This window comes from Staurois parvus, unplaced genomic scaffold (genome assembly GCF_062004578.1).
Source record: "Staurois parvus isolate SC_StPar_1 unplaced genomic scaffold, SC_StPar_1.0 ptg000538l, whole genome shotgun sequence".
NCBI lineage: Eukaryota > Metazoa > Chordata > Amphibia > Anura > Ranidae > Staurois > Staurois parvus.
The window spans coordinates 3,405,768-3,549,946 of record NW_028318334.1 but is presented as its reverse complement, the minus strand read 5'-3'; the positions used below and the strand labels follow the sequence as shown (position 1 = coordinate 3,549,946).

The 144,179-nt window shown below is 42.8% G+C and overlaps 1 protein-coding gene and 2 pseudogenes across 2 annotated transcripts; all 3 read right to left on the bottom strand.

Annotated features, from left to right (window-relative positions):
- Positions 1-23,176: 23,176 nt before the first annotated feature.
- LOC149451458 (5.8S ribosomal RNA) lies at positions 23,177-23,330 on the bottom strand (annotated as a pseudogene).
- A 487-nt stretch (positions 23,331-23,817) lies between these two features.
- On the bottom strand, positions 23,818-24,502 carry LOC149451457 (18S ribosomal RNA; annotated as a pseudogene; the record flags this gene model as incomplete).
- Positions 24,503-32,092: 7,590 nt separating this feature from the next.
- Positions 32,093-142,064, bottom strand: ACLY (ATP citrate lyase). Of its 2 annotated transcripts, XM_089690637.1 has the most exons (29): positions 141,914-142,064; positions 117,104-117,290; positions 107,941-108,063; positions 100,744-100,806; positions 95,662-95,852; positions 90,146-90,225; positions 86,760-86,890; positions 79,644-79,762; positions 77,237-77,373; positions 75,967-76,028; positions 75,763-75,880; positions 73,626-73,780; positions 71,022-71,112; positions 67,348-67,377; positions 62,409-62,550; positions 58,410-58,578; positions 58,091-58,195; positions 56,024-56,220; positions 54,868-54,949; positions 53,714-53,824; positions 51,301-51,428; positions 51,057-51,150; positions 49,808-49,962; positions 49,581-49,731; positions 48,974-49,117; positions 43,145-43,258; positions 41,110-41,192; positions 34,531-34,607; positions 32,093-32,486 (listed from the first exon to the last, which is right to left on the bottom strand). In XM_089690637.1, exons 2-29 carry the CDS (start codon positions 117,260-117,262, stop codon positions 32,392-32,394), a joined length of 3,306 nt encoding a protein of 1,101 aa, XP_089546763.1. In that variant the 5' UTR covers positions 117,263-117,290; positions 141,914-142,064; the 3' UTR covers positions 32,093-32,391. The 2 variants fall into 2 exon arrangements, with proteins under 2 accessions (XP_089546763.1, XP_089546764.1); XM_089690638.1 differs by lacking the exon at positions 67,348-67,377.
- Between the last annotated feature and the right edge of the window lie 2,115 nt (positions 142,065-144,179).

The following is a 144,179-nucleotide window of genomic DNA, read 5'->3' as shown; positions in this document are numbered from 1 at the left end:
TATCAAAAAATCTTCTTTGGAGGAACAATTCCTTCTTAGGCTGATAAATTGCCCTTTCGGAATATTATATAGCCATGGTGGATAGTGACAGCTATCGACCGGGATATATCCATTTCTGTCTCCTCTTTAAAGAATGTCTTCGTATTTATATTCCTTCCTTTATATGAAATCTCTAGATCTAAAAAATGGATTTGTTTTGTACTATATTCCCATGAAAGCTTGATGTTTTTGTTGTTATTCAATTTATTAAAGTCCCGCAGCTTGGCTTCTTCTCCCTTCCACAGTATAAAAACATTGTCTATATATCTTTTATACATAATTAGCTCTTCTGGCAGGTCCTGGTATATTACCTCTTTTTCCCAATAGGCCATAAAGAGGTTGGCAACGCTTGGAGCAAATCTGGCTCCCATAGCCACTCCTTTTATCTGCCTAAAAAAAGTGTTATTGTGCCAAAAATAATTGTGGGTTAGACAAAAGTCCAAACACTCTATAATAAATTTTCTTTGAGTCCATATAAGGCTACTCAACTCTCTAAGTCCCCAACTGGTCGATTTGATAGCATCCTCATGCTTAAAAACAGTATATAGTGCTGACACGTCTGCACTTGCTGGGATCATATTCTGACAGTTCTCCGTCTCCTCTAGCAATTGGATCAAATGCTTAGTATCTCTTAGATATGATTTTGTGGTCTTCACTAGAGGTTGTAAATACAAATCTATGTATTGTCCTAAACGAGCCAGTACCGACTGTAAACAATTAACAATTGGTCTGCCCGGTGGATTTATAGGATCTTTGAGTATCTTAGGGACCGTATAAATCACTGGTATTCTGCACATCTCTGGTACCAGATACTTAGATTCCTTCTTATTCAGCATTTTATTTTCCCCTCCCTTTTTAACTAGTTGTTCCAATTCCTTTTTATAAATTCTTGTAGGGTCTATTCTAAGTTTCTGATATGTTTCAGCATCTTCAAGTTGTGTTTGCAATTCATTGAGGTAATACTCCTTAGATAACACAACTATGCCACCACCTTTCTCTGCAGGCCTAATGACAATATCTTTCTTTTTTGATAATCTTTTAATTCCTGTATGTAATCCAATATTAAGCATCTTTTTGGGGATATTCAATTTCTCCAGGTCAAGATTCACCATTTTTTTAAAAAACTTCCACCTGATTATTCACATTAATATGAGGGTTAAAAAGTGATCTATTCTTAAGTGTGGTATGGGTAAACACATTACTAGGAGCACTGGAAACACATTTTTTTGCCCCTGGTAATCCCATAAAATGTTTTTTCATATTGAGCTTCCTAATATATTTTTGTATATCCACATAAATATTAAATTTATCCGCAGATTTGGGGGGAGCATATTTTAATCCTTTATCCAGAACTAAGAGTTATTCTTTTGTAAGGGTTGTACCACTTAAATTGAATACTCCCTCCCCTACTGGTCTCTTTTTTTCTTTTGCTTCTTGTAGCCTGCTCGGCATCCCCTCCTCTTATGACTTCTCCATCTTTTTATCTCCGGGCTCCTTTCCACTCGGTCCCTCTCTAAAAAAAATCCCTATTCTGGTATTCATAATTAAGTGGTTCATACCTGTTATAAAGAGGAAGGGGACTCCTTCCTTCATATCTGGGTTGATAACATTCATTAGTATTAGGACTCCTGTCATAGTGTGGTTTGTTAATTGGTTTTGAGTAGGTGGTAATATCTCTAGGATAATAATACTCTGGTCTGGGGTTTTGGTTTGGCCTGTAAGGTTGGTAATATGGTCTCCCATGTCCCCCTCTCCCAGAATATCCATTATGAAATGAGCCCCTCTTTCTGGGTCTCCACCTATTTCTGGGGGTTTGATACATGGGAACATTATTATGTGGATGATATTCCTTTTGAGGATCCCTCACAGGTTCTTTATAGGAGATGTAAGGAGCTCTAGTTTTCTCCGGTTCAGCTTCTTTCACCGGAATGGTGTTAGCAGATCCTATATCTGCATATTTTATTGAGGACTGCCATTTAAAAACCTGATCTTTTTTAAAATCATTAAAATCTCTGATATTTTTAAGTTTTCCTATATTTCACTTCTTGATCAACCTTCTCCAAATCTTTATTAAGCCGTTTGGTGAGGTTAATCAGCTCTAGAGTTTCTTTAAATGGTTCAATTTTTTCTTTTATTTCTCCTATCTGCGCTTCTAGATTTTTCCTTTTTTTTTCTGTTTCCTTTTGAGCAAAAACTTAACCAGTTCCAATCCTTTTTCTTGGAAAAAATTGAACCATTCTTCCATGGATTCAGGGTCTAGCAAGCCATCACTAATAGGTATATCCCATCTGAGTCTCCTCGGGACTAATCTGTCTTTTAAATATCTCTCATGTGTGGCCATATCCCACCATGTAGTGATTTTTTTTCTCCATTAGGTGTTCTAATTTTCTTTATTGGGTTTCTAAGTCACCATTGTGTCCACTTTCAATTTTATTGAACACATCTTCTGGATTAATGGATCTATTTTCTAGAAAATCGAATACTTCCATGCTAGCGGCGGGAGGTAACAAGGTATAAAGTGCAATTAGAATCGGAAAGAATCCTCCTGCGTTAAACAGATATAATAATATATATACACAAGCAGCTACCACCTTTACCAGAGGTGTAAAATAACTAATATTGGTGTAGATCTATATATAAAATGTCAATAAAATTAAATATATATTAAACCATAAATTAAATGTGAATAAGTGATAAATCCATCAAGGATCTATATACGTGATTCATCAAGTGCAAAATATACCTGGTCCCAATTATGGACCTATAATACAGTGCAAAAAAACACACGCAATCCCAGATAGGGATAAATAAAGTGATACCGTGAGTACCAAACAATGAAATCACTGAAAGTGACTGGTGCTGAAACTCCCAATAAATATATCAAAAAACTAATAAATACATAATGAATATGAATAAATACTAACAATAAATTGATAAAGTCCAAAAAATGTGCAAAAAATCAATGCAACAATGCAGATAATTGTTCTTCCTCCCATAGGAATGCACTGAAAACCAATTAATCCGTTCCGAAGGTCAGAAAATTTTTTAAAAAGTCTTTTATCTGTTCAAAACTCTTTATAAAGTGCACTTTAAAGGCATAAATACTGTACAGGGACATGATTAAAAATTTCCAGAATGGCTCCAAAACTTGGTGCAAAAACTGCTGCAACACCTCCACACTCGACGCCACGTGCTACCCACAGACTTCAGCTTGCACAGGGCGGTGCTATAAACCTCCCAGGTGCAGTGCATCCTGGGGAAACTTGCTTCGTATTGCAAAAAAAATGTGTAAACCGAGGCATTTTCAATGGATTGTCATTCGTAAACCAAAAATTACGTTAACCAAGGCGCTCGTAAACCGAGGTACCACTGTACATTCATTTTATAGTGATATATTATACACACAACCATGCCATGAGGTACATACATACAATATGTGCCACACTCTGTGTAATATACCACCTAGTTAAACATTTATAGTTCATTTCCACCACCTTCATGTCTATAGCCCCATGTGTTAATCTATATATTTTCTTTTTTTTTTTGTTGCTCATTAAATGATATTCCGAGTTCCCTCTCCCACTTCTCCTTGTACGGTGGAGAAGTAGATCCTGCTATTGCAGTAAGGACTTTATAAATACGGGAAGTAACCGTATCCGTGTTTCCGTATCTTACTTGCACTAAACAGTTGTTCAAATTGGTTCAAATCCTCCATTGTTCTTAGCGGCTTTGGGAGCATTGCAACAAAGTGTCTTAATTGAAAATATCGCTACTCATCTAACATAAAAAACATCTTGTTTTTTAACCCCTGAAAGGAGCATATTTCTCCTTTGTTCATTATATCTTTTAACTGTGTATTCCTTTTCCTTACCCATTTACCAGAAATGTTCTTTCCCTGGCAGGAAGAAATCTGTTCCCAACATCGGTATTAACATTGAATTATACTCCCATCCCATTTGTTTGTGAATTCCCTCCCAAACCCTAATTACATTTCATGTATAAGTGCTTGTGCTTTCAGCCAACTTACGATACTGATGTGGCAACCAAACAATCCTGTCAAGTTGTGTCCCACTTAATGTGTTTTCTATATTGACACATTTCCCTATTGTATTATATGTCCAATCAAAAATATGTGACATTAATACAGAGTAATAATAGCTCTTAAAGTCCGGTACATTTAAACCCCCATTTTCTTTATCTCTACAAAGCACTTCATAACTTATTTTTGTTTGTTTTTTTTATTTCCTCAAATATACCTCAATCTAATTTTTTTTAATTACAGTATTTAAAAATAGGTTCCCGGAAGATGTATGGGTAGCATATGAAATTTATATGGTATTTTCGGGACTATTATCATCTTTACCAGATTTATTCATCCTATCCAGGAGAGTGGTCCTACTGAGATTCTCCTCAATTCATCCTTTATCTCATTTATTAATGGGATGTAGTACATTTTATATAGGTTCTTGGAGGACGAGGTTAATTTTTATTCCCAGGTATTTTAGCTCTTTTTTCCCTCCATGTAAAACCTTTTTTTCTATTATTGGGACATTAACATTTAAAATCTCTAATTTTGACAGATTGATTTTTAAATTTTATAAATCTCCATAATATTTCATTATTCTCATTGGATTAGGTAGTGGCAGGCTAGGGATTACCACATATAATAGCATATCATCGGCCCATGCTGCAACTTTATGTTCTTTCTCTCCTATCTGTATCCCTTTTGCATCCAGACTGTTTCATACTGTTAATACGTGTGTGTAACTTGCAAGCCACTAAAATATTCCTCTGGATCTCTAACATTTATCACATACTCAAACTGTGTAAAAAAGACCATATAACTAAAAAATGTTGCGCTCCCAATCTCTAACAAATTTATAAATTAGTGACTTCAAATTGTATATCCATGAAAAACAAATAATATACCATACATAAATAAATGAATAAATAAAGTTAAATGTGATGTGAATCAAATAAAATAAAAAAAACAGTCCCATTACTCAAATAATAGTCCAAAAAAGGGATTTGTGATGACGTGATCCAAACACACCAATTGTGACTTTTCGTGAATCCTTAAATCATTAAAGATGTGCGCTCACCTCCTTACAAGCCTAACAGATAGGCTTAATACACTTTTTGTTCACATACATGGAACCTGCTAGAATTTGCTGCAGCATGGAATGGATGTACTCCACAATGCTTCTCTCCTTATACACTCGTTATCCCTGCAGGGATCTCTCCCTCCTTCAGCTGCTCAGGATCCCCTGCTCACTCCTTTTAGATGTTCCTCAGTGTCATGAAGCAAAAAAGAAATCAGCTGCTCAGGATCCCCTGCTCACTCCTCTTAGATGTTCCTTAGTGTCATGAAGCAAAAAAGAAATGTGGACATAGTACTTTATCCTTATAAGACTTGCCTTTATTTAAATGCTCAATAGATGCACTCACATTGAATAAAATTAAAAAGCACTTTGGTATTAAAAAATCCATTGCCTGTGTGTGCCCCGCACAGCCTGTATGCTCTCTGGTGCCGAGTGATGTCGTAGCCCCACCCCTACGTGTTACGCCATAGGTCACGTGGCTTCATCAGGGGGTTGTAATTGTACAGTCACTGCACTCAAACAGCTTTATATTTCCCATCACCGCCATTTTCCCGGAGACAATATGGGAGCAGCCATCTTTTTGGGGCTAAACAACATTGCTAACAGCACAGGAAATTCATTGTTTGACACATTTGTTTCAATGATACAGATAACTACGTATCGCTCAGCCAGATAGATACAACAGCGATGTCTTACGGCTCACACAGGCTGAATATCTCTATACACAACAAATAATCATATATAATTAAAAAACAATAATAAAATTATAAAAATATAAAATTATAAAAAAAATAAATAACATATAGCATTATTTCTAATGGAATAAATTTTAAAGCTACTGAAGTTGATTTTAAAATATTTGTTCTTTAATTAAATCCCATTATTCATATTAGACCTAGGGATAATCCCTCACGGTCTCATGATTATTATTATTATTATTATACAGTATTTATAAAGCGCCAATAGTTCACTCAGCGCTGTACATTACAAAGGGGGATAGAACATGTGACAGAACAATACCAATACAATGCAAAACATGAGGGGATCGAGGGCCCTGCTCTTTCGAGCTTACAATCTAGAAGGGGTGGGATAGTGGTACAGGAGGAGATAGCTGTGGGGGATGGAGTGGTAGGAAGAGTGGAGGAGGTCAGCAAGTTAGCAAGGGGTGAGGTAGGCTTCCCTGAAGAGATGGGTTTTCAGGGTGCGCCTAAAGGAGAGGAGAGTAGGTGATAATCTGATGGGTTGGGGCAGGGAGTTCCAGAGGATGGGTGACACCCTGGAGAAGTCCTGGAGGCGGGCATGGGAGGAGGAGACCAGGGAACTAGAGAGAAGGAGGTCTTGTGAGGAGCGGAGAGTGCGTGCTGGGCGGTACTTGGATATTAGGTCAGTGATGTAGTTCGGGGCAGTATGGTGGACAGCTTTGTACGTCAGTGTTAGGATTTTAAATTTGATCCGTTGCGCAATCGGAAGCCAGTGGAGGGATTGGCAGAGGGGGGTGGCGGAAATGGAGCGGTTGGAAAGGTGAATGAGTCTGGCAGCCGTATTCAGGATCAACTGAAGCGGGGATAGCCAGCGGCGAGGCAGGCCAGTGAGGAGGGAGTTGCAGTAGTCGAGTCGTGATATGATGAGGGAGTGGATGAGCTGTTTAGTGGTTTCTGGGGTTAGGAACGTGCGGATTTTGGCGATGTTGCGGAGGTGGAGTCTGCACGAGTTTGTTAAAGATTGGACTTGGGGCTGGAAGGATAGGTTGGAGTCCAGAATGACACCAAGTACTCTGGCCTGGCTCTTTACTTATAACCTTTACTTATAACCAAATAATGAAACCTGCTCATACATGAGCAGGGGATCCTGAGCAGCTGAAGGAGGGAGAGATCCCTGCAGGGATAACGAGTGTATAAGGAGAGAAGCATTGTGGAGTACATAGGAGGTATCCAACATCCATTCCATGCTGCAGCAAATTCTAGCAGGATCCATGTATGTGAACAAAAAGTGTATTAAGCCTATCTGTTAGGCTTGTAAGGAGGTGAGCGCACATCTTTAATGATTTAAGAATTCACGAAAAGTCACAATTGGTGTGTTTAGATCACGTCATCACAACCCCCTTTTTTGGACTATTATTTGAGTAATGGGACTGTTTTTTTTATTTTGTGATTCACATCACATTTAACTTGATATTCATTTATTTATGTATGGGATATTGTTTGTTTTTCATGGATATACAATTTGAAGTCACTAATTTATAAGTTTGTTAGAGATTGGGAGCGCAACATTTTTTAGTTATATGGTCTTTTTTACACAGTTTGAGTATGTGGTAAATGTTAGCGATCCAGAGGAATAATTTTAGTGGCTCGCAAGTTACACACACGTATTTTTTTGTTTTATTTGACTCACTAACTTGCTGGTAGACATTATGGAGGTTTTCACTTATTTAGAGAATATAAATTTGGATATAGAGAATATTTTTAAAGTAGATGATAAGGCTGATATCACTATCAACAATCTATTTAGACGAGTAGGACACATCATGGACAAAAAAAATAAATACATGGTGGGATATTATAACCATGGAGAAATACATAAAAGAAAAAATAATACCAAGAAAATTAAGATCGGATTTACCCATTGCAGATGGATTATTGGAGGAGGAAGATAAAATTGAATGGTATAATTTTTTCAGTGAAAAAAGCCTAGAATTATTAGTGTTTCTTAATAAAAGGAAACAAAGATTCAGAGAATAAAAACAAAAAGAAGAAGAAATATCAAAGAGTAATTCAGGATTACAGTAAAAAACAAATGTTTAAGTTGCAAAATAAGGATCTTAATAAAGTGACAACACCCACAGAAAATACACCAAACAGATGGAAAATAATGGCTCTCCAGTAAAGAGATCTATAGGATTCATGACACCAAAAAATTATTATACTCCAAATAGACCTAATAATAATAAAAAAACACCTGTCTATAAAAAGGATTTTATACCACCTCAATATGGATATAATCCGAGTAATTTGAAGCACCCGTTCATTCCCAGACTCAGAATAGAGAGCCACCTAGGTTCCCACATCCAGGATTTAAACCATATTATAATCATGGTTATAGAGGCACTCAATATAGGAGACCACAGGGATATCCACCTAGGAATCCACAAGGCTATAAGCCTAATTATTACAAATCCCCTGGTCATAGACCACAACCATATAGAAATTTTGAAAACCAACATTATAATGTACTCACACACAATAGGTATTCACCATTGGAACAACATTGCCAAAAATCTCCATTACCCTACCCTTTTTTAGGGTGGGATTACAATCCCACACACAATGTAGAAAGATCAGGAAAAGGGGAAAAAGAGGAGGAAGAAGAAGTAAACAAGAAAAGGAGAAGAGACCATTAGGTGAAGGTATTTTTAATTTGAGTGGCATCCCTTTAAAGGATGAGGAAATGAAAGTGTTAGATAAGGGCCTAAAATTTGCGCCTACGAAAGGACTTAATAAATTTGAAACGTATGTTAGCCTGCAAAAATTTATAAGAAGTTTGAATTTAAAGAAATATTTTATACAGAATCCCATTAAAGAAAGAAGTCAAGAAATTATTATTATTATTATTATTCAATCCTAAGAATGACAGTGTGTATATAAATACTTTCAAAAAATTAGTGACAGAAGATTTAAAAGCTCTGAAAATAATACCTTTTTTAAAAATATATTCTTCCTTATAATTTTTGAAGAGTTTAAATAATAGAAACAACATAGTAATAAGACCATGGTATAGTAGTAAGCATGATATAGTAATAAGACCAGCTGATAAGGGGGGGGGAATTGTAGTTTTGTCAAAAGATTTTTATGAGACATCAATGAACAAAACGTTAGAAGATAGTGATACTTATTGTAAACTTATTAATAATCCCACAAGATCATATAAGAAAGAGCTAATGAAATTGATTGAATATGGCAATAGAAAAGGTATCCTTGATGAAAAAGAAGCTAAATACAGTCAGGTTCATAAATATTGGGACATCAACACAATTCTAACATTTTTGGCTCTATACACAACCACAATGGATTTGAAGTGAAACGAACAAGATGTGCTTTAATTGCAGACTGTCAGCTTTAATTTGAGGGTATTTACATCCAAATCAGGTGAACAGTGTAGGAATTACAACAGTTTGCATATGTGCCTCCCACTTGTTAAGGGACCAAAAGTAATGGGACAGAATAATAAATCAAACTTTCACTTTTTAATACTTGGTTGCAAATCCTTTGCAGTCAATTACAGCCTGAAGTCTGGAACGCATAGACATCACCAGATGCTGGGTTTCATCCCTGGTGATGCTCTGCCAGGCCTCTACTGCAACTGTCTTCAGTTCCTGCTTGTTCTTGGGGCATTTTCTCTTCAGTTTTGTCTTCAGCAAGTGAAATGCATGCTCAATCGGATTCAGGTCAGGTGATTGACTTGGCCATTGCGTAACATTCCACTTCTTTCCCCTAAAAAACTCTTTGGTTGCTTTTGCAGTATGCTTTGGGTCATTGTCCATCTGCACTGTGAAGCGGCATTCAATGAGTTCTGAAGCATTTGGCTGAATATGAGCCTGAAACATTTCAGAATTCATCCTGCTGCTTTTGTCAGCAGTCACATCAATAAATACAAGAGAACCAGTTCCATTGGCAGCCATACATGCCCACACCATGACACTACCACCACCATGCTTCACTGGTGAGGTGGTATGCTTAGGATCATGAGCAGTTCCTTTCCTTCTCCATACTCTTCTCTTCCCATCACTCTGGTACAAGTTGATCTTGGTCTCATCTGTCCATAGGATGTTGTTCCAGAACTGTGAAGGCTTTTTTAGATGTCGTTTGGCAAACTCTAATCTGGCCTTCCTGTTTTTGAGGCTCACCAATGGTTTACATCTTGTGTTGAACCTTCTGTATTCACTCTGGTGAAATCTTCTCTTGATTGTTGACTTTGACACACATACACCTACCTCCTGGAGAGTGTTCTTGATCTGGCTAACTGTTGTGAAGGGTGTTTTCTTCACCAGGGAAAGAATTCTTCGGTCATCCACCACAGTTGTTTTCCGTGGTCTTCTGGGTCTTTTGGTGTTGCTGAGCTCACCGGTGCGTTCCTTCTTTTTAAGAATGTTCCAAACAGTTGTTTTGGCCATGCCTAATGTTTTTGCTATCTCTCTGACGGGTTTGTTTTGTTTTTTCAGCCTAATGGTGGCTTGCTTCACTGATAGTGACAGCTCTTTAGATCTCATCTTGAGAGTTGACAGCAACAGATTCCAAATGCAAATAGCACACTTGAAATGAACTCTGGACCTTTTATCTGCTCATTGTAATTGGGATAATGAGGGAATTATTATTATTATTATTATTATACAGTATTTATAAAGTGCCAACAGTTTGCTCAGCGCTGTACATTACAAAGGGGAACAGAACATGTGACAGAACAATAACAATACAATGCAAAACATGAGGGGTTCGAGGGCCCTGCTCTTTCGAGCTTACAATCTAGGAGGGAGGGGATAGTGGTACAAGAGGAGAGAGCTGTGGGGGATGAAGTGGTAGGAAGAGTGGAGGAGATCTGCGAGTTAGCAGGGGGTGGGGTAGGCTTCCCTGAAGAGGTGGGTTTTCAGGGTGCGCCTAAAGGAGAGGAGAGTAGGTGATAGTCTGATGGGTTGGGGCAGGGAGTTCCAGAGGATAGGTGACACCCTGGAGAAGTCCTGGAGGCGGGCATGGGGGGAGGAGACCAGGGAACTAGAGAGAAGGAGGTCTTGTGAGGAGCGGAGTGTGCGTGTTGGGTGATACTTGGATATTAGGTCGATGATGTAGTTTGGGGCAGTATGGTGGACAGCTTTGTACGTCAGTGTTAGGATTTTGAATTTGATCGTTGTACAATTGGAAGCCAGTGGAGGGAGTGGCAGAGGGGGGTGGCGGAAACGGAGCGGTTGGTAAGGTGAATGAGTCTGGCAGCCGTATTGAGGATCGACTGAAGCAGGGATAGCCTGCGGCGAGGCAGGTCAGGGAGTTGCAGTAATCGAGTTGTGATATGATGAGGGAGTGGATGAGCTGTTTAGTGATTTCTGGGGTTAGGAACGTGCGTATTTTGGCGATGTTGCGGAGGTGGAGTCTGCATGAGTTAGTTAATGATTGCACTTGGGGCTGGAAGGATAGGTTGGAGTCCAGAATGACACCAAGTACTCTGGCCTGCGGGGCGGGTTTGATGGTGGCGTTGTTGGACATGATGGAGAAGTCAATGGGGTGTGGGGTCCGGGCTGGGGGGAAGACAAGAAACTGTTTTGGAGAGGTTCAGTTTAAGGAAGTGGAGCGACATCTAGTCTATGTCGCTCAGTAGGTTTGTGATTCGGGCGGAGACTGAGGGGGTGAGGTGGGGGGTTGAGAGATAGATTTGTGTGTCGTCGGCATAGAGGTGGTAGTTGAAGCCGTGAGAGTGTATAAGTTGGCCAAGGGAGGAGGTGTAGATGGAGAAGAGAAGGGGCCCGAGGATGGAGCCTTGAGGGACCCCAACAGAGAGGGGGAGTGAGGGGGAGGTGGTAGCGTTATAGGTAACGCTGAAAGAGCGTTGTGACAGGTAGGATGAGAGCAAGGAGAGAGCGGAATCTCTGAGGCTGAGGGAGTGTAGTTATTGAGGAGGAGGGAGTGGTCGACGGTGTCGAAGGCCGCGGAGAAGTCAAGGAGTAGGAGCACTGAGTAGTGGCCATTAGCTTTGGCGGTTAGTAGGTCGTTGGAGAGTTTGCGTAAGGCAGTTTCGGTGGAATGTAGGGGACGGAAGCCGGACTGTAGGGGATCGAGGAGGTTGTTGTCGTTGAGATGAGAGCTTAGGCGGGTGTAGACTAAGCGCTCGAGGAGTTTGGATGTGAATGGGAGCAGGGAGATGGGTCTTGTTTGGGTCATTGGGTTCCAGGGAGGGCTTTTAAAGTATGGGGGTGATGTGTGCATGCTTCAGAGGGGAGGGGAATGTGCCGGAGGTGAGGGAGAGATTAAAGATGTGGATGAGGGAGCGTAGGATGGAGGGGGAGGGAGGTCGTAGGAGTTGTGAGGGGATATAGTCGAGGGGGCAGGTGGTGAGGCGGGCATCAGAGAGGACCTTAAAGACTTCCTCGATGGTAGTAAGGTCGAAGGTGTGGAGTGTTGAGGATGCTTCAGTATGAGGAATGTTGGGTGGGGTGGAAGTGAAGGTCAGAGCAGTGGTGGGGCTGTGGGCAAGGGGTGATGAGGAGGTAGCTGTGTGAGAGGGGACGGGGTTGGAGGGAGTTTGAGCAGTGATGAGGTCCCTGTGGGTTGTAACGAGGGAGAGGGGTGATGAGGGGGTAGCTGTGTGAGAGGGGACGGGTTGTGAGGGAGTGTGAGTTGTGGCGATGTCCTTGCGAATTGTGTCAATCTTGTTTTTGAAGTGATTGGCAATCTCAAGGGTGGTGAGTGAGGTGCTGGGTGGAGGTGGGGGTGGAGAGAGTAGGGAGTTAAAGGTGGAGAAGAGTCAGCGAGGATCGGAGGAGAGGGCCTTGAAGAGGGTCAGGAAGTAGGCTTGTTTGGTGGCGTGGAGGGAGGAGGTGTAGGTGTGTAAAGCAGATTTGTAGCAGGTGAAGGCTTGTTGGGATTTGGTTTTGCGCCATAGTCGCTCCAGGGCACGGCTGTGTCGTTTGAGGGTTTTGGTGTGATCAGTCTGCCAGGGCTGGAGAGGTCGGGGTCTGATATTTTGTGAGGTTAAAGGCGCTAGTGAGTCAAGGGCTGTTGACAGCGTGTTGTTATAGGCAGTCATAGCCAGATCGGGGCAGGACAGGGGGAGGATGCTGTCGTGGAGTTGATCAGCTGCAGAGTGGAGGGGGGCAGGGTTAAGGTTGCGGAGGTTACGGCAGGTAGTAGTATGACATTTGGAGGGGTAGGCCTTGGAGGTCGAGGAGATAGAGAAGGTAATCAGGTTGTGGTCAGAGAGAGGGAAGGGGGTGTTAGTGAGGTTGTGTGGAGTGCAACGGTTGGAGAAGACGAGGTCTAGGATATTTCCGTCAGAGTGGGTGGTGGATTGTATGCACTGTGCAAGTGCAAAGGAGGAGGTTAAGTGGAGGAGTTGGGATGTGGCCGGATTTTCAATGTTGACAGGGATGTTGAAATCCCCAAGGATGAGGGTGGGTAGCTCGGAGGAGAGGAAGAAGGGTAGCCAGGAGGAAAAGTCATCCAGGAAGCAGGATACGGATCCAGGAGGCCGGTAGATCATGGTGATCTTCAGGGGGGTTGGGGAGAATAGTCAGACGCAATGGGCCTCGAAGGAGGAGAAGGATAGAGAGAGGGGGTTTGGGAGGACTCGGAAGGTGCTCTGTGGTGACAGGAGCAGACCAACCCCACCACCTTTACGACCATTGGGTCTGGGTGAGTGGGTCCAGGTGAGACCTCCGTAGGAGAGAGCAGCAGGGGAGTAGAATCAGTAGCCTGGATCCAGGTTTCCGTGATCGCTAGGAGGTTGAGGGAGCGGGAAACAAAGAGGTCGTGGATGGTGGTAAGCTTGTTGCACACCAATCAGGCGTTCAGGAGTGCACACAAAAAGGGGGGTGGTTTTAAGGAGCAGGGGGACGGATACTAAGTTGCAGGGGTTGCAGCAGGATGTGGAAGTGGGAGGGTGCTGTGTGGGTGAGGGAGATGGTGGAGGGCCAGGATTTGGGGAGATGTCCCCCACGGTTTGCAGGAGGAGAAGGGTGAGAAAGGTGGCATGGGAGCGGGATGTGCAGGAGCGTGTGAAACTACTAGTGGAGGTGTTCTGGTCAGTGGGAGAGTGGAGTATTAGGAGGAGGTGGTGGGTGCCATAGAGGGGCAAAGGAAGCAGTGAGGGCACAATATACAATTGTTTGGGAGGAGCAGAGGGATATAGAGAATAGATTTTGGGAACGGAGGAGAGGAGAATGAGAGGGAGGAGTGGAAGTGGCATGTTAGAGAGGTGCCCGGGGTGGCGGATAGGAGTGGTGGGAGGCTTGGTTGTCGATAGTCCAGCGGGCAGTGGTGTATCTCGTTGCTGTGTCTTCTGGTAGCTGGAGTTTGGGGGAGAAGGGAGAGGGGATCAGGTGTGGATGGACGGTTTCCAGGGGTGCTTGAGTGAAGACAGTCTGCCGTGCAGTGGGGTCTCTCGTTGTGGTGTCTTTCAACAAGGGTTCAAGTCTTTAGGTCAAGTTGAGCCGGGGGTTGGTATGAGTGGTCTCTGGGTGGGTGGATCTGGAGAGTTGTGCAGCTGTTACTTGTCCTGTGGGTAGTGCTGCTTTGGGGTCAGCGTGGGAGGTGTCTGGGTGAACGGATCAGGAGCATTGTGTGGCTGTAACTTTCGCATGCTCTTGCGGAGATTGGCTTGGCAGTGTTCAGGGTCCAGGTGGAGGTCCCTGGGGTGGTGGTGCTGGCGTACGGGTTGCCTGTGGTGGTTCTTGGAGCCTTGTGCGCTGCAGTGGACCCCTCTAGGTGCTGGTGGCATGCTGTAGTGGTGCAGGCAGGGCAGGAGCGGTGACTTTCCCTGGAGTGTGGGTAGGGTGGATGGGAGTAAGAGGGGCCTCCCACCAATCCTATCCGCCACCCCTGGCACCTCCCTAAAATGCCTCTTCCACTCCTCCCTTCTAATTCTCCTCTCCTACGTGGAATAACACACACCTGGCCATGGAACAGCTGAGAAGCCAATTGTCCCATTACTTTTGGTCCCTTAACAAGTGGGAGGCACATATACAAACTGTTGTAATTCCTACACCGTTCACCTGATTTGGATGCAAATACCCTCAAGTTAAAGCTGACAGTCTGCAGTTAAAGCACATCTTGTTCGTTTCATTTCAAATCCATTGTGGTGGTGTATAGAGCCATAAATGTTAGAATTGTGTCAATGTCCCAATATTTATGGACCTGACTGTATCTAGTTCCCTCAGTTAGTAGAATAACGATTATATATTCTATACCGAAGATACATAAAGATATTCAGAATCCACCTATTAAACCCATTATCAATGGTATAGATTCACTCACGTCCAGAGTGGGCCAATACATAGATCAATTCTTACAACCCTTGGTAGAAAAAAATAGAGCATATATTAAAGATACTAGACATGTGATTAAAATCACACAAACTCTTAAGGTGAATAGTAGTATAGTAATGAGCACTGCAGATGTGTCTTCATTGTATACTATCATAGACCATCAAGGTGCAATAGAAGCAGCTACTTGGGCTTTACAAAAATATTCTTCTCTTCGCAGTAGACAGCAAAAATATCTAATAAAATGTATCGAATTTTGCCTTAATCACAATTATTTTTGGTATCGAAATACTTACTATTTGCAAATAAGGGGCGTGGCCATGAGTGCTCATTGCGCCCCCAGTATTGCAAATTTGTACGTGGCAAATTGGGAGGAAGAAGTAATATTCAATGATATCCGTAAAGAAGTAGTTATGTATAGTAGATTTATTGATGATGTTATACTGTTCTGGAATGCAGATGAAATCTCATTAATTATCAGAATTTGAATATAAATAAGAATATTACATTGAGTTGGAATATCAACAGTTATGAGATCAATTTTTTCGATATATGGTTAATTAATACAGGTACGCATATTACTAAAAACCATTTTAATACAGGTACGCATATTACTAAAAAACATTTTAAGAAAACAGATAGGAATTCATAGATCCCGGTTAATAGTTGCCATCACAAACCGTGGATTAAAAATATACCTAGGGGTCAGTTTTTGCATTTAAGAAGAAACTGTACGAACATTGAGGACTATAGGGAACAAAGTAATTTACTTATTCAGAGATTTACAGATAAAGGATATAAAAAAGAATAGAAAAAGAAAGTAGAGAAATAGAATTGGTGGATAGAAACAACTTATTCGAAAGTAAGAATCAGATAAACGTAGAAAATAATGATATATCTATAGTGTTACCATAAAATAAACAATATAAAGATGTCCAAAAATTCATAACCAAACATTGGGGTATACTTAAATTGGACAAAGATTTAAAAACTATTGTCAAGGAGAAACCCAGATTTATATATAAAAAAAGCACCAAATATTAGAGATCATGTGGTAAAAAAATGTATTAGAACCCCTGAAAAAATATAATAAGTAATACATTTAGTTTCTTCCAAGGTACTGGATTTTATAAATGTGGTGAGTGTTACAGCTGTAAAAGAACGTTTGGTAATCCAAAATGTAGGCAATTACAATATTGACCAATTTATATCCTGTGATACCAAAGGTGTGGTGTATGCTCTGAAATGTCCGTGCAACCTGTATTATATAGGTCGCACGAAAAGAAGTTTAAAAGAACGCATTAACCTCCCTAGCGGTCTGATTATTTCAGATTTTTGGTGCTGAAAGCCGTACCATTATTTTTCATGGAAATATGTAGTTTTTTTTATTGTAGGCTGTAATTTTTAGGAATAACTCACTGAAATCTGTCTGAACAAGAGTCTAGTAAACATTCCGGGTATGATAAAATTTGAAACACAAAATCATAAATTATAATTTAATAAATAATCATAAAAAATAACAATATAATAATAATACATTTATTCAATAATATAATCAAACCAAAAACACTGAAATTTGAAATAGAGCGCCAAGTTCGCACATTGCTGAGCAAAGTCGCAAAATCGTTTTCAGTATCTGATGACGAATTTCCCCACGAATCATTATCACTCAATTCTGCAAGTAGTTCTAATTTACTATCGCTGTTCTCTAGCTGGTCTAAACCCGATTTTGACCTAAAGGGACACTTTTTGGACGCCATAGACTTTTCTCAGTTTCCAGGCAGAAAGAACAGACAAAATGCAGGCAGGGCACAGGACAAAGCACTAGGGACAAAATGTATGTGAAATGGGTTGAAACAGCAATGTTTTGCTATGTAAAATTTGTTGGGACGTACAGGCACCGCCGTTTTTTTCCAAACGTCACAGGGACTGGAACACAGAAGCCAGATGCCGGCATCGGCCGGAGGAGATGGCCGGGGACGCTGCAGGGGACACATCGCGGGAGCGAAGGACAAGGTAAGCTCTGCAGGGACTCCCTATGCAGCGCCGCATGGTAAGCCCGAGTGTAGCTCGGGGTTACCGCTTTTGGTACAGACATTTTACCCCGAGCTACACTCGGGAATACCGCTAGGGAGGTTAAAGAGCATATACATAACGTCAGTATTGGTTTCAAGTATCATCATTTATCTCTACATTTTCGGAAATACCATAATTGAGAAGTAGATAAAATTGAATTTTGGGGTATAGTTAAACATACCCCACATTGGAGAGGTGACAATTTAGGGAAATTAGTAAAAAAGAATCATTATGGATATATGAATTAGGGCGTTTAGCACCAGGAGGATTGAATAAGGATTTTGATCTCTCGTGCTTTATACGTGATATATAAATAAGATCATAACTATTTGTATGAGCAGGTTTAATTATTTGGTTATATGTAAAGAGCCATTAGTTAACTAAATAATATCGTTCATCATGAGACCGTGAGGGATTATCCCTAGGTCTAATATGAATAATGGGATTTAATTAAAGAAAAAATATTTTAAAATCAACTTCAGTAGTTTTAAAATTTATTGCATTAGAAATAATGCTATATGTTATTTATTGTTTTTTTTATAATTTTATATTTTTATACTTTTATTATTGTTTTTTAGTTATATATGATTATTTGATGATATTCAGCCTGTGTGAGCCGTAAGACATCGCTGTTGTATCTATCTGGCCGAGCAATACGTAGTTATCTGTATCATTGAAACAAATGTGTCAAACAATGATTTTCCTGTGCTGTTAGCAATGTTGTTTGGCCTCAAAAAGATGGCCGCTCCCATATTGTCTCCGGGAAAATGGCGGTGATGGGATATGTAAAGCTGTTTGAGTGCAGTGACTGTACAATTACAACCCCCTGATGAAACCACATGACCTATGGCGTAACGCATAGGGGTGGGGCTACGACATCACTCGGCACCAGAGAGCATACGGCGAGTATACACGCTGTGCGGGGCACACACAGGCAATGGATTTTTTAATACCAAAGCGCTTTTTAATTATATTCAATGTGAGTGCATATATTGAGCATTTAAATAAAGGCAAGTCTTATAAGGATAAAGCACTATGTCCACATTTCTTTTTTGCTTCATGACACTGAGGAACATCTAAAGAGGAGTGAGCAGGGGATCCTGAGCAGCTGAAGGAGGGAGAGATCCCTGCAGGGATAACGAGTGTATAAGGAGAGAAGCATTGTGGAGTACATCCATTCCATGCTGCAGCAAATTCTAGCAGGTTCCATGTATGTGAACAAAAAGTGTATTAAACCTATCTGTTAGACTTGTAAGGAGGTGAGCGCACATCTTTAATGATTAAAGGATTCACGAAAAGTCACAATTGGTGTGTTTGGATCACGTCATCACAAACCCTTTTTTTGACTATTATTTGAGTAATGTGACTGGTTTTTTATTTGATTCACATCACATTTAACTTGATATTTATTTATGTATGGTATATTGTTTGTTTTTCATGGATATACAATTTGAAGTCACTCATTTATAAGTTTGTTAGAGATTGGGAGCGCAACATTTTTTAGTTATATGGTATTAATTGTCGCAAATCGACATGGAGCGGGTACAGCCATTCTTAGTGATTAAGTTGGTCATGCTCTACCTTGACAACAAAAATTTTAATCATCAACTGCGTCCATTTCATGGACAGGAAAGTTTTCTGCCTGGGGAGAGAGAGGAGGTGGGACCGCACTTCGAGCGGCCTGACACCCAACCCCAGAGTTACCCTGGGCCAAGGCACCAGCACGCCCGGCATGCTCAGTGTCCTGCCTCCTCCTCTCAGATCTCCTTAACTGGGCAGGGGTCTTCTTCCTAACTGCTGGGGCACTTGTGACAGTATTTGGGGGAGGCGATGTAGCAGCAGGGGCCCCCGGAGACTCCTCTGGAGCCCAAGGTTCCTCCTGACCAGATGTATGGCCTCTAAAGGCCTTGGGTCAGCGGCTAAAAGGGTGGCCTATCACCCCACACAAATTGCAGACTATTATGTGACAGGTGTCTGCAGCCACCTGACCCACTCCGTTACATCTAATGCAACGCTGCTCCGTGCAGTCTGCGCTAAAATGGGTTGGGCTTCCACACTTAAAACATAATTTCGGCTGCCCAGGGTAGAAAGCCAGGATGCGATCCCTGCCAATGAATCCACTGGCAGGAATGTGGGAAACTGACAGGCCCCTCCTACCGAGCTTCACTTGGGCAATCCACGTTCCTGTCCATATTCCCTTTTCATCCAGTCTCTTTCGCAGCGGACCCTGGAGCTGGCCTTATCTGCTTAACCAGGTGACAATGTACTCCTGAGGAGGAGACTCATTTCTTACCAGGATGGTGACTTGTTTGACTTCTTCTTGCCTGGATATCGCCACCAGTCTGAAACCCTTCCATGCCGTCTGCGATTTAACCAGTTCGTACTTCAGGAAAAAAAGCTCCATTAATACCGGGGTTAAGAAACTGATGTCAAATTCAGACGTACCATGGGGATGTATGACTGCAAATAAATCTGCTACTTTAAAGCCCAGGTTGAGGACTCTGTCCACCACCTCCCCTCTACTTGGGCATGGATCCTCCCCCTGCCAACTCAGCTGGACCACATTCCTGCGTCTCCTTTCAGGCCCACCAGTACCTCTAGACCATGCCCCAGCTCCCCTGGACACTCGGGGGCACTCCAAAAGTCTAGGCGCCAAACTGGCCATAGAAGGGCTCCAGCCTCACTCTTGCCCCTGCGACGTCCGCAAAGGATCTACCGTCCTGCAGGGGCGCCACCAAGTTGGAAATACCCAGGGGGAGGGTTTGCACCCCACCAACGGTACCCTGGGGTTCCCTCTGGGCATTTTCAGCAACACCCGCAGGGACAGGAGCAGACGCGGACACTGTAGCCTTCTTAGTTGACTTTACACCTTTACCAGGGCCTGTGTGGGAAGCAGCAGGACCAATGGCAGCGATGCATGCCCTAGAACACGCTTGCCTTTGTACACCCCCAGCGCTACCACTGGGGAACCCTACCACGGAAGTCCCGGGGACCTGCGGGGGGTATAGGGGAGAGAGAGTCCACATTCTCCACTAGCGCACCCCGCCGGCCACCCTGAGTTCAAGACCCCAGCACTGGCATCATTAGGGACCACTTCCATACATACTTCCTGGTGGGACCCCTCCTGCTCCCTGATGTAGTCCATAGCAGGGAAAGGTGACTCTATGATCCCCAGCTCACAGTCCCCCCAGTCTGGACCTTTTTGACCTGCCTGCAGAGTCTCACCAAACCATGACACCTTAGATTCAGGCCCGTTCTGTGTGTCTTCTGGTGTCACGGCGCCGGCTCCTCCCACTTCCGGTTTTACTCTTGGCTCCGCCTCCCGCTGACTAGCCTGGGAATGATCCTGGGCGGGACCGAGTGTGCACGCAGCCGCGGGTGCCATTTTGGAAGCTGGCACACTCCATGCAGGGGACACCTGGGATTCAGGTAAGTTCTTCAAAGGTTCCTGTGTCATGGTTCCGGCTCCTTCCGCTGAGTAGGGGAATGACCCTGGGTGGGTCCAAGTACACAGTCAGCTGTGGGTGCCATTTTGGAAACCGGTGCCCGAAAATGTGCCATTTTGGAAGCTGGCACACTTGCCTGGAAATGACCCTGGGCGTGTCCGAGTACACACGTAGCTATGGGCGCATTTTTGGAAGCTGGTACACTAGCCTGGGAATGACCGGGATGGGTCCGAGTACACACGCAGCTGTGGGCGCCATTTTGGAAGCTGGCACACTTGCCTGAGAATGACCCTGGGGGGGTCCGAGTACACACGCAGCTGCAGGCACCATTTTGGAAGTTGGCACACTCCGCCTACGTGCAGGGGATGCTGTGTGAGAGACAGGCACCATTTGGGAAGCCGGCTCGCTTCGGCCCTGTGCAGGAGACGCTGTCTGTGAGACGGGCGCCTTCTTCCTCCGTCCACTCGATGACATTACTGTTTGTAAATGTTGAAACTTTACCTTCGGCTGCGTTTTCTTTACAGTTTTCATAATATTTGCTGTTCCACACTCTGTCAATTTCTGGACCAGAACCACAGGTTTTCTGACAGAAAAGTCTACTGTGGCGGCCACCTCCTCCTGTACTCCAGTCATGGGATCTATTACCTCTTCAGTTAAACTTGTCTCCATATCAGTATCACTCTCCCCCACCATGGGTGCCGCTGCTTGTGAAGGGGGGTCCACCTCATCGGCCAGTTCACCTGAAACTTCCGCCTCTGGGGTCTCCACGACCCCTACCATGAGAGGTGGAAGTCCATCTCCGGCCCTGCGAGAGGCCTGGCTGCCTAGGTCGCTGGCCGCTTTCACCCTGTATGATATGGCTATCAAAAAGTGGCTTTGGCGAGCATGACTTTTTGGTGAATTGCTCAGGAGGTCCAAGCTCTCACCGCAAAGTCCCTTGAGTTTATCGATATCAGCTTTGCAGCTGGTCCTTCTGTTACTGCTTATGTTGTCTCTGGAGTTCCTCAGCTTGGCCAAGCGTGCCATCCCCACTTCAAAATCATGGCATAGCTTCTCCATAAGCACTTTAACTTTCTCCTGTCTTGCTGCTGCCTTGGCTTGGTTTTCACCTGGCTGCGGCTTGTCCCAACTGACCACGGCTTGCGTTCCTAGGAAGAGCTTTTCATCCATAGTGAGGACAGGGGCCTCTTCCTTTCCTTCTACCCAGCCAGCCTCACACATTCCTGGGCTGCAGGATTCCATAATCAGCCTAATTAGCAGCTGGTGCAGGAGCTCTCCCAGACACAACCTTCACCTACGACTGCTGGCGCCAGCCTGACCCTCTAATAGGTCCTCATTAAAGGATTTAAACACCTGCCTACAGGGCACTTATACCCCCTTCCTTACCTGGCCAATTATCAGTTTTCAGCACTGTCGCACTTTGAATGACAATTGCGCAGTCATGCAACATTGTACTTTTATATGAAATTTTTATAATTTTTTTCTCACAAATAGAGCTTTCTTTTGGTGGTATTTACTCGCAAATACTGGTGGTATTTTTTCACATTTTTTGCTCTTTTTCTGTTTATAGCGGGGCCGGCTCCCAAGTCTCCCTGGCAGGTTCACTGCGCCAGCCAGGGGTAGCTTTGCTCATGGCCGGCTCCCAAGTCTCCCCAGCCGGCCCCCCGCGCCAGCCAGGGGTAGCTTTGCTCGCGGCCGGCTCCCAAGTCTCCCCAGCCAGCTTCCCGCGCCTGGCAGGGGTAGCTTTGCTCACAGCCGGCTCCCCTCGCCCATCCCTCAGCTTCCTAACGCCTGCCCCAGGTAGCTTTGCCTGCAGACGTCTCCCAAGTCTTCCCGGCCGGCTCCCATGTCTTCACGGTCAGTGCTCCCCCCCCCGTGTCGAGGACGCTGTCCAGATGGTTGTCGTTGCTGCCGTGCCTCCAGACCTGGCCCGCTCCCGCCGGTTGCCTTCTTAAACCTTCTGATCTCCACCCCTTTGCCAGCGACCCTTGGGCAGGTACCTCTCCTCTCCCAGGACGATCTCCCTGGGCGCAACTGCTTTGCCACACTTGGTGGGGATGCCTCCTCCACCTCCACCTCCCCAGGCCATGCAGACTAGCGACCCTTTAAGCAGGCACCTCTCCTCTCCCAGGACAATCTCCCTGGGCGCAGCTGCTTAGCCACACTTGGAAGGGATGCCTCCAGCGCCACCGCTGCCTACCTCCTCCCCAGGCCGAGCGGCACAGCCACCCTTTCAGCAGGCACCTCTCCTCTCCCAGGACAATCTCCCTGGAGCCGCAACTGCTTAGCCACACTTGGAAGGGATGCTTCCACTGCTGACGCTGCCCTCCTCCTCCGGCCAGCGACCCCTAACGCTTTGGAGGGGATGCCTCTCCTGCTCAGGCCAAGCTGGCCAGCGACCCCTAACGCTTTGGAGGAGATGCCTCTGCTCCTCAGGCCAAGCTGGCCAGCGACCCCTAACGCTTTGGAGGGGATGCCTCTCCTCCTCTGAGGAGCGACCCTCAGGCAGGCGCGGCCCCGGGAGGAACACTGAACGCACCTTGCGGCCCTAAGTGTCGATGAATTATGTGTCCTGCAATTCAAACTAATTCTCGCAGCAAGCTGCGTTCTTCATCGACGAGCGAGCCGAGTGATCCACTGCTAAGAGTCTTGCTCTGGTATTTCAACGCAGTTCCCGGCTTCAGGAAAACTCGGTTCTCGCCCCTCTGCGTGGAGGGGGGGAATCAGCCGCCCAGATGCCCGGGCGGCCCAAACAGCCGGGCGCTCGGCCTGGGACCACCCCACCCCTTTCCCACGGGCTTGGGGTGCCCCGGTCTCGAGGCTTCCAAACCTTCCAGGTCTTGGACGCTCCCCCGGGTTGGGGAGGCGGGACCCGTGCGGTACCCGGCTCGGCCTGCGGGGGGTGGGCAGGAGGATAGACCCCAAGGCCCATCCTCGCCGGCCGGCATCCCCCCAATGCGCCGATGCGTTCCTCTGCCCTTGGGCGGGGAGGGGCCAGGGGAGAGTGGGCCATGCGTGCCAGGACCTCTCCCCATCCCCTGTGGCTTCGTTTCCGTGTTCTAAGGGGGGGAGTCGGCGCTCCCCTCTCTCCCCCCCTTTCCCTGTGCCTCGTCTTTGCCTTCTTCCGGTAATGATCCTTTCACAGGTTCACCTACGGAAACCTTGTTAAGACTTTTACTTCCTCTAGATAGTCAAGTTTGATCGTCTTCTCGGCACTCCGTCAGGGCCGTTGCAGACCCCGGTGGGGCCGATCCGAGAACCTCACTAAACCATCCAATCGGTAGTAGCAACGGGCGGTGTATACAAAGGGCAGCGACTTAATCAACGTGAGCTTATAACCCGCACTTACTGAGAATTCCCCGTTCATGTGAAATCATTGCAATCCCCGTTCCCCATCACGAACGGGGTTCAGCGGGTTACCCGCACCTGTCGGCGAAGGGTAGACACGCTGGTCCATTCAGTGTAGTGTGCGTGCAGCCCCGGACATCTAAGGACATCACAGACCTGTTATTGCTTGATTTCGTGTGGCTGAACGCCACTTGTCCCTCAAAGAAGTTGGACGTGGACCGCCGGGGGTCACGTAACTAGTTAGCATGGAGGAATCTCGTTCGTTATCGGAATTAACCAGACAAATCGCTCCACCAACTAAGAACGGCCATGCACCACCACCCACAGAATCGAAAAAGAGCTATCAATCTGTCAATCCTTTCCGTGTCCGGGCGAGGTTTCCCGCGTTGAGTCAAATTAAGCCACAGGCTCCACTCCTGGTGGTGTCTTACCATCAATTCCTTTAAGTTTCAGCTTTGCAACCATACTCCCCCTGGAACCCAAAGACTTTGGTTTCTCGGAAGCTGCTCAGCGGGTCATTGGAATAACGTCGCCGGATCGCTAGTCAGCATCGTTTATGGTTGGAACTACGACGGTATCTGATCGTCTTCGACCCTCCGACTTTCATTCTTGAAAAATGAAAACATTCTTGGCAAATGCTTTTGCTTTGGTCCGTCTTGCGCCGGTCCAAGAATTTCACCTCTATCGGCACAATACGAATGCCCCTGGCCCGTACCTGTACGCCGCTGGACGTTCGGTGATTATATTGGAGTGATGCCTGCACCTGCAGGTATCACCCCGGTAATGCTTTTTTAGAGCCGCAGTTGACTCTCTTGTACAAGCAATTGGAGCAGCCAACTAGCTGCTTGATTGCTTGTAAAAGCTGCAGGAGGGGATATCCCCCCTCCCACCACCTTCCACATATCTCTCGGGATCTCCTGTTCCACTGGGAGTTCTGTGCAACCAACCATCACGTTCATTGGCTGGCTGGTCCGGAGTCGACTTTGTTCGGGCCTCCTTTTATAGTAAACCTAAAGCGATAACCTGACATCACTTCCAGTTTACTTGCAAACTACCTGCACCATTTTTTAAAAATCCGAAAGCATTCAAAACTCCAAAATCTGTATTTTGAATGCTTTCAAGTGCAGGGGAGGGATTTAGGATCTTATAGACCCCAGATATCTCCATAAAGAGTACCTGTCACTTGTGTATTGCTGTCATAATGGATGTTTACATTTTCTGTGATGGCAATAAAAGTGGTAAAAAATTACCGCGACAGTGTAAAAAAAAAAAAAAGGAAACCCCCCCCCCCCCCATGTTCGCACACAAAGGTGAACGCTCGCGTCAGCACGCACACAGCAATCGTCCCACACATGTGAGGTATTACAGCAAACGTCAGATCATGGGCAGTATTTCTAGCACTAGACCTTATCTATAAAAATAAAAGTGGTAATCTGTAAGGCTTTTAAAATGTCGCCTATAAATAGTAAAATTTACACTGTTTGCCGCCATTGTGTGGGTGTGCACAATGTTAAAGAGTGACATGTTTGTTATCTATTTACTCAGACAAACATAATCTTTTACAAAAATGGGTTATGTATTGTGTTTTTTGCACTAGAATTCAATAAGTGTATCTTTGCCCAATAAAGCAGGTTTAAAAAACTGCTGCTCGAATACCGTGGGATATTAAAAAAATGCAAACACCACTAATTTATACTTTAGAACCTCTGCTTTAAAAAATATATATAATTTTTGGGGATTCTATGACATGGCCTGGAGTTGAAGTGGATATACACTCACTGGCCACTTTATTATGTCCACCTGTTCAATTGCTGGGTAACACAAATTGTTAATCAGCCAATCACATGGCAACAACTCAATGCATTTTGGCATGTAGACGTGGTGAAGATGATATGCTGAAGTTCAAACCGAGCATCAGAATGGGGAAGAAAGGGGATTTAAGTGACTTTGAAGGTGATATGGTTGTTGTTGCCAGACAGGCTGATCTGAGGATTTCAAAACCCGCTGATCTACTGGGATTTTCACACATAACCATCTCTAGGGTTTACAGAGAATGGTCTGAAAATATCCAGTGAGTGGCAGTTGTGTGGACTAAAATGCCTTGTAGAAGTCAGAAGTTAGAGGAGAATGGGCAGACTGGTTGCTGCGATATTCAGATAGTGTGACAGACCAACTGTCATTGCGATTGTGTGATTCCACCAGAGAACTGCTTCTTCACCACTGGAACACAGGACCAAGGTATTATAACTGGACATTGCACCCAAGGAATAGACAACACTAGCTTAGGTGCAACTGGAACTACTTTACTGAAAAGAAAACGTAAAATTGAATACAAAAACTTACCGTAATTTTCCTTTCCTGACAGGCTCCATGGCAGCACAGCTCAGTGAGGCCCCGCCCACTCCCTACGCGATCAGCACATATTTATAAATTTTCATCTCACCTCAGCCTCGGCATTCCATAACTCACCCTATCAAACTGGGTGGGATTTGTGCTGTCATGGAGCCCGTCAAGAAAGGCAAATTACAGTAAGTATTTGTATTCAATTTTCCCAGCACAGCTGGGAATTAACTGGCCACACATGGGAGGGTAATGCTTGACCAAATTTAATTTTTACTGGAAACAGAAGCCAAAACACTCCTGCCAAAATCAACAGTAGTCAAAGCCACTGGCTCTAGGCATCATGAAGGAATGCATAGAAGTCCATGTATCTGCCTAGCAGATAGTTTACAGAGAAATGTCTCCTGCCACAGCCCAGCAGGTTGAGACCCCTCTAGTGGAATGTGCTGTGATCCCCTCAGGCACAGACAAACCTCACTCTCTGTGCCCTAAAGAGATCATCTTCACCAGCCACAAGGTAGATCACTCTACTAGAAGCCCTCAAGCCCTTCCAAGCACTAGGGATGATGAAGAGATGGTCTGATTTCCTGAGATTGGCCGTAGTGTCCACATAGGCCTTCAATGAATGCCCAACATCAAGTGGATTTGGATTCTGGGAATTCCCCAAGAAGAACATCAGAATACTAATTTCCTGTGTCATGTGAAACCTGGAGGCTACCTTAGGTACAAATCCCAGCATTGGCCTCAGCACCACTCTATCTGGATAGAAAGCAGCCTTAGGGTTTAAAGAACCCTTCCTTTCTATCTCTGATACCCTTCTGGCTGATGTTATTGCCACGAGAAAAGTTTCCTTTAAAGAGAGATGCCATAGTGAGACAGGATGACTGAAGGTATCTGACGAAAGCAAGTTCAAAACTAGAGGCAAGTACCACTTTGGAAATATCAGAGACCTGGGTGGTCTTAGGCAGATAGCTGCTTTGAAGAAATGAACCACTAAATTATTTGAAGCCCATTGGATAATAGTAAAAGCAGAGATGGCAGACACGTGGCCTTTCAATGTACTCATGAAAAGGCCCAACTCCAATCCTGCCTGGAGCAATTCCAGTATGTGGCAGACTCTTGGAGAGTCTAGAGAAAAGTCACGCCTGCTTGTAAACTGTACATATCCTGCTATAGGCACTGTTGGTGCTGTCTTTTCTGGCTTTCATCAGGGTATCCGTGACCCTGGCATCCTAGATTGATTAGGCTTCGCCTTTCAAGACCCAGGCTGTCAGTTTGAATCTCTCCGGAGCCAGGTGACAAATTGGCCCCTTCATCAGAAGAACCGGGGTCCCTGGCAGAGGATGTGGTTCTCTGGTACTCAATGAGAGGAGCAGCGGATACTAGGGTCTCATGGGCCAATCCGACACTACCGCCAGAATGGACGCACTCTGCATAGAAAGTTGAGGATCACCAGAATCGGAGGGATGGCGTATGCTGTCCTGAAGTTCCTGAAGTCAATGCATCCACCCCCATAGCTGGTGGGTGACTGGACGTAACAAAAATTGTGATAGCTTGATATTTTCTTGAGAGGCAAACAGCTCCACCTCTGGGAGAAAAGACCATGCAACTAAGCTCCAAAAGACTTGCGGCAACAGAGCCCACTCGACCGGGCACACAGACTGCTGTTAGCAGCTGTAAGTTGGATTGAGTACATTCCATAATTGGAGTGACCTCCCTCAGGAGAGGAACACTGCAGGTGCCTCCCTGCCTGTGAATGTAGGCCACTGCTGTTGTATTGTCCAGTTTCATCAGAACAGGTGCACCTTGAATCAGACTTCTGAAAGCTAGGAGACCCTGGAAGACTGCTCTCAATTCCAGAATGTTGGAAACTAGATTGACAGCATGGAATGTCCATTGGCCTTGAGCCCAGTGGTTCTCACATAGGGCTCCCCAGCCTATCTCACTGGCATCCTATTGGATTGTTCGTCACTGCATCATGAGCAAGAATTAGCGCACAAGAAGATTATGCTCTAACGACCACGAGTCCAAACTCGACTTCATCTGGGGTGTGATCCGAATTTTCTGTTCAAAAATCATCCAACCTCCATTGCTCCAGGAGACCAATTTGAAAGGGCCTGAGTTCCATTACATCCTTTTGACCATTGGGATAATCAAAGCATACCGAGAAGTCGCATGCACTCTGTCTGGCAGGTACAATTTCTTTTGAGCTGCCAACATTGTATTCAGGACATCTTGTCTTCCGGTAATGTCACTGACACCACTCAAGTATCTAGTTTTGCATCTAGGTACAGCAGAGACAGAGTCTGCACAAGGTGACTTTTCTCCCGATTGATCAGCCATCCAAAGTTCTCCAGTGTCTGCATGGTTATCTTCCGGTGTTCCAGGAGCATGTTCTTGTCTTGATTTAGGAGCAGAATGTTGTCTAAATAATGATAAATTCGGATGTCCTGCAACCTCAGGTATGCCACCAGAATCTTCATGAACACTCTGGAAGATGTGGTCAGCCCAAAGGGACATACAAACTGGTAGTGGAGCTGTCCCACTGAACCACAGAACCCTCAGACAGACCGGGGCTACCGACACGTGGAAATACGCATCCTTAAGATCCACTTACAGAAGCCGATCTCCCAGCTGTATGATCTTCAGGATTGTTTGCAGTGATTCCCTCTTGAATTGATCCTTCCTGATGAACCTTTTGAGGTCCCTGAGGTCTATCACCAGCCCCCAAGCTCCTGACTTTTTCTGTACCAAAAACAGAGATGAGTAGATTCCACAAAAACATTCTTGTTTGGGAACAGTGACTACCACCCCGATTCAGGAGAGTTTCTATGTACGCCCACAGGACACCTTGTTTTTCCTTCGACTTCTTCGTTGGGACAAAAATTCTGTGGGGATGATTGAGGAACTTCCAGCTGTGACCTGATGGTATATATCACTCAAAGTTCCTTTGTACTTTGTGCTCACACTTGATGGAACTTGAATAACTTGGCCCCTACACGACAAGTGTGAGCTGGTGGATAGTCAAGAGGATTTCTGGGACTCCTGTCCCAGGGAAGAAGCTGGTCTCTTCAATTTGCGGTTTGCAGTGGAGTTTGGCCATTGCTGATAAAATTCCCTTCCTGGCCTGTAAGACTTAGCTTCTCTGCCTCTGGTCCTTGGTGAATGTCTGTAAGCTGCACCTCTCCTGCGAAGCAACCTTTGATCTTGGGGGATTAACCACTAGCCTACAGGGCACTTATACCCCCTTCCTGCCCAGGCCAATTTCCAGCTTTCAGCGCTGTCACACTTTGAATGACAATTGCGCGGTCATGAAACACTGTACCCATATGAAATTTTTATCTCTGATGGGCATTGACAGGCATCACTGATGGGCACTGATAGGCAGCACTCATATATGGCACCGATAGGCAGCACTGATGCGCTCTGATGGGCACTGATATGTGGCATTGATGTGCACTGGCAGGTGGCATGGATGGGCTCTGGCAGGTGGCACTGCTGGGGCTACACAGATCATCAGGGCACACTGATCATCAGTGCCAGTGACTAATACAACGATCAGTACTACAAATATATACTTTCATGGTTTTAAAAGACACTGGCTGGGAAGGGGTTAACACCTAGGGAGATCAATGGGTTACCTGTTTGCCTACCAAGTGTTAATGTGTTTACTGTGTGCTGTTGTTTTTTTTTTTTTTTTAATTACCATAAATCGATTTATTTCATTTTCCTGTTTAGCAGGGAAAAGAAATACAGTGATCTGTTTCTCTGCATAGAGCCCTGTATTGTTTACCAACACAGAGCTCTAAGCTGTGATTTGATACAGCCGATCAGCAAGTCCCACCCATTGGCCCAGGATGTGCTGACAGACTCCTGCAGTGTCAAATCACAGTGGGAGTAGGCAGGTGGGCCTCAACCTGAAAACAGGCAGTGACATACCAGTACGTCTCTGTGCTTGTTGCTGTCACAGTAAATGTAAGTGGTCAAATCCAGCAATGCTGTTTCACCCTGTTCTGCACATGCTCAGTTGCACTCAATTCTCAGCACTGTTTCTAAAATCAGAGCCACTAGAGGCCAATCTGCTGACAGCTTTAAGATTTTCTGTTGAAGGGGGAAAAAGCAACAGGAATGACAGACTGTGCTGATGAAACACGGAATATTATGGGAGAAGAGTAAAGCAGGAGAGGTGGCAAACTGTTTTCATCCTCTTGGCACTGTCCGCCTCCCAGCCCTTCAAGGGTTCTAAAAGCCAGGAGGCTGAGGCTAGCCTTTGGGTCATGTGACTGCTGTGATCAGCTGTCACAGAAAGCTTTTAAAGTTCAAAAGATCACAAGTATACATCTGGAGCTTACTAATCCCCCCCAGGTTGCGCTCCCAGCACAGTGTTGTAATAGAGCCACATATATGCAGCCACTCGGCGTTAAACCCCATTCGCCGAGCAGCCACACATATGCGTATGGCCAGCGCCAAGAAGTTAAGGAAACAAAGAGTTAAGAGGATAGCATCTTAACTTATCTCCACGATTCTCCCTCCTTTATAGGCAGCCTGTGAACTTCAGCATTGTAAAGCTTCTGTCAGCCTTCCTCTCTAGCCAAGCCAGGACATACAGTCAAGGCTGGAAATGTACAAATTTTAATTACAGTAGGTGTAATTATTGAGACTGAGGCAGGCCATACATAATTCAGTTTCTTTCATTCAACCAGCAAGTGAAACACATTTAAGGTGGATAGGGGCATCCCTCACGCAGAGTCCTGCTGAACTGGCTGAATTTCAGTCCATCTATGGTTGGCTTAAGGAGAGGGGGAGAGCATTTAATAAGGAAGTGACTGCTCTGGACTCCAACAAAATGGTGGCCTCCAGCAAGAAGAAGCAAGGGCAATGCTGGAGGCAATTTACAGCACACACTAATTTTGATAGCATAATTATAAATGTAGAATGTATATTTTTTTGTTTTAATGAAATGAATTATCGTACTAAAGTTCCATTATTATAACAATAATAAACATAATTAATTTACTGTCTGTGTGTTGCCAACCATTGTTTGTGTTTATTAACCACTTCCCGACCGGCCGCTGTATATAAACGGCCGGAGTGTGGCACTGCAGGGTCGGGTGGACGTTTATAGATGGCCTCCCCGCACCCTGCTTGTGCGCGCTCCCCGGGAGCGCGCAGCACCGCGATCCGGTGCCTGTTGTGTCCTCCAGACACAGTGAAACAACAATCGTCGGACAGACCTCTGTACGAGGTCCCGATCATGTGATCACGGATTGGCCAATCCGTGATCACATGCAAAGTAGTAAGCAAGATGTCTCTAATTTTTGGTTATAAACTAATTTGGCTTATTTTTTTTTTTTACTAAAAAGATAACGGAATAAATTTTGTCCAAGATTTATGATGAAATAGTATTTATTTGCAAAATTTTATAAGAAAAGCACTTTTTTTTTAATTTTTGGACATTTTCATTTACATAGCAAAAAAAAAAAAATCACAGCGGTTAATAAATACCACCAAAATAAAAGTTTTATCTGTCACAAAAAAATGGTAAAAAATTCATATGGGTACAGTGTTGCATGACCGCACAATTGTCATTCAAAGTGTGATAGCGCTGAAAGCTGAAAATTACCCTGGTCAGGAAGGGAGTAAAAGTGTCCTGACTGGAAGTGGTTAACTAGAAAGAATCCAGACTAAAAAGAATGAATGAAATAAATGACGATAACACTGAGTAATGCCGTTTCTGTTTAATAAATACAGCGGTCAATACAATTTACTTTGATGTAAATATCTATACATATTAAAAAAAAGATGCATCACATTAACCAGGAATCTTGGGTAATGAAAGATAAAAAAATAAACATGAAGAGAAATAAAAAGAACAAAAAACCTACTAGCCATGACCTTAAGACATTAAAGAGTAATGTATAATATAGTCTGGAGTTGCATTGCGTTGAACGCCTGCACACCAGAAAGTGTCTGTATAGTGCGCAACCACTTATTAAGTATTCTAGGCGGAGTGTTCAAGTTTTTACATAGTCATGTGCTCAGGCAGCACATAGGAGATATCATCCCAAGGATGTCGGTACAATCCTTGCTTCAGCCTCTTTTGGTCCAAATAATGTCCTGTAAATGAAAATCCATTATTATAGAATTCACAAAGCCATGAAAAGTCATAGATTTTAAATATACAACAGAACTGGATTTAAAGGCCATGCCCTTTGGTGTCTGCTCCTTTTACACTCACCGGCTACTTTATTAGGTACACCTGTTCAATTGCTTGGTAACACAAATTGCTAATCAGCCAATCACATGGCAGCAACTCAATGTATTTAGGCATCTAGATGTGGTGAAGACGACTTGCTAAATTTCAAACTGAGCATCAGAATGGATAAGAAAGGGGATTTAAGTGACTTTGAACGGGACATGGTTGTTGGTGCAAGACGGCTGGTCTCAGTATTCCAAAAACTGCTGATCTATTGGGATTTGCACGCACAACCATCTGTAGAATGGTCTGAAAAAGATTTCCAGTGAGCAGCAGTTGTGTGGAAGAAAATGCCTTGTTGATGTCAGAGATCAGAGGAGAATGGGCAGACTGGTCCGAGATAATAGAAAGGCGACAGTAGCTCATGTCAATATAAACCAAAAGGGAGGAATGTTTCCAACACCTTTTATACCAGTAAGAAATATGGCAGTTCTGTAGTTAAAAGGGGGTCCAACCCGGTACTAGCAAGGTGGACCTAATAAAGTGACCGGTGAGTGTATAATGTGCTTAGTAATTTTGTATACATTTTCTTTTTTTATAGTAAGGACTAAAAACATGAAGTACATGGTTTAAATGTTTTATATTTATGGGAATCAAAATATATTTTGTTAGGTAAAAATGACATTTTGCATATGAATATTTTGTATTTTCTAGAGGGTGATATAGACTTCTTGAGAGCAAGAGAGAGGGAAAGAAAGGGGGTGGGGGGAGAGAAAGAGAGGGAGGGGGAGAGAGGGAGGGGGGATAGAGGGAGGGGAGGGGGGAGAGAGGGAGAGAGGGAGGGGGGATAGAGGGAGGGGAGGGGGGAGAGAGGGAGAGAGGGAGGGGGGATAGAGGGAGGGGAGGGGGGAGAGAGGGAGGGGAGGGGGAGAGAGGGAGGGGGGGAGAGGGAGGGGGGAGAGAGGGAGGGGGGGAGAGAGGGAGGGGAGGGGGAGAGAGGGAGGAGAGGGAGGGGAGGGGGGGAGAGGGAGGGGGGAGGGGGGGAGAGAGGGGAGGGGGGGAGAGAGGGGAGGGGGGAGAGGGGGAGAGAGGAAGGGGGGAGAGAGGAAGGGGGGGGAGAGGAAGGAGGGGGGGAGGAAGGGGAGGGGGGGAGGGAAGGGGAGGGGGGGAGGGAGGAAGGGAAGGGGAGAGGGGGAGAGAGGAAGGGAAGGGGAGGGGGGGAGAGAGGAAGGGAAGGGGAGGGGGGGAGAGAGGAAGGGAAGGGGAGGGGGGGAGAGGGAAGCAGAGAGGAAAGGGGGGGGAGAGAGGGAAGGAGAGAGAGGGAAGGAGAGAGAGGGAAGGAGAGAGAGGGAAGGAGAGAGAGGGAAGGAGAGAGAGGGAAGGAGGGAGAGGGAAGGAGGGAGAAGGAAGGAGGGAGAGGGAAGGAGGGAGAAGGAAGGAGAGAGAGGGAAGGAGGGAGAAGGAAGGAGAGAGAGGGAAGGAGGGAGAAGGAAGGAGAGAGAGGGAAGGAGGGAGAAGGAAGGAGGGAGAAGGAAGGAGGGAGAAGGAAGGAGGGGGGAGGGAGAGGGGAGGAGGGGGGGAGGGAGAAGGAAGGAGGGGGGGAGGGAGAAGGAAGGAGGGGGGGAGGGAGAAGGAAGGAGGGGGGAGGGAGAGGGAAGGAGGGGGAGGGAGAGGGAAGGAGGGGGGGAGGGAGAGGGGAGGAGGGGGGGAGGGAGAGGGGAGGAGGGGGGGAGGGAGAGGGGAGGAGGGGGGGAGGGAGAGGGGAGGGGGGGGAGAGGGGAGGGGGGGAGAGGGGAGGAGGGGGGAGAGGGGAGGAGGGGGGGAGGGAGAGCAGACAAAGGGGCAAAGAGAAAAGAGATGGAAAAGGGGTGTGAGAGAGAAAGAGAGAGACTGTCTAGCTGGTAGGTTACCTATATTCTATATGCTGACATGCGTGAAGATGAGGATGGATAGCCTCTCACTTACCAATAAATCCCATGCTCCTGCCAAGTACGAATATCCCATTCAGTGCTCCAATTTCTATGTATTCATCAGCTTCCTCTCTGATTATACAAAAAAATCAGTCTGTAATCATTAGCACTGATATATTGAGCACACACTGGATGACTCAAGTATCTATTTGCATTCAATCAGTCTATGACAACTTTCAGAAAACAATGCAGCTAGGTAACAGATATCCTGGCAGCCTGTGTGGTCACTGTGACTCTAGTACCTGGGTCCCGCTTTCAATTCTCATTACAGACCCTGTCTTACATTTGTATATTTCTGTTTAAAAATAATGACTGAATGTGCTTGGGTTTGATTTGCAGGCTGACTGGCGAATGCATTTTTAAAATCTGCAAATTACAAACTTTAATGAAGTTAATGTGAGGTGAATCTTGACAATCAATTCTGCCCATGTTTGAAGCAAACAGGCAAGGGGTCATCAAGCAAAGGGCATAGGGGACATGTACCAATGGAATACATAGGAAGGAGGAAGGAGGGCTGTGTTCCTTGTAGAGGAGTGGTGTGATGTAACACCTGGTCATCCACCTGAGACTAAGTTCTGAGTGGTTGGATTTCAGCTCTACGTTTGGTTGAAATGTACTCACTTTTACAATAAAAACTTTTCACAGTCCAGGAATCCTGATAGATATAATGTATGATTGCATACTACTCAGGATTGCGGGGCTTCAGGAACTGTGTAATAAACAGGGTGACCCCGTCATCCACAGTGGACATACCTAGGAAGGGTATTAATGTAAAATTCTCTGCTACCCCAAATAATCCAAATATTGAATAACCTTACTGTGTTTTAATGTTGCTGCAATGCACTGAATGTGACCCCACAAAACAAACCTGCAAACTAAAACCAAAGTGCTGCACTATATTAATATTACGTGACAGCTGAAATCATAACTTCTTAATAACAATGGTTTGATGAAAAGGAAGGGGTCTTCAGGGTCTGGATACCATAGGGATGGACCACTGCCCTGGAACTTGTATAACACCCAGCAGCTGACTACACACATTTATCATGGTCCAATGCAAGAGCCAACATAGGCCCCAGTGCTCAAAGCAACATTACAGGCTGGCCCCATGTCATGGGTCCCAAAAGTTTTATCAAGGCTGCACTGCTTCTATCATTGTATTACAAGACCATGAAGAGTTCATTGAAGAATCCAAAGAAAAATAATGAATTAGTTAAGCTAAGCGTGATTTCTATGTGAGGAAGAAGAGATCCATCACCTTAGGCAAAACAAATAAAGATCCACAGAGTGGGACAGGAGGATACTCAGGGGGCATGTCCCCAAAAGTTTGACAGTGTCCAGTCACCTGAAGGTACCAGCCTATAATTCAGGGCCTATGAATATTCAGCCTGTGTCTGGAATGTACAATTAGGTTATTTATAAAAATAAAATACCATTCAGCAGGGGAAAGGATTTTAACAGCTTAAGGACCGGCCTATAGCAGAAATACTGCTACAGGGCAGCACCTGTGCGCAAAATTACGTATATATACATTATTTTGCATTTCCAGGTAGGGGGCACGTGCGCACACCCTACCTGCACCGCCATTCGCAGCTGTGGATGTCAATCACTGGGTCCCGGCCGGTAATTACCGACAATCACCGACAAGGTGTCCTGTCAGCTCAGGCACACTGCTCGGATTGGCTATGCACAGCACGGCCATCCCGAGCAGTGTGCTTACAGTAAAGCACTCATCCCCGCCCCCTAGTAAAACACTCCCTACATATAGGTAACCCTTTGATCGCCCCTCACATTAACCCCTTCCTGCCCAGTGCCATTCGTACAGTGTAAGGGCTTTTTTTTTTTTTTTTTTTTAGCACTGATCACTGTATTGGCGTCACTGGAGTGTCAGTGATACCAGGTTAGTTCCCCCCAGTGTCAGAATGTCCACCGCAGTCCTGCTAAAAGTCACTGATTACCGCCATTACTAGTAGAAAAAAAAAATCCTAGTATCTATACCGTCATTTGTAAACGCTATAACTTTCACGTAAACCAATTAATTTACATGTATTGGGATTTTTTTAAGCAAAGACATGTCGCAGAATACATTTTGGCCTAAATTTATGATGAAATTTGATTTTTAAAATTTTTTTACTGGACATGTTTAATAGCAAAATGGCAAAAATATTTTTCTCAAAATTGGTTATAACCCGTCTGTCTTTTTTTAAATTCTTTTTGCATGCTGTGTCCCATTGGTGAGATATCCCCTCAATTTCTGTCCCATAGCTAAAACAGGAAATTAGGAGGAAATCCCTCTACAGTGAAGGAATTCCTGGTTGTCATCAGAGCTAGTGTCCCCATTTTAACATTTCCCCTTTATTCCTGTTTTGGGGACAACCCAAAGTTTGATATTTTCTTTTTCTTTCAGTAATAACAGTAAACAGGACAAATAGGGTGAATCTCCCTAACACTGGCACAGACAGCAATAAAACAGGTGTTCTAATCTCTAGTTATACTTTAACCACTTGCCTACTGGGCACTTATACCCCCTTCCTGTCCAGGCCAATTTTCAGCTTTCAGCGCTGTCGCACTTTGAATGACAATTGTGTGGTCATGCAACACTGTACCCATATAAAATTTGTAGAATTTTTTTTTCACACAAATAGAGTTTTTCTTTGGTGGTATTTAATTGCCGCTGGGTGTTTTTGAGCAAACAAATTTGAAAGAAAAAAGTTTTTCTTTGCTTCTATTAAAAAAAACTTCGCAAACAGGTAATTTTGCTCCTTCACTGATGTGCGTTGATGAGGCAGCACTGATGGGCACTGATAGGCATTGATGAGGTGCACAGATAGGAGTCATGATGAACTAGCACTGATGGGCGGCACTGCTAAGCACAGGTGGGTGGCACTGATGGGTACAGGTGGGCAGCACTGATGGGCACTTATCAGGGCACTGATCAGTTCTGAATACTTCTCTGACAATTTCCGGTTATAGGCAGTACTTCCCACAAGCTGTGACAACGTAAGGAAAGTGCAGCCGATAACCGGCAACTCTATTTACCCAGTGATCTGCTGTGTCATTGAACACATATACCTTTAGTGATCTGCTGTGTCATTGAACACATATACCTTTAGTGATCTGCTGTGTCATTGAACACAGCTGATCACGTGGTAAAAGCCCGCCGTGATTGGCCGTTCACCGTATTATGTGATCAGCTGTGTCCATCCCAGAAACACACAACAGCACTGTAGTTGTCCTTCGGCTTTAGCGCAGTAGGGAATACAATAAAAAAAAAAATATTGTTTTTTTTCTCAAAATTGTCATTCTTGCTTATATTGCAAAAAATAAAAAAAACGCACAGGAGATCAAATACCACCGAAAGAAAGCTCAATTCATGGGAAAAAAAGGACATAAATTTCATTTGGGTGCAGCATTGCATGACCGCGCAATTGTCAATTAAAGTAACTGACAGCAAAAAATAGCCTGGTCAGGAAGGGGGGGGGGAATCCTCTGGAGGGCAAGGGGTTAAATAAGGCTTAAAGTGGTTGTAAACCTCAGACAAGAAATATGAACAAAGTGTGTCACTCTTTAGTGTGTACTTGTCTCAATACAGAGCACTAAGCATGATTTCTCTCTGCTGCCTTGTTGCTCTGCTATCTGCATGTGTCTTTTTGAAGGGGGGGGGGGGGGGAATACACTTTAATAAATTTTAGAGTAATGCTTTAAAAGCCTTTACAGGTTACCAGTTTAAATTTACACAAAAGGTACTGCCCTAGATCTGAGGTATGCGGTGATACCTCACATGTGTCGTGCCATCACCGTTCACATGTGTGTATAGGACCAACTTTTACTCTGTAACTTTAGACTTTTTGATCACTTTTATTGCTATTACAAGAGAGGACAACATCCCTTGTGATGGCATGGGCCATGGCAGGTCCTCTTTATGGAGTAATCTGGCCTCCAAAGCAGCAGATAAAACAGAGATCAGTTTGATCTGCTGCTACACAAGCTGGCAATGGCTTGTAAACAAAGGAACCAAGACTAGAAGTTCTGGTTTCTGATGTCCTGCAGTGGGAGGAACAAGATCAGTTCCTCACATGGTGCTCGGTGAAGCGGATGCCGCTGGTGGCATCACTACTGGGCTCTCCGATCGTTCTGGAGAGCCTGGTAAAGGTGATGGTGGGAGGGGGGTGGGACCTCATTCTGCTGCCTGTATAAAGGAATCCTGGGGCTTATTAGCTGCTGAGATTACTTTTACATGGAAGGAAATCACCGGCTGAAAAATATATCTCGTTCATCGCAGCAGTGATGACCAAGATAATCCCTTTTCAGTCCTGTGATGTACTGGCACATTGCTGGTTGGCAACTAGTTAAATAACATACTTGGGAGATACCCTAAACCTGCTTGTGAATTGGCACATCTGTATTAAATAAAAGTGACCTATAGAAGGAAAAAAAATACCATTTAATGCTAAATGGCATCTCCAATTCCCTGAATCTGCCATCCCCAACGTGATTAACACCACTGATACTCATTCTCAAAAATAATCAAATCGTAAATAAACACACACAGTGTGATAAAGTAAATAACAGACCACAAAAATAGTCCCATGGTGTAAATCTATTGCAAATTATGTCATCCAGCAATGCAGATCCAGCATCAACCATGATAATTCACAATCATGGCAACCCACACATGCTGATCCTCTCCTGATAAATTCTCTCTGCAACTGACAGCTTGCCAGTATTGGCCACATTTAGTCATTGATGTGACCCCAGTAAACCTGCTAGCTCAGCTAATGGGATCCTTCAATGCTGGGAAACTGGGGGATGCCTGGTCCTCACAACCAATGATGCTGTAAGGCTGCTAGCATCCTAAACACCACCTGTGGCCCACACTTCAGGAAGCTGTCATTTAGTGATGATGCTGTGACAGCGTGAGGAAAGTGCAGCCGATAACTGGCAATTGCATTTCCCGGTGATCAGTGTGTCATTGTACACAGCTGATCACGTGGTAAAAGGCCGCTATGATTGGTCTTTTACCGTAGGACACAGCAATCACGGAGATCGCCAGGTGCGTGCCAGAGAGCGCGTTCCGGGAGGACGTCATATGACAGCAAGTGGTTAAACATACATTGGTAGGTTTTCTGGCTGCTGCACAAATTATCCTGATACCGCAATTTCAGACAAGTTCAAAAAAGTAAAGAAAAAAAAAATCAAGGCACCTACAAGCAATAGTTTTGATTGTCAGCATTAAGTTGCATTGAGCAATTTAGTCTTTTCTGTGACTGAAAGTTAGTTTGAGGAAGATTCCCATATTTTCTTTATAGGTACTGATATAGCCATATATATTGCCATTTTGAATAGTATGTTTGGATCAAGGTGGTCCAAACTATTTCCTCCACTGCAGTGTCTCTAAGCACTGTATTTACTGCATGTAGCTTCGGCTACACACAGTGCTGGGTTCCGGCTGTTAGACAGAGACTTCCCATTTCACACCTGGAACAATTTAGAGTTGGCCTGAGCAGTGCTCAGCCATTCATAGCTTTTTATTCTGTTAATGACATCATCAGATTATTTTTATTCTACAGTATTTATATAGCGCCAGAAGGTTTGCTCAGCGCTGTACATTATAGTGGGGGACAGAACATGAGACAATACAGTAACAAAACAAAACACATGAGGGGTTCGAGGGCCCTGCTCTTTCGAGCTTACAATCTAGGAGGGAGGGGATAGTGGTACAGGAGGAAGTGGCTGTGGGGGATGGAGTGGTGGGAGGAGTTTGGCTGTTAGGTGAGGGCGGAGTAGGCTTCCCTGAAGAGATGGGTTTTCAGGGTGCGCCTAAAGGTGAGGAGGGTAGGTTACAGTCTGATGGATTGGGGTAGGGAGTTCCAGAGGATGGGAGAAGTCCTGCAGTCGGGCGTGGGAGGTGGAGACCAGGGAGCTAGAAAGTAGGAGGTCTTGTGAGGAGCGAAGAGTACGGGTTGGGTGGTATTTGGGTATCAGGTCGGTGAGGTAGTTTGGGGCAGCGATATGAATGGCTTTGTATGTCTGTGTTAGTAGTTTGAATTTAATGCGTTGGGCAATCAGAAGCCAGTGGAGGGAATGACAGAGGGGGGTGGCAGAAGCTGAGCAGTTGGTAAGGTGGATGAGTGTGGCCGCTGAATTCAGGATAGACTGAAGCGGGGATAGTTTGCGATGAGGTAGGCCAGTGAGAAGGCCGGAGAAGCGTTGTATTCATTCACAGAATACAAAGCCACCTATGAATGGCTAGGCGCCACTCAGACCAACTCTGCATTGTTCCGGGTGTGAGACAGCAAGTCTCTAACAGATGGAACCCAGCACTCTATTGTACAATATATAGCTAAACCAACATGCAGCTTATACAGTACTTAGCGACATTGCAGCACTTTGTGAAGGAAATAGATCGTTTGGACCAGATTGGTCCAAATTAACTATTTAAAGTGACAGGAAACCTGGAAATCAGTGTGCGTGTGAGTAAATGAGTGTTAAAATGTATAAAAACAATATTAACATACTATTTTGATCATCAAATATGAGGCCTTGCCTTCTTTAGGTTTTCAAAATATCTTACCTAGTGAACGAGCCGCAATTCCTTAATAGATCAACAAATGCAACACCAATAAGACCGTCAACATTGAGGATGAGATTTGGTTTCTGAAGGGAATAAAAGCACAAACTTGCAGATCAACAAAGGACACACAGTAAAAACAAAGGAACAACTCATACTATTCCACAAAACCTGCAACTGTACTGAAATCAGAGTATGATCCTTAGGGCTCCATTCACATTACCAGGTAGTGGGAACGAGTGTTCCCGCTGTACAATTTTCACTCGATTCCGTCTGTCGCATATTCAGGTGAATGGACTGCCCTATGCGCATTTGTCACCCAAAATTAAGCTCTTGTTCCTTTCCGTTGGCAAGTTTCACAGGATTTGTAGAGGCACCGTTTGCTGCGATTGCCGGGCAATCCTGACGTGCGACAATTGTGGCAAAGTCACATTGCATTTGGAGTGTCATTGAAGGATAATGGCACCAAAAACATGCACAGCACATTGTGCGGCTATTGCCATGTCATTGGGAATCGAGGGCAGAATTGCAGCACGATTCCAAATCACAAGATATGAACGGGTATGATTTTAGATTCCCTTGTACAGTAGCCCCTAGGCATGAGCAGGTTTTGTCACAGCTTGTGGGCTAAGAATAGCCTTAGTGGTGCACCGAAATGAAAATTCTTAGCCAAAAACCGAAATGGACAGGTTTTTCTTTTTCATATATAATTGTATTATATTCGAATTATTTAATATCTTGAATTTAAATGAATATGAATTTAAAACATACAATCCGTTAATGTAACGTATCTTATATTGAAAGTAACACACAAAAATTGGACAGAAAATAAAATGAAATATATATAAAATTAAAAACACTTAAGTGGGGCGTTTCTGAAGTAACATCAATGGGTCACAATTTTGCTTAGGAGTCAATGGGACGCGCTTCCGCATTGAAGTCAATGGGACGCGCTTCCGCATTGAAGTCAATGGGACGCGCTTCCGCATTGAAGTCAATGGGACGCGCTTCCGCATTGAAGTCAATGGGACGCGCTTCCGCATTGAAGTCAATGGGACGCGCTTCCGCATTGAAGTCAATGGGACGCGCTTCCGCATTGAAGTCAATGGGACGCGCTTCCGCATTGAAGTCAATGGGACGCGCTTCCGCATTGAAGTCAATGGGACGCGCTTCCGCATTGAAGTCAATGGGACGCGCTTCCGCATTGAAGTCAATGGGGCGCGCTTCCGCATTGAAGTCAATGGGACGCGTTTCCTCATTGAAGTCAATGGGACGCGTTTCCGCATTGAAGTCAATGGGACGCGCTTCCGCATTGAAGTCAATGGGACGCGCTTCCGCATTGAAGTCAATGGGACGCGCTTCCGCATTGAAGTCAATGGGACGCGCTTCCGCATTGAAGTCAATGGGACGCGCTTCCGCATTGAAGTCAATGGGACGCGCTTCCGCATTGAAGTCAATGGGACGCGCTTCCGCATTGAAGTCAATGGGACGCGTTTCCGCATTGAAGTCAATGGGGCGCGCTTCCGCATTGAAGTCAATGGGACGTGTTTCCGCTTTGAAGTCAATGGGGCGCGTTTCCGCATTGAAGTCAATGGGACGTGTTTCCGCATTGAAGTCAATGGGACGTGTTTCCGCATTGAAGTCAATGGGACGTGTTTCCGCATTGAAGTCAATGGGACGTGTTTCCCATTGAAGTCAATGGGACGTGTTTCCGCATTGAAGTCAATGGGACGTGTTTCCGCATTGAAGTCAATGGGACATGCGTCTGCATTGAAGTTAATGGGACGTGTTTCCGCTTTGAAGTCAATGGGGCGTGTTTCCGCACTGAAGTCAATGGGAAGTGTTTCCGCTTTGAAGTCAATGGGACGTGTTTCCGCATTCAAGTCAATGGGACGCGTTTCTGCATTCAAGTCAAACAGACGCGATTTTGAATTGTAAGTAAGTAAATGATCATTATGAGCACTTTTTTTCTTTCTAGTGGCAAAACGCAATATCCCTATTTCCAGCCAATAGTTTGGTGAATCACTAAATAGCCTACCTTTGAAGTAGTGATTTTTTCCACTTCCAGGGCATAGTCTAGCAGAGGAGTAGCTGGGAAGTGTTGCTTTACATAGTCTTTTAAGATCTGGACTCTCATATCTGGGTTGTTGATCTGAAAGAGAATTAAAAAAAAAACATACTTATATAAACCATCTCCTGAAAGTTTCAGATTAAGGTAATGTGGAAATAGTAAGAATACATTCCAATAAATACGCAGAAAGATCTTCTAAGAAATGACACCATAATCCATACATTTCTCAGGAAGCCACATACTAATACTTGGTACAGAAAGGTCTTGTCCCGTGTATAAGCTTCTGTTGGCCTTCCAGGATGTGATAGATGATGTGGTCCTACATGCGGTGTACATATGAATGCTTCTAACCTTAACCAGATGGTATGGATATCTGGCATTCACATTAAAAGCTTCAGGGCCTATTCACATTTAAATGCCGCAGTAAAACAGACATTACCATGCAAATGTCAATGACACTCTTTTTGAATTGCACCTAAACATACTAATTTACGAACATTGCACCATAACACATATGATGTGAATACATACCATGTGTTGTGGTGCACGGTTTTCAAAAAAAAAAAAAAAAAAGAAGGGCAACTCCAGATAGCAAAAAAAACAAACCAAAACAAAACAAAAAAACACCTTGCAGTGGGGGCCCCACCAACACTGCAGGGATTAATTCATTGTTCTATCTACAGCAGCGGTTCTCAACCTGTGGGTCGCGACCCCTTTGGGGGTCGAACAACCCTTTCACAGGGGTCTCCTAAGACCATCGGAAAACACATATTTCCGATGGTCTTAGGAACCGAGACACCGCTCCTCTATCCGTCTCCAGGCGGGTCCGCCCACATGCAGATACGTCCACATTTCCCTGGACCGCGATGTGTGTGCAGGATGACATGCCGCCCCTGTCATCTGGCCACATCCCCGGGATCACTCAACAGCTCCACCTCTTCGCCAGTGATTGGCCGCCGGAACTGTAGCTCAGGAGAGGCACACAGGCGGCCAATCACCGGCGAGGAGGTGGAGCTTGGAGAGGAGGAGCCGAGCACCAGCACGAAGATCAAAGAAGATCGAGCGAGGGAGTGGCCGGAGAAGGAAGACAGCTGAAAGGTAAGTGTCTGTAGCGTGCAGATGGTGCTGCTGCAGCCGGGTATGCTGGCTGTAGATGGGAGAGGGAGGGAGCGAGCCCAGGCTGGAGCAGGAGTCAGCAAGGTAAGTATCATTGGTGTCAGTGGGAGGAATAGTGCCCCATCATTTGTGTCACTAATACCAATGATGGGGCACTATTCCTCCCACTGACACCAATGATGGGGCACTATTCCTTCCCCCACTGACACCAACGATCGGGCACTATTCCTCCCCCCACTGACACCAACAATAGGGCACTATCCCCCCCCACTGACACCAACGATGGGGCACTATTCCTCCCCCCACTGACACCAACGATGGGGCACAATTCCCCCCCACACTAGTATCAATGATGGGGCACTATTCCCCCCCCACTGACACCAATGATGGGGCACTATTCCTCCCACACTGACACTAATGATGGGGCACTATTCCTCCCACTGACACCAACAATGTGGCACTATTCCCCCCACTGAAACCAATGATGGGACACTATTCCTCCCACTGATACCAACGATGGGGCACTATTCCTCCCACTGACACCAATGGTTTTGCACTACTCCTCCCACTGCAAAATTACAGTTATGAAGTAGCAACGAAAATAATTTTATGGTTGGGGGTCACCACAACATGAGGAACTGTATTAAAGGGTCGCGGCATTAGGAAGGTTGAGAACCACTGATCTATAGGGTAATTAACAAAGTGAAATGCTTATTTACTGAAGGCTTCTTCCTGCCTGTATGACAGATCCGCTAAAGCCTCTTCCTCTTTGCTGCTTGAGTGGTCACAGCTCTCTGACTGACATCATCACATACAATTTAGAACCAGAAGTCCTGAACTGTATGTGAAAAGGTTAAGGGACCCATCCACATACTGGTAACATCACAGAACGGAAAAGAGTGCCACAGGGGGAGCAAAAAAATTAAAGTGTTTCACCATATTCATTACCACATAGAAGAAACGAGCAATTACTTATTTCAGTGGCTTTAACCATTTGCCGCCTGCCCTATGGCCGAATGGCGGGCGGCAAATGTCATCAGCGCTCCGGGTGGATGCCATATGGCACAGTTTGCGCTCCTGCAGAGCGGCGCAGCGGCGCGATCTGTCACAGGCTGTGTACCTCAGACATGGCCGATGACAGATCTGAATATCGGCCCCCTTGCCGGTACCATGTGACCTGCTGTGACCAATCACAGCAGGTCACATGACAGTTGTATACAATGGATGGCTTCATTCATGCCATCCATTGTATACTAGTGTCTAGCTGTGAATGGTCACAGCTAATCACATGCACATGTCATGTGATTAGCTGTGGCCAAATGACAGCTAAGCACAAAAAAAAAAAAAAAACCCTGAATGAATCAATGTCATTCAGGTAAATGCGTGCTTATAGCAAAGTAATTCTTTGCTATAAGAAAATTGTGTAAAAAAAAAAAAAATACTGATCACTTCCCCAAACATTGCACTACTTTGGTCATAGTGAAATATGAAAAAAAAATCTTAAAAAAAAGAAAAAAAATGTAATAAAAAAAAAAAAAAAATAATATATATATATTTTTTTTCATACTGTCACCAGTCATTGTCCCTGATCACCGCCATGCCAGTTATATGATGATGCTGTACTGCACTGGTGACCAATATGTAAAAAAAAAATAGTGAATTTTTTCATTTTCCGAAAAATTATGACAAAAAAAATACAACTTCAAAAAACTCGCCATGCCTCTTATGAAGTACGTCGGACTGTCTACTTTGCAAAAAGGGGTCATTTGGGGGATATCTGTACTGTTCTGACATTCTTGGACCTCAAGAAATTAGATTGGCCGTCAGTACTTCAGGATTGATCAATATTCAGATCTATACCATAGTTTGTGAACTCTATAACTTTCCTACAAACTAAGTAATACATCCTAATTTGGGTTATTTTCACCAAAGAAATGTAGCAGAATACATCTCGGCCTAAATTTATGAAGAACAATTATTTATTTGCAAACTTTTATAACAGAAACAAAGAAAAACTTTTTTTTTTTTTCAAAATTTTTGGTCTTTTTTTGTTAATTTAGCAAAAAATAAAAACCCCAGCGTTGATTAAATACCACCAAAAGAAAGCTCTAGTTGTGTGAAGAAAATGATAACATTTTAGTTTGGGTACAATGTTGTATGACCGCGCAATTGTCATTCAAAGTGTGAGAGCGCTGAAACCTGAAAACTGGCCTGGGCAGGAAGGTGTAAAATTGCCCGGTATTGAATTGGTTAAAGTGTGCTACCAGCCCATTAAAAATACAGTGCCTTCAAAAAGTATTCATACCCCTTGAAATGTTCCACATTTCCACATTTTGTCGAGCACAATGCATGGAGGGGGAAAGGAACTCAAGCCTGTAGCCTATAGATAACACACTGCAGACCCAGTCATCTGAGACTGCCAGAGTCCAGGCAATCACGAGGGCCCATGGATGTCCCCTGACCTGCCTGAGTGGGGGGAGCCCCTTTACTATGAGGAGGAATTGCCTCTGGAGTCAGACGACTCAGGAGTCCAGTTCTTACAAAACTAGAACTTGGGCTTATTGCTTAGAACCTGAGGCTGGTTGCTTAGAAAACTGTTCTTGAATTTCAAAAGGAGTCACTGGTTTTTGACCAGTCACTTTTGCCTTCCTTAGAGGTAAGAGCATGTTTTTCCCCACAGTCACCTCCTGGATGTAAGCATGCAAGGGTGGTCCAAACAAGCGTTCAACCTCAAGGGGCACTCTTAATTTGTTAAGCAGAGGAGGGAAAGGAAAGCTTCCATGTTGGCATCCTAGACTGTTCACACAACCCAGATATGGCTGCTGAAAATTCCTCTCTTGAAACAAAGGAAGTGAAGGACTGTGCCCCCGAAAGAGTGGAAATGCCAAATAACAGCAGGGATTCAGATCCTGTGGGGAGCCATTACAGGATGAGCTGTGTAGGGGGTTCTCTCTAGCCTATAGCCCACCCCATCATCCTTTCCACCGCCTCTCAAACTGTTTGAGTCCATGGCTTGCCAAGGATGGAAAAAGCCTATTAATCCCAGAGGAAAATGGCCACCGAGCTGAAAGAAGTGAAGTGTCAGACAGAGCCACAACTCCTGTGTGCAGTCACCCCTTAGTATACAAAGTCCCAATACTTGCTGTACCTGGGTAACGAGAACCTGTGGAGGCTTGTAGGTAGAATGGAGCTGAGCAGACTGGTGGTGGGGAAGGGGGGGGGGGGGTTAGGAGTTGCTGATCAACATTTTATACCATAAATACAAGTGTGACATGTTGGTAAAGCTGGAGTTAGCCTTTAAACCTTTACCCATAAGTTTTACAGGGATGTATATATATATATATATATATATATATATATATATATATATATATATATATATATATATACATACACATATACACACATACATATGTCCAGTGCACTAGCAGTGTGGATTGAAAAAGAGTGCTGTCCAATTTCTAGGCAGTGCGGTCCAGTTCAGGTGCGGATTACAGGCTATTGACTTCTATTGGAACCGCACGTCATCAGTTGTGAACAGGATTGCAGATCAGGATCAGGTTTCAGCACACCGGCCCTGAACAAGTAGATTGCAATCTGCACTGAATCCGGACCTTGAAATCTGGAATACACCATGTGTGAATCGGCACTAACCCATATGTGTCAAAACACAAGGCCCGCGGGCCAAATCCAGCCATCCAGGCCATTTCATGTGGACCTTGCATCTCTCCTGCAGTTGCAGTATCCCCCTGGTCTCCCCCACCTTGTCTCAGGGGTCGGCAGCAGAGAGGAGGACACTACTCCTCTGCCAGATCATGCGCTTCTCCGAGTACACACAGAGGCTTGTCTCTACTTCCCCCATCTCAGCAGCAGAGAGGAGGACAGAACTCCTCCTACAGATCATGCCCCTCTGTGCAGCTGCAGCACCCCCTCGTCTCCTCCTCCTCTGGTTTCAGCAGCTGACTCAAGCCCTCCTTTGGTGCTCCTTCAGACCCTGCACTTTCCGCTTTCCAATGCCACCCCAGCTCCTTCCGACAGCAGCACAAGGTAAGGGGGGGGGGGGGTCACTGTGATATAAGAGAGGCTGGGGGACTCTTGACTCCTGATGGTAGGTGGCTGTTAACATCTAAGGGGGAGTGGGGTGCTCTGGACCCCTGGTTTTACAGATACTAATGACCCTTTGAGGGCAACCATAATGCTGATGCAGTCCGCAATGAAACTGAGGTTAAAGCAAATTACAAATTATTTATGTGAAAATTGTTGTCAGTTTCTATAGTGCACATTTTAGAGGATGTCAAATAACCCCTTAAACATATTTCATAGGACTGCCCTAAAATGAAAATATGTTTGTGTACAAGTTGATCTATACTATTTGCGGAAGAGTAATCCCTAAACGCCCCACAGAAGCCTACTTCAATATCTAACAATACCAAAAGACAGTTCTGACTTGGTATTCATGGCAGCCAAACAAGTACTAGATAAAGTGTGGTGGTCAGCAACGCTTAAACTGGAGCCAACATAGAATGTCCTGGTACATAATTAATGAAAAAACTGGTGGGACCAGTTAGAACAGTTTAAGCAGAGAACTTTGAATTCTGATTGGTTGCGGTCGGATACTCTGCTAGCAGCCTGAACTTTACCTTATGAAATAAAGCAGATTGGCTAAAGAGGAGCACTTACAGATTTGACTCGGTGACCAATGCCCATGATCAGTTTTCCTTCCTTTTTCATCTTGTTTACAAACTCCATGGGGATAAGACCACTGTCAAAAGCTTTACTAAACATTCTGGCAGCTGCATCAAGGGCTCCTCCAAAACGATCTCCCTATAAAATATATAGAAATCAATGGCTACAAGTGTATAGAGAAACATAGGATTTAAGCATACAATGAAAAATGTACTTCCTTTACAATATGATGTGCTGGAGTTAGGGTAGTCATATACGCGTAGATTTCTCTTGTACAGCAAGGTAGGCTGTGCAGGAGAAATCAGTTGATTCCCCCAGCCACACTAGTGTGGATGGAAAAATAGTGACTGGCGGCTTATTGGAATCAGACAGCCACAGCACTTGTGGCTGACTGAATACCTTATCAGTGACTACATCTGATAGGATGCAGTCGCTGTTCGGCCAATCATTTTTCAACTGGGTTTGTCAATTTAAAAAAAAAAAAAAAAACTTGAGCTGAGCTGTGCCAATAGGGTATCAGCTTGGATATTGACAAATTTAGTGGAACTCAACCCAATTCCAATCTTTGTTTGGCTAGCTTTACTGTTTGTGATAGACTTACAATTGTGAGCAGGCCAGAGGTAAGACTGGAAATGAGGTCTTTGCCAGCTCTGGCACACACAATGGTGTTATGGGCTCCAGAAACAGCTGGTCCGTGGTCTGCGGTTACCATCAGGCACATTTCCATGAAGTGGGAAGCATATTTAGGGACCCTAATGGAAATAAAGGTTCATTAAAATTGCAAATTCATTCAAAATCTCTGCATGATAACAAATAATAGTGTCTCACCGCCTCTGGAACCAAAGCAGGCCCAACACACCACCAATTCCAATATCTTCCTTGAAGACATCTGTGATGGGCATGCCGGCATAGATAAGCTCCTGGCCTCTCTCGTCACATATACTGGTCATGAAAGAGGCAGGCTTCCTAATCAATCCCAACTCCTGTAATGTGACACAAAACAGAAAGATTGTGACGGCTGGATTTACATTAAAGTGAAAGTAGACTTAATTTTTCAAACATTTGCTGTCAGGCAGGGTATTTATGACAGAAGAGACCCTATCTGTCTCTCCTGCCATAAATGCATCCTCCTGCCTGTCAGCCGACATGTACACCAAGCCGCGAATGTGCAGCTCAGCGAACACTAGGGCCTTGATCAGTGCCGCGGCAATGTGACTCCTGTGCACATGAGCAAGAGCGATGTCATCGTGGCCTGACCTATCAAGTCCGAAATCACAGAACCCAGAAGCATGACCGGGCAAAGGTAGAAGCGCCGGGGGCCCGCTGGATTGATCCCACCACAGTGCTGGAGGGCACCGTTTCACAGGTAAGTCTGCCATAATGTCCTAATAGGCTGTGCATACTAGCACATTATGGCATAACGCCATCTGCGGGCCCCTAAAAAGAAAATTATACAGCAGAGTTAACTAGCACTTTAAAATGCAGGTCTTGCCATTACAAATAAAAATTATATTTTTAAACAATCCTGATCAGAGTTCTTTTAGGCTGTTACAATAAAAAAAGCAGAGTGCACAAGGCACGTCATCATGGTCAGCCACAACACGGCTACAACTAGACTGGCAAAGTTTAAGGACAAGGCTATGTTTAGCAAGACATCAGTGCTTCTATATCAACATGTATCAGAGAAAGAAAACATGAATCTGATTGCTATGGGGTAATACAGATATTACTAGGGTTTTTTTTAGTGAAGGGATGAACCAAACTGGCTGCAATGAGGCAACATGGGATATCTTCACCTTTAAGGAACGCAGATAAATTAAGGCCAAGTAAGTTAGCAGACAGCACCCATAAGCCTTTTTGCAGCGACTAGTTATCCCTGGCAGGCACATGAACCGTCATCTGCATAGGAATCATGCACCTAAGTAAATGAGGATTGTACTTAAAGTATGGTTGAGCTCAGGGCTTGGACTCATGTCTGAACATACCTGAGCTCATCCCTACTTGACACAGCAGAGTACACTGTATAAGATCCAGATAGGGCAAGCAGGTAAGAAGATGGATGCCAATGGATACTTGCCCTCGCCCAAGAGTAGTCCATAGGTACAGTTGGAGGGGGTACTTCTTCTGCTGGTACGATTTCACCTTTGGCAACCAGATCCTCATACACTGACCTTTGCAAAACAAAACAAGCAGAGTTAAGCAATTGCTCATTAAACAAGAACACTTAATCGGAGTACATCCTGATTAGAGGCATCACTACAAGGCTATGCATCAACTAAAGCCATACTGTTTACCAATGACCATGATGAAATCACACTCACTGAATAACATCACCGAGCTCATCAAAGCTTCGTGGCACATATACTCCAGATTCCTTCAAGGCCTTATTTTTGGCAACGGCTGTCTCTGAGGCCTGGTTGGCACAGGCTCCTGCATGCCCAAACTGAACCTGTGATGAAAAAATACATGGGTGATGAAAAAGACCCGGCTCAAGAAAATCAAACCCATGGTATTTTTGGCAAAGCGAAGACAAAATTTATTTACCAGACTATGAGACTCAACACAGCAACCCATCTCCTAGGGCTACAAAAGGGTTGTCTCGAAACAGACAAAAACTCAGCAGCTTGTTATTGTATTACTTATTTCAGGTACTTATATAGCGCCATCAATGTACGCAGCGCTTTACATATATCTTGTACATTCACATCAGTCCCTAACCCTCAAGGGGTGTACAATATAAGATCCCTAACTTACAATCACATACAAGGGCCAATTTAGACAGGAACTAATTCACCTACCAGCATGTCTTTGGAGTGTGGGAGGAAACCGGAGTACCCAGAGGAAACTCACACAGGCACAGGGAGAACATGCAAACTCCAGGCAGGTGGTGCCATGGCTGGGATTCGAACCAACGACCCCAGTACTGCCAGACGGAAGTGCTAACCATTTAGCCACTGTGCTGCCCATATTATTGTATGAATATATGATCAATTAAAATACTTTAAGCTTTGCAATTAGTCTCTGAGCAGTAAACAAATCAAACCCAAAATAATCTGCTTTAAAGACGGTACTACTCAAACCAAAATACTAAAATCCTAAAAGTATACCTAACTCATTTAGTATTTTTATAACCTGCAATCTGGTTCCCAACCTCTAGAGACAAAATCAAGAAATTGTTAAAGTGAACGTTTATGTACTGTTTGCACGGTGTAATTGGGCAACTATGTGGCAAATGAGGTTTAATGTTGATAAATGTAAAGTTATGCACTTGAGGGCTAAGAATATGCATGCATCATACATACTAGGGGGTACAACTGGGGGAATCAATGGTGGAGAAGGATCTGCGAGTTCTGGTAGAACTGCCCAGCTGCGGTTTTCAAAGCAAACAAAATCCTCTTTTGTATTAAGAGAGGGGTAGACTCCAGAGAGAAAGATATCATTTTACCCCTGTACAAAAAAAGACCATCTGGAATACGAGGAAGTCATACCTGAGGGGTCCCCATGCGGAAGCTGGAAATCTGCTGAGTCCAGTGCTGAGCAGCTGCCCTGCTGCAATGTAACCACAGGGGGTTGCTCGCTCAGAACAGGCGTTTTTAAATGCAAGCTATTCTCTGATTGAATGAGGTGGAGAAGCAAAGTGGTAACGTCACACTCTCCACCTAGTCTAATCAGAGAATTTCTTGCATTCAATGAGAAAAATGTGATGTGTTCTGTGTATGGTGCCTGTGATGAGCAAAGGACCCCCCCTTCCCCTATGTCACGGGGCAGCTGCTCTGCACTGGACCTGGAAGACAATGGTGATCACTGTACTAGCGGCATCTACTACAGTGATTACCAGCTTCTACAAGGATCCCTACAAGTATGGCATAAGAACACATCACCTCTGAGTATATACTGCAATAATATTTAATAAAAGGATAAGTAGTAACTCACATCTTAGAATATAAAAACAGGCTCATAAGGTGGAGAGGTGAAACATCTGTAGCCAGATGTTAGGTGACTGATCCAGAAAGGAGATAGCCTAGGTCCGCCAGCAAATGATGCTGTGTATGTGAAGCATGGATGGTGAAGTCTGGCAGAGTCTCCAAGATGTCCAGGGTCGGTCACGTTTCGTGTCTGCCGTCATCAAAATGCAACACGTTTCTGAGCATGCACAGGACGAGCGTCGCTCGGTGTGCCCTTTTATCAGGCTGCACGAACGTGACCGGCCCTTGGACATCTTGGAGACTCTGCCAGACTTCACCACACAGCACCATCTGCTGGCGGACCTAGGCTTTCTCCTTTCTGGATCAGTCACCTAACATCAGATCATTGTATTAGTGTCACTAGTGATGTCCATGACCTTTGCAGCCAGTGTCTGTTAGTGCCAGAAATATTGGGATTTTTTTTTTCTTTCACCAAAGACATTACAGCAGAATACATTTTGGCCTACATTTATGAAGAAACTTGATTTTTTATTGGATAGATTTTACAACAGAAAGTAGAAAATATTGTGGTTTTTTAATATTTTTTGTGGTCTTTTATCATTTATATAATAAACAAAAATCCAAATACTGACCAAATAACAACAAAAGAAAGCTCTAGTTGTGTGAAACAAAATGATAAAAAAAGTCATTTGGGTACAATATTGCATGACCGAGCAGTTGCCAGTTAAAGTAGTGCAGTGCTGAATAGAAAAAAAAATGCTCTTGTCACGAAGGGGGTAAAACCTTCTGGAGGACACATGGTAATTACCTCTGATGAAAACATGGTTGCACAGGTTCCTATACACCAACAGACAATGGGCTTTGTCAGCCTGCCTTCTTTAATACCATGACAGATCTTGTATTCCTCTGTACCACCAATCTGAGAGAAAAGCAAGGATGTCAATGAGCATTTGCTAAAACATATTTAGATTATATGTCACAAAATATATACATTTAACGCCTCATTAACACCAGTGAACCACCCTAAACACACGACCGCCTTTTATGCACAGTTCCATTTTGCCAATCCCGACATATCACACTCTCTATTTGTTACCCCCACAGAACTTTATTGAAATGTTTACAAGTGACATTTCAATACAGTTTCATTCACTGCAGCGTTGTTGCGATACAGTGGGTTGGATCTCAACCCCCTGGGTTTGATAAATATAAATGTATAGCATGCAGTACCTTTTTTTCAGCGCACACCACATTAATGCCGTGGTGTGAACCGACACAATTAAAAACAAGGGATCTTGTCTTCAATATGCATTTGAGCTGCACCTGCAATAGCAGCCAGCAAAATCCCAACGTATCTCGTGTGAACCAATCCTTGAATTATTTTTTTTTTTTTGAGGGGGGGGGGGGAGAAATCTTCCTTCCAAACAAGTAATCCTACTAATCTAAACACAAATACATCCTTGACTCTAACCACACATAAGACAAAGCCCCAAAATTTACTGCACTCCTCTTTATGCTCACTCATCCTACACCTTTTTTTGCTCCTGCAACTCTCACATTTGCACAAGACTTGGCATAATACACTTTAAGTTGGCTGAGGGCACAAAAATGCCAACACTCCAATTATATATACAGGTTTAAAGAGTGGCAACTTTCAATACACATTCACTAAGGCTCAGTTCACACTAGGTGACTCCAATGTTGAGCGATTTTCAATGTGACTTTACACTCTCTGACACTAAGTCTCATCAAACGTCTTATCAAAGTAGCGCAGGCGACATTTTAAAGTCGCACTGATCTGAGTGGGTGTCATTGAAAATGGGCTGCGACTTGTCAAGCAACTTTATGTGTCCAAAGTCGCATGGCCAGTCACACTAGTGTGAACCGAGCCTTAAGGTTATAACTACATTGTTACGTTGGGAAAAAAGCACAATAGTAATGGAGAAATTAAATAGAACTCACCTCTCCAAGGACTACAATCATTTTAACTCCTTCTGTATCTTGATAACGTAAAACATGGTCCATAAAGGTGGAACCCGGATACCTAGCAGTGAGGAAAAAGGCAGTTAGAAAACCTTTATTCTGTTTTATATGGTGGTATTTCTAAAATGTTCATGAGCAGTGCTAGAAAACAAACATAAATAAGCTCTTTTCATATTGTACAAATGCTGTCTGCAGCTGTTGGCTTCCTTTTGTGCCTTCTTATAAAGTTCTATAGGAACTGGAAAGGGGATGGTGTGATGGGGAGCAAATGGGCCGTCATCTTCTTGTGTCCTACGAGTTACTGTTAGGTCCGTATATATTTGGACACAGGCAATGTTGCTGCTATCTCTCTGATGGATTTGTTTCGTTTTTGAAGCCTTACAATGCCTTGTTTCACTTGCATGGACAACTCCTTTGAACACATGATTTCACAGCAATAGATTCCAAATGCAAATACCACACTTAGAATGAACTCCAGACCTTTTACCTGCTTAATTGATGAATAAATAATGCAGTAGCCCACACCTGGCCATGAAACAGCTTTTGATTCAATTGTCCAATTACTTTTGGTCCCTTGAAAAAGGGGGATGTCTACTCTTAAGAGCTGTAATTCCTAAACCCTTCCTCCAGTTTGGATGTACATACCCTCAAATTAAACCTGAGAGTGTGCACTTTTAGCCCATATCCATTATCTGACTATAGCTTGACTATGTTTTGGTAAATACCCGAAATAAAACTAAAATTGTGCCTGTGTAAGCATACGCTTACTAGAGAACATTGATGGTAATGCTTTCCTACTAATCTTTTCTCTTTTTCACAATTAACTTGGTTATGTCCTTGCCCCAATCTATTCTTTCAACACTTGCTGGTGGGTGTTCTACAGCTATTGGAAACACCCTAATCTAACAGCAGCTGCCAATAAGACAGTTCAACTTGCAGAGGCTTATTGAAACTGTTGAAAGTAATAAAAACTGGAGTACAAAGTAATATACATCATTTAAAAACTAAAATATATTGAAAAGTAAAACATCTAAATTAAACATATATGTAATTCATCAATAATGTTTTACATTTTTCACGTTCAATGGTGAGCTTATGATTTCAAAGGCGAGCTTATAATTTCAAAGGTTTTTACCTGTCGCCACCAATGGCTACTCCTTCATAAACGCCATCTGTGGTCCTGGAGATGATGTTGTTGAGCTCATTAGACATACCACCAGAGCGGGATACATAGGCAACACTGCCGGGACGATACAGCTTGGAAGCCAAAATGTTATCCAACATTCCCCCCGTGTTGCCAATCTTGAAGCAACCAGGTTTGATGCCACCAACCTAAAGACAATAAGGACAGCTCCAGTATTTTACCAAAATTAAAATAATTGATACTACCAGCATGACGTCCCTGCATTCCAGGGCAATTAAAAGTGCATCTAAACCTTTTTTATTTTGTTTAAAATAGACAAGAAAAAGGTAGAACCTCTGTGAGCTTTGTATTGTGGTCTGTGTCTATTGTGGAGATTAACCCTTTTATATGCCTTACTGACCACGAAGTTCTCACTGGAACAGGATGAGGAAAAATAAGGGGATATTTCTTCCCGTGACAATTGTCTATGGGCATCTTCAAGAAGTGTACTTCTGTGCTAGGGAGTCATACGTCTTTGCCTACAATTGAGAGCAGCAGCCTGTAAAATCCATGACAGACTAGCAGACGATGAGGTTGTATACATGTATCTGAGAATGCATCTATGACCACTCATAGATGTGCGTTACATTCCTACAGCCACTGCGTCTGTCAGCCTGTCATTGATTTGTACAGGCTGTTGGCTGCAACTGTACACAAACCCCTCATGATGTACATCTTCTGCATCCCTGTACATTAGCCTAAATGGGGACTACCCTTATTTCAGAGAGATTACTTTCTGCTGTGTCTACGAGACAGGAAGTTAAGGTAATTTTCCAGAATGGGACACAGATGGCATAAAACCCTAACGAGGGCTTTAGCTATTTCCTACACTACCCAAAACTGAAGAAAAAAAGTTATGCTCTAGATGGGCTTTTCCCTTTTGATACAAGAGCCGTATTTCCCCACCCCCCTATTTTGGACACATAATAAAATTCACTTTTTATATTCCAATAGTTTTTATTGAATAATTCAGTAATACAAATGAACAATGTGATTGCCGTTGGATCTACTGCGGGGGACATTCTTTTAGTTTTTTCTTTTAATAAAGGACTTGTCAAAGATCGTGTCCTGTCTATTTTTTCACACTACACTTTTTGTTTTTTTGTGAATGAGTACAGATACTATGTAGCCCCCCCCCTGCCCCAAAGCACCCCCCCTGGTCTGGTATGGTTCAGGAGGGGCGCTCGCTCGTCATCCTCCCCCCCTTTCCTGACCTGCCGAGCTGCATGCTCGGATAAGGGTCCGGTATGGATTTTGGGGGGGACCCCCACGCCATTTTCTTTTTTTTCCAATTTTGGCGTGGGAGTTCCCCTCAAAATCCATCCCAGACCCGAAGGGCTTGGTATGGATGGGAGGGGGGACCCCACAATGTTTTTTAATTATTTTTTTTAATTGCTGGCAATTCTTTTACATTCAGCTGTCAGTGGGGAACCCGCTGACAGCTGAAACATTAACACATGGTTGTCACTACTAAAATACCACATGAATTAATAAAATAAATCATGCAGTATTTTAGTAGTGTTTACTTTTTTCAGACTTCTGGAACAGATTAATTGGTTTTCAATGCATTCCTATGGGAAACGGTGTTTCGGTTTACGAATTTTTCACTATACGAAAAGCCCTGTAAAACGAATTAAATTTGTAAACTGAGGTATTACTGTAGTGTTCTTTTATCACACGATCATTTACATCAAAATGTTACATTTACAAGTGTAAATAACCCTTTGGTGTGGAATTTTATTTCTTTTACACATTTATGTTCCTGATGAATCATTTCTGTAATTTAGGATTTGTTACTTTATCTCCAACAGAAAAGGCTCCTTTTTATGCTCTCCTATGTAGACAGCACATAGGTAGAAATAAAACCTATATGAGTTGACTTTTACACAATGCAGTCTATGTTGTCAACATAAGCATATTTATGTTATTAATTTTTTTGGGTGGTGAGGATTTCACTTTCTCCACTGGTACATAGCCCAGAACTCACACCTATCTATATACAGAAAACCCAACACTTACTGTAGCAGGCCCAATAATAGTGACTCCTTTCTCATCAGCAGTTTTGATGAGCTTCCTGGTTAAAGCTTCTGGAATTCCTTCTGCAATGATTGCAATGGTTCGGATCTACAGACATAAATTAAATGGACATCGGTCAATATAAATCTACAAATACAAAAAAGTCCCTCTAACAAAGTCGCTTTTGCCAGGTCAAAAACTTTCCCCTTATGAGTTTTCCACTTTGTCACAATTAACTGCACCACCAAAGCATACTGTGACAGGTTTAAAAAAAATCCAAGAGATGACTAGTCAGAAGAAAATAGGCAAGACTGCCAGTAACCTGAGGATAATTCATGGTCTCCACAGTGCTGTCATATGCCGATCTCAGAGATGCAAAGTTCGTGAGCACATCCACTTCTGGGTGTTTCCGCATAGCATCCGCCATATTCTTGAAGACTGGTATCAAGATTTCTTTGTGACCCCAATAAAACTTCTGCTTATGATCCCCACTGGTAAAAAGAAAGTTGCACAAGGTTCAGGTATACTAACGAAAAGAGTGATGAAAGCAAATATTCTAATGATTTAAATATTGGGCCAGGAAAAGATGATGAGTCTCTTCCTCTATCTACTAGTTTCTGCTGTTTACTAGGGCAGATTAAAAATAAATAAATAAATAAATAATGGCGTCCCAGTTGCCATCAATCTATTTCCAACTTGAAATACTTCACTGCATCTTTGGTAACTATTAAGGATGAATTGCTCCACAAGGCCTCTAGCTAAAGAGATTTTAAAAGCCTGTTTTAAAGTTTATTAACAGTTCAAGGCTTCATGCACACTAGTGTTTTTTTAAGAAGATTTGAGCATTTTTCTCTGCTCCTAGAAGCTAATAGTATTATCCTATGTGTGCATGCACACCATCTATTGCTAGAAGTGTTTTTCAAGCATTTAGGACCAGAAAAAAAAGAAAAAGAAAAAAAAAATTTGTAGTGTTTTTGGGAGCAAAAAAATTGCTAAACACTCCTAACAGCTTTATCAAGCTTTTTTTCTCTTCATGTACTGTAAAAATGCTAATAAAACGCTAACAATCCTAGACGCTTCTAAAAGCTACTAGAATGCTACTACAAGCTGGCATAAAAACGCTATTATCAGCATTTGTTTCCTAGTGTCTTGGGAGCTTATAAAAAACGCTAGTGTGCATTGAGCCAAGAAGGGCAATATTCTTGAATGTCCATATCCTGGCCAATGACCATTACAACAGTTAATGGGAACAGTCCATATTCCACAAATTGTTTTAGCAGGTGTCGGGTTATAGAAATAAAAAGCGGTTGCTTTCAAGGAGTAAAATACTGCAGTTCTAACACAGGAGAATCAATCAACCAGAAGTTGATTGGGATAAAGGAATAATATCCTTTGCAGGTTATTTATTTATTTCGGGTACTTATAGAACGCCATCAATTTACGCAGCGCTTTACATATACACACACACATATATATATATATTACATTCACATCAGTCCGTAACCCTCAAGGGGCGTACAATCTAAGGTCCCTAACTCACATTCATACATACACATACTAGGGCCAATTTAGACAAGATCCAATTAACCTACCAGCCTGTCTTTGGAGTGTGGGAAGAAACCATTCATCGTGATATGCAAATAATGAAAGTGAAATTCACAGTTCAGTGCAAATCAGCAAATCTAAGACTCCATGTACACGAGCCTACCCTGTCCGCTGGCCACGGGAAACCACAAATTGAAGTACTGCGGTTGCGCCGCGATTTCGTTTTCCCGCGGTCAAAACGTTCCTATCCTGAACACGATTCTTCTGCGTTCAAATGAGGGGGGGGTTTAACCTCACCTAAACACAGCAGCTCCTAAACTCTGCTAAAAGCCTATGTGTACATGGACACACAGGCTTTTATGAAGTTGAGTTTAAAATGCCAAAAGCTCCTAAACTCGAGTTTAGGAGCTGCTCATGTACATGAGCCCTTATATTGTGCAGATAATTCCCCACGAAGGACCATCTCTTGCTATAAATTAACCCAACAGGTTGAAAATGAACAAAAAAACTTGAGTTCTTGGGAACCATAGCGGAACTGAAGACAGTCTCTTCAGTGAACAAGACCAAATATTACCTACATGCACATAGGCAGTTTGGCACGTCAGTGTCAAATTCCTGTGTTTACGAGTACCCAAGAGTGGCATCCAGCCCTACTGACAGCAGCCTATCAAAATCTAGGACAGGCTGAAATCCACAAAAGCTGGACACTGTACTGAGCTGTGCTCTCACCTGGGGTCTTGTGCATTCAGAATTTCTACGTTCAGTTCATGAGTCCTAAATGCCAGTGGCACCCAGCATAGTGTCCAGCCATCATGTATTTCAGCCTCTTGTGTGTCACCACCAATTGATATTCTTCTTAGAATATTGGATTATATTATATTTTGATTTTTATTACTAATGTTCTTTACAATTTTCATTTTATATTTAATTTTTATTTCTGGTTTTGTTCCCCTTTCTTGACCTCTGGTTCAGTGTTTCTCTTTGTCAGGTAAATTTCAGGTGCTCCTATAGTTTTTATATAATGATTTTGTAGATCTTATATTTGGTAATAACCATATATTAACATATTTCCAGAAATTTTTTAGGGAATAATATTTGTCTAAAAGATATTGTAATATTTGTAGAATACATTTCTTGTTTTTAAATCAACTTTTTTTTATAACACAGGAAGAATATTATGTTGATTATTTTCTGCACTTGTTTTTAACTTTTTGTAGTCAATCTTACTTTTGACCACAAGATGGCTCATTATAGAAGTTGTTCACACTTTTTTGTTGCTATAGTACCATGAGACAGCACTGAATGTGTTAGGAATGCAATTTGTATGCAGGGTTAACTATCAATCTTCTCCCTGTGTACTCTGCTCTAATTAAGATGTCTTCCTTCTTGTGTCGTTCTGTATAAAAAGGGATGAGTGGCAGCGTGTGTCTCCGTGCTTCTGATGTCACTGACGTCATTAACATTTGACGAAACTAGTAGGGCAGAGACAGAGCACACACCACTACGTATACGTGATACCACCATGGCCATCTTGGATTCTAGAGTATGAGTTGTTTATATGATATGAAGTGCCTGGTTGTCATCTTTTTATTGTAAGTGCATTTACCACATTAAATTAGTGTATTCATTGAGATTACACTATGGAGAGCCTGTTTTTTTTCTTTTTCGTGATACTATGTCCAACTGAGTATATATGCACAGTGATCTGACATAACACAGCTGTACCACCATTTGACATGTGGTTTTCAGGAAAGCTGGATATCTTGGATTGATACACAACTGCTGGTAGACCAGTCTTAATTGGGGGTCATATGATTCTGGTAAGCCTCCCTCTGTTGTACACCGAGGTGCTGTGGGGCTTATCATTAAGACGTTTGGTGGCGTTTGGTATCCACATCTGTCATTTCTCATATAAACGAAGAACCACTGAATTCAACATTTTTGGCTTCACATTTGGATTCCTTTGTTATTTTTTTCAGTTAGTGGTGACACATAAGAGTTTGATATATTTGTATTGCACATACAGTTGTGCTCAAAAGTTTGCATACCTTGGCAGAAATTGCGAAATTTTGGCATTGATATTGAAAATATGACTGATCATGGCAAACAATGCTCTTTTATTGAAGGATGATGATCATATGAAGCCATTTATTATCAAATAGTTGTTTGGCTCCTTTATAAATCATAATGATAACAGAAATCACCTAAATGGCCATGATAAAAAGTTTATATCCCCTGGAATGTTTGGCCTTGGTACAGACACACAAGGTGACACTCACTGAGCACATGGTACAAGGCCACTGTAATTGGCCTTTTACCTTGTCATGTGATCAGCTGTGTCCACAGGACACAGCGATCACAGACAGCGCCGGACACGTGCTACTGGGGGAGTGTTATGTCCTCCCAGAACTGGGCAACCGCGTTGTAGCCGTCATTCGGCTATAGCCGGTTGTCAAGTGGTTAAAGACCCAAAACCTGCCTAGTTTCCAACCCTTTTTGTGGTATGCGAAAATCAAGCTCCTACTGGAGTCTGTGTTCTTGTTGGAAACATTCAACCCTCTACCTGTCTCAGTGACTAAATAGGAAGTAAGGGAAATTTTCCGTAACAGGACAGAGACATGGTAAAATCAGGCAAAGGTTCTAACCCTTTCCCACTCTATCGAAAATTAAAATGAAAGTTTTGGCTGGTTTCTAACTGAGGCAATTAAGCATTTAAATATCAAGGATGCACAATTACAGTACATGCATCTTTATAATGTTGCAATGTGGAACTTACGTGAAAGGGTAAACCATTGCAGCCACTGACGGTTCAGAGCGTGAACAGACATAGTCAAAATCCAGCATGCCTTGCACAGCCCGGGTCTGCATACCCCATACAATAGATTTGGTGTGACGGCTAAACAGTGTAGTGGCCTTTGCTGCAATAGATTAAACATAGATCAGTGAGAGAAGAGTGGTAAAGGTGAAAATGAGGGGCAACAGACACAGGAATGAATTTAAGCAGAGAGGTGGCAAAGGACAATAAGCACACAGAAATCAAAAGGACATGGGCACCTAACACAACAAAAAGGATGTATCTACAAAATTTCAGATGGACAATCCATTTTCCTCACCATTTCTCCACTATCATGCATGGCAAACAAATGAAGAAGTTTGCAAGTGATACTTTTTCTGTTGTTAAGTGGCAATTGAACATATCCTTTGTTATGAAGCATTAATATTTACCAGAATAAATGTTATTTGGGAAACAGCTACAAAGCTGCATTTAGTACATTTGTCAAAGAAAGCGAGGCCAGCGCCATTATACCTAAATCACACATAATAACAGGCCGCAAATATTGCAGATAAACTCTGTAAACATATTCTAACTAGCATTTGAGTATGTAGTAATGTATGACTAACTATCCACTGGGGAAAATGGATTGAAAAACAAAACTGGGAATAGGCCAAAAAAAGGCAAACCTTGGTGACATTATATACTGAAAAAGCAGATTATATGGTACATGTCAAACAATACACTTAGTAAGTGCATCTTTAACCACCTAAGGACTTGCTATGGCATACAGTATGGTATACATTGTTAAAGCAGTATGAAACCCAAAACAAAAATATGAAGAGTCTTCAAAAGGTTTCTGCAATTTTATATCTATACTAATGTTTGAAAAAATTAGGAAACTTTTTGAAGAACCCTTGTATAATATATTGCAGCTTAGTAATCATTAAACGTATTGCCTGAATTAATTTTATTTTCTTTGGCTTCCCCTCCCCTCTGTTTTCACCTGGTGATCTGGTAAGTAACACACCTCCTGTATTAGAATGCCTCCACTCTAGATGTTGGAGCACAGGGGGTACCTTTGGACAGCAGCATTGTCAGTCTGGGGTGAGGTGAGTGTTAGGTGTACTAATGAATTTAACTACACTAACAAATTGAAGGCAAACTCAAGTTAACAAATTATAAGCAGTTACAGCAAACCATTTATTTTCTTGTGGGATAAAGGCTTTACATAGCAGCACAGTGGCTAAATGGTTAGCACTTCCGCCTGGCAGTACTAGGGTTGTTGGTTCGAATCCCAGCCACGGCACCTCCTGCCTGGAGTTTGCATGTTCTCCCTGTGCCTGCGTGGGTTTCCTCCCACACTCCAAAACATGCTGGTAGGTTATTTGGATCCTGTCTAAATTGTCCCTAGTATGTGTATGTATGAATATGAGTTAGGGACCTTAGATTGTACACCCCTTGAGGGTTAGGGACTGATGTGAATGTACAATATATATGTAAAGCACTGGGTAAATTGACAACGCTATATAAGTACCTGAAATAAATAAGTAAAAGCTGATCATTGTAGGCACCCCTGCTAGTGTTCAATGGGTTGTCTCATCCCTGTAACTGATACATTGGAAGGGCAGCTTGTTCTTTTGAAAAACAACAGACTTACTGGCTTGATCACCAAGTGCAAATAGAAGAAAGAAAGCCTAAAAAAGAATACTAAAACAGCCATAACATCTAAGAATTGGTAAGTTGAAATATATTAAATGTTTTCTTTTGGGTTTAATACTACTTGAAGGATTTTCAGTTAACCCTTCAGGATATTTATGGAACATCCATCCTCTGCCTTCAAGCAGAGGTTCTCTCTAAACCACCAACATGAACACTCACAGACCTATTGCTTATCGCCAGACATTTCTGGGACACTGTGTTTAGGAGCCGCATTAACCACTTATCAAGATCTTATCAAGATAAAACTTTACACTCTCAATTGGGAACAGAAGGTAATGCATTACATACTCAGCCTACCCCTGTGCAGAGCTTTCCCTGCTTTGGATTCTGACCTTTAAGAAAAGTTGGTAACACTCACCACTATCTGAGTGGCAGACAGTACCAGGCAGGAATGTAATAGAGTGTACAATATAGCAGCTTTTTCCAAAGAGGTAAATTTCTTTAGTTTCTAGTTAGTAGCATAGATTTAGCAAAACAGACAATAAACAGCAGTAAAAAGCGGGGTTTAAAACTATAAAAAAAAAAAAAAAAAAAAAAAAAAAAAAAACTTACCAGTTCAGTTCCCTACCACTCTATACCCGAAGGACGGCTACAGTGCGGTTGTCTGGTTCTGGGACAACGTCCATGGATGTAATTCCAGAACACGCCCCCCCTACGGACACAGCTGATCAAAAGATACGGTATATGGTCAATCATGACGGCCTTTTACCACGTGATCAGCCGTGTCCAATGACACAGTAGATCACCGGGTAAATGCACTTTCCTCACGCTTTCACAGCAGGAGGAAAGTACTGCCGATAACCGGCAATTGTCAGAGAAGTGATCAGTACTGATCATCAGGGCTCTGATGAGCAGTGCCGCCGACCTGTGCCACCCACCTATGCCCAGCAGCACCCTTACCACCAGAGTTAAGGAATATGAACCAAGGTTCAGAGCTTTAGAGGTATGAAAGTTTGGTTTCAATTCAATATTCAGGCCTTGGTTTAAGACAGGTTTTTTACATCACGACTTCACTAGGAGTCTTTTGAAGAGTCTGATAAAGGAGGTTTTATGAGATTTCTGCATTCTATTTAACGTCTGCTGTTTTGAGTCAAATTGTGTATTAAGCGGACTGTGTTTTACCAAAGATGCTCTGTCAAATGTGTCACCTTCTCTGGCTGCTCACCACAGACATGATATATAAAATGACCATTTTTGTTTCCGATTTGTGAATTTTGGAGATATGAGAGTTGCACTTCCTTGTTCAATATTCCTTCCACAAAGTTTGGCAATTGTCAGATATTATTATCATTACAGTCACAAGAACTAACTTTACCAAGAACTAACTTTACCAGGTACTCGCTCCCACTCCTGCTGCGATCGCCTAGGCGATCGGAAGTGGAAGTTGTCCCCCCCTCCCTGAAGTCTTCTCGGTCATGTGACAGGTTCCAGAAGACTACCAGACCTTTCACAAGGCGCAGCTCTACGCGCACATGAGCAGTGGGCACCCATCTGTGAAGCCACAAGCTGTCACAGCCGGATGCCCACACTTAAGATGCCAGCCAATTAGTTAGCGAACATATACAAATGCCAATACATAAAAAAACAAGTATTGAGTTAAAAAATGGTTAAAGCAAAGATGTATGGTCTTTCTTTTGAAGTCTTTGAACCTCTGAAATGAGTAGTCCGCTGTATCTGACTACTGTCACTGGGACAGAAAGTGATAGAAGTTAAAATTTAAAAAAAAAAAAAAAAAAAAACACAGTTCGCATCCAAGCAGGATGTGAGAAAGAATCTTCCAATAGGATCACCCGTGCTAAGAGGGGACTTCTCAACAATTTGAAAAGATTTTCTCTTCCTTCCTATTGTCTCTGGAACAGGAAGTCAGATAAAGTCTGTTAAAGGCGACACATACATTGAGCAAAAAAATCATATAGGCTTTAAACCTTCCACAATCTATTCAAAAGTATTAAAAAAAAAAAATCTTTTTTGGTGTAACTACACTTAGAAAAAAAAAAAAAAAGCAGCTGCGCTATCATCATAACAGAGCTTTTTCCTGCCTGCACTATTTCCATGGCATCCAGATACTGTACTAAAAAGCTCTGGACACAGGCTAGCACAAGCATTTAAACATTTACTAGAAGTGGAAATATTTAAACCGCCCTCGGCATAGTACTAAACATATGTAATTTGTTTCAGAATCCAGACACTTGCAAGATGTAAACCAAGGGTGTCCAACCTTTTGACTTTCCTGGGCCATATGGAAGAAGAGGAATTGTCTTGGGCTACACATAAAATACACTCACAATAAGGATAGTTGAAGACTAGAAAAAGTCAGGCAGATCAAGCTAACAATCACTGATGTAGATAATGTACCTGAGTAATAAAACTCAATTTTTGGTGATATTTATTATTGTAAAAGAAGGAACATAAAACTAGTACGATATTTGACACCGTTTTTGATAAACTAACACATCAGTATCTGGTTGGATGGATGTAGTAGCAATTCTCAATGAACTCTCAAGGTTCTCATTAGATATTTTGGTTCTAATTATGCCCTTCGTGTGCTTTGTCTTTGATATTAATTGCTCACAATTATTGGTTCTGGTGAAAATTGATGACATGAGTAAGGCATGATGGTAAAGAGTGGGAGATTTTTCTTTGGGAAGATAAAACTTATAAAGTCCAGTAAAGAGACACTGTCAAATTTTTCTTCAGCCGCATGTGTTCACATTTTTACAAAAAGTATGCCTAAAAATTCAACATTTTTACCTAAGTTTGCGGCTTTGTGTTGGACTGCATTCATAGCGGTCTTTGGCCAAATGCGGCCCGTGGGCCGCAGGTTGGACACCCCTGATATAAACAAACAGCAGCAATGTAAAAAGATTAAACATAACTTTATATATTACGACAAAGCAGATCAGTCCCACAATAACGGACTGCTGGTGAGAAATGGGAAGATAGTAATTCTTAGAGAGTAAGGGTATATGCAGCTGCCTTCAGAAGCTGCAGATTATCATTTTGTCTAAGAATGACTCTCTCTTCTTGAGTCCCTCAATAGACTTCAAAACAATTTACGTCAAGTACAAAATTCTTTTTTGCACACACAGGAATGGTAATCTAGATTATGCGTACAGGTGGAGATGGGTGGGGCAAGGCAGCAGAATACACACACTAGGACTGTAAAGACCACAGTGCAGACAGAGCACAGCAAACAACCAGCTCTCAGATACCAGCCTACCTTTAGCTGGTCCATGTATGGCCGCTGTATCTGTTAAAATGAGACAGTTATTGTGCACGACGAAAATTGAAGCTTCAAAAGTGATGCAATATGAAGGCCCTGTAAAATGTATTATATGTTGTCCTACCAGCTCATCAAGTTTTATATTTAAGGAAACCTACACAGTGCGAAATGCAGGGTGCCATTATTGACTTCTTCCAAAAATGCTATTTATGTGGCTGGTTTTCTAAGCCAATAGTTTGAATATTTATAATAGGTGTGCAGATGAGTATGTTCTAACGCCTTAAGGTTTTTCACCTTAATACATTCTATGCATTCTGTGCTGCAAAATCCCCCTTATTATACTTACCGGAGCCCAATCCGATCCAACGATGTGCGCGAGAGCAGCGGTGCTGCTGTCAATAAAATGCTGTGCCGAGCAAGTGGGGGTGGGGTCGACCGGCCTGCTCCGTATCAATAGATGCAGGCAGAGCGGCTCAGGAGTGAGCATACACAGGTGCCACCATGGAAAGCTAATTTCCATGGGGGCACTTGCCTAAGAGGAGGAGCCTGGAGCGCTGCTGGGAACCCCAGAAGATGACGATCAGGGCTGCTCTGTGCAAAACCATTACACAGAGCAGGTAAGTATAACATGTTTGTTATTTTAATAAAAAAAAGAAACCCCAAAAAAACTTTAATGTCACTTTAATGCTTATTCTGCGTGTCAAAACACACAAACCAGAGAAGGTAAGACAACTAGCATTTTCAGGAAGTCAGCAATGACAGCATCAATATTTATCTCAGCACAGTTTTCTTTAACCCTTTCCAGAACAAGGGGTTATTGATTCCTAGGTGGCAAGCCAAATTTAGCGGTGTCAGCATGTGTCTGTTATCTTAACCCCTTGGGACCGGCGCCTCCCGCCCCTTCAAGCGGTTTATGACGCCGGGAGGCGGGCAGGGTATAGGGTCATGTGACCGCTGTGATTGGCTCTCACAGTGGTCACATGATTGGAAGCTTTTCATGAGGTGCCGGTAACTGTACCGGGAGCACTCAGGGCACTCACTCTCGGCACATTTGTTTACGCAATCATTGGGTATGCAAACATGCGGCCTTTCAGCATCAAGGCCAAGTCTCCGAAAGGTCGCATATTTGCATACCGCCGGTGGCAAGAAGTTTATAAACACCTCTGGCTAATTTGCATACCTAAATAAAAAATGTATATTTTTTTTTAAAATGATATCCTTTCTACTACACAGATTTGTTTTTTTTCCATTCCCAGCCCTCTTTTAATAGACTGACTAATGTACTTTTTCTTTTTTCTATTTTGTAATAGTTATTTTAGTTCAGAAAGTTGCACTATTAAATAAATGGCACATCATCAACGGAGATTCTGTCAATGGCATATGGGATTAAAGAATAACTTCACATTTCTAAAAAAAAATAATAAATGCACAATATTTTGCAGGTTAAAAAAAAAAATTTTTTTTTTTTTTTTAGGAGCCTGTAAAGCATTGCATCAGCAGGTCGCAGGTGCAATCTCAGACTCCTGTAGACTGTCAGTGTATTTGTTTGCTTGCACCTTGCAGGCAGTTACACAATGACGGGAGGACTCAATGAACTACATGGAGTGCTAACTATTACCCTGGTAGTTCATTGAGAACTACAAGCCATCAGCCACAAGGGCTGTTAGTACTTTTACTTCATTCTTTCCCAGATCTCTGTGAATGAATGGCACGTCCGTGTGGGTGTTCTTTTCAAATTGTGACAGCAGATGTTGGGAGAAGATTCGAAGCCCGATGTCACAATGTTGGAGGGAGGGTTTTGTAGCATGCTCGCAAAGGTGAACATATCATTTAAGTTTAAGCAGCTGTGCAAAGTGTCATCTGCTGGCTTCTAAATGGAAGGGCGTTTATTAAGGTTTTCCCAGCCATTAGGCATTGTGCTGGGGAACAATGGTTTGCAGGAAGGGGTTTAAGAAGGACAGAAGTAGAGAGACACAATTTCTGTGTTTAGAGGTCACATAGGTCTGTTGTGGGATGATTTACAGCTCAAGATCAAAGTCAAGAAAGGCTTTAAATACACTTTATTACAGAGTACAATTCCACGTGTGCCCCCATCATCTACCACCTATGTGTGGCAGCTGAAGCATGAAGAGGAACAAGGAACAGAATAGGTCATACAACCTTATCAAATGTCATTCCTCTGCCTAAAGTATACGATTGTTAGAAGTAAAGAGTTTGTGTTTTTCAAAGCAACTAGTCAAATAACAATTGCCATTTCTGAAACACAGAAAATGAAATGAACAGACACTTTCTTTTCAGTTTTAGGTTTCTTTCAGACAGGCGCTGCCGCCCGTCCTGCGTGCATGAGCAATTTATTTTTAGGTCTGCATCTGCCCAAGCTGCATGCAGACAGCAAATGCAGGTGGATGCATGGACATACCAAATGTCAAAATTTGACAGGTGAGCATGGGTAGGTGCATGGACCCAAATGCAGACACCATGTATGTTCAAGTTTGTGCACCTGCTTCTGCAATGGTGTTTAAATTTTGCCATGGCATCACAGCCCCGTCATGTGTACAGGCATGAGCGGCTGCATATTAAGTGTTCAGGGAGCTGTAAAACTGTGGCTCAACCGCCTGGAGTTCATCTCTCCCTTCTGACCTCATATGTGTGTGTTTGGGGGGGGGGGGGCAGTCATTGCCACAGATCCCCTTTTTTTTTTTTTAATTGCAGCCGCTCAGCATGGTAAGACAGAACTTACAGCAGAACTCCCATGGACTCCCTGTGCCCGCACTGCATGGGTTATGTTCTCGTTTTGTCCATGGGCTCAGTTATAAGCTGCACTTACCCATTCCTCCGATCCTCCGGAAAACCACGCTCCCCCATGTCCAGCGGTGGACTGTTCTTGCCGTCAATTCTGGAGCTGGTCAATGGGCGTGATGACGTCAGGAACAGCCCATTCAAAAGACTGCTAGCGTGTGTGTGTTTTGGGGGGGGCGCAAGAGTGGCAGGGACCGGTCTTACACTCGGAGGATTGGCAGATCAGGTAAGCATATCTTTGCTTTCCGAGCCCTATAGAAAAACGAGCATTTAACCCAAGCAGTGCAGGCACAGCCCCACTGCATGGGAAAATAATAATTTTGCCAGAAATTATTCTTTAAGAACTATTATAACTAATCACAAAAAGAGGTTTTCATTCTTTTCTCTCTGCAAAGGCGTAAGAGTAAAGCTGGCTATACATGTTTTTTTTTAGCCATAAACAAGGAAGATGAAGGAATTTAACTTCCCCAAGCCATGATACTGTATTCTGACAGTGGGACTGCCTGCAACCAATTGGCTGCAGCTGCTGATCAACAAAAGTTTTCCAGTATGTGCCTTTGTCAGAGGTATATCAAATGATTGACTTCTGTCAGGTGGGAAGAGTCACACACTGATTGGAATTTGGGCGATCACAGCTAAACCAGCCGAATCTCGATCAGTGTATGGCCAGCAGTAATCTAATCTTTCCAGCTACAATATTTTACTGGGATACGAAAGGTTGTGGCAGCGTCACCAGGGTGATAGATAATTGAAATATGTAAATGTGGCAGTCAGCAGATGTAACCCTAACCTTAAAGATCATAGTTACTGTAAATGAAATGGAGATATAGGAATTTGAACATCCAGAAAGGGTACTTAGAAGACTAAATTACCACTAGGTAGAGTTGGCTTGGCCTTTTTGGCTGGAGTGATGTCCTCTTGTCTGGATTCAGAGAATGATGCCGTTCTGCTGGGTGCAGGAGTCTACAAAACAAAACTTAGCTTTTAGAAAAATACCTAGATAATATCAACAGCTGCTTAGGGAGAGTCCAGACAAATATTTTTTTCAGACACAATGGGGGAGATTTACTGAAACCTGGAGCACTCGGAATCTGGAACAGCTGTGCATGGAAGTCAAATCAGCTTCTAACTTCAGATTGGTCAATAAAAGTTTTAACAAAAAAACCTGGAAGCCGATTGGTTTCTATGAAGAGCTTAACCAGATTTTGCACGCTCCCATTTTAGCAAATCTCCCCCAAAATCTAAGCCTGATACATAGCACCTTATGTATTGATCAAGTATAAATCATTAATAAGAGCAGTAATATAAGCACATATTACTTTTTTAATGGGCTACAACTACTTTTTAGTCTTGACATTTGTAAATGTACTTTTAAACATTTATGAAAGAGTCTAGTTTAATTCTGTTTACATATGCGACAACCTATGACAGTTTTCAACCATCTGCTTTTATATCTGAACAGAAAATCTAAGCTGGACCAATTAGGTAAGTATTTGCATAGATAAACTAAGGGCACTGCTAGACAGCATCCTAGTTCAAACATTTTATGATTAGAGCAAGAAGTCCTGCATCCAAAAATGCAATATTTTATAATTAAAATATTAAAAGGAATAATTTTTTTTTAAACTTGTCAAATGTTTTGGTTGCTTCTGTGCTACTAAAAAAATAAAATCCACTTGGAGCAATGCAATACTACTACTATCTGTTGGTCTAGTAATGTGACCAACTACCAGAGCACTGGTCAAATGACCTCAGCCTATAGGATTTAGGGAAGTGATGTTCCAGTCATAGGTTCTTGACTGAACACTGATCCTTCCCTTGAACAGAGATTAAATTATAAACTCACTAATAATCACTATTTTGGCACGAGACTGGCATTGGTAAAAATATTTAAAGGATTCTTAACCCCTTTGCGCCGGCGCCTCCCGGCCCTTTAAGAGTTTCAGAAGCCGGACAGGGTTTTAGGGTCATGTGACCACCGTGATTCGCTGTTACAGTGGTCACATGATCGGAAAAGGTACCAATAGCAAGGGGAGATTGGGACCTTTCCGTGAGTCACGGACATATGTGCTGGGAGCGCGCAGGATGTGCACTCTAAGCACATATGTATTTTCTAATGGCACACAAATATGCGGCTGCTCAGCGTCAAGGCCCAGACGCGAGAGGCCGCATATTTGCATGCGCTTGGTGTCTAGGGGTTAAAGAAAAGGCATTTCTGACCCGCCTAGACCTTATGGAATTAAAAATTAAACGGAGTATAGATTTAAATATTTGCCATGAAAATACCTTTTGACCATTACTATCATGTCAAGCTTTTGTTTGGAATAATTGTTAAAACCTAATGTTAAAAAGGTAAGTGCCAATTTTTAAGTAAAAATAAAAGAAAAAGGTGCACCAACAACAACAAATAAATATCCTGGGCACCCCTCTGAACCCTGCTGCTTAAAGAGGATATGATGGCCCATGAGGCTGGTATAGCAGTCCATGCACCATACACTTCAGTACACCCCCTCCAGAGTGAGTACCCATCATAATGCTTGCAATGACAATTGCTCATTGGTCAGCTCAACCACATGACCACACTGACGAATGAGAACCACTTCTTTCTTCTGGGACACCTTACTGGAAGAAGAAGCCTAACATGCACTTCTCACTGGTTAGCACAGTCACATGGCTGAACTGACCAATAAATGTTTGCCCATGCAAGTATTATGATGGATTCTCACTCCGGGGCTGTGAATTTCAGTGTATGGACTGCTACACAAGCAGCACAGAAAATCACAGCTGCTATGTGCAGCAGGGTCCTGAGGGAAGGCCAGGATATATGGAGTTCACCTTTTAATTTTTTGTGAAAAGGTGAACATACCTTTTAATGGAACTACTGATATAAAGGCCGTGGACAGAGTCCAAAATAGGTCTGATTTCCAAAATATTTAAGTAGATGTGTGTATCTAACATGTGAAAGCCTAGTTGCAGTGCTTTCATCTGTGTACTGGTGCACAGAAACACACTTTTAGGGCTTGTTCACTTTGTGCATAATTTAGCATGCAGGAAGCATCCATTTTGGCTGGCGTTTTGGTTGGTGATGCCTTGCCTTTGTAAAGTGTAGAAGATGATTTACTGTTGTTTTTTCTTGATCGTTACTGAAATGTTACTAGAGGAATTCAAACCGTCCGCATGCATTATAGCTTGGCTTTGGAGCGTAGAAATACAGGGAGAAATGGAGCTGAGTGAGCTGCAGTTTGGTACAGAAAAATGCTGACATGTTGCAGATTTCTGCACCACAATGCAGCTCACCCGAAGGCTGCATTCAAGTGTGAACAAAGTATTCTATATTCCTTGTCAAAGACTGTACAGTGCAGAAAACTGCATGTCTGTACAGGTGTGAACAAACCCTTAGCCACATTTTTTACAAAGCCAACAGCACCCTGGAGGTGCATCAAACTGTATTTGTAGCACCAGTTTATCTCACTTACTGAAGAGCTGCCACTGGCATTCAGCAGAAAGTTTGCAGTATGTGCTGCAGTGGGAGGCTGGTTTGGGATTGGTCGGTGGCCCAGTGCCATGCCCACAATGGCTGTCATGTGAGTCTCTGTGCCAAACACATGGATGGGAATTCCAGTAGTTTTTCCTGTGGGAGACAAAAAGAAAAAAATGATAGATATCAGCAAAAGGGGAAATTAAGCCACAATTTCTATCAGCGCATGGCCAGCTTTATATACTCTTCACAAAAGGTGACTTGTGCTGGGTTCAATTAAACTGTAACGAAAAAAAAAAAGACACGTAACGGTGTAGAATTTAAGGGGACTGGTCATACTACAGGTAGAAATATTACCAGGCCACACCACCTGGTGAAGTCTTTTACATTGAAATGCGCAGGGCGAGCTATCAGGTATGACGTCATCATGCACATTCCACCAAAAGTGATGGATGGCTCTACTGATTGGATGATTGTAAAATGTGGTACTGTTGTATTTTAAATGTTTCGCAAATGTGAGTCTCCTTTATGTGGTATTGTTTGCGGGGAAATATGAAAAAGATTCCATGATGCATAGAAGTCGGCACCTCTGAGGAGAATTTAACCCCATATGCACGGTCTGACCATTTATTTTACAGTGGTCAAATACATCTGGTAAGGATCCTGTCTGGCACATGGTGTGGAGCATGAATTATTGGGTGTTTTCTTCCATTTATTCACCCTCCCAGAAGAGTGGAATTGTTGGATACAATTTTGAAGCTTAACTAGTAGCCGACCGCAGATAGCCGAATGACGGCTGCACTGCGGCCGGCCAGTTCTGAGTGGACGTCATATGACGTCCCACCAGAACGCGCTCTCCTGCGTGCCCCAGGGGGCGCGCACCCGGCGATCTCCGTGATCGCTGTGTCCTACAGACACAGCTGATCACGTGATGTGGTAAAAGGCCAATCCCAGCGGCCTTTTACCACCTGATCAGCGGTGTCCAATGACACGCTGATCAGAGGGAAATGCAAGTGCCGGTTCTCGGCTGCACTTTCCTCACGCTGTCAGATCGTGAGGAAAGTACTGCCGAGAACTGGCAGTTGTCAGAGTGAGGATCGGCACCGATCATCAGGGCACTGATGATCAGTGCCCTGATGATCAGTGCCCAGCAGTGCCACCCGCAAGTTCCGCCCACCTGTGCCCAGCAGTGCGCCCACTAACTCTGCCCACCTGTGCCCAGCAGATCACCCACCTGTGCCCAGCAGTGCATCCACCTGTGCCACTCTGCAGTGCCACCTACCTGTGCCCAGCAGTGCCACCCACCTGTGCCCACCAGTGCCACCCACCTGTGCCCACCAGTGCCACCCACCTGTGCCCACCCACCAGTGCTGCCCACCAGTGCCACCCACCAGTGCTGCCAGTCAGTGCCACCAGTCAGTGCCCAGCGGTTGTGCCAGTCAGTGCCCAGCGGTTGTGCCAGTCAGTGCCCAGCGGTTGTGCCAGTCAGTGCCGTCTATCAGTACCCATCATCAGTGTCACCTATCAGTGCCGCCTATCAGTGCTGCATATTAGTGCCGCCTATCCGTGACACCTCATTAGTGCTGTCTATCAGTGCCGCCTATCCGTGCCACCTCAGTACTGCCTGACAGTGCCCTTTAGTGCTGCCTATCAGTGCCCATCAGTGCCGTCTATCAGTGCCCATCAGTGCTGCCTTATCAACGCACATCAGTGAAGGAGAAAAATTACCTGTTTGACAAATTTTATAATAGAAACAAAGAAACTTTTTTTTTTTTCAAATTTTTTGCACCTTTTTTATTTATAGCGCAAAAAGTAAAGTGCCCAGTGGCGATTAAATACCACCAAAAGAAAGCTCTATTTGTGAGAAAAAAATGATCAAAATTTCATATGGGTACAATGTTGCATGACCACGCAATTGTCAATCAAAGTGCGGCAGCGCTGAAAGCTGAAAATTGGCCTGGTAAATAAGGGGGTATAAGTGCCTGGTAGACAAGTGGTTAACTATCATTCACATTTCTTGGTTTATGGACTTGATATATAGGGAATAATACACGTATGTTACCGTGATGTTAATACACGGATATTGATTTTTGGTAATGCTGCACTTGTTGTTAACAAAAATATTACCCACTCACCTACTTCACCCATGACGCGAAGCCCCTCCTGATAGTTTGGTCCCCCTCGCCTCACAAATATTGTGACTTCATGTTCCTTCAGTGGTCCTTGGCAATCCTTAATAGCTCTTACAATACCCTGGTGTTCAAAAAAGAGATCAATATTGGTTTGAGTCAAAAGATGTCTGTCTAATTTTTCTGTAAATCTCATTTCTCAAACCTCACCTTAAAGGTTGCAGCAACATTAGTGAAATTTGCAATACTGCCCCCTATAATCAGAATTTTACCTAGAGAGAAAAATCAAACACAATTACAAGAATGAATCAATATGAGGAAGCAAAAACGTTTGCTAAAATTCTCATTGTATGCTCTCTTCACAATATGAACTATTGGGAACTAAAATAATTAAAGATCTCACCAAGTCCCAAATTTGGAAGAATCGAACATAAAGGAAGTGTAATTTTTAAGTGCAGATTAAAAAAATGAAAAGTAAAAGAAAAAAAAAAAAAAGATGTGATTGGCAATTATTTTCAACTTACCAATTGTATTCTGTGCCAGATTTAGGGCCTTGGTTAGTCTGTTTTGTTGGGATTTGATCTACTCACCACCGGCCTGGGTCCCGGAGCGCAGGAGAAATTGCATTTAGTACATGCAAAACTATACATGACTAATGCTGGGTACACACTATCAGTTTGATCCCGTTCAGCCCAGCAGGGCAAGAGGAAAAAAAAAAAAATTTCTGGAGGAACTCACTTTACTATTTGATTTTCGTACAACAATCTCCCCGCTAAGCTATTGTGTTCTGACAAGGGGACTGGACCCCCCCTCCAGAACACACCAGTCATTAGCTGCCAGCACCAATCGGATGCTGTTTGTCCAGCATGCCTGTTCGGCCGAATGTTGGATGGTTTCTATTGAACCGGCCAACACCGGATGATATAATGTCAGCAGTTAGTAAAGGTGCAGTTGGCCTTTAAATTTACTAACATGTTACACCCATATTTCGGGTGTAACATGCTGCTAAGCATCCCCCTTCTCAGTGTGTGGGGCTCCATTATTATACCTTGCAGCCACTGTCACTTTTAAAATTGGTGCAGCTGTGTGTGGCTCCACCCACACAACTGGGTCATTCATCTGTGAATGAATAAACTACATGTCCCATCTGCCACCATGGACACAAGTGAGGTAATCAGCGCACTTGTAGTCCACTGACACTTCCTTCTCTAACTGCAAGGCATACATGGGTACAAGCAAAGAGCTAGAAGAAGAGTTTTCAGGAGCCTTGCATTGCATGCATGATCGGAGGTGCAATTATTTTTAGGCTCCTTTGGAAAGGATAAATTAAATGCACATTTTTTTTCTAGCAAAAATATGTGAATTTATCTTTTTCATAGCCTTAAAGGAGTATTTGGTATTTTAGTGCCACATGTCTTCATAGTGTCAGAGGCCTCTTTGGTATTTTTCTGCCACATCATATATGTTTTTAAGTATTTACCATCAGGATGCTTTTCCCTTGTCATAAGGGAGAGGATAGTCTTGGCATAGTCATATGTCTGCTGCTCACTGGGTGCCCCAGAATACTCCCCATAGTTGGCAAGCTCGTCTACTCCGCCCAAGTCACAGATGGTGTCACTAGGGAAAAAAAAGAAAATAATCTTCTATTCAATGACAGAGAGAACTCCACATAAAAATACCAGTGTGGTGACTGGAGACTTTATTCAAAAATTGAAAGTCCATACCTAAATCTTGTTTTAATGTTCTGCTAGTTTTGTCTGTATATTACACTTTGTCCTGCTAATTATATACTACCAATAAACAAGTGAGAATTAACTGCCCAACACAAAATATCGTTTTATAGTTCCTGACCACAAGCTTACAAAATGCACAATGGAGTTTACTTACTAGAACCGGAGAGTCCAAAATGTGGTGCAGCTGTGCATGGTAACCAATCAGCTTCTAAGTTCAGCTTATTCAATTAAAAACAATAGTAAACATCGTTAGGACAATTGCACCTACAAGTAAGCCTATAATAAAGTTTACCTGTAGGTACAAGGAAGATCTCCTAAACATGCACCATTTAGGAGATGTTCACTGTTTCTGACGCAAAGGGCATCACCGGCACATGCGTTCTAAAATTCTGTGCTGTCACCTTGACTCCAGTGCGCATGCTGGAGCATGCGAACCCAGAAGGAAGACTGGGTGAAAATGGAAGCCATGTCAGTGGTGATAGAGTGCCACTGGAGGGCTTCATCTTAAAGTGAAACTTCGCTCTCTCAATCAACATTCACCATTTTAAATCCTTATGCTGCTAGCATTAGTAAATAGATAGGAAATTATATCATGTTTACTTGTTTTAATTTTTTTTTTACATCTCTTCAGTTTCTTCCTGGTTTTCATGCCTAGGCAAATTATGTCATATATCCCAGTTGTCTTCAGAAGGGGTTTTCTCAGCTAAAAACACCCTTCTGCCTGCTTGCCACAGCTAAGGGCAGATGGATTCCAGGAAGTAAATGCTACATGAATCATCTGCCCTTATTCAAGATGGCCATGGCCAGAAATGCTAGGGAGGTATTTTCCATATTGATTTCCCAACAAAATAAATACAATTGTTTTGAATATTAAAAATTAATTTAAAAGCATTTTTGGTTTGTGGTGCTCAAATGCGGTATAGTTTCACTTTAAGGTAACAGCTCGTTCACACGGATGTTCCGATCAGGTCCGCCTGCCTGTTTTTCAACACAGAACTCTGTGGAGCAGACATTTCCGTTTACACCCATCGACATCCGATCCACCAAAAAGGGACGGATCCAATGCCCCTGCCATCCGTCGGATTAGATGAAAACGGACAGGCGGTCTGTTTTCAACCGACCACCAATTAAGGAGAGCGAGCAGCTCTGTGTCTCCTCTGCAGCAGCGGAACAGACAGAGAGCTATCATCCGCTTGCTTAGTGAGGATCAGCGGAGAGATACCCCGCTGAGCAAGTGGATCCGCTAAACAGGTCCGCTCCCTGTGAAAGGACCCCAAGTCTTTCATAATGTTAGTTTGCAATGCATATTACAGGCATCTATATAGCACCAACAATTTACACAGCATTTTACATACTGTACATTCACTTCAATCCCTGCATGCACACACCAACACACACACTAGGGCCAATTTAGACAAGTGCCAAATGAACCTACCAGCATGTCTCTGAAGTGTGGGAGGAACCTGGAGTACCCAGAGGAAACCCACGCAAGCAGAGAGAGAACAGGCAAAGAGTGTACTGGCTGGGATTTGAATGAAGGACCCAAGTGTTGCAAAGCTGACATGCTAAACACTAAGTCTTGTGTTGCCCACATTACTGGCATAAGGTGATGCTGGCTGTGAACTCCAGCACACCTGATTGGTTCCTACAGGAATTTAGTTGGCTGCTCTTGAACCTGGTATATAACTGATCAAACGGCACACATTGGGTAATTCTACCCAAAACAGATCTTTTCAGTTTGGAAGAATGTGATAGTTTGGTGCCTCACTAAGCCTTGACATTCTCCAGCTTCATAGGCATGCTTGGTATGTCATTCGCTGCAGTGAATTTTCCATTTATTCCTACGATTAGTCTGATAGAGTGTGAATGAGAAAGCATTTCTGCAGTCTCTAGTGACTTCCACAAATAAATGGGGACTATTTTCCCAGTCAGCAGAATGAGAAAACTTGAGCTTTACCTGTGGGTGGCAAGTCAAAGGTAAGGAAAGAACCCTCCGCCAGGGGCTGAAAGCTGGAATAGAAACTTACCTTACCTCATCCAAAAATGCAACGTACAGCATTCTTCTCAAGTTTTTCAATAGCTATTATCTATATCAGCATCTAAAAAGGTTTTCAATTCAGAATAAACATGTTTATATTATACTTGTCTGCAAACCTGTAAACAACAGACGCTCCTCCACCAGCAACCATAGTCCAGATCCTGCCTCGTGGGTTTAGGATGGTAAGTTTTAAACTTGCACCACTCTTGGCATCCAAGTCTGCAATATAGGCCTCCTGTAATAGCGAGGAACAGGTGTTTAAGTGAGATCAATCCTAATCCTAACCAAAATTAACAAGCAGTAACAGCTTAGAAAAACTAAACATTTTCAAATAAGTCCCATACTGCCAATGCAGTTAAAGCATGTTCTTAACCTCTTCTCATCCGGCCCATGTAGATAAACGGCCACGTGGGAGCTCTGCCAAAGCGGGTGGACGTTTCTAAACGTCCCCCCACATCCATTGCCTGTGCACGCTCCCTGGGAGCACGCGGCACTGCAATCGGTGCCTGCTGTGTCCTCCGGAGATACAGCAGAACACAGATCACTGTACGGGACTTCTGTGTGAGGTCCTGATTCATGTGATCACCGATTTGCCAATCAGTGATCACATGAATAGTAGTAAGCAAGATGTAATTTCTGACATCATTGCTTACTACTTGTGAAATCTGTGAATGCTCACAGAGGTCACATAGTACAAGGCTATTCACACAACCTTGTACCATGTGACAAGCTGTGACCAATCACAGCTCTCACAGTATTTGTCAATGGCTGCAGGAATGCAGCCAGAGAGAAGGAGAAATTATTGCTTTTAAAGCCTTTATGGGTGTAAAAGCAATCAGTGTGAAAGAAGAAAAAAAAATCTTCACCACCCCCACAAGTAGTACAGTGTCACTAAGGAAAAATCATGTCTAAAGGGATGCAGACCCTGCCACTTTCCTCGCTAGAGCCCTGCAGGTGCAGCAACTCACTGTGCATGTGCAGAGTGATTCTGTGTGGGTGTGGTTTTATAGTCATCAAAGACAAACAGCTATTTCTTCAGAATAACAAAAGGTAGGAATCTGCAAAAAAAAGTTTGTTATAATCCCTGCAATGTGCATATTTCCTCAACAAAAGTGGAGTTACTCTTTAAAAAATGTAAGAAGTGGCATGGAAAGCTGTCATAATTGTTTTAGAAGGTATGCAACTTCCAGAGACTTACAAAATTGCCAGATGGTTTAACTCTCCATCATCTATAAAAAGCTGAAATGTAAGTTGTTGGTGGACAAACCCTTTAATCCCATAATGTGGTATCAGATGCATGCCCACTCATGTCCTATAAAACTGCTGCACATTGGTATTGATCTGCTGTCAAGGCAAAGCTGAAACACACCCATGACAGAGAGAAATGCTCTCCGGAGAACATACACAGCCTTCAGCTCCAAAACTATACATCATATCTTGAAGACAAATGTCACAGCTTTAAGGATTTTGGTGTCATTTGATTTACGTACGGGCTGCAGATGACTTGCTCATAGACTTCATCACATTATAAACAATTTATAGAAGAGTTCATTCTACTACATTCTACTCATAAATCACCTTGAGGCGACCTTGAAGAGTCTGATCTCCAAGGAAAATCTTGTTAGGGTGATTTATTAAAACAAGGAAATTGAGTTACAGCAATGAGATGGGGGTTGGAGATACAAGCTTCCACAGAATCAGCTAATGGAATGACTGCGGCATACTCGGAACGCTCTATGAATGCATGAAGACAAGAAATGCTTAGATTTACCTATTAATCCTGAACAGCATGTTTGTATACTAGGACAAAAGCTGCAATGGAAATGCTAATGACTGCGCCTTACCTGGTCCATACCAGTAAATGATACTACAAGTTATATGCGGTTTATGACCTCATAGGTATCATCTTTTAGATTGTAAGCTCCAAGAGCAGGGTCCTCCTATTCCTTCTGTATTGTAATCGTACTGTCCCCCATTATATTGGTAAAGTGGTCCTAAAATGATTTTAACCTTAATGTATTCCCTGCATTACTGTAAAAAATGTTTTACAGATTTTTACCCTCTCCTACCTCCCTAACTACTTACCTGAGCCCTCAACTGATCCAGTGTTGTGCACAGTTGGATCTCTTCTCTCCTCTCTTCCTTTTTACACAGGGACTCGGGCAGCCATTAGCTCCTGCTGCTGACACTCTAATGCTGTGAAAAGGAAGCAGGGGAGGAGCCAAGCCAGGCTGTGTGCGTCTATGGAGTGCGGCTCCATAGACGCACGCAGTGCAAGAGTGAACATGTACCGTGTGCACCAACAGCAAGCAGCTTTCCATATGGGCACACAAGATCACCAGTGGGGGACCCCAGAAGAAGAGGTTTGGAGCCGCTCTGTGCAAAACAATTGCACACAGCAGGTGATTATAACGTTTATTATTTTAAATAAAAAAATACTTGGCTTTAGCAACACTTTAAACACTTCCTGTCCGACCCATGTACATAAACGGCCGGTCGGGAGCAGTGCAGGAGCAGGTTGCAGTTCATAAACGGCGCCCACACTTACAGCCTGTGCGAGCTCCCTGGGAGCGCACAGCACCGCAATCCGATGCTGTACGGGACCTCTGTGTGAGGTCCCGATCATGTGATTACTGATTGGCCAATCAGTGATCACATGAATAGTAGTAAGCAAGATGTCACTTCCTGACATCATTGCTTACTACTAGTGAAATCTGTGAATGATCAGAGGTCACATGGTACAAAGCTATTCACAACAGCCTTATACTATGTGACAAGCTGTGACCAATCACAGCTCTCACAGTATTTCTCAAGAATGCAGCCAGAGAGAAGGAGAAAATATTGCTTTTACAGCCTTTATGGGTGTAAAAGCAATCAGTGTAAAAAAAAATCTTCAGCTCCCCCCACAAGTAGTACAGTGTCACTATGGTGACACTGTACTGCTAGGGTGATAGTATGGTAACAAGAACAAAAAAAAACACAAATATTATAAAAAAATAAAATGTAAACAATATTTTTGAAAAATTATAATTTTTGGTTATAAACGAATAAACTAATTTGGGTTATTTTTTTTTTTTTTACTAAAAAGATAGCTGAATAAATTTTGGCCAAGATTTATGAAGAAAGATTATTTGCTAAAATTTATAAGAAAAACACTTTTTAAATTTTTTTTTGGACTTTTTCATTTATATAGCAAAAAAATTAAAATCCCAGTGGTGAATAAATACCACCAAAATAAAGTTTTATCTGTCTCAAAAAATGCTAAAAAATTCATAGGGGTACAGTGTTGCATGACCACGCAATTGTCATTCAAAGTGTGATAGCACTGAAAGCTGAAAATTGGCCTGGACAGGAAGGGGGTAAAAGTGTCTGGACTTGAAGTGGTTAAGCACTGTGAAAACTGTTGGCGCTATTTAAATATAGACTGCATGTCAATGAAACCTTTGTCATGGTGAAAATTGTATGTTCAGAAAAACCGTGTCCAAAGGAGAAACATTTTTGAGCCAGGAGTGGGGTCAACGGTCTTCAGTTACAGTAACAAACAGTTCTCAGACTTATCACCAGAGACGTTATAATGAATCTCAGGTTCTACATCTCTAGTATCCTTTCACATATATAATCTGCAAAGATCATTAGCAGCTTTTTAAAGAAGGGTGTGCACTCTAAAAATGGTCCTTAAACCATATAATTACTGTCCGCTCTAAAGAAATGTAGACCAATCTGGAAAAACCAAAAGGAAGACACTCATAAAGCAGATCCCACGTTTTTAGTCATCACTTCAAAAGCAAATTACCTTATGTATAAAAATGCAATAAAAATTTGTGCTGCCTTTTAAAAAAAAATGATAAAAAAATGCAGCATTTCAAATATATACAGTAAATCACACAAATGTGTCATCAATGGTAGCTATGCCCTTTGTGATGTGAAACATATGGGAAGAGAGGTGAACAGGCAAGATTATATGTTGCGAGGTCTGGAGGGTGGGAACTGCCATAGTGATAGCTTAAAAAAAAAAAAATGATGTCTGAATCTATAACATCATTGGTGTGCAGAAAGTTCCCTTTTCTTCTTGTGAATCCTTTTTTTATTATATTAAAAGAAGTAGGGCCAAATCTGTTTTGGATATACTTCTATGGGTCACAGGAGTGCACTTCATTGTGCACTCCTGTGACCCGTTTTCAGATGACAATGGGGTAAAGCCCGCTGTTGGCTGACGTCACAGGGCTGGTCCAGACTCTGGGTGGATCCCAACTGTAAAGTCAGGATCTGTTCAGATGCCTAGGCCCACAGCTGGCACAGCCTCTTACCAAGTCCCTAACAGTCTGAGCCAGCGGCTCCCATCCCCTTCAGAGCCCCACTCTGCAGTGAGCACTGAAGGGGAAGAGCCCTCTGCTAACTGAAGACCAAGAACTGAGCGATCGGTGATCTAGGATTGCTCAGTTCTCAGTCTTAGAGCTGGCGGTGGACAGGTATAGCATTGGATAGATGCTGAATCCACCTAGGTGAGTGTGATTGTTTTTTTTAATATCCTGAACTTCTCTTCTAAACCCTGGTTCACACCGGTGTGACTTCAGGTGCAACATGCAGTTTACAAATCGCACCTGAAGTCATAGTTAATGTATTTCTATGGCACTGTTTTAATCAGTGCAATGTGAAGTAGCACAATTTCAAAAATAGTTCCTCCACTACTTTTTTCCCAATTTCATTGCGACTTGCATTGACTTGTTAAATGAAGGTGCAAACTACAGTGAAATCGAAGGTACAAATCGCACTGGTTTGCATCTTTGAAATTGCGCCATTTCAAGTAAAGTAGCATGATTTTAAAGTCGGATTCAGTGTGAACCAGGGCTTAAGCCGGTTTGACATCGGTGACAGCATCAGTGTGTGGCCTGATCATTTCTACTGTACAACCTATGAAAAAAATATATAATGATACAGCGCAAACCCCTATACACCCACAAATTATACAAAGTGACTAATACTATATTTCCACGTCTATACTCAAATGTGTAAAATGCTTTCCAGAGAGTTTGCATAGGATGTGGGACTGAATGCACTGGAGTAGATTATGCAAGTGATAAAGAAGCATTGTTTGTAAGAAAAACAGAGACTTTACATTACTGGACTATGTCATACTGTCACTTGGTTTTATTGTCACAATTTATGAATGTAATTGGTTATGGTTGTAGGGGGGAAACACAATATATCATCATTTTGCACAAACAAGTATAGCATTGGGAGTCTAACATTGGTCACATCTATAGAATTGTGTTGTTGAATACGGAGGTGCGTTGTATCATTATATATATATTTTTTTACTTCTCATGTATATTGTAGCAGGACCTCCATCTACACAGACCATGGCACATATGAAAAAAGGAACAGAGACACATTCCTAAAGTTTCAGATGTTCTGGGGGGGCACAATTCCACCCCTGTACTGTCTGCAGTCTCTTGGTCATCCCTTGTACTGTCCGCAGTCTCTGGTCATCTCCTGTACAGTGTCCGCAGTCTCTGGTCATCTCCTGTAGTACGTCCGCACTCTCTGGTCATCTCCTGTACAGTGTCTGCAGTCTCTAGTCATCTCCTGTACTATATCCGCAGTCTCTGGTCATCTCCTGTACAGTGTCTGCAGTCTCTAGTCATCTCCTGTAGTACGTCCGCAGTCTCTGGTCATCTCCTGTAGTACGTCCGCAGTCTCTGGTCATCTCCTGTAGTACGTCCGCAGTCTCTGGTCATCTCCTGTACAGTGTCTGCAGTCTCTGGTCATCTCCTGTAGTACGTCCGCAGTCTCTGGTCATCTCCTGTAGTACGTCCGCAGTCTCTGGTCATCTCCTGTACAGTGTCTGCAGTCTCTGGTCATCTCCTGTAGTACGTCCGCAGTCTCTGGTCATCTCCTGTAGTACGTCCGCAGTCTTTGGTCATCTCCTGTAGTACATCCGCAGTCTCTGGTCATCTCCTGTAGTACGTCTGCAGTCTCTGGTCATCTCCTGTACTGTCCACAGTCTCTGGTCATCTCCTGTACTGTCCGCAGTCTCTTGGTCATCCCCTATACTGTCTGCAGTCTCTTGGTCATCCCCTATACTGTGTCCGCAGTCTCTGGTCATCTCCTGTAGTACGTCCGCAGTCTCTGGTCATCTCCGGTAGTACGTCCGCAGTCTCTGGTCATCTCCTGTACAGTGTCCGCAGTCTCTGGTCATCTCCTGTAGTACGTCCACAGTCTCTGGTCATCTCCTGCAGTACGTCCGCAGTCTCTGGTCATCTCCTGTAGTACGTCCGCAGTCTTTGGTCATCTCCTGTAGTACATCTACAGTCTCTGGTCATCTCCTGTAGTACGTCCACAGTCTCTGGTCATCTCGTGTACTATGTCCGCAGTCTCTGGTCATCTCATGTACTGTGTCCGCAGTGTCTGGTCATCTCCTGTAGTACGTCCGCAGTCTCTGGTCATCTCCTGTAGTACGTCTGCAGTCTCTGGTCATCTCCTGTAGTACGTTTGCAGTCTCTGGTCATCTCCTGTAGTACGTCCGCAGTCTCTGGTCATCTCCTGTAGTACGTCCGCAGTCTCTGGTCATCTCCTGTAGTACGTCCGCAGTCTCTGGTCATCTCCTGTACTATGTTCGCAGTCTCTGGTCATCTCCTGTAGTACGTCTGCAGTCTCTGGTCATCTCCTGTACTATGTTCGCAGTCTCTGGTCATCTCATGTACTGTGTCCGCAGTGTCTGGTCATTTCCTGTACTATGCCTGCAGTCCATTGGTTCAGAATATTTTTTTTCTTGTTTTCCACCTCTAAAACATAGGTGCATCTTATGGTCAGGTGAGTCTTATGGAGCTCAAAATATGGTACTTACGTATTGACAACCAGTGAGCTACCACAAGAATGAAATATGGTGAAACAGCTTGTATGGAATTGTGTTTGTACCAGTGAAGATTAGGAAAAGAGAACTAGATATTGGCAATGAAGCTGGGAGGACAATACAGTAATTTTAACAAGAACAGATGTCACTGTCACTATAACATATTGTGGAAAACTGAACTATGTCAACCATTCCACCGAGTTCATTTACTAAAGTGCTGCAGAAAGCCTGCAAGCTAGCCTAGGGAAAGCAGTCAGTAGTAATTTACATTGATCTAACTACAGTAAATCAAATGCTAATTGATTTGCATTACTGAACTTTTCAAGAACCCCCATTTGCTCTGCTATATCGAATATACATTTTCCTAACCAGCTCTCACCTCTGGATAAGCTTCTCTTCCAAAGGGAGGTGGGAAGTCCACATCACCCCATTTAGCTTTGCATACGTAGTCCGCAGTTGCATCTATCTTAGCTGCCATATCCAAAACATACACGCCATCCTTGGTCACAACTAGAGAGGAAAACAAACATAAAATAACATTTTCTTGTTCATTTCTGTATGTTCAGAAAATAATGTATTATCCCATTGTTTAATTATATCTATACAAGCCCACAGTTCAGGCTGCCCCTCCATGGAGATGCACACGGGTTTATTGAAATTTATTGAAAATGCCCCTTTACTCAATCAAACTTCAATCAAAAAATGCTCAGTCTGCTACGTATTTGCACATGTTGATGCACATATGTACATACAATCATGCACCTAAAACGTATGCACATCATTTTAGTCTAATACTTAGAACATTAAATTGCTCTAGCCATTGGCAGGCTGAAATTAGGCATATATGCACATTTATGAGCACATATGCTTCAATTACACAAATACATTTCTCTCTGAATGCAGGTTTGGGGCATTTTTTTTATGCCCCGAAACATTGCTCTAAAACACCAATATAAAAATGCCACACAGTGCATGGACACATTGGTTAATACTGAGCTGAGCTTAAAAGGCACAAATAAAAAAAAAAAAAAAAAGAAAAATTTTATTCTAAAAGCAGAATTTTAACCAAAAAAATTCTCATGGGATTTTGTAGGCAACCAAAAATTTACAAGAATCAAAATTTGTTTCAAAAAGAACATAATCTTTATTACATATAGAGTAATATAATTATAATTACACTTTATAGAATGAAAAATATATTTGTACAAGTTTTTAATTTATGCCACATTTAAGGTGGTTGGTTTTAATGTATGTCATAAAGATTATGTTCTTTTTGATACAAATTTTGATTGTTGTACATTTTTGGTTGCCTGCAAAATCCCATGAGAGGTTTTTTGGTTAGAATTCATGTTATTGGGGATGGTGGCAACCACTACCCAAAATTCAATTGGTATTGATTTTCTAAAAGCAGCATTTTCCTGCCTGAGTGCATGTAGCCTAATAAGCAAAACCAAGAAGTTCCCACTATACAAAATTTAGCTGGCATACATATTCTCTTGGCTGTCACCTTCCACTTGTGGAAGAGTATGCTTACATTTCTGGAGACTGAAAGGGTAGACTTTAATGTGAACATGTGCTCAGATCATGCACAATAAAGTATTTTACAGATTATGAACAAGCAGTAAAAGCACTTTATAAAAGCCCTCATTCATCTCTGCATGTATTACTTTTGTGGAAAAATGCAAGTTCAAAAGCTCACAGCAGCAGATGTTTGCAAACTGCAAGGTTCAGCATATATGTTACAATCTGTCCATACAATTTCTGTCCATACAAGCTCTGTAAAATGACATTTCAGTTTACAATTATGAAGACCTACCAATTCATACAGGCAGGATCTTGCAATACTTACTTGTTGGTAGATCCAAAAGAAAATTATACAATCAGATTGTAACTTGTGGTAAACTTTGGAAACCAGCTGAAGCCGGACTTCAGTCTTTGTTGAGATCTTTGTGAATGAAGAACTTCACATTGAAATCAACTAGAGATGAGAGGAAGGACTTGTTTTAAAGCAGTTATACTGCTTGTTGTAAATATGTATATAGTTTAATGTCCATAGTCTGGGGACAGGTGAACTCAGACTTTGCCTATAACTGGTAAACTAAAAAAGCCCCTTTCTTCTAATAGTTACCTTCTGATTGCTAAGTGGATTGAAGTGGAATACCATGTATCTCCAGGTATAGGGGATGAGATACACCCAACCAGGTCTTTTGGAGGAGACTGCAGGCTACTCTTTTGTATACGGACTATGGGCCTTGGTGTTTGAGGAGGCTCTTTTCTTTGGTAGGTGTGTGTCTGGGGGACCTTTTGGAATATTTTTACTTCAAAGTCAAGTCCATGTCTCCCAAAACACACAGACTCATAGAACTGGAGGACCAGGGTATAGATTTGGGTTCTCTGTGCCCAAACCAGCATTGACTGCTTCAACCCCCTCCTATCTCAGAGACTCTAAGCAGATGTTAATATAATCAGCTCAAAACAACCTGATGCTGAAGTCTCTTGCTGTAATCTTTTTATTGGAGTTGTCATGTGTTTACTGTTGTGTTGTTGTCCCATTGTTAGTTGAGTCACCTATTGTTTCTGTCTGTTGGCTATTCCTTCTGGAGGTTCCAACTTAAGCTCCTTATCTAATCAGTGTGTGATGTTTATCCCAATGTGTAAGGTTTGTTTTTATTGTTCTTGTGGGGACTGCCCCTATTTCTGAAGTGTATAAAAAAACATATTTCTGTTAATAAGCAGTTCCAGTTGCAACTAAGCTAGTATTGTCTAGTCCTTAGGGGCCCAGCTATAATACCTTGGTCCTGTGTCCCAGTGGTGAGGAAGCAGTTCTCTGATGGACGCACCCAGGAGGGGTGCCAGACGATCTGTCACAGGGGAGTATCAATTTTCTCCCAGAAGGCAGAGCTTGGTGCTTGGACAGCCAATAAACAGGCCAAAGTTCTATCATTCAGACTTAGGAAAGCATTCTCAGCTCTCTGCTCAGACAGACTTGGAACTTACACAGGACTTTTTCTTTGGCTCAAGTAGGTGCAACTATAGAGCACATAAATGCAGTTGGGCAATGTATGGTTCACTTTAAGAACTCATTCACAAGGGCTGAAAAAACATGCAAACCCATGCAAACATCCATGCCTACGTGTGAAAATATTTAGCCTTGCACAAAAAAGTAGGATACAGCTGTGCTCAGGGCCGCACAGATCCGCAGATTTTACACATGTATGCATTTTTACACGTACACGCCTAAAATCTGCAGATCTGTGCAGCTCTGAGAACAGCTGTATCCTACTTTCTCTGTGCATGGCTAAATGCATTACACATTTATGCATGTAGATATACATGCATAGTCATTCACTGGAATGAAAGAAGATTTATATGTGTTTAGACAGATTACCCATATAAACACATATAAAATGCACCTAAACGCTAGTCCTTACGCATATTTTGCGCAGCATCTTCTGCTAGTAAGAACCTGCGTTAAGTGCAGAAAATACACATATACCCATGTAAATGAGCCCTTAATATCTGGGACAGATGCTGAAAAGAGAGCACATCCGTTCCTGGTGTATCTCTGACAATTTATATCTGCATTTAGGCCAGATTGGGGAATTGGCTACCTTTCTTTATGCAGAAAATTGAGTTTATCCTCCTTTCTCTGAACAGATGTTACTCAAACAATGCACAGGGATGGTGGTGTGAAAACTGGGAAAGTCTGGAATATATCTTGCACCTGAGCATCAGCTACTAAGTTACTGTAATTAAAGAACATACCGAGTGGGTTGATCTCCAGGTAAGTGAAGAACAGGTCCTCATACATGTTGAACAGTCCAGTTATGAAGCTGGCAAGGACACTGCAAACATCATTTCAAATTGGTTAGCAAAAAGTTATAAGATACAGAAATTAAACACATTTCTAAAAGTAGAAAGTATTAAATAAACTACAGTAATAAAAAAAAAAAAAAAAAAGAGAAAGCTCAAACCATTTTATTACTATTTATTTACAATTTATCACTGAACGATTACCAATATTCCACACCTATCTTTTAAAGAGAAACAGTGGCCGGGTTTTGGACATCCAAGCAGTTAATTATTGTTAGCAAACAGTAAATCCGCTTTAAACTAAGCATGGGATAACCTCTATATCTGCAGGCACAGTGTATCAATTCATCCTTAAAACTCACAGCAAAAGCACTGACATTATTGAAGTCCTGATCTCAGGATCTCAGTTTACCCTACTCCCCCTCCCAGCAGTGACACATCGGCCTTCTAATTTTCAGTGTAAATACAGAGCATACACTCTGGGAAGGTATGGTTAGCTGAGCTACCTGGGAGAAGAACTAAAAGCACATTAGTGTTTCTGGAGTAAACTTTGTGGATGAATAGCTCTACAGTACATGCAAACATAACTCACAGACTTTGTTGTTCACATTACACAGGTTGGAAATTCAATGTGCATTTTGGAAGTACTTGAAAAATAGAATAAAAAGTAACTTAAAGTGGAATTCAATTTTTTCTGTTGCATTAAATCTGGCTCTTACTCTTGTGATTTTTGAAAATGAATTACTACACAATACAAGCAGCTAGAGCGGTCAGTGAGAGTTTGCTGTAAAGCTTTACTTTACCGTTTCCTAAGAATATGTAAAAAGCCTAATGTCCAAAGTCAGAGCACAGGTTCACTTTAATTTATTAGACATATTCAGTGAAAATATAGGAAGCTCAGAAAGTGGGATATAATAGGACTAAATCTAGGTTTTATAGGCAGATATTGTTCTTCAGTTTTTAGCAATTTTTTTTACAATTTTTCATTATTTGCAGAGTTTGAACTACTCTGATTTGTGTCAGATTACACAATTCTCTGAAATGTAGGCATGTCATTTTTTGACAAACTGCAGAAAATTCTCTGTAGAAACAAAAATGACCTAGAACCTCAAGGACAGTTGAAGGTATAAATCTCTCCAAATTTGCTATGACTTTCCATAGTTACAATGCATGTCCACGACCTTTATTTGTGTGAACCTTGCCCTCAAATCTAATTCATGATAAGGAGCTGGAGATACAGCAGGCTCACAAATTACTTTTGCATGAAAGGTCTCATAAATGTCAAAACAGCAAATGTGCCCTAACAGAAATAAAGGGGATCTCTGTTTTATCTGGATTTGGCAAGATCATAAAAGATGGTTAAATTTTAAAAGAATGCCATTAGGCGTTAGGATACTGAGTAAAATTTGCCAAACATAAATATTTGTACAGTTCACAATAGTTGCTAAAATCTGTTATAAGGCTTGGTTCACACCTAAGAAGGTTAAGATTGATGCGTTTCCCAGTGTGCTTTGTGTTGTTTCACACAAGTTTTTTAATGCATTTTTGGGAGGTGTAACGATTGTACGCAATAGGGACATGGAAGCTGTATGCGACAACCATCTTGTTAAGGTCTCAGCCATTTTGTTTTTCATGAGCAGTGATCTTGCTCACTCCCTCCTCCTGCAAGTCCAGGCCTGAATGCCAGCTGTAAACAGCTAATTAGTCTTGGCATGATGTCTGTTTCCAGGAACCATGAAAAACTCTTCCCTGTGCCCTACCGTAAAACCATAATAACTCAGTCAAGCCTGTCACACATGACCTGCAAGGCCATTAAAGCTCTAGGAATGTAGAGCGTGCCATAAAATGTCTATTCCACAGCTTAACAATTCCACATACAATTCATAGAATCCAACAGGAACAGAACACATTAATATTAGGTATATATTTGAATGGGGAATATAATACCGAATAAATTAAGGTCATTCATGACTACCCTAGCACATACGAAAAGAGAGAAAGCAGTCTTCTGCCTCATGGGTGACAAAGGTGTGCTGTGTTTGGTATTACTGAATAATATTCTGCCAGTTTCTATAATACCACCTGCACTATTGGAAGTTATTAAGATTAGTGTAAAACTGTATTTTGGAATTGGTCTTAACGTGGTGGCCTCCCAGCACCCATCCCTTAAACTGGATTATTGATCAGCTCGTCTCTGGCGACACCCTTTGATATCACAGAAAAGAGGATGACAGGACCTGGTAAGCGAGCTCTCGTTTAACATCAACCAAGGAACATCTTAATGGACATGAGAGCCACGGCAACGTTTTTGCTTGGACAACTGGACTCTGCTAAAACCAAGGACTCTGCAAGTATTCTCCATTTTCACCTCCTTTTATTTCTATGTAGCGGTTTTGTTCTCTTTATGTCTTTGTAACATCCTTTTCTGTAAATACACTGCTCAAAAAAAGGAACACTTTGAAAACACATCAGATCTCAAATGGGGAAAAAATATCATGCTGGATATCTATACTGATCTGGACTGGGTAATGTGTTAGGAACATAAGGATGCCCCATCGTTTGATGGAAATGCAAATTATCAACCTACAGAGGACTGAATTTACCCCGAAAATCAAAGTGAAAAAATGAAGCAGCAGGCTTAGAAAATGGAAGACATACAAGACCACCAATAATCTCCCTCGATCTGGGGCTCCACGCAAGATCTCCCCCCGTGGGGTCAAAATGATCACAAGAACGGTGAGCAAAAATCCCAGGACCACACGGCGGGGCCTAGTGAATGACCTGCAGAGAGGTGAGACCAACGTAACAAAGGCTACCATCAGTAACACACTACGCCACCAGGGACTCAGATCCTGCAGTGCCAGACGTGTCCCCCTGCTTCAGCCAGTACATGTCCAGGCCCGTCTGAAGTTAGCTAGAGAGCATTTGGATGATCCAGAAGAGGATTGGGAGAATGTCATATGGTCAGATGAAACCAAAATATAACTGTTTGGTAGAAACACAACTCATCGTGTTTGGAGGAGAGAGAATGCTGAGTTGCATCCAAAGAACACCATACCTACTGTGAAGCATGGGGGTGGCAACATCATGCTTTGGGGCTGTTTCTCCGCAAAGGGACCAGGACGACTGATCCATGTACAAGACAGAATGAATGGGGCCATGTATCGTGAGATTTTGAGTACAAACCTCCTTCCATCAGCAAGGGCATTGAAGATGAAATGTGGCTGGGTCTTCCAACATGACAATGATCCCAAACATACCGCCCGGGCAACGAAGGAGTGGCTTCGTAAGAAGCATTCCAAGGTCATGGAGTGGCCTAGCCAGTCTCCAGATCTCAAACCCATAGAAAACCTTTGGAGGGACTTGAAAGTCCGTGTTGCCCAGCGACAGCCCCAAAACATCACTGCTCTAGAGGAGATCTGCATGGAGGAATGGGCCAACATACCAGCAACAGTGTGTGCCAACCTTGTGAAGACTTACAGGAAACATTTGACCTCTGTCATTGCTAACAAAGGATATATAACAAAGTATTGAGATGAACTTTTCATATTGACCAAATACTTATTTTCCACCATAATTTGCAAATAAATTCTTTCCAAATCAGCCAATGTGATTGTCTGGATTTGTTTTCTCATTTTGTCTCTCATAGTTGAGGTCTACCTATGATGCCAATTACAGGCCTCTCTCATCTTTGTAAGTGGGAGAACTTGCACAATTGGTGGCTGACTAAATCCTTTTTTGCCCAACTGTATATATACAGTCAGGTCCATAAATATTGCGACATCGACACAATTCTAACATTTTTGGCTCTATACACCACCACAATGGATTTGAAATGAAATGAACAAGATGTGCTTTAACTGCAGACTGTTAGCTTTAATTTGAGGGTATTTACATCCAAATCAGGTGAACAGTGTAGGAATTACAACAGTTTGCATATGTGCCTCCTACTTGTTAAGGGACCAAAAATAATGGGACAGAATAATAATCATAAATCAAACTTTCACTTTTTAATACTTGGTTGCAAATCCTTTGCAGTCAATTACAGCCTGAAGTCTGGAACACATAGACATCACCAGACGCTGGGTTTCATCCCTGGTGATGCTCTGCCAGGCCTCTACTGCAACTGTCTTCAGTTCCTGCTTGTTCTTGGGGCATTTTCCCTTCAGTTTTGTCTTCAGCAAGTGAAATGCATGCTCAATCGGATTCAGGTCAGGTGATTGACTTGGCCATTGCATAACATTCCACTTCTTTCCCTTAAAAAATGCTTTGGTTGCTTTTGCAGTATGCTTTGGGTCATTGTCCATCTGCACTGTGAAGCGGCGTCCAATGAGTTCTGAAGCATTTGGCTAAATATGAGCAGATAATATTGCCCGAAACACTTCAGAATTCATCCTGCTGCTTTTCTCAGCAGTCACATCATCAATAAATACAAGAGAACCAGTTCCATTGGCAGCCATACATGCCCACGCCATGACACTACCACCACCATGCTTCACTGATGAGGTGGTATGCTTAGGATCATGAGCAGTTCCTTTCCTTCTCCATACTCTTCTCTTCCCATCACTCTGGTACAAGTTGATCTTGGTCTCATCTGTCCATAGGATGTTGTTCCAGAACTGTGAAGGCTTTTTTAGATGTCGTTTGGCAAACTCTAATCTGGCTCTCCTGTTTTTGAGGCTCACCAATGGTTTACATCTTGTGGTGAACCCTCTGTATTCACTCTGGTGAAGTCTTCTCTTGATTGTTGACTCTGACACACATACACCTACCTCCTGGAGAGTGTTCTTGATCTGGCCAACTGTTGTGAAGGGTGTTTTCTTCACCAGGGAAAGAATTCTTCGGTCATCCACCACAGTTGTTTTCCGTGGTCTTCCGGGTCTTTTGGTGTTGGTGAGCTCACTGGTGCATTCCTTCTTTTTAAGAATGTTCCAAACAGTTGTTTTGCCACGCCTAATGTTTTTGCTATCACTCTGATGGGTTTGTTTTGTTTTTTCAGCCTAATGATGGCTTGCTTCACTGATAGTGACAGCTCTTTAGATCTCATCTTGAGAGTTGACAGCAACAGATTCCAAATGCAAATAGCACACTTGAAATGAACTGTGGACCTTTTATCTGCTCATTGTAATTGGGATAATGAGGGAATAACACACACCTGGCCATGGAACAGCTGAGAAGCCAATTGTCCCATTACTTTTGGTCCCTTAACAAGTGGGAGGCACATATGCAAACTGTTGTAATTCCTACACCGTTCACCTGATTTGGATGTAAATACCCTCAAATTAAAGCTGACAGTCTGCAGTTAAAGCACATCTTGTTCGTTTCATTTCAAATCCATTGTGGTGGTGTATAGAGCCAAAAATGTTAGAATTGTGTCCATGTCCCAATATTTATGGACCTGACTGTATATAAATATTTTAGATCCACCTAAAATACCCATTACTGTCCTGCAGTCTTCATTTACTCACTCTCTCTTATCTGGCGCTGCATGGACCAACAAGTGAGTCCTCACATCTTGCTCTGTCAAACGTTCTCCAACACCAACCAGGAACTTCTGAGCCTTTGAATCCACATCGCCGACATCCACACCGCCTTCATGGTGGAACAACACATAATCCCCCTCCCGAGCTGCATAGATACAAACATAGAACTCCTCTTCCTGCAGAAAAGCAATGAGGTGTTAGTAACATTCCACTTAGCCTCAAGAGTAAACATGCTCAGGTGGATAATAAAAGCAAATGGATCAAAGTTTACTTTACAGAAAACACAGAAATGGGGGATGGAAAATTTATTAACAGTCAGAAGTTGATTGTTTCACTCTAGGTGACATATATGGAGGTAGGAATCATGGATTTCCATAGACCAGATGGCACGAGACTACATGGCAATTAGTAGCAAAATGGTCCAGTGCAGGAACAACTTGTTCATTTGTTGCATAAAGTGGCAGTAAGCCCTTCCATACACCCAGTGAAGTGACTGGCCTCAGGTGATACACAGCAATGAATCAGATGCTCCTACATAAGTTGTACCTTTTTATCTATAGCCATCTTTCAAAAGGGCAGAATTTACACACGATCACTCAGCTCTGAAAAATAGAGGGCTGAGAGCTGAAATTACATCAGTGAGGAGAGCTCTGAGAGCGGATTAGAGGGAAGGGACAGACCCCCCCCCTCCTTCATACAGCACACAGGAACAGAGCTGAAGCTGTCAATCACAGGCTGTGCCAACCCGTCACCATTTTTCTCCTGGTGTCGGGCAAACTGGTCATAAACGATTTATGCTGATAGTAGAGGAATGAAGCAGCGGACAGAAATGACACTTAGTGTTCTTAATTAGTAGACACTATAGAGGGATTTGCTTGTTGAATATTTCAGATCTACAGTTTACAACCACTTTAAAGCCCAACTGCAGGCAACTGAATAATTATCCCTTGCAGTTGGGCTGTGCCCTTTAATTGCACAGTTAAGTCTAAATGGAAAGAAAAAAAGATTTACCTACTCAACCCTGTTTCTCCTGCAGCTAAACCAGCCCCCCCAGTGTCTTATCCCAAACACTCCACCGGTCTAAGGTCCTGGTATCAAGACCAAAGCAGGGTCCAAAGCCTTGCACTGATCGTGATGATGCCAAGGGAAAGTCCACCGCTAGAACGCGAGGGAGCGGAGGATCAGGTAATTAAAAACATTTTTCCTCTCCTCTAGACAAAATCAGCCATTGGATGCAGCCCCACTGCAAGGGATCATTTTACATTTGATTGGACGCTAAATTACATTGGAAGGAAATAAATGAAATTGCACTACTTTAAAAGGGGGCTTTAGGGAGTCAGACCTTGTGATTTACAATTGTCTGATGTCAATGAGATTTTTGTTGTTATAATGAGTTTAACAAAAACAACATGACAAGGCCCCCAGGAGTCACACTACACACCATGATGTCTCGGTTAGTCAGGGATTCTTGCACAACTCAGTCAGTATTTCAAATCAATGAGCAGAACCATTCTTAAGCTGGGCAAACACTATACAAATTTTGCTACTTTGATGGCCCTATTGGCCACCTCCCAGCCAACATCCCTCATTTGAGATATTATGGAATCTGGGTGTAAAGTTGTCAGCCAAACAGCAGCTGCATCCGATCAGCTAGAGCAGCTGTTCAGGCCTTGCCAGCGATCAAAATGCAAAAGCTGCAGCAGGAGATCCATCCATCTATACTGTATAGACTTGGTGCTTTCATTCAGCCCATGGGGTTATGTGTATACCTAAGCTTAGGTTTCATTCCTGCCCCGGTCTGGGCAATGAACTTCACATCATTCCGACTGCCTCTAGCATTGGTTGTATAAGTAAATGGCAAATGGAAGAAGTGGCGTACCAAAATGAAAATTCTTGGACCGAAACAAAAAATTCAGGATTCATTTGGCCAAAAACCGAAATGGACAGTTTTCTTAAAAACTTACTTTTTTTTAAATAAAAATATTACATTATTTTCAACTTTTTAATTAATATAATGAATTTAAATAAATATGAATTTATTTTCAGCAACAATAGGCTGCTTTCACACTGAGCAGTTTTTAAAATGTTTTTTTTTTTTTTTTTATAAAAAAGCAACACAAGAAAAGAAAAATGCATCCCTTTAAATTCAATGCATGTATTCACACTGGTCTGTTGTGCGGTGTTAAAAAAAAAAATCCTGCTTTCTGCAGTTATGGTGTATATTTGGCGAGTTAAAAAAAAAAAACGCAACTCCCCATTGATGCCTGGTGCACACCAATGTGTTTTTTTAAGGCTTTTTGCATTTAACATGGTTTCCTATGGGACACGTTCACATTTATGCTTTTTTGAGCTGCTGGAAAAGGTCAGGGACTTTTTTAAATGCAAAACGTAGCATTTTTGGTTCAGTAGACTTCAATGGAGATACTGCAGAAAATGCATGTAGTGCTTTTTTAATGCTTTGAAGCGTTTTCGCATGTTTTGCTTTTTTAATCTGCCCAACAAAAAAAAACCCATTTAAAAAATGCAAAACGCATAAAAAAATGTGCCACAAATGCGCATGCAAAAATGCAAAATGAACTGCAAAAAGCACTGCAAAATGGACAAAATGCAAACTGCATTGATGTGAAACAGGCCTGAAACGCATTAAAAATGCATAAAAACAGGTGTTGCATTTTTGATGTTTTGTGTTTTTAATCTGCTCAGCAACAAGTTAGCCAAAAAAAAAAAAATTCAAAAACCGTATCAAAAATGTGCAAAAAACACACTATAAAATGGACAAAACACAAACTGCACTGGTGTGAAAACAGGCCTGAAATGCATGGAAAATGCAGCAAAAATGCACGTGTTGCGTCTCTGACGTGTTTTGCGTTTTTAATCTCTCCAGCAACAAGTTGGCCAAAAAAAAAACAAACATTTAAAAAACGCATCAAAAAATGTGTCATAAATTTGCATACAAAAATGCAAAACGCACTACAAAAAAACATTGCAAAACTGACAAAATGCAAACTGAATTGGTGTGAACCAGGCCTGAAATGAATTGAAAATGCATCAAAAACGCACGTGCAAAACGCAAACTGCATTGCTGTCGAAACAGGCCTGAAATGCACTGAAAATGCATAAAAAAAAAAAAACACATCTTGCTTCTTTGATGCATTTTGCATTTTTAATGTGCCCAGCAACATGTTGGGGAAAAAAAATTAAAAAAAACCCACAAAATTTATTGAAAAACGTGTCACAAAGGCGCGTGCAAAAACGCAAAATGAACTGCATACAGGCCTGAAATACATTTAAAAAGCACCAAAAACACACACGTGTTGCATTTTGATGTGTTTTCCGTTTTTAATCTGTCCAGCAACAAGTTGGCCAAAATGTGTATGTGGGGGGGGGGGGGGGGGGGGGTAGGGTGCGGCTGAGAAAGGCAGGAGAGGAGCAGTGTATACAGTGACTGGCTGTCACTATATGCCAGTGCCAGTTTTTAAATGTAATTACAGGCTTTTTTTTTTCTTCATTATAGCTCAGAGAATTAGCTGTCACATCCCCCCCCAAGCTAAAAGAAACAAAGTTTACGGTTTGTTTCTTTTATCTCCAAAATAAACTAAGTTTCCTTTCGCTCCAGGGAAAGTGACAGCTAATTCTGTGAGCTACCATGAAGAAAAAAAAAAGCTGGAAATTGCATTTAAAAACCGGCACGGATATATTATTATTATTATTATTATTACTACGAGTTTATATAGCGCCAAAGGGTTTGCTCAGCGCTGTACAATAGGGGGGGACAATACATGGCACAGTACAACAAAGACAGACAGCGTACGAGGGGTAAGAGGGCCCTACTCTTACGAGCTTACAATCTAGGAGATATATAGTGACAGCCAGTGAGGGAGCCTCTCTGTATACATTGCTCCCTCACTGTATACACTGCTCCTCTCCTGCCCCCTCCTTGCACACACTGCCCCCCACCCTTCTCCCCCCTACAAAGAGGACCTGTCACTCATATGCTATCACATAGGGGACTATTGGTCCCCTATGTGATAGCAATAAAATCATAAGTTAAAAAAAAAATAATAAAAATACACATGAAAGTAGAAAAAAAAAACCTGGAGCCTCCCCACCCCCACATACGCAGACATTTCGGTTTCGGTTCGGTTTTTGGCCACATGCATTATGAATTTTCAGTATCGGTTTTGGCACCAGAATTTTCATTTCATTCCTCAATAACAAATTTGCGTATAAAAATGCAAAACGCACTACAAAAAGCATTGCAAAATTGACAAAACACAAATTGGTGTGAACCAGGCCTGAAATGCATTGAAAATGCATCAACACATATGTTGCATTTTTGATGCATTTTGTGTTTTTAATCTGCCCAGCAACAAGTTGCCAAAAAAAATTCAAAAACCGCATTAAAAGAAAAAAAACTAAAAAAAGTGTCAAAAACGCACACGCAAAACTGACAAAATGCAAACTGCATTATTGTGGAAACTGGCCTGAAATGCACTGAATATGCAGCAAAAATGCACAAAACACACACGTTGCTTTTTTGATGCATTTTGCATTGTTGATCTGCCCTGCAACAAGTTGGCAAAAAAAAAATTCCAAAAATGCAAAACACATTAAAAAATACATCAAAAACATGTGCAAAAATGCAGAACACACTGCAAATGGACAAAACTCAAATTGCATTGGTGTGAACCAGGCCTGAAAGCATTGAAAATTCATCAAAAACGCACACGTTGTGTTTGGATGTGTGTTTTTTTAGTCACATGACCTATGAAAAACACACCCTAAATATGGTAAAATCATGGCAAAATCGTGGGTGTTCAGCGGCCATTATCGGCTCCTTTTTTCCTATCAGCAAAATGCCGATAACCCTATTTTCGGCCGATACATTTCGGATGCCGTTATATTGGTGAACCCCTAGATGGGAGTATGCAGAAGCAGATTCTTTGCTGCTTTTAAAGGGCCACAACTATCACAATGCAGCAGATAACTACTGTACGAAAATAAATTCTTCCTTTAATTACATAGAATAAAAAAAAAAAAAAAAAACATTCTGCACTTTCCACTCACCTGTCTATGAGGAACAAATGGCTCGATCAAGAAATTCTTCAACACTCCCCTTGCTTTGGCTATCTGAAAAATAAGAATAAGAAACTCCAGTAAAAGTAGTAAATATTCCCAGCAACCACCAAGGAACATTATGCTGAAAGGAGTGTCAGCTCTTCACAGCATGACATCCAACTAACTGAAGTTATAGAACACAGAATCATGGCACAAGAGGCTGCAGCTCCAAATCCTGAATTACATGCAGGAAAACTACTAGAGCCTAATGTTTCCTGGACTGTGCTGGTGACCTATAGCAGCACTTCAGATTTCAACCCACTGTAATCATATATAACATACCGGATTGGTTGCCATCAATTTCTACCATCGGGTGTGACTGTAACCAAAATGTCCTTTGGACACATCTGATTACAGATCGAGGTAAAGGGCCAAACACATTTGACCTTCACCATGTGATCAGCTATGTCCAATCACAGCTGGTCACATGTAAACAGGCCGATCGGTTATCGGTATTTCCTTTCCTCCACGCTGTCTCTGTGTGAAGAAAGGAGAGCCAACAACCGGCCAGACTGACTGCACAGTGAGTACATTGTTTACACTGATAATCAGGCTGATGATGATTTGTGCCCTGATTATCAGTGCAGTGTCAAACTCATCAGTGACCATCAATGCGCCTCATCAGCACCCATCAGTGATGAAAAATTACTTATTTGCAAAATTTTATAAACAGTAAAATGTTTTATTTCTCCAAATGTTCGGCCTTTTTTTAGTTTATTTAGCAAAAAAAAAAAAAAACCAAAACAGTGGTGACCAACTACCACCAAAAGAAAGCTACTTGTGTGAAAAAAATAATAAAAATGTAATTTGGGTACAGTGTTGCATGACCGTGCAATTGTCAAAGTCTGAGAGCTGAAAATTGGTGCGAGCAGGAAGGGGGTAAAAGTGCCTGGTATTGAAGTGGTTAATTAATAAGCCCATTCTGGCTTTGAGAATGGTTTAAAAATTCCTACTTGACTTGAATAGATGATACTTTAGAAAGACATTTTATGCACATGCTAAGGCAAGCAGTGTGGGTACTTAAAGCGGAGTTCCTGTGAAAAAAAAAAAAAAAAAAGTCAGCTGCTACAAAAACTGTAGCTGCCGAATTTAAAAAAAAAAAAAAAAAAAACAGAAAAAAAACAAAACTTACCTGTCCCTTGATCCCATAGTGTTGTTCCCCCCCTTGACCCCCCCACAGCCTGTTTCACTGGCCACCCTGTGTTCCCGGCACCTTCAGTGTGGGCACCCGGCTGTGACAGCTTCACAGCTGGGACCTCACTGCGCATGCGCAAGTAGAATGGTCCCATAGTCTTTTTATTCTGGTTGTTTATCAGCAATTTTGTTAAAGGCTAAATTCATCTTTAAAAAAAAAAAAAAAAAAAAGATAAATGCACATATTTTGCCAGATAAAAAACTGCATTTTTTTTTTTTGGGAGCATGAACAGCATTGCACTCACCATCAGCCGATAATGGGTGCAATGGCAGGATCCTGCAGAATCTCAGTACAGCTGCCTCCCGATACCTCCTGTATGGGTAGACAGTTACGGCAGAGCAGAGCAGAATAATGACCTAGTAGGGCAGCACAGTGGCTAAATGGTTAGCACTTCTGCCTGGCAGTACTAGGGTCGATGGTTCAAATCCCAGCCACGACACCACCTGCCTGCATGTTCTCCCTGTGCCTGCGTGGGTTTCCTCCGGGTACTCTGGTTTCCTCCCACACTTCAAAGACATGCTGGTAGGTTAATTGGCTCCTATCTAAATTGTCCCTAGTATATGTATGTATGAATGTAAGTTAGGGACCTTAGATTGTACGCCCCTTGAGGGTTAGGGACTGACGTGAATGTGCAATATATGTGTAAAGCACTGTGTAAATTGATGGCGCTATATAAGTACCTGAAATAAAATAAAAATAAATTAGAGCGCATTATGAAAAGACTTCCTTGAAAACGAAGCCCTCCATCGCAACACTGTCACGGCTCCCTGGGGCTTCCGTCCTCACCAGGCCTGCAGACTGCGGCCGTATGACTGGCTGAGCAGCGATGGCGTTACTCCTGCGCATGCGTGCAGGAGTATCAGCCGCAGAGTGACTCTCTCAATGGACAGCAGGTCATCCATTGAGAATGACATCACGGGCACTGCTAAAGTAAATATCTCCTAAACTGTGCATGTTTAGGAGATATTTACTGTACCTAAAAGGTAAACCTAAAATAAGTATATATAAAAAAAAAAGCAAAAAAAAACAAACAAAAACCTGACTTTGCTACCACTTTCAGTTGGTGCCAAGGTGACTTTAATACAGACAGGTGTCTGCAGGGATGAGCTCCGGCATGTTCAGATACCAGTCCGAACCCACCTGAGCTATTTAGTCAGGGAGCTGGCACTGCGGACCGGTAATCAGGAGCAGCCAAAACATTCTGCAACCACAGCCGTGTGTATATGCGCCTCTCCTACAAGTGCAGCTGCAAAGCAGAGAATGTCTCAGTCATTTATGATCAGCAGTCCGCAGTGACAGCTCAGACCCCAGTGTGATGATCAATGGCATTGTAATGTTCTGTAACTAAACTTTACAACAAACTCAAAAGGAAATCACTTGGTTAAACTTTTTTCAACACAGTTATTACAGAGCAGTGACTTTTCATTTTGAATTCAGATCAGCGCACTGTTTTTTTTGCTAGTCAAGAGCACTAAATCACACGGCGTGTTCTGACAGCAGGCAGCCAATCAATCTTCCAGCGCCAAATCGCAGCCCAGGAATACATCCTGTTTAATTAGATGCTTTGACAGCTCAAAACAAGCAGACCCACATATTACAGACACCAGTTAATGTGTGTGTTCAGGGTGGAAAAATACCAAGACGTTATGTGAAACGTTTACAGATATGTTATAAGCAACCAAGCGGTACATTATGTTCCCATAAAATCATCAGCAAATGAAAACAAAAATTATACAGTGGACATATCTACATAATATATGTACATATACTTTATTTTTATATCAGGTATATGCCAACTAGCTAGAACATTTTCCTTTAACATTCAGTTAATTGATTATGGTGCTAAAAATAATAACTAGCACTAGATTTGGCATATAATAAAAGGAGTAAAAAGCAGTGGAAAGTGATCAGACAAAATATACAATACAGGGCTTGAAATTTCCACTCGCCTGCTCGCCAATGGCGAGTGGAAATTATGGTGGGGGCGAGTGTGCCCCCAGGGCCGTCTTGCTGAGCAGTCTCGGAGCTCAGGCTGGATCTGTCATTGGCACTGGGAACCGTCAGACTGCTCAATAGCTGAGTGCAGTGAAAGCAAAGGAAGGAGTGTGTGCTGTGCTCTCTGCCTCCCTCTAGAGTGCAGTACCCGGCTCTGTGAGTGAACAACGAAGTACGGCAACTTTTTATGGGGGGGGGTGTACATGTACATGTGTGTGTCTTTGCATGCATGTACATGTGACTGTGTGTATCTGTACGTGTCTTTGTGTACATGTGTGTGTTTGTGTGTATGTATGTACATGTGTCTGTGTGCGTGTACATGTGTCTGTGTATGTATGTACATGTGTCTGTGTGCGTGTACATGTGTCTGTGCGCGTATCTGTGTGTATGCATGTCTGTACGTGTCTGTGTGTGTATACATGTCTGTATGTGTGTGTGTGTGTGTGTACATGTGTCTCCGTGCGTGTGTGTACATGTTTCTGTGTGTATGTGTATGTACATGTCTGTGTGTACAGGTGTCTCTATTTTTATGTGTTTGCTGGTGACGAGTAACTCTTAAGGCCTGGCTAGTAGCTCAGGACTTGAAATTTTAAGCCCTGATATAAAAGAATAATATTTTGTCAGATGTGACGGGCATCTGTAAGAATCTGAATCTCCACTCAAAACCAAAACTTTTTTGGACTTTTTGGATGGAGTAGTAAGGGGTCAAGTCCCTTGTCAGGTTTGCATTGCAGCCGGAGTCTCCCCGTTAAGGAGATTCTGTCTCTGTTGTCCTGGTGAAAAATGTCATAGGAATAGATGGGAAATCTTCCAATGGTGACACTTGTTCCAGTGATAACTAAAAGGGAATTTTCCTCACTTCCTGTTTTGTCTTCCTTAGTGGAACACAGACAGTTTTAAAAAAAAAAGTTTTAACTTTTTCCTACTCTATCCAAAATATAATTTAATTTACAAATCTGAATGTGGCTACATTGTTTTCAATGGTGACAATTTACACAGGTGCATAAACATGCATTGCGTTCATCCAAACATCGGTGTCCGAGGACAAGCATATACCGTACATTAGAACAGCACAATGTTTTTTTTAAAATCTATTTACTGATCATTTGAGTATCTCATCAGCGCTAAGGTCAGCCAGGAGGGGAGAAGAGGGATGGAATTACAGTCAGCCTGTCAGGGAAAATGTTTAAACTTAAAAAAGAATGAAATAAACCCTGAAGCCAGCAATAGATGGTTCGAATCTTGGCCGGTTCAGCAGGGAGTGGCTGAGAATCAAACCATCTATGGGCAGGCTGGCTGTACCCAATTCGATAAAAACAGGTGGTTGAGGCGCAGTTTTACCATCCACCGCCTACCCTCCTAAAAGAAAACATGCAGCCACTCAGGGGTGACCACATGCAGCAGATTTGCTCCATTACTATAGCAAAAATTATACCCCCCCGTTGCATTTACTAAGCAGTACCACTGCCAAACACAACCCTTGCAGCGCAGTATTTACATAGAAAATATCTTTTCAGCTCTACAGCTCTTTAAAAAGGGATCTACTGTGGGTAGCTTCTCAGAGGGCCAGCAAGGGCTGTCATTCATGTGAATGAGCCCTTATGGACAGGTTAATTTAGGTGTTGAATTTTTAATGGCTGTAAATTCAGTACGATTTATAGAGGGCAGCAAAACAGCACAGTGGCTAAATGGTTAGCACGTCCGCCGGGCAGTACTAGGGTCGTTGGTTCGAATCCCAGCCACGGCACTACCTGCTTGGAGTTTGCATGTTCTCCCTGTGTGGGTTTCCTCCGGCTTCCTACGACACTCCAAAGACATGCTGGCAGGTTATTTGTTTCCCGTCTAAATTGGCCCTAATATGTGTATGTATGAATGTGAGTTTAGGGACCTTAGGACCTTAGATTGTACGCCCCTTGAGGGTTAGGGACTGATGAGATAGATAGATAGATAGATAGATAGATAGATAGATAGATAGATAGATAGATAGATAGATAGAGCTGCGTAAATTTGATAGCACTATATAAGTACCTGAAATAAAATAAGTAAAACTCCAATTAGCTGTAGATAAACATTGCAACACGTTCTCAAAATTTGATTTGCTTTAGAAAATTGCATACAGTGAGGCATGATGCTAGACATACTGAAGATTAGATTTTTGGCTTACATAGACTTCAAAGATAAAATTACTGTGTCGGATATTATGGCTCAAATTGCCAGTAATTCCAGCTAAATTGCCCTGTTGGTACCACCCAACTTGACAAAAGCTAATTTAAAAATCAACTTGACTGGGTAACAAATTAACAGCAAATAGTGACAGAGTCCTGTCAGTTGCTGTTGATGCTTTGGTATTCTGAAAACCGGGGGTGTCACTATTGTGTGAATACAACAGTCAGTAATGGGAATTCCTCCATCCTGTTTAGCCCCTGAACAGAAGAAAATCAACAGATTCCTTCATACATGCCTAACAGAAATATCTATGCAAGTACTGCCAGTCTAAAGCAGGCCATATTTATTTTTCTTCATTCAACCAGTTGTTAAAAAAAAAAAAAAAAAAAAAAAGTGTATTCATGGGGGAATCCCTCCCATGGAGATACTGTACTCTGACAGCAGGAAGAGTTTCCTGCCATCAGAACACAATGATCAGTGTCGCTGGCTATAGCAAGAGAATGAGAGTTCATCTTCTGTATACCCAGCCGGTTTCTGCTGAACTGGACAAATTTTGATCAGTCTATGGCTGGGTTTAGTCCTTATTTCACGCTCTTAAATGTTTGTTTTATTATAGTTGATTGACCTGGATGTAGCAGCTCAGTTGCTGAGTAGCAAAACAGTGTAAAAAAAACACTGATAATTAGACGTTGGCTGTGGTGGTATACAATACACAATGTCGGCCCCACCAATGAGCTGACTTGGATGGAGATCTATCATTGCTGTAGATACTTAGAGGGCATCCAGCAGAAAATAAGGTTTGGATGTGAACTAACACCCTACCACCCCAGTCCCTGTTGTACCTCCGTGGAAGAGTAGCCATCACCGCCCATGCAGCCAGTGCAGAAACCTAGGGATACCAGCTCTCACAGTATTTCTCAATGGCTGCAAGAATGCAGCCAGAGAGAAGGAGAAATTATTGCTTTTACAGTCTTTATGGGTGTAAAAGCAATCAGTGTAAAAAAAAAAAAAAGAAAAAAAGAAAAACATCTTCATCACCCCCCACAAGTACAGTGTCACTATGGTGACACTGTACTGCTAGGGTGACAGTATGTTTAAAAAAAACATAAATAAGAATATAAAAAATATTAAATAAAAATGTAAAAAAAAATTGTAAAAAATTATACATTTGGTTATAAACTAATTTGGGTAATTTTTTTTTTTAATAAAAAGATAGCTGAATACATGTTGACCAAGATTTATGAAGAAAGATTATTTATTTGCAAAATATTATAAGAAAAACACTTTTATTTTATTTATTTTTCAAAATGTTTGGACTTTTTCATTTATATAGCAAAAAAATAAAATCCCAGTGGTGAATAAATACCACCAAAATAAAGTTTTATCTGTCTCAAAAAAATTCATATGGGTACAGTGTTGCATGACCGTGCAATTGTCAAAGTATGATAGCACTGAAAGCTGAAAATTGGCCTGGACAGGAAGGGGGTGAAAGTGTCCAGACTTGAAGTGGTTAAAATCCCTGGGCCTCTGCACTGACTGTGTGGGCAGTGATAGCTAATCACCCACAGAGGCAAGTGCAGTGGGGAACGGGGCTAGGGAGGGTGTACAGTGTTCGTTCACATACCTTGTAATTTTTTGTGAAAACATGAACCTACACTTTAAATATGTAGGGTGTCACTTACCAATAAATTAATATTTCTTAGGAGTCTGTGTATATACATACACCAAATACATGGCTCATGCAAATGACCCTATAGCTAGCAAATCAGTGCAGATATATGGACACTTACTGTAGTTTCACGTCCCAAACGTTGCTTCAGCCAACTCTTTACTTGGTCCAAATTTAAGTTAACGCCTACAAGTCCCAGCTTTCCACGACGTTTGATCAGTTGGTCAGGTTTCACCACCAGAGGCTGAAAAAGAAGAATCACAAGATAATGAAAGTAAAATGTAACTTAAATTTAGCCCTGCAACGAAACAGCTAAAAACCTGACCCAACAACACACACGAAAGGGTCAATCTACTTCAGATTTGGGCAAATGCTACAGCAGACTCGATCATACAATGATTTCTTATACCAAAATATTTCCTAGGTCCAATCATCTGTCACCACTATCACTAAGGAACGCTCTCAAATTAAGTTGGATTTCTCTTGGAGACCTTCAAGGACTAAAAAAGTCTTAAGTGTCAGGGCCAGAGTCTCAAACAGAGAGATCTTGTAACACAAGATAAGTGATCACAAGAACCCAATAGTTGATGTAGACCACCGATTTCCACTCTCACGTCTAATAATGGTTTCTGTGGTCCTACCCTTTAGCCTTCCTAACAGTATAACCTTTTCTCTTAAGATTTGTAACTATTAAAGTATTAGAAATTGTCTAGATATTACAGATCAGAAAAACTGTGCAATCAATTATGATAAATTAGTGTTATGCACGTAAGCTGCAAGCCTTAGAAAGAGAATAATACACTTTTATTTAATTCTATTTTAAAGAATGGTAAGGAAAATATTTACAATATTGAAGGAGCTATGAAAATGTGTTTCCTCTCTGAACTGTCGTTTTTAAGCAGATGAAAGGTCTGTATTCAGGTTGGTGTGTCCTCAAACTAGGACAGACCACCTCAAAAACTGCATCTCTCGGGATAGAAAGACATCAGCAAGTTGCTGCCCAGTAGAGATGAGCTTGGGCATCCTGCAAATTCATCTCCGCAAGTTCAGAGGATGCCTATGCTCATCTCTACTGCTGAGCAACGTGAGGTCACATGATTCCGATGGGCAAAGATAATAAAAGAGAGGCTTGACGGTCACAAAACCTCAGGGAGAGAGCCACAGGACAAAGTGTTTTAGCATTTGGAAGTGTAAAATAACTAGAAAGTACTTGATGAAGTGTTACTCTACGCCCTGGTTCACACTGATGTGGTGCAGAATTTGCAGCGGTTTCAGTGCAAATTCTGCACTGCATCAGTCGCACCTCGTTCATGCGAACCGCTTCGGGTGTGTATGATAACAACATCCTGAAAGCGGCCCGCAAAACGCGATGCAATGTGCGGAATCGAATCGCATCGGTGTGAATACCCATGCGATCCAACTCTAGTGCAGACCCAAAAAAGGGTCCTGCACATTTTTGGTGCGGTGTGAATAGAAATGTATGGCTCCAGTCACACCGCACACAAATCGCATGTGATTTGCACAGGAATGCTGTACGGTTCCTGTGTGAATCACATGCGATATACTGCACAGCATATATGTGAACCCAGACTTCCAGAATGTTGTGCAAAAGTAGCACTGTTAATTAAAGGGGTTCTATTTACCTTCATGCGTTCTATGCATGAAGCTAAAAAACCTTCTGTGCACAGCGCCCCCCCCCCCCCCAATCTTTACTTGAGATCCCTCTGCTCCAGCGGTGATCGACATCCTCTGCAGTCTGGGGACTATTCCTCCTCATTGACCCTGCTGCTGTCAAACACAGCCAGTGAGCCAATGAGGAGAGAGCGAGGGGGGCGAGCTATGGCTGTGTGTGTCTTATGGACGCATAGAGCAGCAGCTCGGGGACAGGAATGCAGAGGTGCCTCCCAGGGCAAGCAGCTTTCCCTGGGGGCACTGCTCATGGAGGAGGAGCCAGGAGTGCTGGTGGGGACCCCAGAAGAAGAGGATGGGGATGATTTGTGCAAAACCACTGCACAGAGTAGGTACGTATGACATGTTTGTTATCTTAGGAGCAAAAAAACAAGCTTTACTGTCCCTTTAGGTTGGAAAAACAACTCACGTAGTGTTAGGGTAGAATGGCTCAAGGGATGTAGGAGGGAAAATCAATTGTTTCCTCTATCCACACTGGTAGCACCATTGGAGGAATCTCCATTGCCGGCTACTATATTCAAGTAGCCACAACCCTGCAACTGCCTGAATGCAATGGTGCTGCCAAACAGTGACATCATCTGATAGTTACTGTTCACCAGATAATTTTCTACCTGACTTTGTCAATTTTTAAATCAACATTTTTTGAGCCAGCTTGAAGGGCCACTCATGGCTCAAACTTTGGCCGATTCAGCAGGAATCACCTGAAATTCGAGCATACTATGGCCAGCTTTAGATGTGGCAGCTCTGCAGAGGGTTAGCACGGAGATCAGAGAGGTTTTACTATCCTCCGACTGTGTCTGAGCCTTACGCTTCCATTTTCAAGCTGGTTTGTTTTTGGTTTCCCTCGTCTCACAAGGCAGTAGTGGACAAATAAACTGATGTGGTTCTTGAGGAAGCGTTTCAATAAAGTGTTACTAAACCCACAACAATAAAATCAGTCTGTATATGCAGTAAAGCATGCTTGTTATACTCACTGTGGAACTTAAAGTGGAGCTTCACCCAAAAGGGGAAGCTCTGCTTTAAGCCTTTGTTCCCGGTGCCCCGTTAAAGATTGGCACCCTTGGGGAGCGGGTACCTGAATTTGACAGGTACCCACTCCCACTGCGACCGCCTAAGGCAATCGGAAGCGGAAGTTGTCCTCCCCCCTCCATCTTTGTAGTCTTCTGGGATACGCGACAGGTCCCAGAAGACTACGGGGCCATTCACAAAGCACAGCGTTACTCACACATGCGCAGTGGGCACCTGGCTGTGAAGCCGCAAACTGTCACAGCCGGGTGCCCACACTGAAGATGTCGGCACCAGGGAGAGAAGACAACCAGTGAAACCAGCCCTGGTGAGGACACTGCTGGACCGAGGGACAGGTAAGTGTCTGTATTTAAAAAAAGTCAGCAGCTACAGTTTTTGTAGCTGCTGACTTTTATTTTTTTTTTATTCAACTGGAACTCTGCTTTAAGTGGTTAATCCTCTGCATTGTGTAAAAAGGATGTTTAAAGCAATACTAAAGGTTAATTTTATTTTTTTTTTGTAAAATAACAAAACATGTCTATACTTACCTTCTCTGTGCAGTGTATTTAAGGGTTAATACGTTAATCACACATAGTTGGAGAACTACTCAAATTCATCTATTTCATCTTTTTTTCTCATGGTTACTGTGGGATTGTGAGAATGCATCAATGCAGAGCATGTTATCTCAGCTTGCAGAGCTTGGATTCATTGAATGAGTGTACCAAAATGTCAATATTGCAGAATATACAGCCTCATGCTACATAACTAGGCTCCATTTAATGCTGAATAAACTAAGGTATTAATGGATCTTAAATAGAAAACTATCTTTAGACAGATTTTTACTCCAAAAAGTATTTTATTAAAATAAATTTCATAAAAATTTTAAAAATCCAAAAAAAATAATAAAAATAAATAAATAAATCATCGATTTGTATCCACCCTGGTTTCCATCCCCTGTGTAGTACCTGTACAGAATAAAGCTGGCCACACATTCAAGAATAAAGGAATCCTTCCCGCTGCTCTATTGTATTCTGACAGCAGGAATTCTACATTGTCAAAATACACCGATTAGCGCTGCAGACGATTTTCCAATAGAATGGCCATGGATAGATCAAAACTTGACTGCTTTCTTCGGATCCGGCTGAAGTCTGATCTATCTATAGCCAGCTTTAGTCAGCCTGATAGACTACTACTGACTACTTTCAGTTACATAATGCAAGTTTACATTATGGTTTTCGAAGGGCTGTATCTTGGAAGGGAGAACATGGATTAACACATTACACATACCTCCAGTACAGCCTCCATCTCATAATCAACCTAGGCATCTTTATAAAAATGAATAATACTGTCAAACGTCTGAACGTTAGCATACGTAGTACTGGCTTAAAGCAGAACTCCGGTTAAAAATGTTATTTTCCTATGCAGTGAGCTCATTTTGTTTAGGGGCTCAGGGTAAAGCTATACTTACCCATTCCTCTGATCCTCCAAAAAACCATGCTCCCCTAATGTCCAGCGGTGGACTGTTCCTGTCGTCCTCACATTTGGAGCTTGTCTATGGGTGGCATGATGTCAGGAACAGCTCATTCACTGGCGTGCGGGGGGGGTAGGAGCGATAGGGACCGGTCTTGCGCTCAGAGGATTAGGCAAGTATATCTTTACTTTCTCAGCCCCTAGACAAAAAGGAACATTTAACCCATGCAGTGCAGGCACAGTCCCAATGCACAGGAAAATAAAAAAAATTGCTCAGATTTCTTCCTTAAAGAACCACCCAATTGCTCAGACTTGTACACATCGTCATAGAAATAAAACCTATTCCCCATTACAAAATGTGCAACGCATTGCAGAGCAGGGTGGAGACGTCATGACACCAAGAAACTGACCTTTCTTATTCATGCAGAAATGACTATGCATCATAACACAGTTTCTTTCTGTGCAGACTTCCAGGTCTCCCTGCCGCACTGCATTAACTAGATTAACATTCAGATGATTAAATATTTCTCAATGATTTGGCCTCCAGCCAGACTGTAAATAGATATTCTGCAGATAAGGAAAGATTTAATGGCTGCAACTCCTCATTCATCAGCACTAAGTGGATGGCTCCGAGGAACTTCTTGTTCAGATTGTGCGCCTTTCATAGAGTTATAGTGCCTTGGCAGCAGATTTCTGTGTACAATGAAAACAAGGACAAGTACAAGAACAGAGCTTGTACTGTCAAGGTTACCAAAAGGGGTATGATGAAGAAACAAGGACAAGCAGAAAAAACTGGAAGAAAAGGAATAATTCAAATGTGCAATGTGAGGAATCTGTCTGCATGCCATATGTGCTACAATAGATGGGATGCAGCAAAACATAATAAAAGGAGGGGGTTAAAGATACAATCCTGTTAAAAATGTATCTTCGGGACCCATACAGAAGATACCACCTGCTAGGCTGCCATGTTTTACCTGGGCAAGAATTGTGTACGCAAGCAACCCTACTCTGCCAGGACATTTATTCACTGATAATTTAGTGTTCTGGAACCCAATACTCCTAAAACTTTATTATGCAAACCAGGCAGCCACATACACACCTATCTGAGGTACCCCAAGAAACCTGACTGTGTCATTGTTAACACAGCATAGCGTAAGCCTTTAAAAAAAAAAAAAAAAACAGCGCCTGTGCCATGGTGTTGGAGTAATTAAAGTAGTTATAAACCTCAGACATGAAATATGAGCAAAGCATATCCCTCTATAGTGTGCACTTGTCTCAATACAGAGCACTAAGTAATTTATTTCTGCTGCTTCGTTCCTCGGCTATCAGCAGGAGTCACTTCTGACAAGATTTCCTGACACCAAGAGAAAAATGGTAACAGGGGATGGACCTCCTGCAGATTGACAGCCTCAGCTCTGTTCCTGTGAGCTCTGTGATATAAGGGGGGGGGTCCTTCATCCAATCAGCATTCATAGCTCTCCTTATTGAGCTCTGCAGAGTGTAATTTCAGCTCTCAGCCCCCTTTTTTCTGAACTCTCAGACAAGCTTTAAAAAATTCAGTACTTTGAACAGCTGTAGAGAAGAGAAGACTAGAGATAAATACAGTCAGGTCCATAAATATTGGGACATCGACACAATTCTAACATTTTTTGGCTCTATACACCACCACAATGGATTTGAAATGAATTGAACAAGATGTGCTTTAACTGCAGACTGTCAGCTTGAATTGGAGGGTTTTTACATCCAAATCAGGTGAACGGTGTAGGAATTACAACAGTTTGAATATGTGCCTCCCACTTGTTAAGGGACTAAAAGTAATGGGACAATTGGCTTCTCAGCTGTTCCATGGCCAGGTGTGTGTTATTTCCTCATTATCCCAATTACAACGAGCAGATAAAAGGTCCAGAGTTCATTTCAAGTGTGCTATTTGCATTTGGAATCTGTTGCTGTCAACTCTCAAGATGAGATCCAAAGAGCTGTCACTATCACTGAAGCAAGCCATCATTAGGCTGAAAAAACAAAACAAACCCATCAGAGAGATAGCAAAAACATTAGGCGTGGCCAAAAAAAAACTGTTTGGAACATTCTTAAAAAGAAGGAACGCACCGGTGAGCTCAGCAACACCAAAAGACCCGTAATGTATTTATTGATGATGTGACTGCTGACAAAAGCAGCAGGATGAATTCTGAAGTGTTTCAGGCAATATTATCTGCTCATATTCAGTCAAATGCTTCAGAACTCATTGGACACCGCTTCACAGTGCAGATGGACAATGACCCAAAGCATACTGCAAAAGCAACCAAATAGTTTAAGGGAAAGAAGTGAAATGTTATGCAACGGCCAAGTCAATCACCTGACCTGAATCCGATTGAGCATGCATTTCACTTGCTGAAGACAAAACTGAAGGGAAAATGCCCCAAGAACAAGCAGGAACTGAAGACAGTTGCAGTAGAGGTCTGGCAGAGCATCGCCAGGGATGAAACCCAGCATCTGGGGATGTCTATGCATTCCAGACTTCAGGCTGTAATTGACTGCAAAGGATTTGCAACCAAGTATTAAAAAGTGAAAGTTTGATTTATGATTAATATTCTGTCCCATTACTTTTGGTCCCTTAACAAGTGGGAGGCACAACATGCAAACTGTTGTAATTCCTACACCGTTCACCTGATTTGGATGTAAATACCCTCAAATTAAAGCTGACAGTCTGCAATTAAAGCACATCTTGTTCATTTCATTTCAAATCCATTGTGGTGGTGTATAGAGCCAAAAATGTTAGAATTGCGTCAATGTCCCAGTATTTATGGACCTGACTGTAGGTACAACTTATGTAGGAGGATTTGTATCACCTGAGGATAGTCACCTCACTTGGTATATGTAAGGGTTTACAACCACTTTACCACATACAGTAAACTAGGGCAGACTAAGCCCCCACTAACATATCACTTTGAGGGGCTTTAACATGCATGACCAGTGCAAAGATGTCCATAGACAACAGATGACAGTATTCCAAATTAGACCTTTTTGGGCTAGTTAAAGACCTAAGTCTATAACCTACCTGCTGATACTACTGTCAGAAGTTTTATCTAGGGGAATAGAAAATAGACTGGTTACTAGGGACCAGGGGCAGACTGACCATTTGGAAACTCGGGCACTGCCCGAGGGCCCGGGGTCAGTAGGGGGCCCCATGAGATGCCCCTGGTACCTTTTTCATAGGCTTTTTTGACTTTGGGCACAGACACAGGGGTCCCATGATCTCCTATTGCCTGGGGGCCCCATGAGTTGTCAGTCCGCCCCTGGTAGGGACCGTTGAAGGAGGTTTCCCACACTGCTCCTGTGTGAACTCAGGCTATGACAAGGCTATGGGGAAACCACATGCAATTTAGCAGAAATCGCATTCCTGTTAAAATTGCATGCTATTCTTTGCAGTGCAATTTGCATTTTGTTTTTACGCAAATCGTACAGCAGTGTATCGATTTCTGGTATCAGAAGTATTTTCGCGAGTATTTGTGAAAATTCTCGGTATCGGCACCAATATCAGTGCATCCCTACTGGTTAGTCAACCTCTTCCATTTGTTGCGGTTTCCCTCCTAGCAGGTTTACACTATCTGCAATATGTCCTCCCAGCCAAGGCCCCTTTCACACAAACCATGCCTGTTCTGGTCAGCAGAAGATCCATGAGCAAATTCCCTGCTGAATCGGAGCCGAATGGTACAGATGTACCTTTTGTCACATCCACACACTTTCAGTTTTTTCCTGCTGGAGTTTAACCGCTTGCCAGCTGCCCTATGGTAAAAATACTACTACAGGGCGGCAGGGCCGCGCAAAATCACGTATATATACACATGATTTGCATTTTCGGGTAGGGGGCACGAGCATGCACCACCCTACCTGCACCTCCACTGCCGACTAGGGATGTCAATCACCAAGTCCCAGCTGAAGATTCCCCAGCGGCACCCGGTGATCGCCATGCAGAACTGACAAGGGAGAGACTTCTGTGCAAGGACATGCTGCTTTGTATTTCTCTGCATAGCAAAGAAATACAAAGCAGAATGTCTCTGTAGTAAAACAGCACACACAGTAAAAACACACACAGCACACAGTTAACCCTCTGATCGCTCAAAAGTTAACACCTTCCTGCCCAGTGTCATTAGTACAGTGTCAGTGCTTTTTATTAGCACTGATCACTGTATTAGTGTCACTGGGGATGTCAGTGGCAGTTAGTCAGTTCCCACCCAATGTCAGAATGCCAGCCGCAGTCCTCCAATCCCGCTACAAGTTGCTGATCACCACCATTACTAGTATAAAAACAAAAATTCCATACTGCCATTTGTAGACGCTATAACTTTCACGTAAACCAATTAATTTACACATATTAGAATTTTTTTTTTAGGAAAGACATGCAGCAGAATACATTTTGGCTTAAATTTATGCCGAAATTTGATTTTTTTATTGGATATGTTTTATAGCAAAAAGTTAAATATATTGGGTTTTTTATTGTTTATAGTGCAAAAAATAAAAACCGCAGAGGTGATCAAATGCCACCAAAAGAAAGCTCTATTTGTGGGAAAAAAGGACATAAATTTCATTTAAGTACAGCGTTGCATGACCGTGCAAATGTCAGTTACGTAGCGCAGCGCCGTATCGCAAAAAATGGCCTGGTCAGGAAGGGGGGTAAATCCTCTGGAAGGCAAGTGGTTAAAGTGGTTGTAAAGGTAAAAGATTTTTTTTTTTTAATTAATTATCTGCCATAAGGTTAATAAAAAACAAAAAACAAACATTGAATAGTAGCTTCCCCTAAATACATAATTGAGCCTCATCTTGCTCTAGCACTGTGCACACCTGCAGCAGTTCCTCTTGCCTCTCCCAGTTTTTACAAGCTTGACTGAGAACAGCGGAAGTCATTGGCTACTATAGTGAATTTCTGCTTCTGCAGGGATTGGCCAGGTATGGAAAGTGAATTATGCAAAACTAAAATTAAACTATGCAAAAAAAAAAAAAAAAAAATCATACCTGTTGTTCAGCTTTTAAGTAAACAAATCTTAGTGATCCACATGACATGAATGTCACAGAATTCCCAAAAATGCTTCCACTTTTTGGTAAAGAAAAGAATCCTTTCTTACCTGTGTCAGGAGCCATGGGTGGTCTTGTGCCAGCCGGTCCCAATCAGTGTCATACGTCACTTGAGCATACTTGAACCGGTTCTGAATGGCAGCTGTAGTACATATGTACTTGTACAGAAATTCTTTCCCGGTCTGCTCTGAAATGGCTTTGGCTGACATGGTGCTGCCAGATTACGTGGAAGGATATCTGGACACAGAAGAAAAAGAATCCACGTAAATAATACAAAAGACATAAATACAGGAGATATATATTCTGGTTTACACTCTGAATACTCCATTCAGATGGCTGTACGTTTCTTAATTAAAGCAACTCTATGACTTCAAGCTCTACTGCTACAACTGAATGCCAGGTGGTCAACCCATCATAGCGATGGAATCTTTCTGATATAGGAGCATTGAACCTTATGGAGATGCATTAGAACGTTGTGGTTGGTTTGTGGTCCTAGAGGGTGCTCACCAGCAACTGTGGGGTCCTTCTGAACCCCCAAAAGGAGTTTACTAAGGTTCTGAAAGGATGGGAGCATCACAGCAGCTTGTGTACGATTTTATTTTGTACCAGCCAACGCATTTCAGGGGCTCAACTGAGTGCTGAGCCACCGAAATGTATTGGATTTTGTAATTAAAATCTTTCAAAGAACTATACAAGGTGGTGTGGTGCTCCCTTCCCATCAGAGATGGGAGGAAGTAGGGAGTGGACACTACCAGAAACGTTGGACCTTTACCTGATCAGAACAGCCCTGGACCCTGGTGTAATGGCAGGGCTCAGAGGAGCTGCAGGTACATGTAGCAGCACTTGTTTTCCACAAACAGATTTGCTTTAATATTCTCTTTACCAATCATGAGAGAAACATGGAGGGTGCCAATGTTGATCTCTCCTTAAAATGCTAGTTAACTGGCTGTCATGCTGAACCTCTTTCTTCAATAATTCAAGTCACTGGCCCATAACAAGTATGTAGAGAAGGACTTCTGATATTAATCCAGCTTTCTTGAATAATATGCTAGTTCCAGGTCAATACTTTATCTCTGCAGTAAAAGGAGGATTGCTTTCTGCATCACATGAACAGATGAAAGAGCGATCAGTTTCCAAAACACTGCATCCAATTAGGGAATGAATGGTTTTTCCCTCAGCACTTGTGACTGAGGCCCCTTCCATTAATTCCAATTCACAGCTGGTGCAGCACCCCAGGATATTGACACAGAACTTCATGTCAGGTCACTATCTAAATCAAACGGTATAATCATCAGCCTCAAATTGAATAGTGAATATATATAGTTGCAGTATTTACACCAGTTAGCCATAACCTAATGATCACCCACCTAATACTGAGTAGCCCCGCCTTTTGTCACCAAAACAACCCCTTCTGCCGACAAACAGCCCTGACTCATCAACTCATGGATACCACTAGACCTCTATAGGTATGCTCTGGGAGCTGGCACCAAGCCATCAGTAGCAGATCCTTTAAGTCCTGAAAGTTACAAGGTGGGCCCTCCAAGGATTGGACTTGTTTTTTCCAGATTGAGATATGGAGAATTTGGAAGCCAAGTCAATACCTTGAACTCGTTTTCTTCATCAAACCATTCTTGCACCATTTTTGCAGTGTGCCAAGGTGTATTATCTTGCTGAAAGAGGCCACTGCCATCAGAGAATACCATTCCATGAAGAGGTGTACTTGGTCAGCAACAAAGTTTCGGTAGGTGGTACATGTCAAGTAATATCCACATGAAAGGCAGGATCCAAGGTTCCCAAGCAGAACATTGCCCAAAGCATCACACTGCCTCTCCGGGCTTGCCTTCTTCCTATACTGCATCCTGGTGCTGACTGTTCTTGTGAGGCACACAGTTGGCCATCCACATGATTTAAAAAAACAAAAAAAACAAAACCAAAACCAAACACACAATTCATCAGACCAGGCCACCTTCTTCTATTATCTCGTAGTCCAGTTCTAATGTTCATGTGCCCATTGTAGGCACTTTTGGCTGTGAACACGGATCAGAATGGGCACCCTAACTGGTCCGCAGCCTCACAGCCCCATTCACAACAAACAGCGATGCCCATTTTTTCCTGCTTTCAACACATCAACTTCAAGGAAAACACTGTAGGTTTACTTGCTGCCTATCATATCCCGGCCACATTCAGAAGCCATTGTAACGAGATAATCAATATATACAGTCAGGTCCATAAATATTGGGACATCGACACAATTCTAACATTTTTGGCTCTATACACCACCACAATGGATTTGAAATGAAATGAACAAGATGTGCTTTAACTGCAGACTGTCAGCTTTATTTGAGGGTATTTACATCCAAATCAGGTGAACGGAGTAGGAATTACAACAGTTTGCATATGTGCCTCCCACTTGTTAAGGGACCAAAAGTAATGGGACAGAATAATAATCATAAATCAAACTTTCACTTTTTATTACTTGGTTGCAAATCCTATGCAGTCAATTACAGCCTGAAGTCTGGAATGCATAGACATCACCAGACGCCGGGTTTCATCCCTGGTGATGCTCTGCCAGGCCTCTACTGCAACTGTCTTCAGTTCCTGCTTGTTCTTGGGGCATTTTCCCTTCAGTTTTGTCTTCAGCAAGTCAAATGCATGCTCAATCGGATTCAGGTCAAGTGATTGACTTGGCCATTGCATAACATTCCACTTCTTTCCCTTAAAAAACTCTTTGGTTGCTTTTGCAGTCTGCTTTGGGTCACTGTCCATCTGCACTGTGAAGCGGCGTCCAATGAGTTCTGAAGCATTTGGCTCAATATGAGCAGATAATATTGCCCGAAACACTTCAGAATTCATCCTGCTGCTTTTGTCAGCAGTCACATCATCAATAAATACAAGAGAACCAGTTCCATTGGCAGCCATACATGCCCACGCTATGACACTACCACCACCATGCTTCACTGATGAGGTGGTATGCTTAGGATCATGAGCAGTTCCTTTCCTTCTCCATACTCTTCTCTTCCCATCACTCTGGTACAAGTTAATCTTGGTCTCATCTGTCCATAAGATGTTGTTCCAGAACTGTGAAGGCTTTTTTAGATGTCGTTTGGCAAACTCTAATCTGGCCTTCCTGTTTTTGAGGCTCACCAATGGTTTACATCTTGTGGCGAACCCACTGTATTCACTCTGGTGAAGTCTTCTCTTGATTGTTGACTTTGACACACATACACCTACCTCCTGGAGAGTGTTCTTAATCTGGCCAACTGTTGTAAAGGGTGTTTGCTTTACCAGGGAAAGAATTCTTCGGTCATCCACCACAGTTGTTTTCCGTGGTCTTCCGGGTCTTTTGGTGTTGCTGAGCTCACCGGTACGTTCCTTCTTTTTAAGAATGTTCCAAACAGGTGTTTTGGCCACGCCTAATGTTTTTGCTATCTCTCTGATGGGTTTGTTTTGTTTTTTCAGCCTAATGATGGCTTGCTTCAGTGATAGTGACAGCTCTTTGGATCTCATCTTGAGAGTTGACAGCAACAGATTCCAAATGCAAATAGCACACTTGAAATGAACTCTGGGCCTTTTATCTGTTCATTGTAATTGGGATAATGAGGGAATAACACACACCTGGCCATGGAACAGCTGAGAAGCCAATTGTCCCATTACTTTTGGTCCCTTAACAAGTGGGAGGCACATATGCAAACTGTTGTAATTCCTACACCGTTCACCTGATTTGGATGTAAATACCCTCAAATTAAGTTGACAGTCTGCAGTTTAAGCACATCTTGTTCGTTTCATTTCAAATCCATTGTGGTGGTGTATAGAGCCAAAAATGTTAGAATTGTGTCGATGTCCCAATATTTATGGACCTGACTGTATATATATATATTATACACACACACCACACTATATAGCGCAAACATATTCTGGCAAACGATGATCCTTAAGCAAACTGTATGAGATATATTGCTTTCGGCAGTTATACACACAGCTCTCCAATTTACTTTTTCTTCTTTGACATTTGGGAATGGAGTATGAACAATAGTGGATGAGACCTCATCTCTATTGTGTAATTATAATACTGCTATACCACAGGACATATTTTAAAAGCAAGACTTCTGTCTAATGTATGAAAGAACATGGCATGTCTAAGGCGTGCACTAACTTCCTAACAAGCAGAACACCCAGGGGCTGAAATAAGACATTCAAGCAAAGAGAAAATGGAGATGTTCGCTTAGTACCCTCACCCCAATTTGGATTGTGAAAGTAACATTGAAGCACTCTGAGTAAACCCATATAAAACATGCATTAGGGGCCCCCGTCTGAATGAGCCCTAAAGCTGGGTATACACTGGCTGAAAAATCGGCCAAAAACGGTTGATTCAAGAGAACAGGCATGCTGTAAAACCAGCATCCGACCAGCACTGGCAGCCAATGGCTGTCAGTGCTGACCAGTGTGTTCTGGTGGTGGTGGTGGTGGGGGGGCAGTCCCCCTGTCAGAACACAATAGAACAGTGGGGGAGATCGCTTGTGTTAGGCAATCTCGCAGTTGTTTCTTCCTTCACCCTGCTGGGTTGAACAAGAAAAAAAAAACTTCTAGTGTGTAACTAGCTTAAGTCTACTTTAACACTGAGGAGTTTTTCAAGCGTTTATGCATTTAAAAAAAAAAAGTTCCTGAAAAGCACAAGAAAACTGCTTCCCTATCTATGTATGTTCCCTTGCAGCATCTTTGGGGCATGTTTGCGGAGTTAAGAAAAAACGCCCCAAAAACGCCTCTTTCCTTTGAAATCAATGGAAAACGGATGAGAAACGCCTCTGAGAAGCATTTTTGGTGCATGTGTCCTTTATAAAAAATGCTGCAAAAACGCGGTAAAAACGCCCAGGCGTTCTTGCAGCGGATCAGTGTGAAATTAGCCTTACAGTAGATTTTTCCTTATTTCATTACGGTTTGAAAGGCAACAAATCCAACTCATTACTGTGCTGATAATTCACAGAGTACAATCATTGTCTCTGCAGTGTCTTCCTCTGTCCATTCTAGCACCTTTTTGACATATTTCAACTTCCCCGAAGCCAGCCTCTGATAGCAGAACACCCTACCACTGAGTCATATTGGATTCTCATGAGATGACTGGAAGGTACACCACCTTCTCACTCCTCAATCATATTAGGAATCCTTGTAGAGTGCAAATATAAAACATGCTCGTAGGTCTTAACATGTTTATTTTCCAATTAAAAACAGATGCACATTCTTCTTGGAACAATTGCACCTCTAAATGAGAAGGTGTATCTGGGGAAGTGTAGACTGCAGAGCTGATACAATTAGGGACCTTAGTTAATATTAGACTTCACTGAGACCTCAGTAACTGGGGGCAAATACCCAGAATAGAAGGCTAAGTTGACAGACACCCCGGATCCTGTGGGACAGTCTCTAGGTTTTGGACTATGCCCTGTAGTGCCAACACAATCCAGGACACTGCTTTCCATTTGACACCCAAATCTTCAGGGACACTAAATGGTGTCACCTTCTTTAGTCATTGCTGTTCTCATTGGCAGTACCCAAAATGTTGTTTTCAAATAGCCACTACTTGATAGTTTTACTGTGTCGCCAAAAATATCATCTACTTTCATTGAATTTAGCTTCTTTTCACCATGGCAATTAATTAAAATTATAAAATGAAAAAGTAATCTGTCACATGCTTTCTCTTCCTTTTTTGTTATTTTATTAAATGCAGAGATTTGCAGAAGAGCCACTGGAAGCAAGATACAATAGCTACTACAACGAGGAGCAATAAAGAACAACCACGGCGTAGCATTGCAAAGCAGGAAGCAGAGCCCGTGTATGTAATGACCAAATATAGCTGCCCCCATGTACATACAAAATGCAAACTGTACAGAGAACAGAATATCTCTTTATAAAAGCAGCCATAGTTTTACACTCCTAGATAATGTTTCTCTTCAGGCTACAAATATACTTTGAACCTGTACGGTAAACTGAATGCTAGACCTCCACAAAGGCAGCCTGGCTTAACCATTTTACCCCAGAGGAACCCTTGAAATAATTTTCAGGTCTCAGGTAACTCCAGCTAAAACCAATTCATCAGTGAAAAAATGTCCCTAACATTGGTGATCATTGGGAAGAATGTGTCCCCCTCACCATAGTGGTCAGAATTACATTATTTCACACAGCTAAAAAGGTTCATTGCGGTCATGCTGCTGGCTTTGGCAAATGGCTTTACACCTGGAAATATGCAGGTACCATCGGATAGGCCAATCAATCACAGCCCGAGGAACCCTTACCAACCTCTGGAGAAACCTTAGGGTTGCACAGAACCATGGCTGAGAATGGCTGGCATAGGAACATATTACAGTCTCGTTAGCAGTGCTTCCACCCAACTGTGCCTTGTGTGGTGCAAGTTGGACCCCAGTTGAGATTTGCCTTGTTCCCAGGTATAGTACACACTTACAATAACCACAATCCAGTCCATAGATATTTTTTTAAAATGTTTATTGCACAGGGAAGGAGAACAGAGGAGGGAGAATAACCAAACAGTAGCACATTTCCTAAAAGCAGACAGTCCCTGGAAGAAGTTCAAGCTTTGCATCCAATACAACAAAGTTACATATAGTTACATACACTATATTGCCAAAAATATTGGGACACCTGCCTTTACACAAACATGAACTTTAATGTCATCCCAGACTTCGTCCGTAAGGTTGAATATTGAGTTATCCCACTCTTTGCCACTATAACAGCTTCAACTCTTCTGGAAAGGCTGTACACAAGGTTTAGGAGTGTCTATGGGAAGGTTTGACTATTCTTCCAGAAGCGCATTTGTGAGGTCAGTCACTGATGTCGGATGAAAAGGCCTGGCTCGGAGTCTCAGCTCTAATTCATCCCAAAGGTGTTCTATCGGGTTGAGGTCAGGACTCAGCAGGCCAGTGAAGTTCTTCCACCCCAAACTTGCTCATCCATGTCTTTATGTATCTTGCTTTGTGCAATGCTGCACAGTCATGTTGGAACAGAAAGGGGCCATCCCCAAACTGTTCCCAAAAAGTTGGGAGCAGGAAATTGTCCAAAATGTCTTGATATGCTGATGCGTTAAGAGTTCCTGTCACTGGAACTAAGGGGCCAAGCCCAACCCTTGAAAAACAACCCCACACCATAATTTCTCTTCCATCAAAGTTTACACTTGCAGTCTTGACAATGCAAACTTGACAATGTAGTCAAGCAAGCTCCTGGCAACCACCAATCCCAGACACGCTGCTTGGCCATGGAAACCCATTCCATGAAGCTCTCTATGCATTGTTGTTGTGCTAATCTAAAGGCCACATGAAGTTTGGAGGTCTTTAGCTATTGACTCTGCAGACAGTTGGCAACTTCTGTGCACTGTGCTCTTCAGCATGTACTGACCCCGCTCTGTCATTTTACGTGGCCTACCACTTCGTGGCTGAGTTGCTGTTTCCAGCGGCTTCCACTTTGTTATAATACCACTAATAGTTGACCGTGAAATATTTAGTAGCAAGGAAATGTCATGGATGGACTTATTGCAACCTTTCACGGTACTGCGCTTGAATTCACTGAGCTCCTGAGAGTGACCCATTCTTTCACAAATGTTTGTAGAAGCAGTCTGCATGCCTAGGTGCTTGATTTTATACACCTGTGGCCATTGAGGCGATTGTAACACCTGAATCCAATGATTTTGAAGGGTGTCCCAATACTTTTGGCAATATAGTGTAGTTGGTAAGGTTGAATAAAGACACCAATTCATCCAGTTCAACCTATGTGGTTCTGTTTATGTCAAAAATCATATGCCATATCTGTTTATTGTATTCGCTTACTGCCCCAACAGTGAAAAAACCCCTACGCATGTCTTCTTATACACCCAGAGACTGAATAGTTTATTCTTTATGCTGAAATCATCATTGAGGTATTTGTATATCACTATCTTATCTCCTCTCAATTGTCTCTTTTCTATGGAGAATACAAATTTGACGTTTGTAGTTGTTCCTCATAACTGAGGTCCTTCAGTCGACTAACTTTGTTGCTCTTCTCTGAACTCTCTCCAGCTCAAGCACATCCTTCCTGAGGACAAAGGTTCCTGTGTTTTTTCTGTACCAGGTAAGAGGCTCAGTTTACACTATTGAGATGCAACTTTGGATGTGGTTAGCATATTCTATGGAGCCACAGCACACTGAAATTACACCAAAGTAGCACAGGAACCTTTTTCTAAAATTGCACCACACAGAGTCACATCAATGTGAACAGGCACCATTGAAAATGATGTGATTTCCCTTGTCATGTGATTGTCACATCAGATATCACACAAGTGTGAACCAGCACTAAGACCAGTGGATGTTCAGGTGTTATTCAGCTACTGGATCAACACAGGGAGGTGCCAGACCACTTGGCTCTAGTGCCCCCCAGTGATATCCCTTTAGCAGCAAGATCATATGCAGTATCCTCCTAGAATCAGGTAACGATTCATAATTGAAAAATAAATCTCCAGGACCATTTGCCCAACATTCATGCTATTCATAAAGCATGGAAAAGAGTGGTTTACTGTAACCCCCTCGTTATAAAGGGTTAATACTACATTCCCTACACATTCACTGATTACATTTGGGAATAAAAGGAAAATGTCAAATCAATTGTATTTTATAATAAAAATGAAAAATTCGTAAAAGAAAAAAAAATAAAAGAATTCTCCAAATATAACCAGCCTGTCATTCTAGGACACAGAGGCAGCCATAATACAAGGAAGAGTGGGTTCCCTCCAGGCACACCTGCTCTTAATCTATCCACTGCTATAGATGCTCCTACTTGGAGAATATCAAATGATAGAGTTAGGACTACAGTACACTGGGGTGCCTTGACGTGGCTACTGTGGCTTACACATGTATTTGCAAATGTGTGCGACTAAACCCCTTGTTTTTAATGTGAACTGACAGGGTCAATTCGGTTTGTTGCAGACTGGCTGATAAGTGTTTGTTCGTTTTTGACTTGCATTGCCCTTCCATGTGCTCCTTGCTGCAAAGCCTAGTTATTGTTTCTCTAGTTGGTGAATTGGTGTGGGGACGCATTGGATGTCTACAGCTGCCATTGTACCCCTGTACCTTTAAAGGAGGGGTCTCCCAGTACACCTGACATTGATCTATCCACTTCTATATGTGCTTCTATTTATGGAGTTAGGACCACAGTACACTGGGGTGCCTTGATGTGGCCAGAGCAGCTTACACATATATTTGGAAATGTGTGTAAACTAAATCCCTGGTTTTTAATGCGAACTTAGACATGGTCAATTCTGTTTGTTACAGGCAAGTTGGTAATTGAGCTGGGATTTATTTTCATCTTTGATTAACAGCAATAATAGAAACCCTGCCATTTTAGTACCCAACTGCTGGCCCTTCCACATGGGGGCTCACTGGTTTGAGAAGGATTCCCTTTCCGAGGTAGGAGAATGTGCTAGCAAAGGGGAAGGGTTGCTTATGTGCCACCTATCTGCTTCCCATGAGGGAGGAGCATGTGCTTGCCCTCACCCTGTTGGACTGGTTTTAGGAATCTAGGGTGCTATAAGGACTGCTGTCACAGTCTGGTGCATTTCCATCCACCCAAATAAAAATACGGGAGGTTGAGAGTTTCTATTACATACTTTCCTATACATTCATTTTTAGAGCTGGGAGTCAGAGAAAGGAATGATTACGCTAATTTAGAACAACAGAGTTATCTCTTATTGTACTAAAGACCTAATCCAAAACCCTGCCTTGTAATAATTCAATGTTATATTCATGTTATACTGTAGTATGAACAAAGTCTGAACTCAAAAACGTGACTGCCTCCTTTTCTTGCTCTTCAGTTTCCATAAATTATTTCTGTTTTATCACATAAGTGATGACCGTATGGAAAAGTTCACAGCATGTTCTGAAGTTACGTGCACACTCGGTCTACTTCACTGCCTTCTACAAAAGTTCACTACACTGGGGATTAGATGTGTGCTGATCTCAACATGACACAGTTCCCTTGTTCTGGAAGATATCTTGCTGACTCTTACTACAGTGAGCTCCCTGTAGTCTGGAACAGATTACGATTCCATTGAAGAAATGACACTGACCTACGCAATCATTCAGTGGGTGGAACTGCGACAACTAAAAGAAGCTGTAACACTTTCTGCTGACCTTATAGTGCACAATTTTTGCTAGTGAAGCAGCCAATCTGAGCAACCTTAAAAGAAAGAAAAAAAAAAAAAAGTGTTTAACCACTTGAGTGCTCGTAGATTTTGACCATTTGGAAACCCAGGCACTGCCCAAGGGCCATGGTCAGTAGGGGGCCCCATGAGATGCCCATGATGCCTTTTTCGAGCCCCACGATCCCCTATTGCCCAGGGGCCCCATGAGTTGTCAGTCCGTCCCTGATATAGAGATATATATATATATATATATATATATATATATATATATATATATATATACATATATATACACACACACATTATATATATATATATATATATATATATATATATATATATATATATATATATATATACACACACACATATACATATACATACATACACACTTATTATATTTTTTTTTTAACAAAAATAAAGCTTTCATTTGGTGGTATTTGAACACCACTAGATTTTTTATGATATAAATGATAAAAAGACCAAAAATTTAAAGAAAAATGAATTCTTTATAAATTTAGGCCAAAATGTATTCTGCTACATGTCTTTGGTTTCCGTGAAAGTTGTAGTGTCTACAAACTATGGTCTATATACTGGAATTTTGATTTACTTTTTTATACTAGTAATGGAGGCGATCAGCAACTTATAGTGGGACTGTTATAGTGTGGTGGGAAATCTGGCACTAATTGACACTGGGCGGGAACTGACCAAATGACATTGACATCTTCAAGTGACACCAATACAGTGATCAGTACTAAAATACACTGTCACTGTACTAATGACACTAGCTGGGAAGGGGTTAACATTTAGGGGCAATCAAAGGGTTAACTGTGTGCCTACCAATGTTTACTGTGTGTTGTGTTACTAAGCAATGTGCTGGTGCACATCGCTGCTGTCTTTAGAAAGCCCTGTGTTGTTTTTCTGACTCTTTTCTGTCATTCACTCAGCCGATCCCAGCCATAAATCATTGGCTGGGACCTGCTAATCAGCATGTGCTGTAGCGAATGGCAGTACAGCTGGCATGACACACACAAACACACACACTACCCAGAAGAGCAGGATCACATACATGTACATGATCCAGGGAGGGCACTCAGCCATAGTATATCTGCAGTAGGCAGCCAGGACGTGCTTAAAGCTGAACTCCAGGCAAACAGCTAAAACACACAGATAGAACAGAGGTCTGCCCATCCAATTCTGAGATTCACACAGCTCTGACTTAGGCTAAATTTACACTAGCTTTGTTAGCAGGCGTTAGGGAAGCGTTTTTAACGCTCCTCAAACACCTATAAAAATTCTTCACATGGCAGAACACAGTGCTGTTCACACTGAAGCGCTAGCATCGCGGCAAAATTGATGCCTCATGTCAAGTCAGGAGGAGTTAAAGCATCCCATTCAAGTCTATGCTCCTCAAACGCCTGGCAGGCATTTGTGGGGTGTTTGTGAAGCGTTAATACCATTGACTTCATTATAGGCGTTTGTGGTGCGGTTTTAACGCTTGGCAAACGCCTATCAAACACCTCAAAAACGCGCATAGGGCTGGACAGGGCCATAGAAGGTCCTTAACCCATCAGCAGGACCGCTATCTTCTCCTTTGTGCAAGGAGGAATAGGATGAGCACTGCCAGAGCCCTACAAAATGACCTCCAGCAGGCCACTGGTGTGAATGTCTCTGACTTCATGAGGGTGGCCTGAGGGCCCAACGTTCTCTAGTGGGCCCTGTGCTCACTGCCCGGCACCAAAGAGCTCGATTGGCATTTGCCACTGAACACCAGAATTGACAGGTCCACCCCTGGCGCCCTGTGCTTTTCATAGATGAGAGCAGGTTCACCCTGAGCGCAAGTGACAGACGTGAAATGGTCTGGAGAAGCCGTGGAGAACATTAGACTGCCTGTAATATGGTTCAGCATGACCACTTTGGTGGTGGGTCAATGATGGTCTGGGGAGGCATATCCATGGAGGGACACACAGACCTCTACAGGCTAGACAATGACGCCCTGACTGCCATTAGGTATCAGGATGAAATCCTTGGACCCATTGTCAGACCCTACACTGGTGCAGTGGGTCCTGGGTTCCTCCTGGTGCACGACAATGCCGGCCTCATGTGGTGAGAGTATGCAGGCAGTTCCTGGAGGATGAAGGAATTGATATCACTGAATGGCCCCCATGCTCGCCTGACCTAAATCCAATAGAACACCTCTGGGATATCAGGTTTCTCTCCATCTGACACTGCCAGGTTGCACCTCAGACTGTCCAGGAGCTCAGTGATGCCCTGGTCCAGATCTGGGAGGAAATCCCCCAGGACACCATCCGTCGTCTCATTAGGTGCATGCCCCGACGCACCAGAAACGCAGCAAAACAAGCATATGTGTTTTTACCACATTTTTTTGCAATGGAGCAGTGTCAAAGTAGCCTAACATTTCTTTTATTCAAATGGAGAAAAGAACAAAAATATTTGACTTAAGGACTGATTATTTTTGTTTTATATTTTGATACCCATTTACAGTTAAACTGTTCCTTAATTAAAAACTTCTCCTATATAATTTAGCTCATGTAAGCAATCAAAAAAGATGAGATGGGCACTGAACACTGTACAGTCATACTGTGAAATTGTTTGTTCTCTGCAGATAATGCTGAAATAAATAAATTCTTACCTCAGCACTTGCAGTTTACAATTTTCAGTGCTACTGGATCCTGTTCTCCCAGTGCTGCTTCCCTGAACTTTCGGTCTTCCGGTCCGATCCACAAGAAAGGGTTAACAGTGGACAGTGCAGTCTCCAGCTGGTCTGTTAGCTTGGACAAAGAAGCACAAGAGGGTAGGGGAGTGCCTTACAATCCTAGGCTATGAGGCTGTGTGTATCTATTGATCTACACAGTGTAGAAAGACTTAACTCGTCCCTGCATGCCAAGGGGATTCAAAGGATGCTGCAAGAGAAAGAAGCCACCCAGAAACAGGAATCCTGAGGTCATGGCGCCAACTTAAACTGAAATATAGGCACGCATTAAGCGATACCAAAGCTGCATACTCAGTAAGTGATTAAATCAGCTGCTGAAATTGCTTTAAGAAAAAAAAAAACAAAGGGATTAATATCACTTTAGGCTGCTATCTGCAAAATCTTACCGACTCCTACATAACTGAACTAAAGTAAATAAACTGGAATTGTTGGCATCTCATTCTGCCATGTAAACAGATCTTTGTCATGTATTTAGAGCAGCACAGCATTTGCCTCTCTACAAAATTATCTGAATACAATGAAAATCCTGATTTGTAACAGAGTTTTAAGTTATAAAATAGTTTTTTTCATATCTTATTTAATTTAAAAAAATCTAATTTTAAAAAGGATAGTGAACATTGACAGGCAGACATTAATAGTTTCTTTGTTTTGACCCTAAGTGGGTGAGTGCAAAATCTGGTGAGGCTCTACATAGAAACCAATCAGCTTCCAGGTTTTATTGTCAAGGCTTAATTGAACAAACTGAAGTTAGAAGCTGATTGGCTACCATGCACAGCTGCACCAGATTTTGCACTCTCCAGTTTTAGTAAATCAACCCCAATGTGTTCTCCGCATTAAGGTAAAAAAAAAAAAAAAACCAACCTACTAATAAACCAGGGTTCAACAACTCCCAGGCACCATGGCAACTAGAAATTGCATCCTGGTGCATGGGTTCACACACTGCCTCCCATGGATTTCAATGCGCAGTGGCGCCCCACAGGCTTCAATGCGAATATGCCTCCCATAGACTTCAAGGCAAAAATGCCTCTCATAGACTTCAATGAGAAAACCAAGGAAGCTCCATTCACACCTGGGCGCCTTCTTCCCTGCATGTCCCAGGGCACGGGAGTCCATTCAAATGAATGGGATCTCATGCCAGCACAAAACGCGGCCCGCAGGAACGCGGATATGTGAGCCAGGGGTCAGTGGGGAGAGAAGGATCGTGGCTTAGGCACCCAAAAAAGGGAGATGCAGACAGTCCCAGTAGAGACTGCCATAACAGGAGGTAAGTGACCTTTCTGTACAATAGCACTGCTCGCAGCATATAAATATAAACTCTTTTTTTTATTTATAGAAAACAAAAATGTAGTATTATCTACAATGCGAAGGACTGCAAACAAAGCACACAGATGTGAATGGGATCTAGACCTGGAACTTTCATTATGCTACAAGGACTCTCCGATGTCAACTGATCCCCCAACTGACGTTCTGGAAAAATCTTCATGTAACCTGCACCATCATTACCAAGGGAGGAAACTGCGAAGGACAAGTGTGTCATCACCGTTCATGGTTGACATCACAGACTACATTGGAGGGGGGTCCAGAGAGTTCCTGGTGGGACATCTGCAAGCCTGCAGTTTCTCCTAGGAGTGCTTTAAATGTGGGACTGTTGGGCAGACCCTGCAGGGGTTAAATAGCCACAGCCATTACCACACTCCAGCAGTATACAAATACCAGCCCCCACCCTTCACTTTAACTGTCAAAGCCACCACTGTGACTTATAGGTAAGAAACAAAGACAAGGGATAATCCAGAAGGCAGAACAACGTGGAGACACGTCTGACAGGTGCATACAGGTCAGGAAAATACCACTTGTATCCTGTCAACCAAGAACTGTTTAAGCCCAAAGTAAAATGACAGATTTTTGCATCTTTTTAGAAACATACACCAAAAAGGATATCTTTTCTTTGTATTAAAAAAGAACACACACACACACACACACACACACACACACACACACACACACACACCCTGGCAGAAATTGTGAAATTTTGGCATTGATATTGAAAATATGACTGATGATGCCAAAAACTACTCTTTTATTGAAGGATGATGATCATATGAAGCCATTTATTATCAAATAGTTGTTTGGCTCCTTTTTAAATCATAATGATAACAGAAATCACCCAAATGGCCATGATCAAAAGTTTACATACCCTGGAATGTTTGGCCTTGGTTCAGACACACTAGGTGACACACACTGGTTAAAATGCCAATTAGAGGTTAATGTCCCACATATGTGGCTTTTTAAAATGCAATTAGTGTCAGTGTATAAATAGCCAATGCATTTGTTAGCTCTTACGTGGAAGCACTGACTAGGCTAGATACTTAGCGTGGGGATCAGAAAAGAACTGTCAAAAGTCCTGCGTAACAAGGTAATGGAACTTTATAAAGATGGAAAAGGACATAAAAAGATGTCAGTTCTTTGCTGATCCCCATGGCTTAGTATCTAGCCTAGGAGCTTTATTGTGTGTTGAAATCGAAGCAAGTGTAAATGAGCTCTAAAACAGTGTGCTCACACAGAAATGGGTGAGAAACTACAGTGAGATTTTGGAATGTTCATGTAAAAGAATATGATTTGACATATTCATATATATATGGGACAAAGATATACAGAGATGACCTGATATACAGAGATGACTAAGCTGCAAAATATGTGCCAACCCCAAGCACACCTTCTCATGTCAAATGATGTCTAATGTCACTAAAATGTAAACTAGATAGTTTGCTCCTTAGGGCTGGCCTATACTGTATATATTAAGTAACTAGATATCGAAGAGATTAAAAAATATTTTAGGTTAAAAAAAAAAAAAAAAAAAAAAAAAAGAGACATTTAGGTCAGCCATGCTCAATAACCAGAACAATGCAGCTTCTAAAGGGGAAGATTTACTAAAATTGGGAACTGGGAATCTGCTTCAGCTGTACATGGGAGCCAACCAGCTACTAACTTCAGCTTGTTCAATGAAGCTTTGACAATAAAACCTGGAAGCTGATTGGTTTCTATGCAGAGCTGCACCAGATTTTGCGCTGTCCAGTTTCAGTAAATAACCCCAAAAGTGACAAGTATAACTTAAAGAGACACTGTCACCTGGCCCAAGCAGGGTAAAGTGACAGTGTCTCTCAAAGGCCCCTTTATGCAGGCCATATGTCAAATTCCGAACGAATTTTATTTAGAAAATCGGAAATTTTGTACGTTTTGTAATCCAATGGTGCCACCATTGATTTCGAAATTCGACCAACAAATCCTTCAATTTCTCCTCATGTTGCTACAGAAAAGAATTTTCGTGGCCAAGAATTTTCTTTTCTTTCCAGGTCACGGCTTTATATTTCTTACACGATTCTCCCATCATTGAGTTGAAATTCATTCATTTTTCAAAAAATTTCCAACATGGCCGATCACTCAAATTTGATGGTCACACAAAAATTAACCGTTTCTGTGATCAACTAATGGTGTGAAATTTGAACGAAAATTCTTAGAAAAGATTTTCGAAAGAAAATTCTTTAGCAATTTGACCCGTGTATGGCTGGCTTTACGCACACTGCAATTCTTCTAAACGTCTTTCTCCTGGCAGGAGAAAGCAGCGTGAAAAATGCACCTAAAGCCACATTTTTTTCAAACATGTTTAAGGCCGTTTTGATGCATTCAGGCACGTAAAAGGTTTTGGCGTTTATTAAATTTTCATTGGCCAAAAAATTAATTCATAAAAAGCGTGCACAGTGCTGTAGGAAGCCTCTTGGGAAATGTGCCATATCACAGGAGACTGAGGGAGAGGAGGGAGTGAGGCAAGGCACTGATCCCCCTCCAAAAAAACTGTTGCTATGTTAAGCCCCGTACACACGATGAGAATATTGGACGAACAATCGCCCGTTCTTTTTCGTCTGCTAGTCTCACATCGAAAGTGAAAAGGTTATTAAAAGGTACGAAAATTCTCCTATGAAAGAAAAGAATTTTGAAAGTGATGTCATGTATTGTATTTTCGGACGACTACTGTACTGATTAACCGTTTCAATACCGGGCAATTTTACACCGAACTACACAGGTCATTTTTCAGGTTTCAGCGCTCTCACACTTTGAATGACAATTGCGCGGTCATACAACATTGTACCCAAACTAAAATTTTATCATTTTCTTCACACAACTAGAGCTTTCTTTTGGTGGTGTTTAATCACCGCTGGGGTTTTTATTTTTTGCTAAATTAACAAAAAAAGACCAACAAACACATTTTTCTTTGTTTCTGTTTAAAAAGTTTACAAATAAATAATTGTTCTTCATAAATTTAGGCCGAGATGTATTCTGCTACATGTCTTTGGTGAAAATAACCCAAATTAGGATGTATTTTTTAGTTTGTAGGAAGGTTATAGAGTTCACAAACTATGGTATATATCTGAATATTGATCAATCCTGAAGTACTGACAGCCAATCTAATTTCTTGAGGTCCAAGAATGTCAGAATAGTACAGATATCCCCAAATGACCCCTTTTTGCAGAGTAGACAGTCTGATGTACTTCATAAGAGGCATGGCGAGTTTTTTGAAGTTTTATTTTTTGTCATAATTTTTCGGAAAATGAAAAAATAAAAAAAATTATTTTCACTATTTTTTTTTTTACATACTGTCACCAGTGCAGTACAGCGTCATCATATAACTGGCATGGCGGTGAACAGGGACACTGACTGGTGACAGTATGAAAAAAAAATATATATATATTTTTTTTTTTTTTTTTTTTTTTATTATATTTAATTTTTTATTACATTTTTTTATTTTTAAGATTTTTTTTTTCATATTTTACTATGACCAAAGTAGTACAATGTTACCATAGTAACATTGTACTACTTTGGGGAAGTGATCAGTATTTTATTTTTTTTTTTTTACACAATTTGCTTATAGCAAAGAATTACTTTGCTATAAGCAACCATTTACCTGAATGAAATCGATTCATTCAGCTTTTTTTTTTTTTGTGCTTAGCTGTGATTGGGTCACAGCTAATCACATGACATGTGCATGTGATTAGCTGTGACCATTCACAGCTAGGCACTAGTATACAATGGATGGCATCATGAATGAAGCCATCCATTGTATACAACTGTCATGTGACCTGCTGTGATTGGTCACAGCAGGTCACATGGTACCAGCAACGGGAGCCGGTACTCGGATCTGTCATCGACCGTGTCCGAGGTACACGGCCAGTGACAGATCGCACTGCTGCGCCGCTCTGCATTAGCGCAAACTGCGCATGTGCGGGAGCACACAAAATGGCGTGCACCCGGAGTGCAGAGGCACATTTGAAGCCGCCAAACGGCCATTGGCCGGGCGGCTAATGGTTAAACAAAAAATCGTACGATCTGGTATCATACGAGAAAATTTTTTGTGCTTGTCTCTTCGGATATTGTCGCACAAATTGTCATGATCGGCTCTCGAAAGCTGTGTACTAACGATCCGATTATCGGACAATCGGTCCTCCTACAAAAATTTTCATACAATATTCATAGAATGTACGGGGCATTACACACCGAGGGGGGGTTTGGAATCAAATCAAGGGGACTTGACTTTTTGTGAAGCTTCGCTTTAAACAGTACAGGGGTGTCTGCACTGAGTAAGTATGTCACACAAACCTAAAATTTCCCAATCTAACCATTTTTGGCTGGATGGTAAGATTACCAGTTTAGGTTTATGTGCACATTTGCCTGAAACGATATATTATGCACACTGGATGTTTTTGCTATCTTTCCTAGACGCCTTTCCTCCTGGCAGTGGTGTTTTGGCAAAAAAAAAAAATGCTTGATGCTTCTAAATATGTGCGACACGTTTAGATGCCTAAATTTATTCTGCCCATTGAAACTAATTAATGCTTAAATACTAAACATACCTAGCACTTAGGCGCATTTACAGATGTCAAGTGTTTTTCTGCCAAAATGTTGCTGTTCCCGGATGCCATAAAAGTTTTTTCCTGCCTCTCAACTCCTTGAAATGACCATGCGTGCAAGGACACAAAAAAAAAAAAAAAATACACATGCATTACAGGTAATTAGGTTGCGTTTGGTGGACAGAAGGGACCCCTGTCCACTGCCTTGATGCTTAAAAATGAGGCTCAGCTATCCCGCCCCCCCAAAACTGAAAATGTAAGCAAGACCCTTATCTCACTTCAAGTCCAGACAATTTCACCCTCTTCCAGTCCAGGCCAATTTTCAGCTTTCATCACTATCACACTTTGACAATTACATGGTTGAACAACATTGTACACATATGAAATTTGTATCATTTTTTTTTTAGACAGATTTCTTTCGGTGGTATTTGATCACCACTGGGTTTGTTATTTTTTGCTATATAAATTAAAAAATACCGAAAATATTGAAAAAAATAATTTTTGCTTAGTTTTTGCTATAAAATTTTACAAATAAATAATCTTTCCTCATAAATTTAGGCCAAAATGTATTCTGCTATATTTTTGGGGTAAAAATAACCCAAAACAGTGTATATTATTTGTCTGTGTGAAAGCTATAGTGTCTACAAATTTTGGTATATATATTTGAAAATTGATCAGTTGAGTTCCTAAAATGTTGGACGCTGGTATGATGTATGGCAGTGATCAGGACGCTGGTATGGGGTATGGCGGTGATCAGGACGTTAGCATGAGGTGTGGCAGTGATCAGGGAGCTAGTATGGGGGTTATCAGGACGCTGGCACGGGATGTGGCGGAGATCAGGACGCTGGCACGGGATATGGCGGAGATCAAGACGCTGGCACGGGGCATGGCAGGGATCAGGACGCTGGTATGGAGGTGATCAGAGCGCTGGTATGGGATATGGCAAGGATTAGGGAGCTGGTATGGGGTATTGAAGTGATCAGAGCGCTGGTATGGGGTATGGCAGGGATCAGGGAGATGGTATGGGGTATTGAGGTGATCAGGACGCTGGTATGGAGGTGATCATACCGCTGGTATGGCGGCGATTGAGACAGGTGACAGGGCTGGCTGTATTGTTTACTATAGACTAAAATGGGCAGTTATCAGGGACATTGGGGCAGTAATCAGGGACACTGCGGTGGCTGGCATACCAGTTTGTGAGTGTACATGCAGGCTACAGAGAGAACCGATCTTTACTTTCACTTTCAGTATTTACAATGTGAGTGCATTGCAGTGTCCAGTGTGTTACAGTGTGCAGTGCATGGCGGCGTCCAGTGCGTTACAGTCTACAGTGCATGGCGGCGTCCAGTGCGTTACAGTCTACAGTGCATGGCGGCGTCCAGTGCGTTACAGTCTACAGTGCATGGCGGCGTCCAGTGCCTTACAGTCTACAGTGCATGGCGGCGCCCAGTGCGTTACAGTCTACAGTGCATGGCGGCGCCCAGTGCGTTACAGTCTACAGTGCATGGCGGCGCCCAGTGCGTTACAGTCTACAGTGCATGGCGGCGTCCAGTGCGTTACAGTCTACAGTGCATGGCGGCGTCCAGTGCGTTACAGTCTACAGTGCATGGCGGCGTCCAGTGCCTTACAGTCTACAGTGCATGGCGGCGTCCAGTGCGTTACAGTCTACAGTGCATGGCGGCGCCCAGTGCGTTACAGTCTACAGTGCATGGCGGCGCCCAGTGCGTTACAGTCTACAGTGCATGGCGGCGCCCAGTGCGTTACAGTCTACAGTGCATGGCGGCGTCCAGTGCGTTACAGTCTACAGTGCATGGCGGCGTCCAGTGCGTTACAGTCTACAGTGCATGGCGGCGTCCAGTGCCTTACAGTCTACAGTGCATGGCGGCGCCCAGTGCGTTACAGTCTACAGTGCATGGCGGCACCCAGTGCGTTACAGTCTACAGTGCATGGCGGCACCCAGTGCGTTACAGTCTACAGTGCATGGTGGCGTCCAGTGCAATACAGTGTACAGTGCATGGCGGCGTCCAGTGTATCAGAGTACAGTGCATTGCGGCGTTCAGTGTATCAGAGTACAGTGCATTGCGGCGTCCAGTGTATCAGAGTACAGTGCATTGCGGCGTCCAGTGTATCAGAGTACAGTGCATTGCGGTGTCCAGTGTATCAGAGTACAGTGCATTGCGGTGTCCAGTGTATCAGAGTACAGTGCATTGCGGTGTCCAGTGTATCAGAGTACAGTGCATTGCGGTGTCCAGTGTATCAGAGTACAGTGCATTGCGGTGTCCAGTGTATCAGAGTACAGTGCATTGCGGTGTCCAGTGTATCAGAGTACAGTGCATTGCGGTGTCCAGTGTATCAGAGTACAGTGCATTGCGGTGTCCAGTGTATCAGAGTACAGTGCATTGCGGTGTCCAGTGTATCAGAGTACAGTGCATTGCGGTGTTCAGTGTATCAGAGTACAGTGCATTGCGGTGTTCAGTGTATCAGAGTACAGTGCATTGCGGTGTTCAGTGTATCAGAGTACAGTGCATTGCGGTGTCCAGTGTATCAGAGTACAGTGCGTTACAGTGTACAGTGCATGGCGGTGTCCAGTGCGTTACGGCGTCCAGTGCGTTACGGCGTCCAGTGCGTTACAGAGCACAGTGCGTTACAGAGCACAGTGCGTTGCATTGTTCACAGCATTACGGTGCCCAGTGCATTGCGGAGTCCAGTATATCAGAGTACAGTGCATTGCGGTGTCCAGTGTATCAGAGTACAGTGCATTGCGGTGTCCAGTGTATCAGAGTACAGTGCATTGCGGTGTCCAGTGTATCAGAGTACAGTGCATTGCGGTGTCCAGTGTATCAGAGTACAGTGCATTGCGGTGTTCAGTGTATCAGAGTACAGTGCACTGCGGTGTCCAGTGTATCAGAGTACAGTGCGTTACAGTGTACAGTGCATGGCGGCGTCCAGTGCGTTACAGTGTACAGTGCATGGCGGTGTTTAGTGCAATGCGGTGTCCAGTGCGTTACGGCGTCCAGTGCGTTACGGCGTCCAGTGCGTTACAGAGCACAGTGCGTTGCGTTGTTCGCAGCATTACAGTGCCCAGTGCATTGTGGTGTCCAGTGCGTTACGGAGTACAGTGTGAGGCGGGGTCCATTGCATTACAGTGTCCAGTGCATTTTAAATATTGTATTTTTTTTTGCACTACAAATAAGATATGTGCGGTGTGCATGTGAATTTGTTGATATTTTTTTCAAACTATAGTCCGGCCCCCAACAGTGTGAAGGTCCATGAACTGGCCCCCTGTTTAAAAAGTCTGAGGACTCCTGATATATAGTCAAGCTAGATTCAGATGTGTACTGCTTTCTTGCATACACTATTTCCCCTGTAGGCAGAAATCATCTGTCTGGTCCCTTCAATGGAAACCTCACTTCAGTAGAATCCCCCCCACAAAAAAAAAATCCTGACAATGTTGACGTCTTTCTAAAAAAAAAAAAAAAAAACCTAGAACAAGTATGTAAATCAGAACTTCTGACTTTATTCTGACGTTCCTAGTCTGGATACATGTTCTAGATCAGGACATCAAACTACTGTAGCCCCGCAGCCAATGAGGGGAATGCAGTAAAGCCTTGACGTCACGTTTCTAGTGGTGGTTCTCTCTAAAACTAGCAGCACCTAATTCAGGCAAGCATTTGAGTCCGTTTCAGTGACATTACTAACACGTACCAGATTCACGCAGTTCTAACTGCCACCACTTTAAGTACCTGTTGCTACGGCCGTGAGAGATTCTTAAAAAATGACCACCAGTTGGCAGATTAGGAAACTGGCAGTAAGACAAAGTTGGACGTTTGTACACAGAGGTACTCCAATACTCAGAGTGGGCATGTCTGTGCTGGGAAGCTGTCATGTATGTGATCTGGCACAGCACTATTCAGCTGTCATTCAGGGGATTCCCCAGCTGGCCGCTAAATGTAAACAAGTGATGTCATTACCCAAATATGGCAAAACCCTGATTTAGGAATTTCTTGTCATTAGCTGGCCAGAGCCTGATGGATAACTGAGAGACAAGTCCCCCATCAGGTCCACCTTACTTTTGTTGGACAACACAGTAGGTGGATTTGAAAGCCACTCCTGGACTGAATAGCAGCTATAGATCCTTCCACTGTCATGCAACAGTCAGGTGGACCTGATAAGGTCCTAGTCTCTCAGTTCCCCATCGGGTTCCATCCCTGGTACACAACTCCTTGACCGTGCACCTGTCAGCGTGATGGACACAGTGGCCGGCAAGGGAGGAAGGAGAGCTCACTGTAAATGCTGTCAGATTCATGCTGCTGCCTCTGACAGGTACATGAATGGACGGCAAGCACCATCACTCTCAGTTCAGCAGCTGATGGAATTATATGACATCCTTTATGAATGCCCCCCAGTGTGTCAAGGAGGAGCGGGAGCGAAGGTCAGCACCCACATCCATCTCATGTCAGGCTATCCTTTACAATCAATAGAGCATAGCAATCAAGTGAAGGAGAAGGGCAGACGAGATTCAACACTGAAAAAAGAAAAAGCCAGAACATGCTCTACAATAAAAAGGGAACCAACACCTCTTCTCTGGAAGATCTAGATTCCTATAGAGGAAACATGTTTTACACAAGTGATACATATCTGAGCATAGGCAGAGAAACACATTACCACAACCTGCTTCCACTTGCTGGAAAGAACAGAAGCAGAGGGTTCCCATCTACCTTCAGCCTACCCCGAGAGATGGTGGAGCATGTATACATGGAGCACATAATACAGGAGGAGGCTGCTGGGATTACAGGATTACACTCAAACATTAGAAGTTAATCATTAACCCATAACAATGAATGACTCAAAGAGTGAGTGCGCTCTCAGTATGCTTCATGTCCCAAGCATGAGTCTAAAGCTGGCCATAGACCCATGGAAATGTGACCAGTTCAGCTGGGACCGGCTCAATCACGATCAGTGTGTGTCTGTCCTAGCTCAACAGACATTGATTGCTTGAATGACTTCTGTCAAAGGGACCTGCTGGAACACTTGTGGATCTGTGAGCTGTGCGCACTGTCAGAATACAATGCCCGGCAGGGGGGAGTCCTCCATCCACCTTGTTTCTGTGGATGGAGGAATTGTTTTTTCATTCAGCCTGCTGCCTGAATGGAAAATAAAAATAAAAAAAAAAAACAAAATCGGTCTGTGGCCAGCTTCAGCTCGTATGGTAAGAGCCATGCCAGGCAGACACAGCACTTGGGTGTTATGTCCAGACCACCAATATTGAGTTGGCAGGGACATCATTATCGGAGTTGGCAGGGACATCATCATCTGAGTTGGTAGGGTCATAGTGATCTGCGCACGTATGTCCATCATAGTGATCTGTACATGTCATCATAGTGATCTGCGCATGTATGTCCATCATAGTGATCTGTACATGTCATCATAGTGATCTGCGCATGTATGCCCATCATAGTGATCTGTACATGTCATCATAGTGATCTGCGCATGTATGCCCATCATAGCGATCTGTAAATGTCAACATAGTGATCTGCGCATGTATGCCCATCATAGCGATCTGTACATGTCAACATAGTTATCTGCGCATGTATGCCCATCATAGCGATCTGTACATGTCAACATAGTGATTGCGCATGTATGTCCATCATAGTGATCTGTGCTTGTATGCCCATCATAGTGATCTGTACATGTCGTGATGCTGTTGTGTGCATGTCATGACAGCAGTCTGTACATGTCGTGATGCTGGCGTGTACATGTCGTGATGCTGGCGTGTACATGTCGTGATGCTGGCGTGTACATGTAGGATAGTAGTAGGTGATGGTAGAAGTTGTCTATGACCCTCTGATCACATACATAGGTGTAATGCCATCATCTGCCCTCATCATGACCCGCCCCATTCACTGTGCCCCAGGTATACCCCCTGACATCCCAGCACCGTCCCACCAAGTTCTCCTCTCACTATTCCTGATGCAGACACCCAGCACTGTACAGAGCTTCCACCCAGGTGAAGATCGCCCGACCCAGGAGGGACTGCAGTCAGTTGAGCACTCACCCGGCTCCGGCGTCCAGTGTCGGTGTGTCTGGCAACAGCTTCTCCTTTTGTTGGAGCCTGTGATCGCCCTCTTCCTACTGCTGCCTCTCCTCACCATCTGCTGACATGGGTACATCACCTCCACGGCTTCCCATTGGCCCAGTCCCCACCACGTGTTCCGCCTGCCAAACTACATCCAACCCGGCAGCACCGCCTCGTCTCGCTCACGCCCACCCCGGACACGTCACCGCTGGCCGTAGAGCAGTGTGGGAGATGTAGTTCTGTTGGGGGGAGCGGTGTGGACAAGGCACGGCTTGTATAGAAGTCCGATGAGGGTAATGTGAGAGGAGAGGGTGTGAGGAAGATACAATTCAGTACACAGCAGTCTCCTGTGTCACACTTGTATCATGGAAAGCCTGCACTGTACAGGAGGAGGTCGGGCTATGTCAGTCAGGAGCCTCTGTGAGGAGAAACACGGCTCCCTACAGGGCATGACCGAGAAACCGGCCTGTTTACATCACTAGCTCAACTCCTATCTCACCATGAACAGTATGTCAGACACCAAGTATACTAGAAGTGGGGCTCTCAGGGAGACCAGGCCCGGCCACTACCCCCCACAACATGGGTGCAGTTACCTCCTTGTGTGTTAACCACTCAGGCTCCACAAAGTTTTACCCCCTTCATGACCACAGCATCTCTCACTTTCACTGGTAAGTAATTGCACAGTCATGCAGCACTGCACCCAAATGACATTTATAGCATTGTGCACACAAATAGAGCTTTCTTTTGGTGGTATTTAATCACCACTTTTATTTCTAAAGTATTTTTATTATATCAATGAAAATTTGGGGGAAAAGCCCTATATTTTCTACTTTCTGTTAAAAAACATATCTAATGAAAAAAAAATATATAATTTCTTCATTAATTTAAGCCAACATGTCTGACAATAGCGCCAAGGATTTCATCCCGATACCTAATGGCAGTCAGGGTGCCATTGTCTAGCCCAGCAATGGGCAAACTACAGCCCGCGGACCTTTCAATCCGGCCCGCGGAGCGTGATACATTGGCTGTCAGGATGTGTGTAGGCGGGGCAGCGTGACGAACGTGAGGGGAGCTAGGCTCCTCTCACAGTCCGCCCTGAAGACCGGAACGGCGTGGGAACATGGCGAGAGGAACGCGCGGAGCAAAGGTAAGTGAATTGACACGGGGGGCTTGGCTTACTACTTGGGGGGGGGGGGGGGGATAGTACTGTGGGGGATGAAATACTATATGAGGGATGAATTACTATGCTTACTATGGGGGAATATTACTATACTTACTATGGATGACACATACACATCATTCATCTACTCTTGGTCTGGCCCCCGGGTCCAATATATGAACCCATTGCGGTCCTCAAGTCAAAAAGTTTGCCCACCCCTGGGCTAGCCTGTAGAGGTCTGTGTGTCCCTCCATGGATATTTCTCCCCAGACCATCACTGACCCACCACCAAAACAGTCATACTGAACCATGTTACAGGCAGCATAATGTTCTCCACGGCTTCTCCAGACCCTTTCATGTCTGTCACATGTGCTCAGGGTGAACCTGCTCTCATCTGTGAAAAGCACAGGGCGCCCATGGCGGACCTGCTAATTCTGGTGTTCAATGGCAATCAAGCTCTATGGTGCCGGAAATAAAGAAATAAAGGGCTTACTAGAGGATGTTGGGCCCTCAGGCCACCCTCATGAAGTCTGTTTCTGATTGTTTGGTCATTTTGTAGGGCTCTGGCAGTACTCATCCTGTTCCTCCTTGCACAGAGGAGCAAATACTGGTCCTGCTGATGGGTTAAGCACCTTCTGCAGCCCTATCCAGCTCTCCTAGAGTAACTGCCTGTCCCCTGGAATCCTCCATGCTGTTGAGACTGTGCTGGGAGACACAGCAAACCTTCTGGCAATGGTACGTATTGATGTGCCATCCTGGAGGAGTTGGACTGCCTGTGCAATCTCTGTAGGGTCCAGGTATTACCTCATGCTACCAGTAGTGACAATGACCCTAGCCAAATGCAAAACTAGTGAAAAACAGAAAAGATGAGTAGGGAAAACAATTTCAGTGGTTTCCACCTGTAAAATCATTCCTGTTTTGGGGGTCGTCTCATTGTTGCCCATCTAGTGCACCTGTTGTTAATTTCATTAACAACAAAGCAGCTGAAACTGATTAACAACCCCCTCTGCTACTGAACTGACCAAATCAATATCCCAGGAATTTCATTGACTTGGTGCTATACTCTGATTAAAATGTGTTCCTTTA

What these genes read in the sequence shown, in the direction of transcription:
- ACLY (XM_089690637.1), bottom strand. Translation starts at nt 117,262, where the DNA reads ATGTCAGCCAAAGCCATTTCAGAGCAGACCGGGAAAGAATTTCTGTAC. An exon ending in GGAGCGTCTGTTGTTTACAG is followed by an intron (nt 77,374 to 79,643) that starts GTTTGCAGACAA and finishes TTTTTTCCCTAG; the next exon opens with TGACACCATCTGTGACTTGG. An exon ending in TGATTGTAGTCCTTGGAGAG is followed by an intron (nt 53,825 to 54,867) that starts GTGAGTTCTATT and finishes CTTTTCTCTCAG; the next exon opens with ATTGGTGGTACAGAGGAATA.